At 40.8% G+C, this 127,982-nt stretch overlaps 16 protein-coding genes, 1 long non-coding RNA gene and 2 pseudogenes across 20 annotated transcripts in view; 11 read left to right on the forward strand and 8 right to left on the reverse strand.

Annotated features, from left to right (window-relative positions):
* The window catches only part of CCNB1IP1 (cyclin B1 interacting protein 1), a 6,208-nt gene extending 4,922 nt beyond the window's left edge, over window positions 1–1,286 (forward strand). For all 3 annotated transcript variants that reach the window (XM_042476785.1, XM_042476784.1, XM_042476786.1), the window contains exons 3-4: window positions 1–284; window positions 1,081–1,286. The exon at window positions 1–284 is cut by the window's left edge and continues 50 nt beyond it. In XM_042476785.1, coding sequence (XP_042332719.1) covers window positions 1–284; window positions 1,081–1,286 — 490 coding nt within the window. The remainder of the gene's footprint in view (window positions 285–1,080) is intronic.
* LOC121935356 overlaps window positions 1–3,790 on the reverse strand; it is a 3,810-nt gene extending 20 nt beyond the window's left edge. The window contains exons 1-3 of one of the 2 annotated variants that reach the window (XR_006104787.1): window positions 3,714–3,790; window positions 1,162–1,264; window positions 1–100 (exon numbers count right to left, since the gene is read on the reverse strand). The exon at window positions 1–100 is cut by the window's left edge and continues 20 nt beyond it. This is a non-coding gene — a long non-coding RNA (uncharacterized LOC121935356). Of the gene's footprint in view, window positions 101–1,161; window positions 1,265–1,419; window positions 1,541–3,713 lie in introns of those variants that run through there. The other variant, XR_006104786.1, reaches the window with a different exon arrangement.
* Window positions 3,511–13,607, forward strand: TTC5 (tetratricopeptide repeat domain 5). The gene is made up of 11 exons (XM_042476783.1): window positions 3,511–3,589; window positions 3,848–3,973; window positions 6,588–6,720; window positions 7,437–7,648; window positions 7,926–8,076; window positions 8,167–8,258; window positions 9,488–9,544; window positions 10,126–10,272; window positions 10,372–10,586; window positions 11,474–11,621; window positions 12,704–13,607. The coding sequence occupies exons 2-11, from the start codon at window positions 3,926–3,928 to the stop codon at window positions 12,821–12,823; spliced, it is 1,323 nt and encodes a 440-aa protein (XP_042332717.1). The 5' UTR covers window positions 3,511–3,589; window positions 3,848–3,925; the 3' UTR covers window positions 12,824–13,607.
* A 3,399-nt stretch (window positions 13,608–17,006) lies between these two features.
* On the reverse strand, window positions 17,007–22,538 carry LOC121933821 (olfactory receptor 11G2-like). The gene is made up of 2 exons (XM_042473815.1): window positions 22,518–22,538; window positions 17,007–17,957 (listed from the first exon to the last, which is right to left on the reverse strand). The coding sequence occupies exons 1-2, from the start codon at window positions 22,536–22,538 to the stop codon at window positions 17,007–17,009; spliced, it is 972 nt and encodes a 323-aa protein (XP_042329749.1).
* A 1,867-nt stretch (window positions 22,539–24,405) lies between these two features.
* LOC121933822 (olfactory receptor 11G2-like) lies at window positions 24,406–25,338 on the reverse strand. The gene has a single exon (XM_042473816.1). It carries the CDS (start codon window positions 25,336–25,338, stop codon window positions 24,406–24,408), a length of 933 nt encoding a protein of 310 aa, XP_042329750.1.
* Window positions 25,339–30,844: 5,506 nt separating this feature from the next.
* Window positions 30,845–31,804, reverse strand: LOC121933823 (olfactory receptor 11G2-like). Its single transcript, XM_042473817.1, has one exon. It carries the CDS (start codon window positions 31,802–31,804, stop codon window positions 30,845–30,847), a length of 960 nt encoding a protein of 319 aa, XP_042329751.1.
* A 3,506-nt stretch (window positions 31,805–35,310) lies between these two features.
* LOC121933824 (olfactory receptor 11H6-like) lies at window positions 35,311–36,273 on the reverse strand. Its single transcript, XM_042473818.1, has one exon. It carries the CDS (start codon window positions 36,271–36,273, stop codon window positions 35,311–35,313), a length of 963 nt encoding a protein of 320 aa, XP_042329752.1.
* Window positions 36,274–43,125: 6,852 nt separating this feature from the next.
* Window positions 43,126–44,067, reverse strand: LOC121933826 (olfactory receptor 11H6-like). Its single transcript, XM_042473819.1, has one exon. The coding sequence runs from the start codon at window positions 44,065–44,067 to the stop codon at window positions 43,126–43,128; it is 942 nt and encodes a 313-aa protein (XP_042329753.1).
* A 4,980-nt stretch (window positions 44,068–49,047) lies between these two features.
* LOC121933827 (olfactory receptor 11G2-like) lies at window positions 49,048–50,040 on the reverse strand. Its single transcript, XM_042473820.1, has one exon. The coding sequence runs from the start codon at window positions 50,038–50,040 to the stop codon at window positions 49,048–49,050; it is 993 nt and encodes a 330-aa protein (XP_042329754.1).
* Window positions 50,041–59,143: 9,103 nt separating this feature from the next.
* On the forward strand, window positions 59,144–60,085 carry LOC121935611 (olfactory receptor 11G2-like). Its single transcript, XM_042477321.1, has one exon. The coding sequence runs from the start codon at window positions 59,144–59,146 to the stop codon at window positions 60,083–60,085; it is 942 nt and encodes a 313-aa protein (XP_042333255.1).
* A 5,097-nt stretch (window positions 60,086–65,182) lies between these two features.
* On the forward strand, window positions 65,183–66,142 carry LOC121933828 (olfactory receptor 11H6-like). The gene has a single exon (XM_042473821.1). The coding sequence runs from the start codon at window positions 65,183–65,185 to the stop codon at window positions 66,140–66,142; it is 960 nt and encodes a 319-aa protein (XP_042329755.1).
* A 5,790-nt stretch (window positions 66,143–71,932) lies between these two features.
* On the forward strand, window positions 71,933–72,871 carry LOC121933829 (annotated as a pseudogene).
* A 4,081-nt stretch (window positions 72,872–76,952) lies between these two features.
* LOC121932819 (olfactory receptor 11H6-like) lies at window positions 76,953–77,912 on the forward strand. The gene has a single exon (XM_042471809.1). The coding sequence runs from the start codon at window positions 76,953–76,955 to the stop codon at window positions 77,910–77,912; it is 960 nt and encodes a 319-aa protein (XP_042327743.1).
* A 4,326-nt stretch (window positions 77,913–82,238) lies between these two features.
* On the forward strand, window positions 82,239–83,198 carry LOC121932710 (annotated as a pseudogene).
* A 9,070-nt stretch (window positions 83,199–92,268) lies between these two features.
* Window positions 92,269–93,228, forward strand: LOC121933830 (olfactory receptor 11G2-like). Its single transcript, XM_042473823.1, has one exon. The coding sequence runs from the start codon at window positions 92,269–92,271 to the stop codon at window positions 93,226–93,228; it is 960 nt and encodes a 319-aa protein (XP_042329757.1).
* A 4,966-nt stretch (window positions 93,229–98,194) lies between these two features.
* LOC121933831 (olfactory receptor 11H6-like) lies at window positions 98,195–99,154 on the forward strand. Its single transcript, XM_042473824.1, has one exon. The coding sequence runs from the start codon at window positions 98,195–98,197 to the stop codon at window positions 99,152–99,154; it is 960 nt and encodes a 319-aa protein (XP_042329758.1).
* Window positions 99,155–104,380: 5,226 nt separating this feature from the next.
* LOC121933832 (olfactory receptor 11G2-like) lies at window positions 104,381–105,313 on the forward strand. The gene has a single exon (XM_042473825.1). The coding sequence runs from the start codon at window positions 104,381–104,383 to the stop codon at window positions 105,311–105,313; it is 933 nt and encodes a 310-aa protein (XP_042329759.1).
* Window positions 105,314–110,876: 5,563 nt separating this feature from the next.
* LOC121933833 (olfactory receptor 11H6-like) lies at window positions 110,877–111,824 on the reverse strand. Its single transcript, XM_042473826.1, has one exon. It carries the CDS (start codon window positions 111,822–111,824, stop codon window positions 110,877–110,879), a length of 948 nt encoding a protein of 315 aa, XP_042329760.1.
* Window positions 111,825–122,329: 10,505 nt separating this feature from the next.
* Window positions 122,330–123,316, forward strand: LOC121933834 (olfactory receptor 4Q3-like). Its single transcript, XM_042473827.1, has one exon. It carries the CDS (start codon window positions 122,330–122,332, stop codon window positions 123,314–123,316), a length of 987 nt encoding a protein of 328 aa, XP_042329761.1.
* Window positions 123,317–127,982: the final 4,666 nt, after the last annotated feature.

A 127,982-nucleotide genomic window follows, 5' to 3' on the forward strand; every position in this document is an offset into this window, starting at 1 on the left:
CCACCTGAAACAGATGGAGAAGGTCTATACCCAGCAACTCCAAAGTAAAGATATTGAGCTAACATCCATGAAGAGTGAAGTTTCCTCCTTGAAGAAAGTCCTGGAAGAATACAAAAAGAAGTTCACAGAGCTCTCAGAGAAACTCATGGAGCGCAACCGTCAGTACCAGAAGCTCCAGGGCTTGTATGACAGCCTGCGCCTGCGTAATATTGCTGTAGCCAGCCAAGAGGCCGCCCAAGAACCTCCCATGATGCCTCAGCCTGCTGTCTTTGGTTTCCCTTTGGGTAAACACAATGGTTATTTCCTTTGGTAATTTACACATACAGGTACAGTCAGCCCTCTGTATCCATGGATTGTTTATCCACAGATTCAAGCATACATGGCTTGAAAATATTTAAAAAGAAAATTCCAAAAAGCAAACCTTGATTTTGCCATTTTATACAAGGGACACCATTTTACTACACTGTTGTATACAATGGAACTTTAGCATCCATGGATTTTGGTAGCCATGGATGGTTCTGGAAGTGAACCCCAGAGGATACTGAGGGTCCACTGTATTTTTATTCTGTGGGGCAAATGGCTTCAGGCAGGGGGCAATTTTAAATGAGAAAATAGTGTGGGGAGATTTTAATACTCTTCCCCCCCCCAGCATCACAGGCTCCAACCCGATTCCCCGGTGGCTGTAGGGCAGTTCATTGTCTTAAAATGTGTGATGCTGATCATGAATTTTCAGCAGCAGATTTAGTTACTTAAATATAATTGAATGCTGTGCATTGCCATACTAATCAAGTTAATAATGGGCCCAAACAGACAAGCCAAAATAAAGCTGCTTCGGGTCGCTTTGGAGGTATGCTGTTTAAATGATGCATGAGGCCAGAAGCTGTGCTAAAGTCATGCTCCAGTCCTAAGGACTGGAGCGCAGCTTCTGGCCTCGTAAGATACATGTGTCACTTAAACAGCATACCTCCAAAGTGATCTGAAGCAGCTTTATTTTGGCCAGTCTGTTCAGACCCAAATGTTTCATTTGTAGGAGACTAAGGACCCCTAACTAATAGCACTTTTCTCACTCGCATGTTCCAGGTAATGCAGCCAGGCTCTCTGGGGACACAACGCCCACAGGTATTCATGGCCGGCATGGTGAAGGAGACTTCAATTTCAAACCTTTCTTTGCCTCTTCTCCACCAATGGCAGAGTCTGCAAACAGCTTCTTTTCCTTTGTCTCTCCCGGAAATGATCTGGAACAGCACCCAGGAGGAAACAAGGCCTATAAAATTAAGAGAATGTAAACAATAATTCTGTGAGCTGTCAGTCTTCCTGCTGTGGCCTTCTTGGAATTCCAGCTCCAAGAAGCTTGTCTCCCCCCCCATACATATCCAATGTGTAAACAACAACAACAACAATGTACAAACCAGAACTCACTGATATTCAGCAGATGTTCTCCAACTCTCACAACTTTTCCAGGAAAATCCTGGCCATAGAAACCGCTAACCAAGGATAGCCTGCACTGAAGACTGAGTGTTGTATCAACAATCAATTATTGTCAAAGATTCACCACCTTTGACATGCTTTCATCTCCAGTGTTCTGGTTGTTGCTGGCAATTCCATCCCTCCAAATTATTCAGCTTCTATACTTTACTATACCTTCTAAACTGAAATGTGTTGAAGACTATTGTACCTTCTCATGTTTCCAGATTTGTAAAAGTGTTATTGTTGTAGTGGTACCTTGTTGTAATACTTTCTCTTTGGATAACTGCTTCCAACTACCACATTTATGTTGTATAATATTTCCCCCCTCCAGTTATGCTTATAAACACACTTTTAAAGGGGTTTTTTGGGGGGTGGGGGTGGGAGTAGTTTTTCCTTGTAAATAGAGGTGCTTGCAGAAAAATCCCCCTTATCTGCATGGTGCATTTGTCTTTCATTTAATTTGTGTACTGTTCCAGTGGTTCACACTCCTGTGTTCTAGATGTGTTTTTTGCTAGTGATTAAGTTCTGACATTTTTCCTGTTCTGACCACTTAAAAATACACTATTAATTTCTAATTCTTATTGAGCAGAACTACGAGGAGAATCTGAATCACTTTGTAGGGAAATCTGTATGTACCTACATTGATTTCCATCTGATTTTATACTTACACGTTTAATATTACCTTGATCATGTACTGTATATAAAGGGATGATTAAAACATGTGAAGGGTAACTGGTCTGTATTTATTTATATTTAAATAAATAAATAAATAAATATTTACACCACACCCTTTTTCACAAAGGGCTAAATCCAGCATTGGTTCTCTATAGAATAAGCCCAGTAAAATATATAGCATTTGTTAGTCATAACTAACTTCAGTGCTCCTGCTCTAGATAGCAATAACATAGGCTTTAGCTTAAAGAGCCCAAATAGCTAAATAGAAAAAACATTAAAATAATTTGAAAGAAAACAAAATAATTTAAAAGATGACAGAAATAGAATAAATTACAGACATCCCTCCATATTTGCCGAGGTTAGGGGTGAAGGACCCCTGTGAATGTGGAAAATTATTATTATTATTATTATTATTATTATTATTATTTGTATTCTGGTCTTTCCAAAGAACTAGGACTCAGAGCAGCTTCACAATATTAAAAAAAACAATACAATTAAAACATAGAAACGTAATACATTAAAACAGAATTAAGTTGTTACATTACTAAACAGATTACTTAAAACTGCAAATAAAAAAAAAACCACTGTGAAGTCAAAGGCTTCAATGGCCGGCATCCATAGTTTTTTGTGGGTTTTTTGGGCTCTGTGGCCATGTTCTAGAAGACTTTCTTCCTGACGTTTCGCCAGACATTTATCTGAAGATGCCAGCCACAGATGCTGGTGAAATGTCAGGAATAAACTCTCATAGAACATGACCACAGAGCCTGAAAAACCCACAAAAAACTTAAAAAACCCCCACTATTCTTTTTACCTGAGAAAACATCTCTCTGGGAATCTCCAGGTCCTCCAGTGCAACTCTGTGGACATTACAACACCTGTCAGAATTTGATCACAGAATCATGTTGGAGGACCTACAAATTCCCAGGGAAGTGTTTTCTCTAGGAACATCTAAGTTCTCCAGCACAACACTATGGCCAACTTCTGGCAGAGTTGCACCAGAGAGAACATCTTCATCAAAACCACAAATAATCAAACTCACAAAAGCCAAAGCCACAAGGGCCCAACTGTACAGTAAAACCATTAGCAAAGATCACAGGCTAAGCAAATGTCCAACTAGTGCCTCGAGTGCCTACAGATAATGGCAGGAAGGACAAACTATACAATGACATCCAAATTCCATATACAGCCAGCCCTCCACATTTGTGGCTTTGACTTTTGTGGGTTTGATTATTTGTGGTTTTGTTTCATACATTCCGTCTAGAAATCTCTAGGTCCTTTCCAGCACAATTCTGTCAGAAAATGGCCATAGAGTTGTGCTGGAGAACCTAGAAGTCCCAAAAGAAAACACTTCCCTGGGCATTTGTAGCTCCTCCAGCATGATTTCCTCTGACAGATGTTGAGCACAGAGTTGCACTGGAGCACCTGGGGATTCCCAGAAAGGTGTTAGGTAAAAAGAATAGTGTTTAGTTTTTTAATTTGCGGATTTTCCACATTCAAGGGGGTCCATCACCCTTAACCCCAGCCAATGTGGAGGGACCACTGTATATTAACAAACAAACAAACAAACAAACCCGCCTATTGAAAACCACAGCAACAGTACAGTGTTGCTCTCCAGTTTAACTGGAACCATTTCCTGCAGCACAGTTTCAGAGGAAAAGAAAGAGTTGCATACTGTATATATTTTCCCTTCTTGCTTGCGATGCAGCCTCCAGGCCTCTGGATGTCTCTCTATCTGTCCAGCAAAAGACGAACAGGAAACTAAGGAGGGTCAGCAGCAGCAATCATGGCCGAGGAAGAAGAAGAAAACTCTCAAACTGGACAAGGCTTGCAGGTAGGGAGAGCCAAAGGTGTCTGCAGTTTGCTCTTTGTTGGTTGCTGCCATCAAAGGCGAAAGGACTGCTCCTTGCAAGGCTTTTTTTTTTGTTTTGGTTGCTTTAAGGTTGTGCTGAGTTTTGCAGAGGAGCAACATGAATTGTTTGCTTGCTCCACCGCAGGTGTTTCATTGAACCTTGCAGAAGTAATCCGGTTTGGCACCACTTGGCTCTCAGTGCTGTGGAGTTCTGGGATTTGTACTTTGTTGCAGCACCAATATCTCACAAAACTGCAAATCCCAGAATTTCATAGCATTGAGCCAAGGCAGTTAAAGGGGTGCCAAACTGGATTTTTCCACAGTGCAGAAATACAGGCAAAGGGCCAAAACACACTGCAGAAATAATCCAGTTTGAGACCGCTTTAACTGCCCTGAATCAATGCTAGGGACTTATGAGAACTGTACTTTTGTGAGACATTTAGCCTTCTCTGTTAGCTCTGGTGCCACAACAAACTACAAATCCCAGAATTCCATAGCACTGAGCCAAGGGCAATTAAAAGAGTGTTAAACTGGATTATTTCTGCAGTGTCTTTTGGACCCTGAGTCTCCTTTCCTGGCTAATTTTCTCCTCACACAGCATTTTAAGATCACAATACTTCAGTCAATGCAGGAGGTGGTTTAAAAAGGGGGTCTGGATTGGCAGGAGGCTGCGATCTTTAAAGGAGGCACTCTTTTTTAATTTTAGGGGATTCTTCCCATTCATGTCGGTCCCCAAATTGCTAGTAGGAAATTCAGAGTTGACAGCAGCATCCAGATTCTGTACCTGGTGGTGGATTTTGTGATGTCTAAGCAAATGGTTGAAGTTGGAGCATGTCCAAAGGAGGGAGACTAAAATGGTGAAAGGTCTGGAAACTATGTCTTAGGAAGCTGGGGATGTTTAGCCTGGAGAAGAGAAGGTTAAGAGGTGATATGATAGCCCTGTTTAAATATTTGAAGGGATGTCATATTGAGGAGGGAGCAAGCTTGTTTTCTGCTGCTCCAGAGAACAGGACCCGGAACAATGGATGCAAGCTACAGGAAAAGAGGCTCTGTCTTAACATTAGGAGGAACTTCCTGATAGTAAGAGCTGTTTGACAGTGGAACTCCTTCGGAGGGTGGTTGAGTCTCCTTTGGAGGTTTTTAAACAGAGGCTGGATGGCCATCTCTTGGGCTGCTTTGATTGTGAGTTCATGCATGGCAGAATGGGGTTGGACTGGATGGCTCTTGGAGTCTCCTCGAGCTCTATGATTCTAAGTTCAGACCATTTTAAAAGACATACTTTTAAACCTTTTCAAGGAATCAGTGACTCATGAGTAAGTCTCAATCAGGAGAAACAGAGAACCCCACACACAGGGACATTCTTGTTTGTTTGTTTATTATGACAGCGGGCCCTTGATATCCGCCCCCATGGATACCGAAATCTGTGGATGGCCTAGTAAAATGGTGCGGTGTTGGTGTGTTACTTCAGGTTATTCCCTGAAGCTGAGAGCAAGTGACTTGTTCTAGGTCACCCAGTGGGTTTCATGGCTGAGCAGGGGAATCGAACACAGGTCTCCAGAGTTGTAGTCCAACACCTTAATCACTATGGCACACTGGCCCTCTTATATAAAATAACAAAGTCAGGTTTTTCTTTTTGGAATTCATATATTTTTGGAGTATTTTAAAACTGTGGATAGTTGAATCTGTGGATAAAGAATCCATGGATAAAAAAAGGAGCAGATTAGAAGAAAGAGTCTCGGAAACAATAAGAATTAAACAGAAGGGGAAAGAGTGGGTTTGGTAATCCTGGATCATAAAAACAAGAAGGATACGATGATACTGAAATATATATATTGGTATATAATGCTATAATATAAATGTTTTGATGTAATCATGATATTATACAAATATATTGGTGTATATTGACTGGGGGGGGGGGAGTCTCACCCTGTGCACTTCTTCAGCTGTTGTATACTTATTTTATAAATAATTTTTACAGAGGTTATTATTTTACCTTTTTATTGTTTATGAATGTTTGATGCATAATAAAAATAATGGGGGGAAAAGAATCCATGGATATGAACGGCTGAGTGTACTGAACAAATTTCAGAGCTTGGAAATGAGGGCTAAACCAGTATCTTTTACCTTTTCATCACTGGCTAGCACTGGACTGGAAATGAAGAATACTGAATGGAGATCTGAGTTACTTAGTATGCCCAGGCTTTTTATATACATTTTCTGTGGCATCTGTGAACAGTCACCTTAATGATGGACAAATGATGTGGCTGAAGCTGCATCTGCTCTGCAGAATGAATGGAGTTTGACATCCCTTTAACTGCTGTGGCTCAATGCTATGGAATTCTGGGATTTGTAGTTTTGTGAGATATTTAGCATTCTAGGTCAGTTCCACAACAAACTACAGCTCATAGGATGGAGCCATGACAGTTAAAGCAGTGTCAAAATGCATTAATTCTGCAGCCTGAGTTAAATTATGCTTGCAGTTATGTATTTTTGCCCTCCCCAACTGAAGTGTGTTAAGTTTAATGTTGATATATTACAAGATGCATTTGCTCTGGTCACATGATAACATCCCCTGTTTGAAAAAATGTTTTGATAGGAATTGGTTGACCAGTTGTATCATTTTCGAGACCATTATTTTGAGAGCCACAGCGTAGAGGATGCTGGGAAAAAGCAGCAGGATGTACAAGAGAGGATGGAGAAGACTCTTCAGCAAATGGAAACAATGGAAGGTAATTACTATAAAACCTTTACTGTATTTCCACCTTTCGTGCCATTTGGCACACTCCTCCTCTTAGCTCTCCTGTATCCCTCTTGTACTGTATAAATGGTTCTGTTCTTTACTTGGAACCATTTCCTTATGTAAGAATATAAAAAGAAGATCTTTGATGAGTCAGACCAGAGATTTTGTAATATAATATTAAGTTTTCTATGTGGAAAACCTCCAAGTTGTCCCAAGACCAGTCCAACACTTATTCCTGCCTGAGGTGGATGAACAAATGGTCACACACTCCCATGAAAATGAACAATATTGAAAGCCAGGCAACCTCTTGTGATGGAAGGTTGCCTGGAAAAGCAAATACAGAATGAGAAAATGAGAAACAAACAACTTGCTGTCTGTTTGTGAAATCCAATATTTGCTGCCTTGAGGTGGCTACCTTATCCTGCTTAATAGTAGGATGAGATCTAAGCAGGACATGAAGGTGATACCTCCCTCCTGCTGTTTCTTCCATAGAGTAGCAGAGTAATGACTGAGATTAAGATATCAAGTAGCTGATACCTTATTCAGAGGTATCAAAGAGCCATTGATAGACTTATTCTCCACTGAAACACTTTACTGCAAATTGGAGCAATATCTTATGGATGCTTGGGATCATCTTATCAAGTCAATTTTGAGCACAATTATGGGGTGCAATTCTCTCTTCCTTCTTCTTTCACCTGCTGCTAGGCCTGTCTGAAGGTCGAGCTCACACGCTGATGCTGAAGGGAAAAGCTTTGAATGTGTCTCCAGATTATAACGCCCAAGCTGAAGAGTTGCTTTCCAAGGCTGTCAAATTGGACCCAGAACTGGTGGAAGCCTGGAATCATTTGGGGGAAGTTTATTGGAAAAAGGGTGACATCTCGGCTGCCCATACTTGCTTTTCTGGAGCACTCAGCCATGTAAGTCTCTCCACATGTTCTTTCTTGGACAGATGAGGGATTCTAGTTCATAGAGTTATTTGGAGCTACTGGTTTTCCTGATGCCATTTTGATTAGCAATCAGTAACAAGTAAAAAAAAATTTCAGAAAAGTGTGTGAAGTACTTTGGAGAAATAAGTACTTGGAGTTGCAGTAAGAGAGGATATTAAGTTGTCATTTAATGCAAAGGTCTTGGCCTACTGTGTTCCATTTTCAACCAAGTGTGCTTCTGTCTCTCTCCCCCCTGCCTCTGTTTCAGTGCAAGAACAAGGTCTCTCTGCAGAATCTCTCCATGGTGCTACGGCAGCTGCGCACAAGCTCTGCTGATGAGCATGCACAGAATGTGATGGACAGTGTGCGGCAGGCCAAGCTGGCTGTGCAGATGGACGTGCGTGACGGCCGTTCCTGGTGTGAGTCTAGGGTGTGCTGATGTGGGATGGCAGAGAGCAAAGAAGGGAGCAGTGTTGAGTATTATTATTCTCTTTTATTTTCTTCCACAGATGTTCTGGGCAATGCCTACCTCTCCTTGTTCTTCAATACAGGGCAGAACCCCAAGATCTCCCAGCAGGCGCTGAGTGCCTATGCCCAAGCAGTAGGTGCTGGATGGAACTCTAATGAAGACTATGGCATGGGGTGGCAGGGGTTGAGGATTCTGGTTAAGCTTCTGGAGCGGACTCTAGATTGCAAGAAGCAGAGGCAAAAAAATCTCGCTATGCATAGTAGTTGGATGTAAATGTTGGGGGACCCAGATTCAATTTTTTTTTAGCCACAAAGATGACTAGGATGGCAAGGCATGGAACAGAATTGGTGGGTGACTCCTAAAGGAGCAGAATAGATGAAGTCATTAAATAATAAGAACAGTAGTATTTCCGGCAAGATTAGAAATGTCTGGGCTAGATTCTATAGATTTGCAGTATTTCTTGCAAAATGAGAAATGTCTGAACTGACTACCGTCTTTTTCTTGGGTGTTCTAAGTTTTGCTTAATATTATTGACATAAACTAGTATTTTCCTACACGGAGAGGATTCCTGAAAGTAATTGTCTACCTGTAGGCTGAAGTGGCACATTAGAATTTTATCTTCTAATCTCATTGCACAAGCTCTGCTGACCTAGCTTTAGTTTAAATCATAGCTTGGAAATAGGTGATTCTTGGAGTTCTAGAACAGAAAAAAACAAACTTTTCCAAACTCTGCTCTAAACTGTCTCAATGACTTGTAAGGTTCAGTTGATTGCAGACTTCCCTAATGTAAGTGTCAGAGCAGAGATACATTTATTTCAGCTGTAGTAAACCAGTTGTGTCTGAGGAAGTTCAAAAACAGGGAACTTAGTATTTGATGGACAAAGCAGTTTACACAGCACATGAGATAGGCAGGAAATGATAAGTGTTCTATGGTTAAATCGCACCAAATGATACCTTTTGAGCATATCTCTCAAGCTTGAATCATCTGCCATCCCTTGCTCATTCATTCACAGGAACATCTCCATACTCATGTACACATTCACACATAGATATTCTAACATATGATATGAATGCATCTCCCTTCTGCCTTTTAAAGCAGTTGGGAGTTGGGGACCCTATTGTCCTCATCTGGCCCATGGATGTTGGTTCCTGTACCCTGCTTCAGATTGTGTGTTGCTAGGTAGCCACCTCTTCATAAAATTGCTGTTGAAACCTACCCACCCACTTTGGTTTCAGTAGATTTAAGCTAAAATGAACATGTGCTCTGCCTGCAGAAATGTTTGGGGTCAGGAACAGTGTTTCTTAGAATCTGTTGTATACAAAGGCTAGGCATTCATGCTTTTCTCTTGCTCTTTTTTTAGGAGAAAGTAGACCCCACTGCATGTTGTAATCCTGATCTACACCTGAATCGAGCTACGGTGAGAGCATGATGCTATATAAGATTGGTTCATCGAGAAGAATACCTCAGTGTGTGGTGGAGTTTGAGGGGTGTGCATTTGGATGGGCTACACAGCAAAGCCAATCAGGGAAATCAGTTTCTGTCTCTTCTTTTTCCTCTCACCTTTATTTTTAAGTCATCCATTCCTGCTATTTTCTCCTATTTCCATAGAAGCATATGATTTGCTAGGAAAGCAGATGGACCCCAAGGAAGCTATCCAGAGTAACTAGTTTTAAGAGGAAAGAATCTTATGAACCCCGAGGCCTACATTTTCATGGCATGTGCTAGGTGAGGGGAACAGCAGATACAGTTCCATAATGGCATAGGCAGTAGGAGGTGGTTTGAAGCCAACTCAGATGATATGGCTTGTTCCAATCTTGCCTCCTGACCCCTAAAGAGCTCAAATGCATTAAATGGTTATGTCCTTCTAGCTTTATCCCATTTTCTGCTTTTATCTCCCCCCCCCCTTTTTTTTTTTATAAAATACGACCCTGGTTTCTTTTTTTTTTCCCCTTTTTCCCTTGTTTTTTTTTTTTTTTTTTGCTTTGTTTCTTGAAATAGCTGCATAAGTATGAAGAAAACTACATGGAAGCTCTAGAGGGTTTTTCACGGGCCTCAGCTCTTGATCCTGCTTGGTCGGAACCACGCCAAAGAGAGCAGCAGCTCCTAGATTTCCTAGTCAGGCTAACCAACCTCCTTGAAAACAAGGTATTAAGGTGACAAGATTTAATCCTTTGTTCATCCATGTAAGTCAACATTGCCTCTGTTTCTGTGACTCATTCTGTTCTTTTCTTTTCCCCCTCATAGGGAAAGGTAAAAAGCAAGAAGCTGCAAAGCATGGTAGGAAACTTGCATCCCTCTCAACTGGGCCCTTGTGGTGATGGCCACTACCAAGGTCCCTCTGGTCAGAAGGTGGAACTGGAGCAGCGGCCGCTAAGTGCCTTGCGGCCTGGTGTTAACTCTGGCACTGTTGTGCTAGGGAAGGTGCTGTTCAGCCTGACCACAGAGGAAAAGGTGCCCTTGTGAGTATCCATCCCTCCATCCTTGGAATCGTTCATGTCTGAGAGTGTCCGTCTTTTCCTGCCTGATTAGCTTGGTTAGAACTTACATGCTGCTTTAACTTTGTAGCTTGAAAATAGGTCTCAGTATTTATTAAAGAGCTGTAAATCAGCCCTGTAAATCAAAGTGATATTTTCCCCCATTCCCTTTCCAAAAACACACATGAACTTATGATAACAGGCTGTTTACACTTGAGTCTAGGGACAATTATGCCTCTAAAATGTAGGAGCTATAAAGCTATCACTTAGGCTCTTTGAAGGAACGTATCTTCTTGATATTTTAAGTTATGCAGAAGAGGCACTGTCCCGCTGCCTTTATAGGTATGGTTAGTGGAAACACAGGAGAAGGCCTTCTCTGTGGCTGCTCTCACACTTTGGAACTCCCTCCCTATGGAAATTAGGATGGCTCTTCCTTTGTTGTCCTTGTGACTGCAGGTTAAGACCTTTTTTTTGCAGCACACCTTTGGAAATTGATTTTTAACAAAAAAGGGGCTTTTTATGGTACTGTACTATTGTAATCGTGTTTAAAGAAAGATTGTAAATAGTTTTAAATCTGCTGTTGCTTAATACTGTTTTAAACATAATTCTGTATGTTTTTATAATTATGTGTTTTTATTGTATTTTGTGCCTTTTTTGTAAGTCACCTTGAATTCTAGTTTGGGAGAAAGGTGGGATATAAATAAAGTGATGAATGGATGGATGATGGATCACTTCTTGAACTATATGGGCAGTGTACATTGCCCACCTTCTCACTTATCCATTTATCTGTCCATTTAGTGTCCTTAGTTTTTCTTTCTCAACAATTTTTTTCCCCTCCTTCTCTTGCTTTCCTTCCTTCTGTTCTCTAATAGCACATTTGGTCTCACTGACTCCGTTGATGGCCCTTGTTTTGCTGTTACTGTTTACAATATGGCACAAAGCTGGGGGGTTCTGATTGGAGACTCAGTGGCCATCCCTGAACCTCACCTTCGGCACCATCACATCCAGCATCAAGGAAAGGCAAGTCCTGACCATATCTTCCCATAAGCTCTTCCAAGCTTCCCTGTTTCATGTATCAGATTCTTGTTGTCATCCTATGGAGCAGGGGGCTCTAAGGTTGCAACTAGCAATGTGGAATTGAATATATAAGCATTAGAAATACCGTAGTCTAGTGCACCAATTAAGAACTCAAGGCTTCCTGGCTGTGCCCAGTCTGTCTTGGAAGCTGCCCCCCTGCCCCATTTCTGTACAGTTTTTTTAAGTGCTGTTCAGAGAGAAAATTTCCAAATAGAACTGTAGTTTAGCAGTTACCTTGCAGGTCTTACAAAGATAAGTATTGTCGGCCCTCCATATCTGCAGAGCCTGCATCCACTGATTCAACCATTCACACCTTGAAAATATTTTTTAAAAATTCTAAAAAGCAAGCCATGATTTTGGCATTTTATAAAAGGGATACCATTTTACTATGCCATTATATATAATGGGACTTGAGCATCCATGGATTTTGGGGTCCACTGTGGGTGTGTGTCTTAGAACTAAACCCTAGTGGATGCCCAAAACCCACTGTATATACATCCTGTCTTAATCCTGGCATGAGACCAAGGGAACTTACACAATGATACTTCTAAAGATCTACTGATAAATGGGGGGGGGGGGGGGGAGGGGGGAGATATGATTAAAACAACATTAATTTAAAAACATATAAATAAAAAGGCCTTTACCTGCCAGCTGGAGCAGGGGGTATGGAAGAGAGTTTTTGAGAACTGCTGTTGAAAAAGCCCTCTTGTGTGTCCTTACCAGACATGCCTGTGACAATGGTAGGACTAAGAGAAAACCCTCATCTGAGGCTCTTTTCAAACTTCTTGCTTCATTTGTTAAATATCTCAGGCCTGTTATACTGGGGCGGGAAACATATGTCCCTCTGGATGTTTTGGCCTATCCCTCCAGTCAGCTCCACCCATTATGGCCAATAGAAAGGGAATGTGGAAGTTACAATCAAAAACATCCAGAGGTACAAGGATTTTCGACTTTTTTATTACCCAGTAGTCAGTAGATTTAAGATTTTGACTGAATGCTGTCTCCTTTCCTCCCCTCCTTTTCAGAGTTTCACCTTCTCTGACATCCGGGTGGAAACTCCTTTGTTGCTGGTGGTGAATGGCAAGGTCCAGGGATCCCAGAGCCAGGCTGCTGCCACAGTGGCATACCAGGCACAGAGTGAATGAAGATGGGAAGCAGAAGGCAACGTGGGGACTGCTCCTTCTTTCCAGAGGTGTTTGGCCTTGTGCCTGTCTCTGCTACCTCTCAGAAAATCTAAACATTTAATGGCCAAGGGAAATTGAACCAGGTTTTTTGGGTGTTTTTTTTTTAATAACATCTGAAGGCATTAGGTGATGGAGAAGCAGAGAAGGGATTACAGGAGGTGTACCCCCAGTGAGGCTTATTTGGTTCCATCTCAATTCCACTGCCATAGGAATTGACATGTGCCTTAATCTATTACTATAATAAAATTAGACTCCCTAAATTGGACTGGAAAAACCAGGAGGCTGCCCAGTTAAGTCCGCGTTGCTTCTCTTTTCTCCAATCCCTCTCACTAAGGCAGCTTTATCTTTGTTCTTGGGAAGGATAACCCCTTGGACCATTTTATTTGAACTTAGGCACTCAGTCTCCTTGGCTCTTCTGTTTGTTTGGATTTTGGTGTGTGAGTTTTTTTTTTAAAAAAATCTCATTGAGTTGAATCCAGACTTAGTTATAATTACAGCAATTTCACTGAAGTCAGTACCATATAAGTTAATCATGACTTAAATCCCAGTGATTGCAGTATGCTGTTAGTATGGACTAACTCTGGATCCAATTTGTTGTATTTTATTTTGTGTATATAGGAGATAATAACATCCATATTTATTTGGTAAAATTCTGAGTTTCTGTAATTTTATATATAATTTTTCAGATTTTTGGTCATTTTCCCAGTTAATTTTCCCAGTTAATAAAATGTGTATTGTTTACCAATCAAGTGTGCATTGTTTCTAAATGTGTAGTCCTTATCAATCAGAAGTACCACAAAAAAACCCGTTACAGTGTCCCAACTCAAAGCAGCTGAAAATATATTTTATTTCAGCCTGGTAAAGAGAAGTCTGAGGGTTGTCATGATTACTCTCTTTAAATATCTGAAGGGCTGTCAAAGAGGAACAGGCGGATTTGTTCTCTGCTGCTCAAAGTAGAGGACCAAGTGAAATGATTTTAGGTTACAGGAGGGTTCTGTTGAACATTAAAAGAAACTTCTTGATGGTAAGGGTGGTTTGACAATGGAACCAATTACCTAGAGATGTTGTGTGGTCTTCTCCTCTGGACCTTTTCATAAAGAGGCTTGACAGCTACCTGCTGGGGATGGCTCTAGCTGCAGATCCTGCACTGAGCAGGTTGTTGGACCTGATGGCCTTTGGGGCCTCTCCCAACTCTGTGATTCTATATTTATCCTCATATCGACCTGATCAGGTGGATAAAATGGGCTGAGAGAGAGAGAGAGCTATTTGCCCCAAAGTACCCAGGTGTTGTAACTTCTGCTTAGAGATCCTCCTCTTTATAGTCTTGGGCCCATGGCCAGTTGGTTGCCATAGAACAATGGTAGACTGGCCTGCACACTGGTTTGTTGTGTGCTTTAAAGTCATTTCTGACCTATGGCAAGGTGAAACTATCAGAGGATTTTTTTTGGCAAGGTTTGTTGAGAGGGGGTTTGTATTTATCTTCTGCTGAGGCTGAGAGAGTGTGACTTGCCCATGGCCGTCCATTGGGTTTCCTTGGCCAAGCAGAGATATAAAACCTTGGTCTCCAGAGTCATAGTCTAACACTCAAACTACTACAGTAGCCTAGGTCAAGCAGGCTAGATTCCTGCCACATTACTTTTTTGGTGTTGGTGGGGATTTGGTCTGTTTTATCTAGATGTTTATGGTCCTGGCAAAATATGATCAAGTAATGATTAAAATTCAGATGTTTGCCCACTAATGTGGTCATAAGAAAAATGTTTTAAGATGGCAAAACTAGAAAGATTCTACACTTATGAATGCCAGCTCCTATTTCTTTGAAAGTATATTAGTGCTACCTGATGTGGGAGGCTGGTACATTTTTACCCGAAGGTGCCAAGGACCAGTACCATATTTGTGTCCCTTGGCAACACTTGTTCCTTTCTAGGAACACTTGTTCCTCTCTAGGGACCAGTAACTAACAGATTCTGGACCATCACTGGTCCAGAGACCACCACTTTGCTGAGTCTAACGGAGTCCAACAACGTAAGAAGTATGTGAATATGTTTGTATTGTGTTCCACAAGTGGGATGCTTAAAGCATCTGGACCACTGTCTCAAATACAGAGTTATTTTGATGGTTTTGGCCAACCATGTCATAGAAGACTGATGTATTAAGTACACAGGGTGCTCCAAAATATGTATGAATCTCATATTTTCCAAAGTCGACTATAGAGATTCTTGTGATTTTGCTATAAACTTAATTGTATTGTATATGGCTAACAGAATGGATTGCTTATAAGAGCCTAAACATCCAACCAACATCCTAATGCTACTAATGCTCACTTTTCTTTGTTTCCCCCATCCTATACACTCTGGTGACCCCTAGCGTTTGTTTAAGGTTTTGGTTGTCATTGAACTATCAAGTATTTATACTTTTGAGTTCAAACTTCACTTTTTAATGCATCTGATGAGGATGTGTTGAATTGTGTGCATGATGGTTTAAAAACAAGGGATTAACCTTTTCACTTTGAATCTTTTTCTTCAGGGAAATAATTTACCACTCTCTCCATCTTGCTTGTAACTCTAATCATCTCTTTCCCCACCAGTGCCATACATTAATTGTCTTAATCTATATCTTCCATCAGAACTATATTTGTCTCTGTTTTCTGCAGAATCAAACAGGTGGGTGTAGAGTGTACTGTCATCTCATCTGATGATGCAGATGTAAGAATGAGATAACTTTGTACATGTGAGCCAAATTGAGTCCAACATCTACCTTCTGATGCACAGGTTTTTGCCTACACAGTTTACCAATGCATGAATTGTGCTCTGTGAAGAGTAAAGTAACCTTTCTATGACCTGTTTCAATTTACGATGGTAAAGATTGACTGCTTAATGGCTGAGCTTTGGCACTGTGGGGTGGATCTGCTGCTCCACATGGCTTGTCATCTTAATTGGCTCTCGCAGGAGAGCCCAAGGAGAAAAGTTCAAATGTGGGCACCAGCTAATTGTGTTGGGAGAGATTTTTTTTTTGTGAAGTTGATTTTTTTTCCTTTCTGATCTAACTTTTCTGAAAACTGTGTAACGTGTTTAATGCCATGAATGAAAGGGCCAGCAGAACCTGACCTGAACCCTGAGTATGGAAAAGTCGCTTTGTTGGACTACGAAACCCTCAGTACTTGTGACCAGGCTGGCCAAGGTATTCTGAGTGTTGCAGCCCAAAAAGTAACTTTTCTAAACTGTGTGCCATATTCTGTGTGAAGCATACAAAGGACTCTTAATCACACTTTCCCAGCCACAGAAGTTTCCCCCTAGCAATACAGGAACAAGGAACTAAATTTTCATTTGCATTAGCAGGGTTACATATTTCATACTAAATATAACCTGAGTTACATTTAGTATGAAATTCTTAAATATGAAACTGAGGCCGGTTACACACCGGCACTTGGGACATTCGGAGGACGTCCCATTTTAAAAAAGGGGCGTCTCTTCTAGACGCCCCTGTCCCTAGTACGGACTCTGTCCGTACAATATGGCGCTGGCCCTTCTACATGGCTAGCGCCATATTGACGTATCGGACGCTGAGCGTCCGAACGTCACGCGGCGCCTATGACGTCGCCAATGCGCCAGTGGCGCCTCGCGACGTCATAGAGGCGCTGCAAGAAGGAGCTCCATTTTGGAGCTCCTTTTTTGCTCCGCGCGGGAGGCGCGCGGTGTGGCTGCTGCGGCTCCCGCACGGAGCAGGCGGCGGCGGCGGCAGACCGCCTCAAAGCGGCGGTCTATAACCCGCCCAAGTCACCCCATTTACACCAGACCCAGTTTACACAGTGAGTCCAGGAATGCAACCCTGACGTAAATCAAAACCCATATGTATTTTAACCAGAGCCTGGAAGAATTCAGTGTGGGACTACAGCTCCCAGTATCCCCTAGCCATGGGCCCATGCTGGAGATTTCTGGGAGTTATAGTCCCAGACTAACTTTTCTAACCTATGTTTTGACAATAACGTAAATCATAATTGTGTTATTTTCATTCCTGGGAATATAATATAAATTAATAATATAGTTGGTGGGGAGGAATCCTTTAGTCCGAAGTGATAAGTACTACAGGGAGACAGGCCCTGATTTCCTGGCCAAGGTCCAAACCAACCATCCCCGGATCAGTGCATCTAACGTCCCCCCAATATTGTCCTCTTTAGGGCATCCTTCATCTCCTTGTTCCTCAGACTGTAGATCAGTGGGTTGAGCAAAGGGGTCACAACAGAATAGAAGAGAGTCACCACTTTGTTGCTGCCTCCAGAAGCTTCGGGGACGACATAGGTGACCATGATGGATCCATAAAAAAGGCTCACCACAGCCAGATGGGAGGTGCAGGTAGAAAAGGCCTTCTTCCTCCTTGCAGTGGAAGACAGTTTCATCACTGCCCTCAGGACTGCTGCATAGGATCCCACAATGAAGAGGAATGGGCCAAAGATAGCAATGGAGCTGAGGCTGTAGAAGGCCAGCTCTATGCGATGGGCTGGAGAGCAGGAGGAGGCCAGCAGCGGGCCTGGGTCGCAGATAAAATGGTCGAGGACATTGGAACCACAAAAATGGAGCTGGGAAATCAACACAATGGGGACCAGGAACCACAGGAAACCAGAGACCCAGCAGCAGGCTGCCAGGGTAAAGCAAAACCGTGGTGACATGAGGATTGGGTAACGCAGTGGGTGGGAGATGGCCAAGTAGCGATCCAAGGCCATGGCAGCAAGAAGGAAGCTCTCGGTGGTCCCCATAGAGAAGAAGAAGTAGAACTGGAGGAAGCAGCCCTGGAAGGAGATGACACTCGGCTGTGGGGATGCCAGATCTGACAACATCCGGGGCATGGTGGTGGTTACATAGCAGATCTCCAGCCCAGAGAAGTTGCCCAAGAGGATGTACATGGGGAGGCGGCTGAGGCGAGAGTCCCAAAGGACGGCCGACATGATGCACAGGTTGCCCATCAAGGTGAAGGCATAGCAAGTAGACAGAAGAGAGCAAAGCAACAGATGGAATAGGCGTGAGAGGGATGGGAAGCCCAAGAGGACAAACCCAGTCACCAAGCTGGTTTCGTTTTCCTGGTTGGAATGGAGAAGGTCCCACTATTTTGCAAAATCACAGAGGGAGAAAGGGTCAGACTTTGAAATGGACCAGACTATAGTTTTAGCTTGCCTAGAAGCTTCTGGAGCTTGGAGAAGTTACGGTTTTAATTATTATTCCCAGACTCCTGCAGCCAGTGTAGCAGTGTCAAGGGTGGTAGAGGGTTACGGGCACTGTAATTCAGAAAGCAAACTTTTCCAGACTTTGGAAGTCATGTATTCTTCTGCTTTCTTTCAATTCCAAATATACATACTGTATAAGGAAGCTTTTATTATTGGCTTTGATCCACTACCTTTAATACTTTATGTTTTTTCTGACTGAAGATCAAGCTGCAGAAGGGGTGTCACTTGTCTTATTTTCAAGTGCAAGAACAAGCAGCCACATGATTTTACTTCCTACCTAGGTGATGACAAGGAGCCAGTGTGGTGTAGTGGTTTGAGTGTTGGATTACGACTCTAGAGACCAGGGTTCAAATCCCTGCTAGAAAACCCACTGGTGACCTTGGGCAAGCCACATACTCTCAGCCTTCGGAAGGCAAAGCCCAAAGCCCCCCTGAACAAATCTTGCCAAGAAACCTTCATGATAGGTTTACCTTAGGGTTACCATAAGTCAAAAATGACAATTAAAATTGTAAAAAAAACCAATCTGTTTTGCTTTTGTGCTTAAAACCCCCCACGTATGCCATTTTTTTAGCCCTAAAAAGGCCTCTCAGATGGTTTGTAATAAAATAATTCTGAGAGGATGTAGTATATTAGTGGATACGGGACGGCATAAATATGTATTTTAAAAGCAAGCTGATAGGATAGATGCACTGTATATAAGCAACCAAGTTTGATATGGAAGCTCAAAGAAATAGTGAAAATATTTTAATTTTTAACTTGCTGAAGACATGCAAATTTTTATTGTTAGGTGGATAGATAGGTTAAAAGCCCCCCCCCCCAAGAAACAAAACAGAAGCTAGTTCGTCTGACATGTTTGCTTTAATTTGGAATATCACATCCTGATCTGAGTATGCTTGGAATTGTGTTTTCATCTCTTTCATGTATTTTGGATAGAAGGGAGAATGTCTGAATCAATAGACTTAACACTTTAAGACCTCAACATTTTAAAGGGATGATAGTGTTATGGTCTCAGCTTGGAAGATGATACATAATAACACCATCCATTTAAGAATGTTGACAATAGAGTGTTCTACCACTTTGGAAGCAGGGCATTTTTATTCTGAACATCTGAAGAATGCAGAAGACATGTTTTGTTATTGCATTATAAAGTTCTGTTTATCAACCACTCCTTCCCCTCCATATGTGGGCAGTCACCTCCCCAATGTGTGTTTTCAACATCTTCAGCAAAATTTACATTCTTTGTTTAACACAAGCCTCAAGGGGTTACACTAGGCTCCTTTTATTTCTTTGATTTTCACAACCCAGTACAGATGTTTTAGCCAAGGGCCACCCAGACCTCCGCACCATAATATCCTCCAAGTGTGTTGCAAGATTGGTCATGCTACCAAGAGTTAATTGGAGCTATAGGCCAATACTTCTGAAGGGTATCAGCTTGAGGATGTTTGCGTAAACTGTGGCTACACAAAGACTTGAAACTGGATTTCCACAGTCTCACTTCCAACCGCACTGGTTCTCCCGAGTCTGCTTCTTAAACAGTGAAATGTTGTCCCACATTTAGAAAGATTTTTGGGATTGCTCTACCATAGTTAATCCTAGTGTATTTATTGGCAGATCTTAAATACCCTGAATATACCAGATCCCATCTGATCTTGGAAAGTAAGTAGGATCAGGCTGGTTAGTACTTAGATGTTAGATTGCCAAGGAATACCAGGTGCTGTATGCTGTATTTCAGAGGAAGGTGATGGCAAACCACTTCTGAGTATTCCTTGCCTAAGAAAAGCCTTTGAAATTCATGGGGTCACCATAAGTCAAAGGGCAACTTGACCACACACATGCATGTGCGGATACCCCCATCCACCCCCACACTTATTGACAGCTTCTCCAAAAGGCTCAACGTTCATTTCTTAATTCTTACTACAATTCTATCAGTCTCTCCAGGAAGAGGCACAAGCAGTAAAGCTTGGAAAAGTTACTTTAGGTGGACTAAAACTACCAAAACTGCCTAGGCGACTCGAGGAGTTGTAGTCCTCCAACCACTTCTGGTGTTGTAGTCCAATGAACATAACTTTTTCAAGTGCTGCTAATGTGCCTACAGTTGATAATAGGTTTTTACCTGCAGCATTTGAATGTACTGTGGATATAGGCTGGAACACTGCTGGAGCACTTTTGCTGCTGACACATGCATTCAAGTCAACTCTGATTTATGGAAAGCCTAACACAGGGTTTTCTTGGATGTGTTCAGAGGAGGTTTGCCATTGCCTTCCTCTGAGGCTGAGAGAGTGTGTGCTTTGTCATGTTCACCCAGTGAGTTTCCATGACTGAGCAAGGATTTGAACTCTGGTGTCCCAGAGTCCAACATTCGGATCACTACACAAAATTGGCACAAATGATGGACAAAAGGAAATAGCCATGGGCACTATGGCTGTTTAAGAAGGTAGGCACTGGAGAAATAGTTTGTTTGGAACCAGTACATTATACATGTTTTCCTGCATTGCCACTGGGTAAGTGGAAAAACAACAGCCACCAGCATAGTGCATCAACTGGATTCAAGCCCATTTTGCTTTAGATTTATAAGTGAGACTGAAAAGCAATAATATGCAAAGAAGAGTTTAATAAAATGCCTTACCACTTGTTCGGACACATTCATGGATGACATCTGTCATATTAACTTCTTACATTCCAGTCTAGTGCACAGGGAAATGAGGAAGGGGTGCGTGTGACTTAATTTTCATTGGACTGAATTACAAGCATGTAAAAGTCTATATACTTAAAGCAAGAAAGAAATAATTACGCGTTACTGTTATTCAATATACATTGAGTTTTAAGTAGACATGTTCCAGTAAGGCTTTAGAAACCCACCTTCCTTTTTTCTCCCCTGTCTTCAGCACTATAATAAAGGTGAAAACTTATAGGCATGTAACTATTACTCCTTTATTCATTTATCTTCCAATAATGGGACTCAAGGCAGCCAACAACATATTTTAGAACAGTATAAATTAAAAGCTTTCAAAGTAATTAACAGAAGTATAAATATAAGAGTTATTTAAAAAGAAATATGATTTAATGTTAAACATTAAAAATATTAAAATTCATGAAAAAACTATTTATAAACCTTAAAAGCAGCACTGCAGAGTATTACAACCCCACCCCAGTCAGTCTCTACAAACCTGAAGGCATACAAATGTTTTGAATTGCTGACAGAAAGAAAGCAAAGACAGGGCTATCTTGGCTTCTTTAGGGAAGCAGTTCCAAGGTCTAGGGGCAGCCACCAAGAAGGCCCTCTCTTTTCTTCCCAACAAACAAGTCTGAGAAGGTAGTGGGATAGAGAGAAGTGCCTTTCCAGACTATCTTAGAGCTTTAATGGGAGATACAGTTGTTTAGATAATCTGGACTCCAGCCATGTAGGGCTTTATAGGTCAAAACCAGCACTTTGAATTGTGCCTGGGAACAGACTGGCAGCCAGTGGAGCTGTTGCAACAAGAGAGCTATGTGTTCCCTTTAGCTAGCCCCAGTTAACAATTCGGCTGCGGTTCTTTAGGTCAGCTGAAATTTCTGAGCACTTCTCAAAGACAGTCCCATACAGAGTGCATTCCAGTAATCCAAATGGGATGTAGCATTGTAGCCAGATCTGCCTTCTCCAGGAATTGGTGCAGTTGGCCCACTAGCTTTAATTTGTACAAATACACTCCTGGACACTGCTGAAACATGGGCCTCCCAGCTCAGAGCTGAATCCAAACTGCAAATCTGCATTTTCAGAGGGAGAGTAACCCCACCTAACATGGGCTGAATCCTTGTTCTCAGAACTGTCTTTCTATTTCCATTTGTGACAAAAGGCAAAATAGGATGGATGGAGTGGGGAAAGTGATCTAGTGTAGTGCAGATCAGGGTTGGTTTGAGGATCAGGGCCATTCTGGGAGCTGTTGGCTGTCAGTCTATGGCTAGGTTTCAGGGAAGAAAGAATTAGCCACAGACAATAGCACAAAAGTAGACTGGTCCCTATCACACTGGGGGCGGGGGGTTGCTATCCTTCCACATCACATAGTTTAATACATTAGAGAGACAGAATTGTAGAATGATAGAATCATAGAGTTAGAAGGGGTCCCATAGCCCATCAACCCCTTACTCAATGAAGGAACCTCAACAACAGCACCAGCCTTTCTGAAGATGTCCAAGAGAAGGAGACCCAACCACCTCTCTAGGTAACTGCTCCTATTGCCGAATCATTCTTGGCCATCAATAAGTTCCTTCTAATTTTAAATGAAAATCTACCCTTCTGTAACATTAAACCATTAGACCTGGTGCTACCTTGATTGCCAAGATCTTACAAAAGTTATTTTCTGGAACTACAACCCCCAGAATTGCCCAGACATCATGACCTAGCGAGGGGATATTGGGGTTTGTGGTCCCACAAAATAAAATTGTCCTAAGATCTGGGCTTACCTTAGGAGCATTATCAGGCATCCTAAGTTCCATTCCTGTTCCTAGAAAGGAAAGCGAGGCACACTGATTAGAAGAGGGAAGCCCATAAGAGAGATCCATTTCAATCATTTTGGATGGAGAAAGCAGGGACAAAGCAACAGTACCACAAATCATTGCAAACATACCTGTTTCTTACTTCTCCTCTGCGAGCACAACCACCTCCTACCTTCTGAAGGGCTGCTGGCCAGTGAAAGACTGATATCTTGGTTCCACAGGGTGAAATCCCAGGAGAGCCCTGTCTCCAAAGTGAGATGAAGAATTCAGTCTTGGATTTTAATCATGACTTTTGCTGTGCCTGTACTAAGAGGAGCTGCAGGGTGTGCTAAAGCAGAGACAATATCTGCTAGAGCTTGTTTGGTGGCAGGAGGAATATGTTCTATGACTACAAAGCAGTTAACAAGTCCACCAGTGGATCAGTGAAATGAAACTTCCTCACTATATCATAATACAATAACATCCAAAATCCACAATACAGTGATACTTTTATGGGGACAACAAAATGCACAAAATACATGATGCAAACCCAGGTCTCCAGAGTCATAGGCCAGTGCGCAAGATGCTACGCCACATTGGCTTCTATATCACAATGACACTAAGAATTAAAAAAGAAATCAGAGAGGAGGAAATTTGCCCTTCAAACCATAGGGGCACCTCAGTAAATATGCCCCAGTTTTTTTTAAAAAAAAAACCTTTGGAAGAACTCTAGTGCTGATCCAAGAGTTAGTTACAAACAGCTCCCCAAAAGAATGAATCAGCTTGGAAAACCTGACAAAATCCATGGTCCTATATTGAGAGAACTCACGTTTCTTTAGAGCAGTCTGGAAGGAAGACCCCTGACTTGCAAGTCATTATATTATTTAGTAATATTTTCTAATTTTACTAGAACACTACTTTAAAAGGACATTTCAGCATTTTTACACATTTTTAAAAAATTGTAAGCCATTCTCTTATCAATTTTAAATTTGTATACATTTTTTAAAAAGTTACAGAAATAATAGAAAAGCAATGGACAATGCAATACATATTTCTCAAACATAGTAACAAATATTAACACTGAATTACATTGTACACACAGGAACAAAGTACTTCCAAAACAGCTATTTTTCAAATGTGTAGATAAGCCCTGGCAGAAAGGTTTGTGGTACAACTGTGTTTTATTACACAATTTATTATACAAATGCAAATGCAGTTGACATAAAACTTGTAAACTCTTCTCTGTTCTGAGCTTCTGCATGATTTTTATCTATAATACATATACAGTACGTGATTTATAGTCCCTATTGTCTGTATTGCAAATGCATTTTTAGATTGGTTTGGAATGGGAATTCACCCACACCAGTGTTATAGAGAGAGATATATAGTGTAGTATAGTGGTTTGTGTTGGACTAGGACTCCAAGAGACCAGTGTTTGAATCCCTGATGGGTCATATAGACTCAAAAGATGACTTTAGGTAAGTCACACTCTCTCAGCTTCCAAGGAAGGCAATGGCAAAACTTCAGACAAATCTTGCTAAGAAAACCCCAAAATAGGTTCAACAGGTGTTGCCATAAATTAAGACTGAAATGAAGGCACACCAAACACCCTTATAGCAGCTTGATGCCACTTTAATTGCCATGTCTTAAACCTTCAGAATTCTGGGGGCTGTAGTTTGATGAGGCAGAACTTTAGTGCTATAGTTTATAAGAGCTCCTAAAAATGCTATAGAAGAGTATTCTGTAGGATGGAACCATGACAGTTTAAATGGTCCCTAATGGCTATAACACTGCACTCTTGATACATCCCGGGTGTCTTATACTGGCTTTATCCTTTCTTCCTAGCATCTTAAAATGTTTCCTTTCTTTCTGTTATTCACATCCTTCTTCTTAGCAACCTGCCCAGGGCCTCTTTCACCTGCTCATTCCTTAGACAGTAGATCAGGGGGTTGAGAAAGGGTGTGATGGCCGTATAGAAAACTGTTACTGCTTTAGTGAGATCTGACTGACTTTCTCCCCCTGGAATTAAGTAAACACCAGCTACTGAACCATAGAAGAGTGTCACTACCATAAGATGGAAGGAGACAGTGGAGAAGGCCTTCCTACGATTGCCTTGGCTGGAGGTTTTCATCAGGGTGACAATTACAATAGCATAGGATAATACAACAAAGAAGAAGTTACCTAAAACCACAGAATTCATAGCCATCTGACAGAAAAAGAGGGCATTTCCTAATGGTTGGCAGGCCAGGGACAAAATTGGCCCAGGGTCACACAATAAATGCTCAATGACATTTGAGCCACAGAAGGACAACCTGGAGATCAGAGTCACTGGGATAATGTGCCACAGAAAGCCAAGGATCCAAGAAGCACCCATCAGAGCATAGCAGGAATTGGGGGACATGACTTGTAGGTAACGTAGTGGATGACAGATGGCCAGGTACCGATCCAAAGCCATGATAGAGAGGAAGAAGCATTCTGTGCTTCCAAGGGAGAAGAAGACATAGAACTGAAAGAAGCAGGCATGGAAAGAGATGGTCCCATCAGGTGACGCAAGGTCAAACAGCATCCGAGGCACGGTGGCCGTCACATAGCACATCTCCAGCCAGGAGAAATTGCTTAGCAGGATGTACATGGGAAGCCGGGCCAAACGTGTGTCTAGAAGCACCAGTGTGATAATGATGACATTTTCTGCTATAGTGAGCATGTAGAGAATAGTGAAAAGGCTAAAGAGCAGAAATCGTTTCTGATGTCCACCCCCAAATCCTAGCAAAATGAATTCCTCAACTGTGGTTCTATTGGCCAACTCCATCTGACTTGGGATACAGTTATAATCACTTACCAAAAGCAAACAGCTACTGTCTGGTGTTCTTCTTCAGCTGAAAATCAATACCTAAGCAACCTTGTCATGTGTGTCTTGTAAAAGACTCAGGGAAGCTCTGGCTATGCTTTCCAACATGATGCTAAATCATCTCTTCCTTCCAACCTTTGGTGAAATTACATGGAAGACAGACAGGCAGGAGTAGCATTGTTTTGGTGGGACTTCATGCAGTGCACAGAGGACAGTTTGTGATGAGGACTTTAATTCCAGATGAAGAAAGCAGCTAAGGATCACGTAGGCTTCTTAACACCATTCCATGTTCCTTCTTTTTGTATATTTCCTCATCCTTAATAACTTCATCATGTTCTGCCAACATTTCCTTCAAGGAACCCAAACTTTCTTGAACATCAACTTCCAGGATATGACCAGATGGAGGGCTCCTAAAGTATGACCAATTGAATGGCATTGTGGAGTGATTCCATTTTCCCTTCGTTAATGATGCTTTTCTGGTAATAATAATAATAATAATAATAATAATAATAATAATAATAAGCAGAAACAGTAATAGGTAAGTTTCCAATAGTCTCTCCCCCCCTTTCTTTCTCACTTTCCCCAAAAGCTAGGACACAGGGCAGCTGGGACTCAAGATGGAACTCCAAATGAAAGAGTCTTCAAACTAGTAATTTTGATGCAATCCTTCCATTGTCTATCAACAGCAAGAAAAAAGTAATGGGAGAAAAAGGATGGCTTATGAATGGAGGCTGATGTTGTCTGACTCTCTGCAAAATTACATAAATGAAGCAGGGTGATGGTGTGATAAAAGCCTCCACTAGCAATGCCCAATGTCATCTGGATCACCATTAAAAAGGCATGACTTTGTGAGTAGGAAAAAAGGAAGACCACATTACAGATGGACTAGCTTGATCAAGGAAGCCATGGTCCTGCATCTGTAAGGAACAGAACGAAAAACTGGAAAGCACATAGTCACAGTAGAAGAATGAATGGAGACAATGTCCCATGTACTGTGTGATGGTTCAGTAACATTTTCCAGTAACAATTACTGGAGTTGCACTCTGCACTCTCAATCAAAGTGAACCTTCTAATACTCCTTCCTTGTGACATTCCTTGTAATATTCAGAGGGTCCACTTGGGTTGAAAGTACAAACTGCAACTCCAGAAATTTCTGATGTTAGCCCCTGAAGAAAGCTAACTGGTGACAAGGCCAAAATTTTATTTTAAGAAATAAAAGTTATTGGACCATTACACAGCATGTGAGGCATTCTTTCCTGCATTTGTAAGATCTCAACCAGCTGTTAATAACAGCCTTTTGGAAACCTCTTATTCATAGGGTTGCCAGAAGTTAAATCTGACTTGACAGCACATAACAACAATGACAACAAACTGCTAATTGAAAGTCTTGTCTGCAAGCACCTACCATTCAGATATGTCTTACCTTGCTTGGTAACGATTGCTGTTCTTGCATCACTTTAGGAGGCAAAGTGTTGAGAAAGATCTAGCCAATGGCTCATCACAAAATCTCCATCAGAATAAGTGTTTTGGGGAAATGTTTTTCTCATCTTGTATTGGTGCTCAGATATCACATCAACAGGCTGTGTAAGTTGTAAAGAGAACTACTTCTCCTGTGTGCAGAATGAAGCTAGAGTGCTCTTGTTAAGTCTTTGGTGACCCTTGGGAAAGTGTCCATCAAGAATAATATAATCCACTAAAACAGCAACTCTTTGGAGACATGTTGCCTCCACTCACAAGGGGAAAGATGGGTAACTCACAAGAGTAATGGTTGTTTTCCTGAGTTCTTTGTTTCTAATTTATTTATTTATTTTCTGATATAAAGATTAAAAAGCCATCCTTCCCTGATTTACTTCAAAAACACACATAATCTCTCACTGATATTGGAGGATATTGAACAACATGATTGAACCAATGCTTTGTTTGGACCATCTGTGTATGAATGTATAGTAGGCTCTTGATATCCACTGGGGTTTGGTTCCAGGCCCCACCATGAATACCAGAATCCATAGATGCTCAAGCCTCATTATATACAATAGCATAGTAAAATGGTAAAATGGAGTGGAGTACATAAAATGGCAAAAGCAAGGTTTGTTTTTGGGAATTTATATGTTTTTAAAGCATTTTCAAGCCCTGGATGGTTGAATCCATGGATAAAGAATCTGTGGATATGGAGGGCCAACTGTATATACACACAGACACACCCATAAATATGACATTTAGTGTGTACTAGAAGAAAAATTAGCAAGTGATTTATGAAAGTTGAAGAACTGTGCTATGTAAGTGGCTTAGAGAGGTCCGCCTTAGGAAGAATGAATTTTAGTCCAGTAAGAGAGGAGGGTAACTGGAAAAGAGTTGACAGTGGAGGAATATATTTTGCTGTATTGGCCTAGCAGACATATATTTTCCTTTTTTCAGCTGAATATAGATGCAGTCACATGGAATGTACAGTAATGTAAAGCAAGATAATTGCACCACTCCTGTACAACTTGCATATGTTCCTGGAATGGGAGAAGCCTTATTTCAAGTAACTTTATTCTCCTTACAGCTGAAAAATAAAAATCCATCCAACAGTTTTAATGACAGTTGCGTTCCATGATCACATGCAATCATTCAGTTGCACTTATTATAGAAAGGAACAAATACAAATACTACATACACCAAAGAAATTTAACTAGATATCAGTTGTGGTTCTCAAATAGGTGAGCTTTCCCTATAGTTCCCATACTCTCCAACTGTCCTGATCTGAAAGAGGCAAATTACCAGTAATTCTCTGCTGACCCATTTTTTCTGCTGCTTTTAAAATGTCCTTCTTCCTCCCTCCGCTTTCTACTTTCTCCCTTTGTCCTTATCTTATTTCAGTTGCTATAAGTTGGGTTCAAACTGCAAAAGTAATAGGACTGAAGAGAAGGGAGCAGAAACTTGCAGAAACCTGGCCAGCTGCAGCTCAAATGATCTGCTCTTTTAGGATATAGGGGAAAACTGAGTTTAAGCTGGTTCTCTGCCATGTTAGTCTGTGGCCAAGAATTGGGACCCTGGACAGAGAACCTGAAAACCAAATTAAGAATTAACTCCTGGTTGCTCTGCATAAATCGGAAACAACTTGAAGGCACACAATAACAACAACAGCAATGTTTTGCTTAAATCCAATTTATAGAGTTTTACAGTTAGAACCAGAGAAAATCAATTAAGCAAATGTACTGCAGCTTTCAGCCTTGCCCCTCTCCCCAACATTTTCTCATTAAAAAAAATTGTGTTAGAAGGCAGCTGTGGCACGGAATCCAGTGTACCTTAATGCTGCAAATGCTCTTTATCTGGCTGTTTTCCCAGAGACTAGTTCTATAGATCCTTATTGTTTTCAAAATGCTCGCTTGTTTTTCTGTACCTTTTTGCTGACCAGATGCTGCTTGTATCCATGTTAATTGTCAATCAAACACAGTTTTGCTCATACGAAGCTGATTCCCAGGAGCTCATATTGACCTGAAGTTTTACAACCTTTGTGGTAATCAATAAAAGGGTCCCTTTTGTGAATGACAAGCTTATGTGTGTCTGTGTGTCTTGTGTGTCTCTTGGGAGAGCTCCCTTGACCAACAGTACTCTTTTCTTGAAGGTATTACCTTCTTTGTCTGGTTCAGGGTCCACTCACAATACCATGTTTCAAAGGGGAACCTGGAAGAATTCTGTTGTTCTAGAATTCATGCAGCACTCACGCTTTCCCAGGTGCAGCAATGTATTTATCTTTCCCATGCCCATGACTGATAGCATGTGTATACAGCAGCTAGCCATTATTATTATGGAACGATGATACCAGTGGCTGTAAAGAGATTTGACAGCTGTCTGAATGTCCTGAAAAGATTTGACAGCTGTCCAAAGTTAAAACAGCATTGAACACCAGTCTCTTCTGGCAACTTATCCAAATAATTTTAAATTGTGAATTTAGACGCTGAATTTTAAATGTGAACTGTTTTAAAATATGCATGTCTTATTTATCCTTTGTTCATGTTTTCATTAATTTGTTTTAACTGATGTTGTTAATGGTTGATGTGTTGTTGTTTCCTGCCTCTATCCATTGGGAGAGGCAGGTAAGATATAAATATTATTATATTATACTATACTATACTATACTATATATTTATTATAATATAAATATATTATAAATATATTAGATTTATTGTAGGAACTCCTTTAGAGACAGTAAAGCTGTCTTAGTCAGCTAAGCAGGGATAAAGGGACTGGAAGGAGCATCCAGAAAAACCAGAAAGTCACACATTTTGTTTCTATCCTTTCCAATATTATTTTGGAGATCCATACAATGTTTTGTTCATCCCAGAATATTTTCCGTCAGCTTCGAGTATGATTAGAAACTTTTTATACCAGTTCCCCAGGTTAGTTTATTTTAACTTAAAAATTTCCAACATGAAATAGATCAGTTTAACTGGCCGTTGGTGCTGCTGCTCAGCACTTCCATGCTGATCCAGCACTGCAACAGAATGAGCTGGAAGAATCCTGTGGTGGCAGAACAAACTATCTTTTCCAACTGAAGGAATGGGAATAATTCTGGAACATTTCCCAAAATAAAATAAAAATTAACATCTGCTGGTGATACATCTCTCAGTTCTTTGGACAGTGCGATTCTAATTCTGTCCTGTTATATTAGTTTTGCATATGTGATAAGAATTTTCTGAAGTGAACTTTGAAAAATATGAGCCCTCACCTGAGACATAAAGTAAAACAGTCTGTTACACCACATCAGGACTTGATCTCTCCAGTTCCATCTCATTCTATTGTATTGTGAGGGACAGTTTTTCTCTTATCTAAGGTTGAGCTTCCCGTATCCAAAATGCATGGGATCAGAAGTGTTTTTAGATTTTTTTTTTAATTTGGAATATTTGCATATACTTAATGAGATACCTTGGAGATGGGACCCAAGCCTAAACATGAAATTCATTTCAGTTTCATATATACCTTATATACATAGCCTGAAGGTAATTTCATACATAATATTTTAAAAATAATTTTGTGCACAGATCGAAGTTAATATACACTGAACCATCAGAAAGCAAAGGCATCACCATCTCAGCCACCCATGAGGACAATGAATATTTCAGATTTTGGAATTCTGAACAAGGGATACTCAACCTTTATAACATGGCATAGTGGCTTGAATGTTGTATTATGACTCTGGAGATCAGGATCAAAATCCCACCTCAGCCATGAAACCCGCTGAGTGACCTTGGGCAAGCACATGCTCTCAGCCTCAAGGAAGGCAATGGCAAGCCTCCTCTGAACAAATCTTGCCAAGGAAACTCTGTAATAGGTTTGCCTTAGGTTCGGAAACAATTTGAAGGCACACAACAAAAACAACTAGTAATTAGGCCCAATATTTTTAGAGATTACATTATATTAGTTTTGTATCTCTGATTGGTTGTCTGGGTATTCCATTTTCAGCTTTGGCTTCCTTTTGTCCTTTTTATAGTTTCAGCATTTGGCCCCACCATTTCTCCGTTCTCTTCAGCAACCTGCCCAGGGCCTCTTTCACTTGCTCATTTCTCAGACAGTAGATCAAGGGGTTAAGAAAAGGTGTAATGGCTGTGTAGAAAACTGTTGCTGCCTTTGTGAGGTCTGATTGATTTTCCCCACTAGGAATTAAGTAAACTCCTGCTACAGAGCCATAGAAAATTGTCACAACCACTAGATGGAAAAATACTGTAGAGAAGGCCTTCCTACGATTACCTTGATAAGAGCTTTTTATCAGAGTGAGAATGACAATAGTATAGGACAGCACAACAAAAAAGACATTGGATAAAATCAAAGTGTTCATGAACACCTGATAGACAAAAGGAGCATTTCCTAATGGGGGACAGGCAACAGATAGAAGTGGCCCAGGGTCACACACAAAGTGGTTAAAGATGTTAGGGCCACAGAAGGACAACTTAGAGATCAATAGCACAGGGACGAGGTGCCAGAGAAAGCCAAGGACCCAACAGGAAAAGATGAGGACATAGCAGGAATGTTGGGGCATAATTTGTGGGTAGCGCAGAGGGTGGCAGATAGCCAGGTATCGATCCAAAGCCATGGCTGAAAGGAAGAAGCATTCAGTAGCCCCAAGAGAGAAGAAGATGTAGAACTGAAAGAAGCAAGCCTGGAAGGAGATGATACCATGTGGAGAAGCCAGGTCAAGAAGCATCCGAGGAACAGTGGCAGTCACATAACACATCTCCAGCCAGGAGAAATTGCTCAACAGGATGTACATGGGAAGGTGGGCCAGATGAGCATCTAGTAGCACCAGTGTGATAATGGTAATGTTCTCTGCCAAAGTGAGCATGTAGAGAACAGTAAAAAAAACAAGGAGCAGAAAATATTTCCGTTGTCCACCTCCAAATCCCAGCAAAATGAATTCCTGGACTGTGGTCTCATTGGTCAACTCCATCTAGAATTACATAACAGAATAATGTTACATACCAAAAAACAAGTATGAACTGCCTTTCTGTCTTATAGGTTTCTGAAAAAGGTGGGCAGATATGCTATTTGGGTCCATGATTGATCTTTCTACCTTCTCCAAATTGTGCTTCAGATAATAAATCATTATTCTTCACAATCAATCTGTTCTGCATTAGGGATTCATGAAAAACAGACTAAATTTACTGTCTGAATGTTGCTCCGTGAAAGCCTTTGAAACTTATAGTGAATAAGGTATTCTATCTTGGCAAAATCTGACTCTCTTCCTGCCATTGAAACCTGTAATGGTACCAAGTCAAACAATGACATGTTGTTTCTTTATGTACTTCTGTAGTTAGTTAACACTTTTATTTTCATCGCATCCCTTCTCTACAGGACTCTAGGACTATCCAAACCTTCCATAAAAATACTCTTAAAACACAACTCTAAAACCAGAAGAGACTACAACATATCTTGATATGAGGAACATTTAGCCTTTAAGTTGATAAAGAATTTAAACAATATATTATGGAGAGGAAAAATGTACGGTATAGGTGTGTTTTGGAAGAACCTGGAGTCTATGAGGTCAGAAAGTGGAAGACAGCTGCAGATCCAAGTCAGAAAATCCAAATCCAATTCAGAGGCTATAGATGAGAATAATAATTGTTCACACAGTTTCTTCACTGCAGCCGTGACTTCATAATCATGTCAACATTCCTATGAAATAGCCCCAAACTCTCTTATTGCTCTTTTGCTGAAAGAGAAGCACATCTTCAAATCCAGCTTTCAAAATTTCTCACCCCTGATTCCTTTGACGCAAAGCATCAGTCCATCCACCTAAAGTCAAATCATGAATGCTGGCTTAGGAGCTGGAGAAACATATGCTGTTCCCTGTGTCTCAGTGTGATGCTCAGCACTGGTAGCATTGCTAGGCTATATGGTGGGTTTGGTGGATGAGTGGGGAGAGCAAAGCCTAAAGGCCAGTGTTAAATATTCAGTGGCCCTTGGGGATGGGTCCTTCAGGAACAATCTCATTATCCTCCAGAAGAACCTGTCCTTGGAGAGAATTGGCCTCTGTTTGCTGTAGTGGAACACAGGTAATCAGCAGAGGTAATTGTTGTTTTCATAGAATCATGGAGTTGGAAGAGACCACAAGGGCCATATGGCCCAACCCCCTGCCATACAGGAATACACAAAGCACTCCCAACAGATGGCTATCCAGCCTTTGTTTGAAAACCTCCAAAGATGGAGATTCCATTACTCTCAGAGGCAGCGTGTTCCACTGTTGAACAGCTCTTACGATCAAGACATTCTTCATAATGTTTAGGTGGAATTTCTTTTCGTGTGCCATGGATCCATGTACTAGTCTCTGGAACAACATGAAACAGGCTTGCTCCATCCTCCGTATGACATCCCTTCATATGACATCCCTTTTCTTGAGTTCTGTGTTTGTTAAATTTCTGTGAGCTGAAGCTACATATTGAGATTAACAAAAAATAGCTGGAGAGATCCCTCCCAGTAGTTAACTGGTGAAACACTTCCCAGGCCTTGTCTGCACAAGCCAAATAAATCAGTCTCCCCTGTTCTCTCCACAGGGAGTCCGGAGATACACAGCCCAAAACCCCAGCTGTTGTGTGAACAGACCAGACGACATCCAGCATCTTCAGTCCCGTTTCAAAATTGGGTCTACACTGGTTAGAGGTGCTGGTGGAATGTGTTGGAAATGCCACCCACACCAACTAAAGGGTATTTTGGACATGTTTTTACCCTGTGGGACCCAGGGAGCATCCAAACATAGTGGAAATGCTCTCCACATCTTCAAAACATGTGGGTCGGGACCCCTTTGGCCTTTCACTGGGGTCGCCTAAGACCATCGGAAAACACATATTTGCATGTAGCAATGAAAATAATTGTATGTTTGGGGGTCACCACAACATGAGGAACTGTATTAAAGGGTCACAGCATTAGGAAGATTGAGAACCACTGGTCTAGAGAGACATAAGTTCTAGCTTCTGCCCTATTTGATCAATATTGACCAGTATCACTAGGATGTGAAAGTGGAGCTCAAGCAAGCCTTTCTCCCCAGGATCTGCTACAGCAACTCTTGCTGTGCAATTGACACAGCAAGACAGAGTTTCCCAACTTGGAGAAAGTTTTCATATCCATTGTAAGAGTGAAGCATGAAACATTTGCACTAAATATGCCTTTGCTTTTGGGAATCTAGGTGTGGTGCATGCACGCACATGTGCACATGAACATGTTTGTGCACACATACACACACCGCAAGCAAAAAATAGAGTCCGATTGCTTACAAAAAAACAGACAACATATCCAGTGCTTCTATTTTTTATTAGTCCATGGAGAATGGCAGCTTAGCCTCATATGTTAAAAGGAAATGTGGAGGTTCAGTTAACAACAGTGGCAGAAGACAGTTGGAAGTCTTTTATTGTTTTTATTATTAGTATGTTTATTATGTGCACATTAGTATGTATTTATTAACATTTGTAGGTGTAAATAGTAATTTGAAGTTTGCTTGTTTTTTTCTTGTTGCCTTTTCTGCGTTGATATGTAGCTACCCTTGATTTTAACAATAAAGTTTCAATAAAAAAAAAGAGAATGGCAGAACACCTCAGTTCTAAATGTGTGCATTTATAAAAGTGCAGAAAAAACAGACTTGAAATTACAGAAATTATTTGAAACTGGCCAATACATATCCGTATCCATATCCATATCTATATCCATATCCATACATACATACATGTACAAATGCATAGATACATATATGCATACATACATATTTTGCTGTCACATGACAAGGATATTTGTTTTCTTTTTTATTTAGTGCTTAGTCCCCCTAAGAGGCAGTGTGGCATAGTGGTTTAAGTATCATACTGCAACACTGGGAGATTAGGCTTCGAATCCTTGCTCAGTCATGAAAACTTACTGGGTGGCCTTAGGAAGCAAGTCATGATCTCTGAGCCTCTGAAGAAGGCAATGACAAACTCCTCTGAACAAATTTTGCTGAGAAAAGGTTCATCTTAAGGCTGTCATAAGTCAGAAACAATTAGAATACTCTCACACAACAACAACAACAACAACAGTAAGAGTATCAACAACAATCTCATAAGTTTTCCAGTTCAGCCCAACCCAAGACAACACCATCCCCAAAGTTCAGGTGAGTCCAGTTTCAGAAAGACTACAAAAATAACATGATCCACTAATGGGCTTTTCTGACGCATGCTATTCACCTGAAATGAAACCATGGAAAAGTAGTATTAAGTTCGAGGTGGGGTTCCAGTGGGGTGATTGATCCAAGATGCAAAACCTATTTGACAAGACACCTGGCTCTCCTTGCTCCAAGGCAGAGTCATCTCTCACAGACAACTTGCTCAGAGCCAGTTGGATTTGTCAATGAAGGAAAAGACTTCTTTTCTCCCCCTGGGAATATGCTGAAATTGTTTTATGGGTGTTCCTGATTTTCTCTTTTCTTCCTCCTTTTTACACTGTCACTTTCCTTCTCAGCCACCTTTCCTTTCTTCTCAGCAGCCTCCACAGTGCCTCTTTCACCTGATTGTTCCTCAAACAATAAATCAGGGGGTTGAGAAAAGGTGTGATGGCTGTGTAGAAGACTGTTACTGTTTTACTGACCTGAGAATGACTTCCTCCAACTTGAGCTACGTACATCCCTACCACTGGGCCGTAAAAGAGGATCACAACCAAAAGGTGGAAGGAAATGGTGGAGAAAGCCTTCCCACGACTACCTTTATTAGAGGATTTCATCAGGGTGAAAATGACAACACCATAGGACAGTAAAACAAATAAAAAATTACCCAAGATCACTAGAACATTCATGGAAAACTGCCAAACAAGGGGGATATTATCCAGCGGGGGGCAGGCCAGTGACAGGATGGGACCAGGATCACACACAAAATGGTCAATGATGTTGGGGCCACAGAAGGACAACCTGGAGATCAAAGTCACAGGGACAATGTAACCCAAGAATCCAATGGTCCAAGTTGCGCTTATTAGGGTATAGCAGGTTTCTTTGGACATGATTTTTGGATACTGCAGTGGATGGCAAATAGCCAGATATCGATCCAAGGCCATAGCTGAGAGGAAGAAGCATTCGGTGCAGCCAAGAGAGAAGAAGATATAGAACTGGAAGAAGCAGGCCTGGAAGGAGATGACTCCATGAGGGAATGCCAGGTCATAAAGCATCCGGGGCACAGTGGTGGTTACGTAGCACATCTCCAGCCAGGAGAAGTTGCTCAGGAGGATGTACATGGGGAGCTGGGCCAAGCGGGTGTCTACAAGCACCAGGGTGATAATGGTGATGTTCTCCACCAAAGTCAGCATGTAGAGAACAGAAAAAAAGGTGAGGAGAATGAACCGCTTCTGCTGCTCAACTCCAAATCCCAGCAGAATGAATTCCTGGACTGTGGTCCCATTGGCCAACTCCATCTGCAATTATATAAGCAATTGCACGTTACAATTTACACACCAAGAATAGTGATTGTTTACTTGTCTATTGCATATATTTCTTTTGAGAGGTGGAGGACATGCTTGTATGTCACATTATTCCATGTTTTATGCTAGCTGCAATCTGTAGCAGGAGTGGGCAATATCACAGGATCCAGTAGTTTTTCCTCTCCTTTAGAACTTGGCCAGCTGTACTTTCCAGTTCCCTCACTGAGATGAACAATTGGCTATTAGAGGGCTATTTCATTTCCCAGTAATCTATTTTAGCCTCAAAATAGCCTTTTGGAGCCAGACCTCTGGTTATTTCTTTGTGCTGGGGTCTATTGCTCTTCTGAGGTAGCCCGATAGAGTGGTTTGAGTACTGGACTACGACTCTGAAGAACACAGTTTGAATCCTGTCTTGGCCATGAAAACCCAGTGGGTGACCCTGGGCAAGTCACACTCTCTCAGCCTCAGAGGAAAACTGCTAACACTAATACTAATTGCTGTATTAGACAAATGCATTGTCTAATACACTCATGGAAATAGATACGTAAATAAACAAACAAACAGAGGCAAAAACCAATTAAGATGCTTGAATTTTTGGAGTGTCCTTGTGATTATGGCTATGGCTACAGTCACCAGAAGCAGCATTGTACTGTATATACTCATGTATAAGTCTAGAAATTTAGGTCAAACAATTGACCCAAAAAACTTGAGTCTATTTATCCATGGGTCAATGTAGGTATTGCACTTTAGCTCTCATTTTTTAAAAAGGGAACCATCCCTTGGTGAAAGGAAAGAGTGTAATTTGTTCTGGAAGCACTGCCCTCCCTCTGTTCTCTCATCCATCCAGCCTTTAAAGTGAGCACAAAGTTACGTCTGCTGGAATTTTGTAAGTTCTTTGGCATTGTTTTCCTTTACTTCATCATTTAGATCCTTTGTTACATGTCCCTAAGTTTTACCCTTGACTTATCCAGGGGTCATATCAAAATCCAAAATTTTGACCCCAAAACCTGCCCTCGACTTATACATGAAAGTCAACTTATAGTCGAGCATATACGGCAAAAACAATGTGAGCAAGGAGTAGCAGAGGAAAATCAAGATTTATTTCTGCAGCAGAAATAGGCATGCACTTTGAGAAGGTCCAAAGTGAGACAAGGGTCCAAAACACAGTACAGAAATAATCCAGTTTGAGACTGCTTTAATTGCCCTGGCTCAGTGCTGGGGAATCCTGGGAATTATAGGGCCCGAACAGACAGGCCAAAATAAAGCTGCTTCGGGTCACTTTGGAGGTATGCTGTTTAAATGAAACACACATCTTAAAAAGCCAGAAGCTGCGCCAAAGCTTAGGAATGGAGCATGGCTTTGGTGTGGCTTCTGGCCTCTTAGGACGCATACATCATTTAAACAGCATACCTCCAAAGTGACCCGAAGCAGCTTTATTTTGGCTTGTCTGTTTGGGCCCATAGTTTATTGTGGCACTAGAACTCTCTGTCAGAAAATGCTAAATGTCTCACAAAACAACAATTCTCATAATTCCCTAGCATGGATTCAGGGCAGTTAAAATGTCTCAAACCGGATTATTTCTGCAGTATGTTTTGGAACAAGGAGACATTTTCAGAGCCCACCCAACACACCCTTTACAAGTGTTGTTTTTTTTTTTAAATGTAAGCATTCAGAAGAACATTAACAACCGGTGCAAAGCACATCCTCTCTGACTGTAATCTATTAACATTTCCAAACTGTCCTGCAGATTGCTAAAACTTAATGTTAAATGGTACTACTGGTTTTTATTTTTATTTTAAGGCTCTGTATTGTTTTAATGTATTTTAAGCATTTTTAAAATCTTTTTAAAGTATTTGATATTTGAGCACAGAATTTGTTTTAATTATTCTTGTAATTTAATCCAATTTTAACATATTGTTTTTAAGTATATGGTGTTTTTTAATGTTGTAAGCCACCTTGAGTCCTAGTCTTGGGAGAAGGGCAGGATATCATCATCATCATCATCATCATCATCTGTATGTAGTTTTTAAATTTTTATTGTTTTAATTGCATTTCAGTGTTTTTTTTATTATTTTAATATATAACTGTTTAATTGTATATTTTATACTTTTATTTAACTTCTCCAGTTTTTTTTAACCTGCATTGTTTAAAATGTCATTAGTAACTTTGAGTCCCATTACTGGGGTATAAATGAATACAATAATAATAATAATAATAATGTAAACAAAGATGACTAAATTTTTGGACTCTCATTGTAGTTGTGTCTATGGTGACAGTCATGAGAAACAATGCTTGAAAACATATCACTACACAGCCTACAATCTGCAAGGTCCTAAAATGCTCCCTTTCCATGCTGTAGAGTACTTACTTTGTCAGAGTTGACCAGATATCCTTGGGATTCTTTTCTGGTTCAGCTCCCTCAGAATGCCATCACCATTGCCAGTTTCCCTATATTGGGAGAAAGGCAGGATATAAGAAAATCAAATATTAATATTAATAATTGTCATTTCCAGAAGAGACTATCCATTGGAATGAGCAGTATGGGCATGGTCACTCTTGGAGCAAAGGCTGCATCCGCACAGCAGAAATAATCCAGTTTGACACCACTTTAACTGCCACGGCTCAATGCTATGGAATGTTAGGCAGATGGATAATCGGGAAGGGCTACAGAAGAGTAATGCTGTGTATTCAGTTTGATGCTTCCCTGGCAAAGGAGAAGCTAGAGCCGAAAAAAGGGGGAAAAAAGGAATAAAGTAAAATATATAGCTCCAGCTGTTTCTTAAAGTGATGGGCAATCAGAGAATGCCAAATACCTTAGTGTGAAGCAGATTTAACTTTTAAGTTAATCAAGAGTTTATGTGATAGTTTATGGTAGTGGACTTGGAAATTTCCCACATTGGAAGAGGATTGTTTTTTTTTATTTATTTTAAGTTTTATTAATTAAAAATTAGTACAATAGAACAAATAAAGACAAAAAACAAAACATACATCGCACGAAAACATAAATAACCTACATACCTATGTACCTATGTAGGAAGAGGATTGTTTTTTGAAAGCCCCCAGCCCCAAGTCAGAAAATGGAGGAAAGCATCTCATCCAAGTCTTGGACTTAGGAGTGAGTACAGTTAACATTTGTTTGCTTCTCATGCATCCTTCATCCTACCTTCTCTCTGCAGGCATGATTTGGCAACAGTCCCTCTCTAAGTTCCCTTGAAATAATCACCCTCACCCTCAGAAAGTACCTCCATTCAAATTTGTTTCTCAATAGTACTTACCCCTGTCTCCTTTGACTGATCCTTGGTCCCAGTAGTATGGATGTGTTGATCCGACCATCCGATGCATTCACATCATAAAGGTTGCTTCAGGAATTGTAGGAAAGCACACTGTTTCCATGTCTTACAGTGGTGCTCAGACTTGCCACAGGTTGGCTTTTTCTTGCAGTGGGCAAGGCGGAAAGAAACTACCATGAATGTGGTCCAGAGCATGAAAGCCTTTGAGATGCCTTGGTGGCTCTTAGGAGAGTCTCGCATTACGTATGAGAATAATATCTCTCCAAGGCAGGTATCCTGTTTCTGCTGTGGTGGCACATAAATAATCTGCAGTTGTCACCATGTGCCTTCAAGTCATTTCCATCTTACAATGACCCTAAGGGAACCCTATCACAATGTTTTTTTGGCAAGATTTGTTCAGAGGAGTTTTACTTTTGCCTTCTTCTTTTTTTTATAAATTTTATTAGTCTTAAAAACACATACATACATACATACATTCGTAACATTACATTAACACACTTTATCAATAACAATATGCTGATGTCAATCAAACCTAAAGTACAATGACAACTACTAAAAGAACTACAAAAAAGATAATAATTTCCTGCTATCGCAGTTTAACCTGATTGTCATCTCCTTCTTTAATATCTGTTCTGTCTTTTCAATAATTTTCCCCTGCTCTTAATATTGTGACTCATGGTCAAAGTAACATCAGATAATAATAGCGTGTCTTTATGCTGATCAGGGGTTTTTCTTTTTTTCCTCTATGAGTTTTGCCTAGCGACTGTATAAGTTTTTACTACCTACGAAAAAGAGAGAAAGCAAAACAATAGATTGGTTGTTAAAATAGTACGCCATGTAGCTTTTTCTCTATTTACACCATTCACCGTGCTATCTACATTTGCCTTCTTCTGAGGCTGAGAGAGTATAACTCGCCCAAAGTCACCAAGTGGGTTCCCATGTCTGAACAGAGATGCGATCCCTGGTCTCCAGAGTCATAGTCTAATGCTCAAACCACTACACAGTACTGTCTCTCAATAACTTGCAGAGGTACTGCAATTTACCCATGTTTGTGAAAGAAGGGATACTTTGATAAATACAATTTGTTGAGGAGGTTTTGTGCCAACCGGGGGCCATTTACATGACAAGATTATATCACTCTCATTCCACAGTAGCTGACATGGTTCCAACATACAGAATCCTGGGGTTTGTAGTAAGAGGAGATGCTGGAGCTGTTTGGCTGAGAATTTTAAATGCCCCTTCTGAAACTGCAAATCCCAGGAGTTCATGGGATGGAACCATGGCAGTTAAAGTGGAATAATAACACTATAATGGTGTAGTATGAATGAGCCTGCAAGGAAATGAGAGATGAAGGTTGTATTCACAATACTCTGGCCAGAACGGTTTGGTCAATAAGTATTTATTCCTTTACTGGGAAAAATATACTCCTGGAAAAACCTAAACTTGTGGTTTTACACTTTTTAGGAACATGCCATGTGCCTCTCAGTGCAGGAATGTAGTTGCTGGGTTTGGGTCAAAATGAAGGCATGCCCTCCTGAAATAAGAATTCTGACTTTCTGAATTAAAATGTGCGGCCTTCTAAATTAAAATTAAGTCCCCAAATTTCTAGCATTGTAGTAAGTTAAAACTTCCGTTGAGCCGTTTAAAAAAGAGGCTGCTGTCACATTGCAGAATCAATGTAGTTTGATGCTACGTTAACTGCTGTGGCTCAGTGCTATGGAATCCTTAGCCTTTGCTGTCAGAGAGCTCTGGTGCCACAGCAAACTACATATCCCAGGATTCCATAGGACAGAGCCATGATAGTTAAAGCATCACCCTGCATTCATGCTGCAGTATGGCAGAAGCCAAGATAGAGTCCAGATCTATGATGCTGGGTCTTGAGTCTCCAGGTTTCAGGCTTTGGGCCTACCCTTAGCTCTGGCTTTAGATATGATATTTCAGGACTTGGGATACTTCTGAGCAACAACCATAATCATTGAGACACATACATAAATACACACACCACTGCCTACCAACCACTTTTTTTTCTTCTTCAAAAAAAGAAACAGTTGGCTTTATATCCACTTATTTTTACTCTGTATCATAGAACAGAAAAACAACAACATATTACCGAGTCTGCTGTGTAAAAGAAGACATCAGTTTTGTTTCATGGATTACAGACATGTTTTCCCGGGCAAGAGGCCAAGCCAGAATGGATGCTGAAGAAAACATTAACTATAACTGAGCTCAGTCAAGAAGACCAGTGCTTACTTTAATATAACCAAGTCCTTAATCCTCAAAATAGTGATACATTTATTGGCCAACCAAAATGTACAAAATACATCATGCAAGCTTTCAAAGCTCCATTGGCTTCTTCATCAGGCAAAATATGTTTTTTTTTAATCATACAGGAGAAGAAACATGATGTTGATAGAGCTACAAGCCTACATTTTGTCTCAGATGTTGTTTCTGTTGTAGGACTTTATCACACAACCCCCATTCTCTCCATGATTACATTAATGAAATGAAGTCCATAGATATTAGTTTGGGAGCATTCCCAACCTCACATCCTTTCATTAGCACAACTGGGCTGTTGTTGGCCCCTTGCACTCTCTTCTGCCCTTGTTGTCCTTAACCCTGTTCTACCCAGCATTGTATTTGTGTGTGTATGTGTGTGTGTGTTTAATGCAATTCCAGAGTTGTGCTACTGTGGTTTAACAAAAAAACCCAATATAAAAGAAAGTCAAACAAAAAACCCCTGCCTGTTCTGGAATAGTGAAGAGGAGGAGACACTGACACCATATGAATGCACAATCTCCAAACTGCCAAAGGAGTAACTCATGCAGACTAGTGCTATACCAGTGTAATTGGGACCTTACTGATAGGTTTTTCCATCAATGGCAAGATGTGGGCCTATCATGCTTGGAGGACAAGGCAGCGAGGAGAGGGAAACGACATCGTTCAATAGGTATCGCCAAAGATGCTATTCTAGAGCTTTTATGGTGGTTTGAAAACCACATGTGATAAAGTCCATAGTTCAGTTGTTCTGGAGGGTTCCCAAGGCAGCCAAAGGCCACTTCCCTTCTGAAGACCAGGGAAAAAGAGCAATGCAAGACAGGACATAAAATTTCGACTTCATTAGCAACAGCAAAGTAAAGTCCCCGTCTTGGGAGGAAAGCGGGATAGAAATAAATACAATAAACAAATAAATAAATAAATAAATTTCCCTTCAGATCCAGTTTGTCCCTGTCCTGTGCAAAGCTAACTTTTCCTTTCATAGTGCTTACTTAACTGGCTGCCTCTGTTCAGAGCGCAATCCCCTCATCTGTGGAACAGCAACCTGACAGGCAGCAATCCCCATCACATCTTACGAATTAAATTTGGATAACATTCAACCTGAAATACTTTTGCACAGTCAACAGGCACCTACTCTCATTGTCTAGTTAATGTGCTGTCAGAATGATCAGCCAAGTACGATTTTATGGGGAATGAAATGTCTTTCTTCCCTGTGAATGCATTTGCACATCTTTTATGATACTTTTCTCTCTTTCCCCCTTTTACACTATCACCTTTTTCCTCAGCCATTTCTCCTTTTCCACAGCAATCTCCACACTGCTTTCCTCACTTGATCATTCCTCAAACAATAAATCAGGGGGTTGAGAAAAGGTGTAATGGCTGTATAGAAGGTTGTTACTAATTTAGCGACTTGGGGATTACTTTCTCCATTGGGAGCCACATACATCCCTACCACTGGGCCATAGAAGAGGGTCACGACTACTAGGTGGAAGGAAATGGTGGAAAAAGCCTTCTTACGACTGCCTGGGTTTGATGACTTTGTCAGGGTGAAAATGACAACACCATAGGACAGTAACACAAATACCAAATTTCCTACTATAACTAGAACATTCATGGAAAGCTGCCAAATATAGGTAGCATTATCCAGAGGAGGGCAAGCCAGTGATAGAAGTGGCCCAGGATCACACACAAAATGGTCAATGATGTTGGGTCCACAGAAGTTCAACTTGGAGATCAATGTCACTGGGATCATGCAACCCAGAAAGCCACAGACCCAAGAAACAGTCACCAGGGCATAGCAGGTATTTTTAGACATGATTTGTGGGTAGCGCAGAGGATGGCAGATGGCCAGATACCTATCCAATGCCATTGCGGAGAGGAAGAAGCATTCAGTGTAGCCAAGAGAGAAGAAGATATAGAACTGGAGGAAACAGGCCTGGAAGGAGATGGCCCCAAGAGGGAATGCCAGATCGAAAAGCATCCGGGGCACAGTGGCAGTCACATAGCACACTTCCAGCCAGGAGAAGTTGCTCAGGAGGATGTACATGGGAAGCCGGGCCAAGTGGGTGTCTACAAGCACCAGCATGATGATGGTGATGTTCTCAGCCAGAGCAAGCATGTAGAGAACAGTGAAAAGGAGGAGAAGCAGGTAACGCCTTTGTTGCTCAACTCCAAATCCTAGCAAAATGAATTCCTGGACTGTGGTCCTATTGGCCAACTCCATCTGAAATGACATAATGGAATCATTTTTGTATACCAAGAACAATCAATAGGTGCTTATTGTCTGTAATCATAATTATTTTTTATTATTATTTTCTTTTCTTATATCCCGCTTTTCTCCCAACATAGGAACTCAAGGCAGCAATCTTCTGTTTTCGTTCAGTTCCGAAATATTTGAGGCAATATAGAGACTGGAGGCAATAATCTTTTGTTTACTTCAGTTCTCAAATTTCTAGCGTAGTAGTAAGTAAACACTTCAGTTGAACTATTAAAATATAGAGGCCGCTGCTACATTGCAGAATGAATGCAGTTTGACACTACTTTAACTGTCATCATGGCTCTGTCCTGTGGAATCCTGGGGTTGCTGTTTGTTGTAGCACCAGAGCCCTCTGACAGAGAAAGCTAAATAGCTCATAAAATTAAAAATCCCAGAATTCATAGGATGGAGCTATAGCACTGAAAGCCACATCAAACTGCATTATTTCTGCAGTCTAGATGCAGTCGCAGCAGAGGTATCCAAAGAAAAGGGAGCTGGCACAGTTAACAAAGGGACTGTGAACACGGTAAATACAAGAGTTTTAGTTGTGAAAGATTACTACAGTCTTGCTGTCTTAAATATTACAACATTTGGAAAATGAAAGAAAATTTCATTTGGGGGACAGAATTGTTTTTGGCAGGCAACACTCATTCTCTGCATCCCATAGAAATATCGCATCTCAATCCCTGTCTTAAACTATCTCAGATCTTTCCAGCCAAGACACAACATGATAATCCATATTAGAATCAGATGATTCTAATAGTTAAGATATTTATCAGGATACTGTTGCAATTGTGGGTGAGATCATCTATTGCTGCTTTGTTTGTTATATGACTTCAGGCTGGCTCCAATATTATGTTGGCAAGATTTATTCAAAGGAGGTTCGCCAGTGCCTTCCTCAGGCTGAGAGAGTGTGACTTGCCCAAGGTCACTGAGTAGATAAGCAAGGATTCAAACCCTGGCCACCTCCAGTCCTAAGGTGTATCCAAACTGCAGAAATAAAGTAGTTTGACACCTCTTTAACTACCATGACTCAGTGCTATGGAATCCTAGCATTTGTAGCTTTGTGAAATATTTAGCCTTCCCTGTCAGAGAGCTCTGGTGCCACAACAAACAACAATTTCCAGAATTTCATAGCATGGAGCCATGGAAGTTAAAGTGGTGTCAAACTGCTTTATTTCTGCAATGTGGCAGTGGCCTCATTCAGTGCTCAGATCACTCTACCATGTTGGTTCACGTGTGCATTCATAAACAAAAATGCATATACAATACATCTAACACAAATGTACATGTACAGACAAACACACACACTTACACTCTGAGGGATCAACAAAGTGGCCTGAATTTTTGAACTCTCTTTGGGTTCATAAGGACCATAACGAGGTGTAGCTGCACCTCAACATCTACTATTATATTGTACACTCTGTAAAATCTGAAAATATCCCCTCCTCATGCCACAGAGTACTTACTTCTCAAGTTGTCTGATGAGGTGTAGCTACAAGAAACAAGGCACTGATGCTCTTTGAGGTTTTGCTTCATTCATGCTCCCAAGAACACTGTCACAACTTCTGGTTTCTCTTTGGGCTGCCATGGCCAAAGGTGGCTGTCCATCTCAATGAGTAGCGTGGAACCAGATAATAATAATAACAATAATAATAATAATAATAATAATGATGATGATGATAATAAATTATTTATATCTCTACGAAACGCAATCAGGGTGGCTTACAACATTTCCAAACCATCATTCCCACCCCCCCTTAAAATACAATTAAACAGATTAAAATTAAAACATACTTAAAATTCACAAAAATTCACAACATAATGATAAACAGTGGCTATAATGAGGTAAAAATCTTTGCTTTTAATAAGAGTATCTTGTTTCTTAGTATTTCGATAGATGAATGGGTAACTAGAGGGGCCTATAGAAGGCTACTACTATTTTGTTTTGATTTTCCTGATGTTTCCTTAATAGAGGAAAAAGGAAAAAGGAAAAAAAATCAGAGGGATATATATATATATATATATATATATATATATATATATATCTTTAGCTCTTTCTTGAAATGATAAGCAAACAGAGAGCCTAATATGGGAGACATCCAGCTTTTGAAGTTAGTATAGAATTTACATGATACAGTACTTCTTTGGAGAGGTAATCTGGGATTTTAAACAGAGAAGGTCTAAATTCCCTAAAGGCACCAGATGCTGTCTGATCTTGAAAGCACATAGGGTCAGCCCTGGTTAGGACTTGGATGGGATGTTTGAAAGATCCTGATCTCTATCAGATCAGAAAATGGACAAAAGCAGATGATCCTGTAATAAAGCCTTCAGTTTGTTTCTCCATGCTACTGGTGTCTTTGCTCCCCAAGAAAGATCTCTATTCACTGTGTGCACTCTCTACCACACTGTCTATAACTTAGTCAGGGTTATAGCTGAAAGTTGCTGGCTTTTCATGCTTCTTTTGTCCTGCTTTCTCTGTATGGGTATTCTTTGGTAATGGCCTGCCTATTAAACATCTTTGAAACAGCCCAAATATCTCTCACCCCCCCAAAAGTAACACCCATTCAAGCCCATCTCTCAGTGGTACTCACCTCAGTCTCTTTTGGCTGTGCTTGCATTGAAGTAACATGGATGGGTCTCCTTCCATCAGTTGGGTCCATCCACTTGTGTTCACATCATAGAGGCTGCTTCAGGGATTAGAGGACAGCATGCTGTCCCCCAGATCTTGCAGTGGAGCTCAGTTGTGTTACAGATTTAGTGACAAATGAAGTAAGAAGAAAGACCTGGCATGGACATAGGTCAAAGTCTGAATGCCTCTGATAAGTAGTTCATGGCTCTTGGGAGTGTGTGTCCCTCATTAACCTCCAAAACAACATCTCTCCAGGCACAAGTTGTCTCTGTCTGCTGTGCTAGAGTGCAGATAATTGGCAAAAGTAACTTCAGCTAACCTGTGTTTTCAAATATCTCAAGATGAGGGACATTTAGTTGTTATGTTAATAAAGAATATAACTTGATAAGTTTAAAGTACAGGCTACAAAACCTTTGAGCTGATAAAAAAGTTAAATTGCAGATTGCCAACTGTCTTGACATGAGGGACATTCACTTTTTAGCAGAAATGAATGGGAGGGATTTATGATTTTACACTTGTGAAACTGACTCCGTTGAGAAACAGACTGAATAGTCACTTCCTGATACAGTTTGACACAGATGTAAGAACACACAGACAGATGAAATAATTGTTTATCGTTTTTTATATAAAAATGCATTTTTGTTTGATTATTTTTATTTCATTTTAGGGAACAGCAGAATCACATGACAATCTGCATATAAAAGAAGAGATCTATTTCGTTTTATTGATTATACACATATGTTACTTGTTGAGCAGGTTACTCAAGAGAAAATCGAGGCCAAAACGGAAGCTGAACACAGCAACTATTGTTAAGTTCAGTAAAGAGCAGCAGAATTTACTTATTTGCAGACCTCAGTTTGAGATACATTGTCTGCATGTATGGCTGCAACAGCTGGGTAACAAGGAAGACTCCCCATCACATCCGAAATATTTTCTAATGTGTTATGGTTCTTGAGAGCCTAACGGTTTAAGTGTTGGACAACAGCTCTGGAGATCAGGGTTCAGTTTCCCACTTGGCCATGAAACCCACTGGGTGACCTTGGAAGAGTCACACACTCTCAGCCCCAGAAAACCCTGTAATCAGTTCATCTTAAGGTCACCATAAGTCAGAAATGACTTGAAGCCACACAACAACAGCATTTTGGTCCTCAAATTGAGAGGCAGTCTTCTTCAATCTGGTATAGAGTTACCAACAAATTAAGCTCATACTCTTATTGCCTTCCATTTACTTTTATGTTTTGTGTTTTGGCAGCAGGACTGACCAGCGTGAAATGCTAAGGATGAATACATGTTCTTCCTTCTTTCTCCAGGCAATTTGCTAAGGATTTGTTTGGTCAAATGCATAATTTCCAACTTTCCTGATTTGGCAGGAACAGTCCTGATTAATTCTCTGCTATCAGCTGCTTTTAAAATGCCCCAGGCATGTTACAGACGCACCTAAAGTACGTACCGTGTACGTACTAGGATTGCCTGGGGGCGGCTCTTCCAGATGCCCCCAACCCTAGTACGTACACGGTATGTACAAAATGGCAGCTCCCATTCTAGAGGGGCGCCGCCATTAGGACGTCACAAACGCGCTGCCTCCAAATGGGGCGGCACGGACGTGACGTCCTTGCACCGCGCGAGGGCACCTGGGGCGCTCTTTTTGCGGTGCAGCAAGGAGCTCTGAAACAGAGCTCCTTCTACGATTTGCGTTACTGGCGCAGCCTTTAGACGGCTGTGCCAGCGACGCAAGGCAGAAAAGGGCCGAGCGGCATGAAGCCCCAAGGACACCCCTTTCCAGGCCGCGGGGAAGCAGCCTTTTGCTGCTTCCCTGTGGCCTGGAAAGCAGTGGATCGGGGCCTCAGAGGCTGCCGCTGTGGCAGCTGAGGCCCCGATCCGGCGGGGAAAGGGCCGGATACAGGCCGCACCAAACAGGCGGTCTGTAACGCGCCCCAGTTTCTTTCACCTCTTCCCACCTTCCTCCTTTAACCTCGGTTTTCTTCATATGCCTCAAACTGAGTTCAAAGTGCAAAAGTAGTTTGTGTTCCATTAGTTCAGCAGAGGGAGGGGGAAAGGAAGAAGCAGGATTTCCCCTTCCCTGCAGCGTCAGGCAAAAGCAAGCCGCTACAGGTTCTCCTAGCTTGTCTTTTCTTCCTTATAAATAATGTTTGCCAACTTGTTCACACTCTCATGATGATTGGCCACACATGTTCTGGTGTCCGTCTGTGAAATGCTGGAGTGTATGCAAGTGTAATTTCTTTAGAAAGGAAAAGTGTTCCTCTCCTCCTTTGTGAATATATTGCTTTTATCTTGTTGCATTGGTGAGTTATTTTTCATTTTTTCCCTTTCTTTCCTTCTCCCCTTTGCAAAGCCACCTTTCTTCTAAGCCATATATCTTTTCTCCCCAGAAGCCTGTCCAGGGCCTCCCTCACCTGATCATTCCTCAGACAATAGATCAAGGGATTTAGGAAAGGTGTGATGGTTGTATAGAAGGTCGTTACTATTTTAGCGACATGTGAGTGACCTTCTCCAGAAGGAGTAACATACATCCCTCCCGCTGAACCATAGAAAAGGGTCACAACCACCAAGTGGAAGAAAACGGTGGAGAAGGCCTTCTTACGACTGCCTTGTCTAGAAGATTTCATCAGGGTGAGAATGACAACCCCATAGGAGAGCACAATAAAGATGAAGCTACCTAATATAACCAGGACATTCATAACAAACAGGTAGGCAATGGCAGCATTCCCTCGTGGAGGGCAGGCCAAGTTCAGAAGGGGCTCAAAATCACACACAAAATGATCAATAATGTTGGGGCCACAGAAGGACAACTTGGAGATCAATGTCACTGGACCAATGTATGCTGAGCTGCCAAGGACCCAACAAAGAGCCACTAAACTATAACATGATTTTTGAGACATGATTTGTGGGTAGCGCAGTGGGTGGCAAATAGCCAGGTACCGATCAAAGGCCATAGCTGAGAGGAAGAAGCATTCAGTGCTGCCGAGGGTGAAGAAGACATAGAACTGAAGGAAGCAAGCCTGGAAAGAGATGACTCCATAAGGGAATGCCAGGTCGTAAAGCATTCGGGGCACTGTGGTTGTCACATAGCACATCTCCATCCAGGAGAAGTTGCTCAGGAGGATGTACATGGGGAGCCGGGCCAAGCGGGTGTCTACAAGCACCAGAGTGATAATGGTGATGTTCTCAGCCAAAGTGAGCATGTAGAGGATACTGAAAAAGATGAGGAGCAGGAACCGCTTCTGCTGCTCAACTCCAAATCCCAGCAGAATGAATTCCTTGACTGTGGTCTCATTGGTCAAATCCATCTGGAAGCACATCACAGAATAATAATTGTGCATCTTTAGTACATCTCAGTACTTACATTTTTCTATGCGGAGACAAAAGTTAAGTACAGCAACTGAAGTGTAAGGGAACAGGGCCATAATGTACTTCTGGCTTCCATCTCTGTTTTATTTCTTGTTATTCTTCAGAATCACTGGTGGGAACCCTATTGTATGCCTGATGTATGTATGTATGTATTTATTTTTTGGTTGTCATTGGAGGGAGAAATTCACTACATCTTTCACAACCATCCCCCTAAAATTACCTTTCCTGTTCTGGGCCCTATTCCTCTGAGCTGGAGGAAGATGTCATTGGTATGTAATCCCCTATGAGCACTTATTTGTAGATCAGACAGGGGGTCAACTGAGTTCATCAAGACTTACTCCCATGTAAGTTGGCTATAGGATTGCAGTTGCATTTTTTGATCCTGACTCTTAGTCCTATAAATCAATTAATGTGATTTACATGCCTTCAAATCACAAGTTGTCCTATGGTGACCATATGAATTTCATTGAATGTTCTTAGACAAGGAGTATTCCGAGATGATTCCTTCCTGTGAATATAGTCCTATAGCTTCTGGTATTCCCTGGTATTGTTCTATCCAAGCACTAAAATATTTTGCTCTTTATACAAAGGAATCTTGAAACACCATTGAGACTAATTTAGAGTTAGTTAGTGTTAGTCTTAAAAGTAGTTAGTGTTAGCCTACAAGATCCCTTTGCATACTGATATTCCAGAATAACATAACTATATCTCTGAATTCTTTTGCTCTCTATCTACTTAAATTTACTAAGTGCTTCTTGATCAGTCTTTCAAACTCCTCTTCCTTCTGGAAGCTCGATCTGGTTTCCTTGATCCTCCCCATTAGCTTTTCGTTAAAACTGAGACTTTATGGCAGCCACAGAAACTTTGGACAAGAGTTCATGCATCAAAGGAAATGGACAAGAATCCAGGAAAGCTCCTGCCATAATAAATACTTGTCATGAAGGTGACCCTCTTTGGACATCACATTAACATCACACTGATGGAGCATGAATCTTTGTCATTGTGCTTGTGGGAAGCAGAACACACTGGTCCTCTGCCTGACTGCTTCTCACAATGTCACTGATCAGTTGTTGGGGTTGTTTCTTCATTCTGTCTCATGAATCTATCTCATGATTTTAAAATAAGAGAGAGCACCCTAGAGTGGTTTGAGTATTGGACTAGGAATTCAGGAGGTCAGGGCTTGATTCCCTGCTCAGCCATTGGAATGCACTGAATGACCTTGAGCAAATTACACTCTCTCAGCCTCAGAGGAAGACAATGGAAAACTCCTCTGAATAAATCTTACTAAGAAAACCCTGTGAGAGGAATGTCATAAGTTGACATTGACTTGAAGACACATAGCAATAATTTGTTTGTACTGGTATATTTACAAATTTGCTTTTGCTGGTTAATTTTAATATATTTTTGAGATACTTTGGTCAAAGACCGTAAATAAAATTGATCTTGAATAATTTGTTTTGCATTGCTCCTTTAACAGCAGTTCCAGCCTGGTACTAAGTAGTGCCAGCTACCTGTTGTTGCTACTGAGAACCTGTTCCGTTTTGTGCTGGATGTCTGAGGAACTATCCAGAGTGCTGAAACCTATTCCCTTATTTCCTGCTGTGAGAAGTTGTATCCAGAGCAGCTAGACATGTTTTCATGTGTGTCTTTTGCTTAGTCACAGACAGAGCATTTAGCAGTTGGGTCCAATAATCTATTATTAACATAGGGTAACAGTATGAAACGTAAAAGTAGGCATTTTAATTTTCCGTTTTAGTCTCTGTTTTTTGTCTATTTGCAGAAATCACTTTGTTCCTGATTACTGCTCATATTGCCAAATGCACAAAACCCAATCTCTCCTTGCATATTTTATTTTCCTACTGTACGTTTTATTTCCCATTGCCCCAAATGTGTCTGGTGACATGCTAGAATCATGCCTGCCCCACAACAGGTTCAGCACCACTAAGAGCTCCTTGCAAGTCTTGGTTCATTCAGTTGTTGTTGATATGAGATTGAGATTGGGCTGGTTTAAGGGTCTATATACACTTTTCTTTAGTTGCTTTAATGTTTTTAATATTTTTAACTATTTCATATACAACCGGCCCTTCTTATACACGGATTTTTTATACACGTATTCAAGCATACACGGTTTGAAAATGTTCCAAAAAAGTATAAATTTACCTTGATGTTCCATTTTTTATTAGGGACACCGTTTTGCTATGTCATTATATTTAATGGGACTTGAGCATACACTGATTTTGTTATACACGGGGGATCTTGGAACCAAACCCCAGCGTATAACAAGGATCCACTGTATACTATTTTAAGTGTGTGCCTGTTCACTATTAACAAAGAAATACAATTCATGCTGAATCTACCCAGGCTAAATGATGGGTCTCACTCCCAGTCTTGTTGGAATATACAACGATTCTTGCCTTCTGATGTGAAAACACTTCTTTTTGATGCCTGAGAGCTTTAAGACATTTTTAAAAAACTTCAGTTTTCTCTGCTGTTTTTAGGAAGAACCAGGTTTTTTAAATATGTGGTTTGACCCCCCAAATTGGAATCATGGTGGTGTTTCTAGGCACATATTCACAGATTGGCATGCCACTTCCCCCTACTTTATAGAAGTGAAGGTGGGCAATCAGGAGGGAAAACAAAAGCTACTTGATAAGTGAATATGTAAATATGTGCATGCGTTGTGGGAATAATAATAATAATAATAAGTGCACAACTCTGCAGCTAGTGTGCTTGTGTGACCAGATATAACTTGATCAGTCACCACATGCACAGTAGAAACACCCCCTTGTACCAGTGCATCTATATAGTGGGGGCTTCTGTGGGGCTTTCTAAACTGATTTCAGTTTTGAGTAAAACAGGTGTATTTAGCAGCAAGGTGGCCAAACTGGGGCAGGAATGCTACAGAGTGGAGCTGGGAAACAGCCCTTGTGTAGATACAGCCAAAGTCCATTATGGAAAACTGTATATAGGCACAGGTGAGCATTTCACCTGTGGATTCACCTTTTGATGTGAATTTGCCTGGTTTGCATTTCCCAAACTAATAAACAGATCAGTATTCAGTACCCAATCCACACTTTCCTGGATTTCATCAATTCCAACCCTCCCTCTCATGCTCACAAAAATGCATCTGTGAAGGGAAACTACTCACAGCTTTGCTCATGTGAGAAAAGAAATGTGTACATAGAAAGATGTGCACAAAAATGTGTATAGTTGGGGGTTTTTTTTGGTTGGTTGGTTGATTGGTTGGTTGGATATGTCAGGTTTGTAAAGGAATGGGATGGGATGAATTTGGTGCCAAAAATCTGATGACCTGGTTAAAAATTGTTTTGACAGAATTGGACATCCCTGGCAGTATGACAAGTCCATTGTATAAATGACAGTGGGAGCATCTTTGAAAACATTGGAATTTTTTAGACATGACTGGAAGAAGCTTCTAATCAAAGCTCTGAATAAGCATTAATACTGTTAAAATTAGGGCTGCTGCTGGGAATCATTTCCTTTTTTTCATAATCTCTCCATCTGATTTCCTTCCTTCCTTCCTTCCTTCCTTCCTTCCTTCCTTCCTTCCTTCCGCATATTCTCTCAATCCCTGCCTCTCTCTGTCTCTTTCCTGACCTTGTAGTTATGCATTATTCCCATGATCTTTCACAAAGTCTTTTAAAAACCCAAATCTCTCTTTTCTTGGAAGATATTACACAGTCAAATCCACCTCTCTACAGTTCCCAACCCAGTCTCTTTTGTATTAGTTCCCATTTCTTTTCTTCTTTTTTAAAATAATATTTTTATTGATTATTAACACACAACACAAAACACATGACACCCACTATCAAATATATCCACCCAAACGCATGCAATGCAAATTACATTACATACATTACTTACATTACATTATATCACATACACTACATACATTACTAACGTTACAGAAATAACAGGCACAATTTCAAATTCACACATGCCTAGCTCCACAACCTAAACATTTAACTAAAAGACTTCCCAAGTCTCATGATGGCAAAAACCAAAAACAGTTTCTGTACCTCAGTAGAATTCCAGGTGCTGATCCATCCAGGAGAAGCCATGCCACCATTCCTGTTATATCAGAGTCTGGTGTGAGGCTGATGTGCTGAATGTTCTTGACTTTGGTGAGCAACTGTGCCATTGGTGGTCCATCAGGTGGAACATCAACATCTTCAATGTCGAAATAAGTATTTGGTGGCACTTGGTAATGTGTCCCTTCAGACTGTGATTCATTATCCATGAAAAACTTCATCTCTATGGAGACACGTTGCTTTCCTCTGCCATGATGGAACATAGGCAACTTCAGCTGGTAATAATTGAGAGTTTAAAAATGTAAGAAGGACTGTGCTGGATTAGGGAAGAGACTTGGTCACACAGAGATCTACCAATTGCCCAAAGAAGGCCACAAGCAGGACGGGAGTGCCATAGAATCTTTGTACATTTACTAACAATCAACGGATCAGATATACAGATAAAACAAATCAGATAAAATTAATATCAAATTATGAAAATAAATAATATTAACTGGGAATCAAAATACAAAATTCACTCCTCAAAAATGTAAAGTTATAATTTCAAAAATTAATAATTATAAATACCATTTTGTACCGACAAACCATTGCTGCTGCACAAAAGCTGGCCACTTTAGCTGTTACTGATGGACACCGGTCTGCCAGCAAATGGGATACATAGAACCCATCAGTTCTTCCAGGAAACCGTCTAAGAATTGGATAAACAAAAGTATAACAATAACCATTATAAAAAAGGCAATATAACAATAAGTGCCCTACTGTTTCCATTGTGCCAGCTCTACAGGGGCATACACATCCATCATAAAGGATATTACTGTATCTCCTTTCCATTAAAGCTGAGGGTAAAACATTAAATGTTGCTAGGGTAAATGCTTTTCTATATTTTGGAAGGATTAAAACATTCAAATGGTTAGCAAATAAAAAAAAAAAAGCACGACCACTATCTCTAACATCAAGGAATGCAGTGGCTGCATTTACATGTTGTTGTAACTCATTGTCTATAATACGCTGATGAATTTCCTGTTTTGCTTTCATATGACTCACAGCATCTTTGACTGCTGCCACAAGCAGAATTAATGTAGTTTGGCACCACTTTAACTGTCATGGCCCCATCCTATGGAACCTGGGATTTATAATTTGCTGTGGCACCAGAGCTCTCTGACAGAGAAGTCTCTAAATATTTCACAAACTACCATCACCAGAATTCCATAGCATTGAACTATGGCAGTTAAAGCAGTGTCAAGCTGCATTAATTCTGCAGTGTAGATGCAGCTTTTCATTTGTGCTCCTCATTGACTGGTGTACAAAGCAGAATGTCTCTTATACTCGAGGGAATATTTATCCATCATGATTGGTAGCCATTATAAGCACCATAGAGGCCCAGTGTGGTGTAATGGTTTAAGTGTTGGACTAGGACACTGGGAGACCAGAGTTGCTGCATAGGTACTTTCAGAGACTACATATATCACCAATGACTCAGATAATCTGCTGCATAGATACTTTCAAAGACTAACATATATCTTAATATAAGACACATTCAGCCTTTAGGAACGTAAAGAATTTAAACAATATTTTACAGAGAGGAGGTGTGAATGGGTTGATTTTTGGAAGGACCTGGAGTCTATGAGGTCAGAAAGTGGAAGACAGCTACAGATCCAAGTCAGCAAATCCAAATCCAATATCTAGTTCAGAGGACATAGATGAGAAATGATGCGTCTGGAGACTAGGGTTTGAAACCCAGCTCAGCCATATAAACCCAGTGGGTCACCTTGGGCAAGTCACACTCTCTCAGCCTCAGAGGATGGCATTGGCAACCTCCCTCTGAAGAAACTTGTCAAGAAAACCCAATAACAGATTTGCCTTAGAATCATCATAAGTTGGAAATGACTTGAAGGCATACAACAGCAACGAACAACAACAAATAAGTATCACAGTGCCTGAATATGTCCCCCAGTAAAGTGGTCCAGACTACTAGCCATCACAGTAGATCCTTTCACACTACACAATTATAGTAATATGATCCCACTTTACCTATCATGATGACATCCTGCAGTGTAAGGAGGGTAGACTTGTCCACCTGTGTCTCACTGAACTACAAACCCCAAGATTTCAAGATCTTCATGGCCTGAGCTTGGAAAATTTCATTTTATGAATGACAGCTCTCCAAATTTGAGGAATTGCAATTCAAACAAGTAACTTTTTCCCAAGTTCTAACCTTTAGCAAAAGTCCCCATGGATCATAGAAAACAACTCTTCTCTAGGGTTGCAAGGTCAAGACTATCCCAGGTCCTGCAAATTCAGGACCCAAACCTGAAACCTACAGATGATTCCCTGTGAGCAGGCTCTGATGGTGTAATAATAATAATAATAATAATAATAATAATAATATACATGATAAAATTACATAACATCACATAAATTACACAACATTATGTTACAAGGGGTAGCCTCTGATAATATCATTAAGCATGAGCCATGAAGCATGAACCATATTTGTAGAGTATACCATTCAAATATTTAAAAACCTACCAAATGGATGTAATGTGGAAAATAAAGATACATTCACTTTTCAAGGCAATACACTCACCCTGAGATTCCTCTCTCTTGCCCTGAGAACTGGCAAAATGGGACTTGGCCCTGGCATCTAAGAATCCTATTTTTTTTTACTCTGCTAAGCATTGCATCTTGCTGCCTAGAGAGGCTTTTCTATAGACACATACCTCTGTTTTGTTTTGGGTTTTTGCAGCTACATAGTGTTGTAAACTTGGGGACTAGAGAAGATGACCTCTTGGGTATTTCTGACTCAGTGACCAAAGTTGTGGGGCCAAGAATACATCTCTTCCAACATTTCACAGCAGAAACCTGAGACACATGCAAACAAGCAACATCAGAGCATGGTCAGGATGGCAAAAGTTATTAATGAGGAATAACACATAATCTAGGAGAGGACACAGCAGTTTGCTTTTGCTGAGCCTACTGAGAAGGGCAAAATTGCACCCCCTCAAACTAGTTTGAGTGTAAACTAGTTTTGCCCATTCAACTCAGTTTGCAGCAACTGAAGTATGGTGAAGACAATGAAGGAAACAGAGGAGTGGAGAGAGAAACTGGGACTGCTACCACACTGCATTATTAATGCAGTTTGACACCACTTTAACTGTCTTGGCTCCATTCTGTGGAATTCTGGGATTGGTAGTTTGTTGTGGCACTAGAGTGCTCTGACAGAGAAGGCTAAATATCTCACAAAACCACAAATCCCAGAATTCCATAGCATTGAGCCATGGCAGTTAAAGCGGTGTCAAAGTGCATTAATTTTGCAGTGTAGATGCAACCAGAGACATTTTAAAACGATCTAAAAAGTGGAATGAAAAGGGATGAATTGGGACTCTCCCTATTAAATTGGGTTAAATCGGGCAGTTCTTATATTCATGGACCATATAGGGAAAAAATGGTGATGTTGCTCTGTTACTACCAAAGGTGGAATGCTAGTGGTACTTAACTATCACCCAAACTGCCACATTTTTGCAGTGGTTTGGGTCTTTTGGGCCAATTTTGGGTGATATTTCAGGCTGAATTTTAATTTTTTTCCCTGTAGGATTCATCAGGCTTTTGGGGAGGGGTTTTCTCAGGAGCTCTAGGAACCTCCAAAATTGTGGCTGGGTGATACTTATGAAACCCACAGGCTGAAATGTCTCCATGTGTGGCTTAGTACATAGGAATGTGTGCGTATTTGCCTTCAAGTTGCCTGTTGACTTATGGTAACCTCATGAATTTCATTAGGTATTTTTAGGCAAGGGATTTTCTGAAAATATACCCTATAGTAGCTGGTATTCATTGGCAGTCTCCCATTCAAGCACTAACCAGGGCTGACCCTGCTTAGCTTCCAAGACCAGAGGAATACTGTATACAAATATTTTTAAATTACTAGCTTGTCTGAATCTCTGTGGAGATCTTGTTTGGATGAAAAGAAGAACTACCCTCAATAGGCTGAGTTCTCATGGGACAACCCTTTTGTTGGAGGAAAGCTTTAGGAAGCCATTTAAAACAAAAGACTCCAAGTCAGTTTGAAAACCACAATTGACTTGCCTAAATTCACCTTACAATGCAGGCTCTTCTGTCTCCACTACCAATGTCAACTGTGAGTCTGGTGCATGACAGGAAGAAGAATATATTCACTTCAGATGCTGAAACTTTGCCCTTGGTTATCTGGGGGAGCTTGCAGTGTGACAATGAGGTACAGAAATATTGATTTATTACCATATCAAAAGAAGATGAGGTGGATATCTTAGAGAGAGAGCTTAGGCTTGCTAAAATTCAACCTCTGAAGAACAGCCCTAAATTTTTCTGGTAACTTTCTGCAACCCTGGAAGATGAGAACATTATTACAATAAATACAGATTGTAGTTTACTACTTACTTTATCTACTGATGATAGGTTAAGGCAGAAGGAAAGTTAAGACACACTGAAGTGGTGGTGGGTGGACAGTTTCTACTGGACTTTTTGTGGTTGCTGGTTGATGGGATTTTTGCAAAGAAATCTGGATCTCGAACTGATCTACTCAACTGGTAAGATCTCAGGCAAGTGTGTTTTCTCAATATCACTGGATACAGAATACCATTGCATACCTGTTCTCATTTTTTGTCAATATGAACCATTGCTGCTAAATTTCACACATGTAAAATAGAAAGATTGCTAGTCAAAAGAAATGGATCATTAGAGACTAAAACCAGTTCAGCCTGGGTATGTAATACTTTATTTTGTTTGTTTGTAGAAACTCATCACAAAATGACAGTGGATTCACAGAAGTATCTCCTTCTTCTGCAAATTAACAGAAAACGGTTGTAATAGTAGAAGCAGCTGCATGGTTTCTCTTGGTGGTGTCTTCTATCCTCTCAAGTGATGCTTCCTCCACATTAAGTATCAGATCGGAGATCTCAAATTGCCACTGAACAATTGAGAGTCCAACTTCTTTGCACACTTGTTCTGTGTTCTCCACATGGAGTTGCTGAATGGAACCACAGTGCAGGACTTCATTCTGGTTGGCTTCAGAGTTGGACCGCAAGGGCGCCTTCTTCTTCTTGCCTTGTTCATAGTTGTCTATACCCTCACCTTGGCTGAGAACTTCCTCATCATCATGCTAATAGTTCAAGATGACAGCTTGAGCTGCCTTCCCATGTACATCCTGCTGAGCCACTTCTCCTGGCTGGAGATGTGTTATGTGAGTGCCACTGTTCCACGGATGTTATTTGACTTATCTTTCCCAGGTGGGCTCATCTCCTTCCATGCTTGCTTTCTCCAGTTTTACATCTTCTTTTCCCTCGGCACTACCGAATGTCTTTTTCTCTCTGCCATGGCTCTGGATCGCTATTTGGCCATCTGCTGCCCATTGCGGTACCTTCAAATCATGTCCCGAGATTTCTGCCACACCCTGGTGGTGTTATCTTGGGTTGTTGGCTTCCTATGGTACATTACCCCAGTATTTTTGATCTCCAGGTTGTCCTTCTGTGGTTCCAATATTCTTAATCACTTTCTGTGTGACTCTGGCCAACTCCTAGCCTTGGCCTGCCCTCCACTTGGGTACCTCCCTCTTTTCTGTTATATCGCCACTTCTTCTATGATCCTGGCTACCTGCTTGTTTATTGTGGTCTCCTATGCAGGTGTGGTTTTCACTCTGGTAAAAGCATCGGGTCAAAATACTGGCATCAAAGGCTTTTCTACAGTGTCTTCCCACCTGGCTGTTGTGACAATGTTCTATGGATCTGTGGTTGCTATGTACATAGGAGGACGCAGTGGAGAAAGCCACACTGAGAACACTAAAGTTATAACACTCTTCTATTCTGCCATTGCCCCTCTGCTTAACCCTCTGATCTACTGTCTTAGGAATGATCAGGTGAAAGGAGCCCTGGTCAGGTTTTTGAGAAGGAAGAGAGACATTTAAGAAAATGGAGGAGAGAGGGAGAGTTCTTAATATCAGGAAGAAATGGCATGCTCTTGGGGTCAGCTCTCATTGATTGCTCATGTTACGGTGCCATCTTTAGTAATGCCATATTGTTGCTGCTTTTACTTTTGCTACTGCTGGTACTAATCTTTCTAATAGCAGCTTTCACATCACTGTGTTTGTGAATCCACTCTGGATTTTAGCTCAGCATTAAAGGAGTGACACAAGTCAATGAATTCCATTTACCAAATAGGTTTTAACATCTTGGCTATCTCCTTTAAAGTTTGGGTTAAAATTTGGAGGGGATTCACTAAACTGCTCATATGGAAGCCACCAGATACCTCTGCATTAATTCATTTGTTTGATTCCCCACTCAGCCATAGAAACCCACTGGGTGACCTTGGACGAGTCACACATTCTCAGCCCCAGAAAACCCAGTGATAGATTCACCTTAGGGTCTCCATAAGGTGTAAATGACTTGAAGGCACATAACAAAACCAACACAACAACAAACGAAGTGATTATGAATATGGAACAATTACAGCTAAATAAATCTAGGGAACTGTTTTGTATTCACAGTCATGATTGTGACACTATTGCCTTGATTTTAACTTTCCCCCAACCTGTGACTTGAAGGTACAACAACAACAACAATAAAAACAACCAAGATTCACAGTGAGGCTAATCTTGTAAAAGCTGTAGATGACAACACACACTTCATCAATTTTTATGTGTTCCATGAAAATCTCAAAAACATTACAAATGCAGTTGCACACAGAGGCTAGAATGGGGTTCATAAGATACCTTTTGACTCTGCCTTGTGTATAGATGAAACCATGTTTTATCTGGTATGGTGAGCTATATTTCAGCAGCCCCCCACTGGCTTTGGCCTCCTCCTTACATGGCTCTCAAGAAATTGTACTGACTTTTCCAGAACATCAAATGGGATGCTACCTCAGCCGTGAACTCATAAGAGGCCTAATAAACCTTCTAGTTTTGTTGTCTTCCCCAGTTCACAGGTTGCAACATGTGAATGGCAAAATGTGATCAGATCAGTGATTTCTCTTATTTCATGATATTGTCTCTACATTTTCATCACATTTTAAAAAGTTTTAAAATTGAAGAACTCTGTACAAAGGAACAGAAAGATAAAGAATCAAAAACTGAATACATATGGTAACAAGGTTACAAAAATAATGGTAATGAATATATTCATGAAGTATGAATATAATTAAGGAGTTAAACAGACTCTAAGTTTACTTGACAGAAAGATACAAAAGTAAAGTGATCCTTTTTTGATTAAAAATAGAATTGTACATTTAGGTTTAATGTAAGATTGAACAAGGAGCATCAGAGAGAACAAGGTTTATACAGATGGAAGTCAATATATAAATATTAGGTGTTTTTACAAGGGAAAATTTGTTGTAATATTTATAAGTTTGTGAATGTTTTGTAGGGAAACTGTATTGTTTCGTTTTTATTTAGGTTGTTGTTTGTCTTGCTACGATGTCGGATGTAAGATGTATGAAGTATATTTAGATTTAGTGAATAAAGATATGATTCAAAAAAGTTGAATGTCTGATTCTTTACTGTATTATGATTTTGTATTGCTGTGAGTACTAGCATGTATGCACAGAAGGGTGAGACATACATTCCTGTGTAAAATAAACAAATAAAGACATATACCCAAGTTTAGTAACTTGGAGAAGAGAAAGTTAAGCAGTGACATGATAACCATGTTTAAACATTTGAAAGGATATCATATTGAAAAAGGAGCAAACTTCTTTTCTGCTGCTCCAGAGTGCTTCCTAATGGATATGGAGCAAAGGATTTAAACTACCAGATAGAGATTCCACCTAAACATTAGGAAGCACTTCCCAATGGTAAGAGCTGTTTGACTGTGGGGCACGCTGCCTCAGAAGGTGGTGGGGTCTCCTTCTTTGGAGGTTTTTAAAGAGAGACTGGATGGCCATCTGTTGGGAATGCTTTGACTGTGTATTCCTGCATGGCAGGGAGTTGGACTGAATGGCCCTTGGAGATTCTTCCAACTCTGATTCTAAGTCACCAGTTGAGCCATCCTGAATTACAGAAACCATATACTCATGCTACATGACAAAAGCCATATAAATGCTCTAATGCAGTGATTCCCAAACTTTGCTTCTCCAGGTGTTTTGGACTTCTACTCCCAGAAGCCCCTTCAAAATTTCTTGGGGGAGAGAGGTGATGGTTCTCACCTTTAGCATCACTATGGATTCTTGCTTGATCTTTATTATATTACTTGTGCTGCCAGTAGCAGGAAGAGTGGCTGCCAGCCCTACTCTTAGAAAGAATGAAGCAACCATCTTAGATGGTTGATGATGAGGTGGATGGGTGTCATAAAAAAAGTTGATTATTTAATTTATTATTATTGTATTTTTTTTCTGCCAGGGAAAAGGAGACTAGCCATTGTTATTATGCATCTTGAAGGGGCAAATCATTTTCTCTCCTGTCCCAGGCAGCAATGGGTCCATGGGAAAAACTAAGGCGAGATTGCCGTTTTACAGGGCATTATGGGAAGTGGTGGAATGGCAGCTGCCACAGACATACACAAGCCCACATATATTTACAAAATACGTAGGCTTGCTAGACTGAAAACTAAAGGGGGCTCCTCTCCATTTCATGTCTGATGCAGAAGATGCAGCCAAGTAACCTGCAACAACTGCTGAAATTCCTTCTTTTATGCAATCATTAAAAGTATAGGACCCTGCTCCAGATTTCAGCCTGGCAACCCTAAGGATTTTTCTGTACATTGCTTTAAATGTTTTTATCCGTTGCACATTACCCTCATGGTCTGAGAGGCAATATATAAATGCCAGAAAGAAAGAAAGAAAGAAATCTCCAAATTTAAAAATTCCCAGAGGAGCTTTTTTTCAGAGATATTTTTTATTACCCTCCCCCTCCCAAAAAGCTGAGACATATTGGCATATAGTAGAATCTGCCTCCTAACAGATGATGTTTCAGTGCAAAACGACACTGTTCCCAAGAGTCACAAACCAATGATTCATTTCAGCTGCTTATTAAAAGTACGCTCAAAGTCAGTTTATAGCAGTTGGGCTTTCCTCAGGTTCCTTACAGTCTTCGCTCCGTCAGTCCTGCAGATGAGTACTAGAGAAAAACACAGCGAACAGCATTATTTGGTTTTTCCACATTCTGTCATGGCCCTTCTGCATCTGCTGGATGGAACAACATTTTGACTCCTATTACTGAGGTACAGAAATGGGAATTATTATCAAAGCAAACAAAACTTGGGTGTAGTGGTGGCTTGGATCATGGGGTCATGAATCTACTAAAGGGTATATTATGAACTTTAAAGGAGCTATCCAAGCTGTAGAAAGATGGGTGGGTACAGGGGTCAATTTCTGGGGGAAAAGAACTGGGATAGCATTCAATATTGCAGTTAAGGATATGCTGTATATTCAGTAAGACTATGCAGTCTTATTTTAAAACTAAGTGGGTAGAATTCAGAGACATAACAGTATCAGTCTGGAATATCAGTATGCAAAGGGATCTTGTAGCACCTTTGAGATCGACTGTATGAAAGAATTTGTAGCAAGAGCTTTCATAGGCTTGGGATACTTCCTCTGATGAGTCTGTAAGGAGTTTGCTGTTTCCAGTCCCCTCCTGCTAGAAACAGGGCTCCTGTTGCAAATCCTTGTAGAAGTCTTGCTTGCTGGTAGAAAGGTGTTGGTGGAAAGGTTATCCTCTTTGTACCCCAATTGGAAGCTGAATGGACCTTCTTCACATAGGTCAGATATGGTCACTGGTTCTTAAGGTGGGCTGCGGGATGTCAGATTTGGAGATGTTACTTAGTTATGCAGATTTAAAAAGCCAATGTAGGATATTGGGGTTGGGGCTTTTAAAGGAAAATCTAATTGACCATTGTAAATTTATAGAGTGAAGAGTAGCGGAAGAAAGATGGAGAGTGAATTTGGAAGAGGCAGGAATCATGGGTTGTGTCCATGTTGTTCAGCTACCTTCCTGATTTTCATCTGATTAACTAAAAGGAGATGACCTGCCTCTGCTATCTAAGCAATATTCAAAACATAAAGGTATGGTCAGAAGAGAAAATTAAAGCAACAGCATGGCCATAAGAGGAAAAAAATAATCCAACTTTATATTAGGGAGGATTCTTGTGACTGTTGATAGCATTTTATTAACTATGCTAATCAAGCACAAAAGCATGTCCGTACTCCAAGGTCACATAGTTGGAATCAGCTAAGAGAGTTAATCTGAAAATTACCTACGAATTAGAAGTACACAGTTACATGACAGCCTATAAATGTTACATTTTCATATGCAAACCATTCTGTTAAATTAATTGTGGACTACAGACTTCTCATTTTTAATGTGTATGTGGATAGTAAAAGTTTTATCTTTTTAAAAAATCCTGTATTATGACAACAGCTTCATTAGGTTAACTCATTTTTTTAAAAAGTACAAGCTTTTGATATTAGCAGATATTTCATCAAGGGAGAGATGCTACAAAAAGTATGAGAACAGAAAAATGACCTGAATTGATGCTGAAGTCATGAACTTTGCTTGGTCAGAGTCTTATGAATAAGATTGCATCTACACTGTAGAAAAAAATGAATTTGGACACCAACTTAAGTGCTGTAGCTCCATCCTATGGCAACCTGGGATTTTATCCTATAGAGCTTTACAAGATCTTTAACCTTCTCTACCAAAGAGTGTTGGTGCTTCACAAAACTGCAAATTCCAGGATTCTGGAGGATGGAGCCATGGCAGTTAAAGTGGTGTCAAACTGCATTATTTCCACAGTGTAGAGGCACCCCAAATCTCAGAAAAGGGGTTGCAGCATTTCTTTAGACAATGTATTTCTAGTGTTTCATATAATAATTTAGACTTCATCAGAAAAACAATTATGTCTGCGAAGTAATCATTTCTGAGTAGAAACAGAGTATGGACATAAAGGATGCCCACATGAACTTCTTCAGTATTACATCTGTTCATCCTTTAACAGGAACAGATAGGTACGACATGAAAGATGTTTCACTCCTTTGAATGATATATGATGTTGATTTGGTTCTCTCATTTCAGATGGAGTTGACCAATAGGACCAATGTCCGAGAATTCATTTTGTTGGGATTTGGGGTAGAGCAGCACTATCAATCCCTGCTTCTCGTCTTTTTCACCCTTCTCTATGTCCTCACTTTGATCGAGAACATCACCATTATCACACTGGTGCTCTTAGATGCTAAGTTGTCCCAGCTTCCTATGTACATCCTCCTGAGCAATTTCTCCTGGATGGAGATCTGCTACGTGAGTAGTAGTGTGCCCCGGATGGTCTTTGATCTGGCTTCCTCTAACAAAATTATCTCTTTCCATGAATGTTTCATTCAGTTCTACTTCTTTTTCTCTCTCGGAACGACTGAATTCTACTTCCTTTCAGCCATGGCTTTGGATCGGTACTTGGCCATCTGCTACCCACTCCGCTACCCACAAATCATGTCTTCAACGTCTTGTTATGGCCTGGTGGCTTTTTGTTGGGTCTTTGGATTCCTGGGACACGTTGTTCCACTAACCCTGATCTCCAGGTTGTCCTTCTGTGGACCCAATATCATTGACCATATTTTGTGTGATCCTGGACCACTTCTGTCCTTGGCTTGTCCTCCACTTGGATACGCTCCGCTTAGCAGTCAAATTGCCATGTATGTCCTGTTCTTTGGCAATGTCTCCTTTGTTATGTTGTCATATAGCCTTGTAATTTTCACCCTGATGAAATCTTCCAACCAAGGGAGTCAGAAGAAGGCCTTCTCCACCATATCTATGCACATGTTGGTGGTGACAATTTTCTATGGCTCAGTTGGAGGGGTGTATTTAATTCCTGGTGGAGAAAACCAGTCAGAGGTCACTAAGGTAGGAACTGCCTTCTATGCTGCTGTCACACCTTTTCTCAATCCTCTGATTTACTGTCTGAGGAATGACCAGGTGAAAGAGGCCCTGGGCAGGTTGCTGAGCAGAATGATGGGGCTGGTGTTGAGAAATGCCACAGTTTAAAAATGGTGTACAGGGAAATGGGGAAGAATTAAGGAAAACCAGAAGAAAACACTCATCCGAAGCTATTAGATTTCACACCAGGGAAGGATGAACCATGATGATCAAAATTTAAGCTTAGGAATGGGTAAAGGAGGACTATGATATATTGGATTTGCATAGAAAATGTTGGTGCATTTATTAAATAGATTGTGGTAAAGTATGGTCATCTTTAGTATGTGCAATGAGTTAAAGATCTGTCTGGAAGGGTGAGAGTATGTAATGCTGGGAGCAACTGGTGACTGAATGTAAATGTATCCACACTGCAGAAATAAGACACTACTTTAACAGTCTGACCCTACTTTAAATCCTGTGGAATCCTGGGATTTGTAGTTTGGTGAGCTCTCTGACAGACCATGACAGTTAAAGTGAAGCCAAACTGGTTTATTTCTGCAGTGTGGATGCATCCTCTATTGATTGATTGGTAATTCTATAGCACTATCAGAAATTTCAGTTCTCTCTTTCTGCAGAACACAAGCTGCAAGCCAGTCAAAATGGAGTGATGTTTGACAGATTCTCTCAAAGTACAAATGCATCATAAATTAAATTATTATTATTAACTTTATTTATACTCCTCCCACCAAACAACAACAACAACAACAACAACAAAACCTCTGGTAGTCAAGGTGGTTTACAAGTGAAGACAAATGCAATACACATCAGACATGCAAAATATCAACATGAAAATGGATTCAAACTGTGCCCAGGACTAAAAAACAATTTAAAACACACAACTTAAAATGCAAAAAGGCAGTTAAAAATGGTGCAATTCAGGGGATAGGGACATCACTAAAATGTCATTTCTTCTGGTGCGCTGGATGGCCTTTTCCAGGGAATTTCTTACAAAAATATGTTTTCGATAATCCACAAAACAGTAATACTGTATTTTCTGGCATATAAGACTACTTTTTAACCCAAGAAAATCTTTTCAAAAGTCAGGGGTCGTCTTATACGCCAGGTATCGTCTTATAGGGCAAGTGCTGAAACCTCCAAGCTGGACTGGAGAATCTGCGGTCGCCGCATATGGTGGGGGGAGCTCAAAAATGGCTATGGGGTATGGAAAAAAGAGCCATGTTTGCACTACTGCGCTGATAGTCTTGGAGACAAGGAGGGCTGGGCAGGCAGGGAGAGCTGACCAATCCAAGCAGGCTTTGTATACAGCAGGTTTTCCTGCTAAGTACCTGCATGTCATAAGCATTTGAATTAAAATTACCATATTGAAATCAAATCATATGTTTTGAAAAAATTTATTTGGTGTGCATTGAAAGAGAGGTAGTCTTATACGGCAAGTATATCCCAATCTCTATATTTTAACAGGAAAGGTTGGGGGTCGTCTTATATGCCCAGTCGTCTTATATGTCGGAAAATACGGTACTTTTATTGCACCAACCAAAATGCATATTATACAGGTTGCAAGTTTTGGACACTCACTGGCTTCTTCATCAGGCAAAGAAGGTAAAAATGGTACAGGAGAAATGTGTTAGTCCATGTGGAGCTGAACTAGTAGAGTCTCTATCCCATGTATTGTTTCTTTGCAATTTTGACAAAGGTGAGAGATCAAGATTAATTACAAACATTTTAAGTAAATTCCTTGGAAGACTCTCTGAAAGGTACTTGGCTTATTTATTAGGACATACTAAAAATATAAAACAGAATTGTTGCAAAGTTTCTTTTCTATGCTGCTAAGATTCATAAAATGGAAAATTATGACTCGGATACATATGCAATATTTGGGTTTGTCTCCTTTTAATTGTAAAACTTTTTTTAAAAAAAATATTTTAAACAACTCTTGATATACCCTGGTTTGATTTATATTGGCCTGTTACAGACTGCCAAAATAAAGCTGCTTCGGATCTCTTTGGAGGTATGCTGTTTAAATGATGCATGGGTCCTAAGAATCCGGAAGCTGCACCAAAGCTGCACTCCAGTGCTTAGGAATGGAGTGTGGCTTTGGCACGACCTTCAGACTCTTAGGACCCTTGCATCATTTAAATAGCGTATCTCCAAAGAGACCTGAAGCAGCTTTATTTTGGCAGTCTGTAACAGGCCATTGTTTAGTTTTTTATCATGTTTTGTATGACAAATTACTTGTGTTTTAATGGCTTATGACTGTACAATAAAGATTGAAAATAAATAAATAAATGCAAGCAACAACAAGAACAAAAACAACAAAAACCCAGTACAAAAGCCCAGTTAAGCATGTGCTTAACAATCCTTTCTTTAGAAACTTTCAGTTCTCAAAAGGATGTAGGAATTCAAAAGTCTTTGCATGTCAGAGAGCTCTAGGAAAGGAGTTCCAGAGGTTAGGGGCAACCACTGAGAAGGTCCTCTCCTCTGTTTCCACTAAACATACTTGTGATGGTGGCAGATTTGGAAAAAGAGATCTCTAGGCCTATGCAGGCGGATATTGGGAGATAGTGTCTGTCAGATACCCTGTCCCTAAACTGTATAAGGCGTTATAAGGCTGCATCTGCACTGCAGAAATAATCCAGGTTGACAAAAAGGATGTTGAGAAGCTGCAGCGTGTCCAAAGGAGGGCAATTAAAATGGTGAAGGGTCTGGAAACCATGGAGCCCTATGCGGAATGACTTAGGGAGTTGAGGATGTTTAGTCTGGAGAAGAGAAGGTTAAGAGGTGGTATGATAGCCCTGTTTAAATATCTGAAGGGATGTCATATTGAGGATGGAGCAAGCTTGTTTTCTGCTGCTGCAGAGAACAGGACTGGGAACAATGGATGCAAGTTCCAGGAAAAGAGATTCCACCTCAACATTAGGAGGAACTTCCTGACAATAAGGGCTGTTCAGCAGTGGAACAAACTCCCTCTGAGTGTAATGGAGTCTCCTTCCCCTAGAGGTCTTTAAGCAGAGGCTGGATGGCCATCTGTCAGGTATAGATTGTAAGCCCGAGGGCAGGGAACCGTCTAAATAAAAAGATTGCATGTACAGCGCTGTGTAAATTTACATAGCTTCTTAAATAAAGGTTAATAATAATAATAAGTATGCTTTGACTGAGAGTTCCTGCATGGCAGAATGGGGTTGGACCGGATGGCCCTTGCGGTCTCTTCCAACTCTATGATTCTATGACACCACTTGAACTGCCATGGCTCAATGCTATGGAATTCTGAGGACTATAGTTGTTGTGGCGCCAGAGCTCTCTGAAAGAGAAAGTTAAATTTCTCACAAATCTATAATTCCCAGAATTCCATAGCATTAAGGCACAGCATTTAAAGTGGTATGAAACTCTATTATTTCTGCAGTGCAGATGCAGCCAGTACTTTGAACTGTGCCCAGAACTGGACTGGCATACAGAGGAACTGCTGTAACAGGGAGGTTGTGTGGTCTCTATAATCTCCTCCAGTTAACAACCTGGTTTTGTTCCAGTTGAAGTTTTCAATTGCTCTTCAAAGGCAGCCCCACATAGAGCACATTATAGTAATCTAAACGGGATGTAACAAAAGCATGTGTCATTGTGGCCAGATCAGTGTGTGCACAAGCACTCCTTAAATTAAATGCAATGGTTTATCTAGCTCTTGGAACTTTACTACAATTTGCTAAGATTTTACTTTTTATGTCCAGTTTTTCCATAGTCACTGGGGTTCTGTGCCCTTAACTGCAACAAATGTGGAGGGACGGGTGTAATTAATTGTTTTTAAAAACTTGGAAATTAATAAAATTAACTATCATGAGCATTCAAATTTCTATTTCATTCTTCCATTTGCAATGTTCAACTAAAAGCATTTCAACAAGGCAAATTAAAACATGTGAGTTAAAATCACAAAATAACAGTTTATTTTTTTCGATGGGGGGGGGTGGAATCCTAAAATAATAGCTACCAATAATCCAATTTAAAAAGCACAATAAAATAAAATAAAATAAAATAAAAATTTCAAAAAAAAAATGGCTTGGTTTCTTCTTCCCTCTTCATCCTTCCCTCCTTCTGTGTCATGTCTTTCACATTATGTCCTCAAATCAGAGACTGTTAGGTTCATGACGTGTGTACTATGTTTAGTAAATTTTAGACAATCAGTGTGTGCTAAATTTAGGCAAACAGCATGATGTTAACAAAACAAGGACGACAGAGGTTCTGGTAAAAGGACCAAAGCATCACTAACTCCCTGTCATATTTCAGTGGGCATAGGACATCCATTTGGTTCTTCATAATAAGTAATACTTTCAAGAGGCAATACTCTGGAAAACAGGAGATAAACACTGCAGTGGAGGCACTGAGACATAACAGCAGAATCCGAACTCTCAAGGGGTATTTCTTCAGTGCAAAATGGAATGATTCCAATGAGACACAATCCCAAGGCTGTTTTCCACCACTGATTTAAAACTGCAGTCAGAGGCACTCATTGAGCGGCTGCCTGCAGATCCACATGGTGACTCTTCCCTTCCACAAGACCACAATGTGGGTCCTTTATGCCCTTGGCTCCATCACTCTTGCAAATGAGTGCCAGTACAATGTGCAGAGAGTGGCACCCTTCTCTCCAAATTCTGTCACAGCCCTTTTGGTGAACCTGCTGTTGGATGGAACAACAAAGTCCTATTAAGGTACAGAAATGAGAATTATTATCCAAACAGAAACTTGAATGCTGTGGCAGTGGGTGGTTTCCTTGACAGATGGTGGATCTCTTCCCATGTTTCCTCTGAGCAAACAGAAGCTATCCAAGGTCTTGAACCTGTTCTGCATCTTGGCTTAAGCACCTTGTGTAGTTCCCTTAAAATTCACATTAAAATCTGGAGCAAATTCACTGCTCAAGTAATATCAAATACAAAGAAAGGGATAAGGATTGTTTCTAATTTCCAGGAATAAATAACAAGAGGGCTCCCTTCCTTCCTCCAAAGAAAACTTGATGACCATATTAAATTTTGGAGAAGAAGCAGGGAGGAAAAGATAAGACTGAAGATGAGGAAATGAGTTTTGAAATGCTTCCATATTTCTCACCTACATTTCTAATTTCAGCAGACACACACATGTTTATAAAATTGTTTTAAGCTTATGTGTTAGTTGCACTGAGAGTTTAATGCTTTTTCGATTTTTGCAGTGCATTTTGCTTTAGTGGTTTTGTTTTAAACTAATACTGGAAGCTTCCTTGGGTCCTATCATGGAAGACTATATAAATCTAATTCATAAATGCATAGCAGGCTTTTAGGAACTCTTTCTACCATGTATATCTAATTAGCATCTTCCTTTCTGTAGCTTTTACATTTATTGTTGTTACCTGCCTTGAAGTCATTTCTGACTTACGGACACACACACAAATAAAAAATAAAAGATATTGCACAATAAGGAGAGACCTTTCTAAATTGCATATCTAAAATTTTATAACTTTTTATCATAATTCATAATTCATAGTCCATTCATTTTTACATATTCAAGAACATTATCCCAGCCTCTGATATTTTGTTTGTATTTTGTTTGTTGTTCATAACTTTTAAATAATTAATAATTAAATATACTCTTCAGTATTACTGGTTTTGCACTAATATTCCTGGACATAGCCAGAACTTTATTTCCTGAAAAGGTCTCTTGGAAGTGCATTTTTGGTAATTTAGAATTAATCAGAAAAACTGTTATTTCCATTTAGGAAGAATCACTTATAACTGGAAGAATAGAACAGAAAGAAAGAATGGGCAACTCTACCTTTTTAATGGCCGGATTGCATACCTCTTGTCTTCCAGTGGAAACAGATAGATAGATAAGGTTATGTTCCTTTTGATGGTATATGATAGTGATGAGAACTTACTATTTCAGATGGAGAATAGCACTGGGACCACCTTTCAAGAATTCATTTTGCTTGGATTTGGATTTGATCCCCAGAAGCAGTTCATATTCCTCATCTTTTTTGCCATTCTCTATGTGCTCACTTTGGTGGAAAACATCGCCATTATCATACTGGTACTGATAGATGCTCACTTGTCCCAGCTTCCCATGTACATTCTGCTGAGCAACTTCTCCTGGATGGAGATGTGCTATGTGACAGCAACTGTGCCCCGGATGCTCTTTGACTTGGCTTCTTCTTGTGGCATCATCTCCTTCCAGGCCAGCTCCGTTTCTAATATCTTTTTCTCTCGGCAGCACTGAATTCTTCTTCTTGTCGTCCACCCCATGGCTTGGGATCGGTACCTGGCCATCTGCCACCCACTGCATTATTCCCAAATCATGTCCCCCCAAAGTCCTGCTATCTCCTGGTGGCAATTTGTTGGATCCTTGGCTTTCTGGGTACATCGTTCCAGTGACTGATCCCAAACTGAACTTCTGTGACCCACATCATTGACCATTTTTTGTGTGATCCTGGACCAATTCTGTCTCCTTGGCTTGTCCGCCTCTTGGAAGTTCCTTTTATCTGCCAATAGTAATGCATGCCATATTTTCAGCAATGTCATATTTGTTGTAGTGTCATATGCGTGTTGTAATTTCACCTGTTGAAATCTTCCAACCAGGGGAGCCTTAAAAAGGCCTTCTCCACCATATCTAGCACCTACTAGTGGTGACACTTTTCTATGGCTCTGTCGGAGGGATGTACCTAATTCTGTGGAAAAGCCAGGCAGAGCTCACTAAGGCAATACAGTCTCTACCAGCCATCACTCCCTTTGTCACCCCTTGATCTACTCTCTGAGGAATCAGGTAAAAAGCATTGTGCAGGTTGTTGAGGAGAAATATGAACTGATATTTATGAGAGCCACAGTTTAAAAAGGTAAAGGTACAGTTGGCCTGCCCTTAGGCAGCTTGCCTTCCGCAGCTTTGAGCTTTGTGTGGAGAGCAATCCCTGGCAGGAGTCATGGGGCGTGCATGTGCACCATGAGCATGACTCCATTATTTTCATGGGCTTGAGCATATGCTTCCCCCCCCCATACATGGGGAAGGGAGTCGGAACGGATCCCCCATGTATGGGGAGGGTGGACTGTAATGTGCAAGAATTGTAAAACAAATCAGAGCACTTATTTGATGAATTTAGTTATTTGGTCTTTTGCTTAGTATATCTAAACTGGCTTATGTGACACAGCCTTGATTACATTCTGTTTGGACTACTGTAATCCACTCTCATGGGGCTGCCTTTAGAACTTTAGCGTCCAGAATGCTGCAGCCAGAATGCTAACCAGAATCAGTTATAGGAGCATATAACTCCTTGTTGGAATGCTTCACTGCTACCTATTCTTCTGGCACAATTCAAAATGCTGGTCATGATCTATAAAGCCCTACCTACATGGCTTAGTCCAGATTATTTGAAACTATATCTCCCTTATGAACCTGCTAGAACACTGAGATTTTTGGGGAGGCTTTCTCTCTTGGTCCACCAGCACCCAGGTTCGCTTGGTCAGGACACGAGAAAGCCTTCTTGGTGCTGCTCCCATCTCTGAACTCCCTTCCGCAGGATGCTAGACTGGCTCCCCTCCTGCCTGCCTTTCGACAGCAGGCTAAGTCATTTTTATTTAAGCAAGCATTTAAAACATATGTGTGCCACGGTGGGTTTTTATATTGAGCATGTGTATTTGTCATGCCTTTTAACTTCTGAATATTTAAATGTAATTTTATATTGTTTTTAGATGATTTTAACTTTTTAAATTTTATTTATGTTTAAAAAATCTGTAAGTCACTTGGGTCGCTCCAGGAAAAAAGGCAGCATATAATTGAAATACATAATAAATAAATAAATAATAAATAATAAATAAATAAAAATATAAATAAAATACATATGTTTCTATGAACAGTCAGTTGGATACATTTGAGCTGAGGAATGGATCCGAAAAAGTGTCATGGCACCCCCCCCCCCATTAAATATAGTAAATATAGCCACACATTGCTAAAACATTATTTGGTAGATTTGGGCCTCAGTTAAATAGGTCCCTTGGTGTACTTGCAAAGAAACACATCGGACAGATGCCATTACAGCATATACACACCTCATGCAGAAGGCAACATAGGGAAACTAGGTGGACTATAGCTAAAGTTGCACAATGACCAAAGCGCTATGCACAATGTGCAAGAGCTACGGAAGAAAGGGGCTGTGGCAAAAGACAGGAGAAAAAGCTATGGTAATTGTGGGTGTACAGCAACACTTCTGCCAGTGTATCATGAATGTGCAATTTGCACAATGTCATGCTCCATGCTTTTTTGCTTCCACTTTTGCTTGTGAATTTACCCATTGCACAGTATCAGGTTTTTTTTTGCACTTGTGCACAGCATGTATTCTGCATGTGTATGTTATTTCTCAAATTTCAGGCCGATGTGATTAGACAATTGTTGGCATTCAGTATTGCAGTTGCAATTCATAACCTAGAGTTTTCACATTGGTAACTGCTCCATATCGCAAACACTGGAAATCAGGCCCTGAGGAATGCTTAGGGAGCTGGGAATGTTTAGCCTGGAAAGAAAAGGTTAAGAGGTGACATGGTAGCCACATGTTTTAAATTTTGAACAATGTTAGGAGGTGCATATATGTTTTGCCTGCCATGGGTTTAAGTGCTAATACAGTAATGTCAGATGTGGCTGAGGATAATGTGTGAGGGCATACTGAAGAAATGTGATGGGACAGCAATGGATGCTTACTGTGAGGGATTATCACATTCCTTTGTGCTGAAAAAACAGAGAAAGGAGTTACGCCTGGTGGAAACTACTCAAGATCAATTCCCAGGGAATGGACGAAGAAATAAGGAGAGGGAGAGGTACTGATTTTGCTTTGATTTGTTATGAATGAGAAGTAACTGCCATATTTGAAACTGTGTGTAGTTTAATAAGGCTTTGCTATGCTGGCTGTTTTAGTTCTGACAACAAAGTCTCTGGTATAGATCTTGTGTTACTAAATAAAGATATTCTGAGTTTTACTACTGAAGCCTGGATTCTTGAACTAGGGTTCCCTGGACTTGACAATCTCCTAGGTGCCCAAACATTTCTGGCTGCATTTCAGTCTCCCTATAATCGGAATCCCTACTGATAGTGACTGGACTTTTGATTCCAGATGGAGATGGATAATAGGGGCACCACTGAGGTGTTTGTTTTTGCTGGATTTGGAGTCAAACCAGAGATGCTTGAAAGAGGCAACTCTATAACACTTGAAAGAGACAATACTTTGGGAAACTAGATATGCACTGCAGCTGAGGCAGGAAAGCATAACAGCTGAATCCAGACTCTTAAGGGATACTGCTTCAGAACAAAATAGCATTATTCCAATGAGACATATTCCCAAGGTCAATTTCCACCATGCATGTAAAACTCCAGTCAGAGGTGTGCACTGAGCTGCTGTCTGCAGATCTGTATTGTGACTCTTGCCTTCTGCAAGATCACAATATGGTACCCTATGTCCTTTGCTCCATCAGTCCTGCAAATGAGTGCCAATATAATGTGCAGAGAGTGGCACGCTTCTCTCCAAATTCTGTCACAGCCCTTTTGGTGAACCTTCTGTTGGATGGAACAATGTCTTGAGTCCTGCTAAGGTACAGAAATGGGAATTATTATCAAAACAACAGAAACTTGAATGTTGTGGCAGTGGGTGGTTTCTTTGACAGGTGGTGGATCTCTTCCAGTGTTTCCTCTAAGAAACAATGAGTTATCCAAGGTCCCGAGCTTGTTTGGCAGCTTGATTTAAACACCTTGGGTAGTTCCCTTAAAATTCACACTAAATCTGGAGCAAATTTACCACCCAGATAATATCAAATACAAAGGGAAGGGTGACAACTATTGTTAATTTCCAGGGGTGGTGGGACACAGTTCTCCTCCAAGGAAAGCCTGCTAACCATAATACATTTTGGTGAAGGATCAGTGAAGAAAAGGTGGGCTCTGGAGATGTTTCACAAACACTTTTGAAATGTTTCCATATTTCTCACCTATATTTCTGATTTCATCACAAACACAAATGCAATGTGTGTTTAAAAATGGGCTTAAGTTAATGCTTTAGTTGGACTGATTGTTTAATGGTTTTTCAACTTTTGCACTGCATATCGCTTCAGCTGTTTTGTTTTAAACTTATATTGTAAACTGTTTTGGGGCTATCTTGGGTTAAAGAGGGAAGATAAATCAAATACACACATATATATAAGGGTTGAAGGAGTTCTTTCTACCTTTCATATCCAATTAGCATCTTCTCTTCTGTAACCTCTATATTTGTTATTATGTGCCTTCAAATCATTATTATTATTTATTATTATTATTTCTGACTTATGGAGACTGTAAGGAGAACCTATCACAGGTTTCTCTAGACAAGTTTCTTCAGAGTGGGTTTGCCATTGCTGTCTTCTGAGGATAAGAGAATGTGACTTTCTCAAGGCCAGTCAGTGGGTTTCCATGGCTGAACCCCTGATTCAAACCATGGTCTCCAGAGTCCAGTGCTCAAACCATAACATTGCATTTATGCCCAAGATGACTGCAGAATGTCATGAATTATATTTATGACGTGAGATAAATTTTTAATTACATAATAAGAACAAATGTGCAGAGGTTACAAGGAGCTTTAGTAATAGTAGTAGTAGTAGTGATAACAACAACAACAATAGTGTTATCCTGCCTTTCCCCCCACTTGGGACTCAAAGCAGCTTACAACAGTTAAAACAACACAATTAAAAATTCACAAGATACAAATATTAAAAAGCAATTAAACTATTAATGGGTGACAATCAATGGTAGCAAGGGGTGGGTCGTGGGCAGAAATATCAGTGTGGTTGGGAAGGGCTTTTAATGACTGGCCTGCATAGCCATTGTCTTCCAATGGAAACAGACAGCAGATAAGGCAATGTTCCTGTTGATGGTATGTGATAGTGATGAGAACTTACTATTTCAGATGGAAAATAGTACTGGGACCACCCTTCAAGAATTTGTTTTGCTTGGATTTCAATTTGATCCCCAGAAGCAGTTCATATTCCTCATCTTTTTTGCCATTCTCTATGTGCTCACTTTGGTGGAAAACATCGCCATTATCATACTGGTACTGATAGATGCTCACTTGTCCCAGCTTCCCATGTACATCCTGCTGAGCAACTTCTCCTGGGTGGAGATGTGCTATGTGACAGCAACTGTGCCCCGGATGCTCTATGACTTGGCTTCTTCTTGTGGTGTCATCTCCTTCCAGGTCTGCTTATTCCAGTTCTATATCTTATTTTCTCTTGGCAGCACTGAATTCTTCTTCCTTTCAGCCATGGCTTTGGATCGGTACCTGGCCATCTGCCACCCACTGCATTATTCCCAAATCATGTCTCCAAAGTCCTGCTATCTCCTGGTGGCAATTTGTTGGATCCTTGGCTTTCTGGGGTACATCGTTCCAGTGACTTTGATCTCCAAACTGAACTTCTGTGGACCCAACATCATTGACCATTTTTTGTGTGATCCTGGACCAATTCTGTCCTTGGCTTGTCCTCCTCTTGGAAATGTTCCTTTTATCTGCCAAATAGTAATGCATGCCATATTTTTCAGCAATGTCATATTTGTTGTAGTTTCATATGGCATTGTAATTTTCACTCTGTTGAAATCTTCCAACCAGGGGAGCCTTAAAAAGGCCTTCTCCACCATATCTATGCACCTACTAGTGGTGACACTTTTCTATGGCTCTGTCGGAGGGATGTACCTAATTCCTGGTGGAGAAAGCCAGGCAGAGCTCACTAAGGCAATAACAGTCTTCTACACAGCCATCACTCCCTTTGTCAACCCCTTGATCTACTCTCTGAGGAATGATCAGGTGAAAAAGGCATTGTGCAGGTTGTTGAGGAGAAATATGAGACTGATATTTATGAGAGCCACAGTTTAAAAAGGTACAAGGTACAGTTGGCCTGCCCTATAGGCAGGCTTGCCTTCCGCAGCTTTGAGCTTGTGTGGAGAGCAAGCCCTGGCAGGAGTCATGGGGCGTGCATGTGCACCATGAGCATGCACTCCATTATTTTCAATGGGGCTTGAGCATATGCTTTCCCCCCCCATACATGGGGGAAGGGAGTCCGGAACGGATCCCCCATGTATGGGGAGGGTGGACTGTAATGTGCAAGAATTTGTAAAACAAATCAGAGCACTTAGTTTGATGAAATTTATTTATTTGGTCTTTGCTTAGTATATCTAAACATGGCTATGGTGACACATGCCTTGATTACATTCTGTTTGGACTACTGTAATCCACTCTACATGGGGCTGCCTTTGGAAACTTTAGCGGTCCAGAATGCTGCAGCCAGAATGCTAACCAGAATCAGTTATACGGAGCATATAACTCCCTTGTTGGAATAGCTTCACTGGCTACCTATTCATTTCTGGGCACAATTCAAAATGCTGGTCATGATCTATAAAGCCCTACCTACATGGCTTAGGTCCAGATTATTTGAAGAACTATATCTCCCTGTATGAAGCTGCTAGAACACTGAGATTGTTGGGGGAAGGCTTTCTCTTGGTCCCACCAGCATCCCAGGTTCGCTTGGTCAGGACACGAGAGAAAGCCTTCTTGGTATCTGCTCCCATCCTCTGGAACTCCCTTCCGCAGGATGCTAGACTGGCTCCCTCCCTGCCTGCCTTTCGACAGCAGGCTAAGTCATTTTTATTTAAGCAAGCATTTAAAACATATGTGTGCCACGGTGGTTTTTATATTGAGCATGTGTATTTGTCATGCCTTTTAACTTCTGAATATTTTAAATGTAATTTTATATTGTTTTTAGATGATTTTAACTGTTTTAAATTTTATTGTAATGTTTAAAAAAATCTGTAAGTCACCTTGGGTCTCTCCAGGGAAAAAGGCAGCATATAATTGAAATACATACATAAATAAATAAATAAAATACATATGTTCTATGAGACAGTCAAGTTGGATTACAATTTGAGCTGAGGAATGGATCCGGAAAAAGTGTCATGGCTAACCCCCCCCCCCATTAAATATAGTAAATATAAGCCACACATTGCTAAAACATTATTTGGTAGATTTGGGCCTCAGTTAAATAGGTCCTTGGTGTACTGCAAAGAAACACATGCGGACAGATGCCATTACAGCATGATACACACCTCATGCAGAAAGGCAACATAGGGAAACATAGGTGGACTATAGCTAAAGTTGCACAATGACCAAAGCGCTATGCACAATGTGCAAGGGCTACTGAAGAAAAGGGGCTGTGGCAAAAGACAGGAGAAAAAGCTATGGTAATTGTGGGTGTACAGCAACACTTCTGCCAGTGTATCATGAATGTGCTAATTGCACAATGTCATGCTCCATGCTTTTTTGCTTCCACTTTTGCTTGTTGAATTTACCCATTGCACAGTATCAGGTTTTTTGCACTGTGTGCACAGCATGTATTCTGCATGTGTATGTTATTTCTCAAATTCAGGCCTGAGTGTGATTAGACAATTGTTGGCATTCAGTATTGCAGTTGCAAATTCATAACCTAGAGTTTCACATTGGTAACTGCTCCATATTCGCAAACACTAGAAATCATGCCCTATGAGGAATGGCTTAGGGAGCTGGGAGATGTTTAGCCTGGAGAAGAAAAGGTTAAGAGGTGACATGGTAGCCACATGTTTAAATATTTGAACAATGTTAGGAGGTGCATATGCATTTTGCCTGCCATGGGTTTAAGTGCTAATACAGTAATATCAGATGTGGCTGAGGATAATGTGTGATGGCATACTGAAGAAATGTGATGGGACATGCAATGGGATGCTTACTGTGAGGGATTATCACATTCCTTTGTGCTGAAAAAATAGAGAAAGGAGTTACGCCTGGCTGGAAACTACTCAAGATCAATTCCCAGGGAATGGAGACAGAAGAAATAAGGAGAGGGGAGAGGTATTGATTTGCTTGATTTGTAATGAATGAGAAAGTAACCTGCCAATGATTTGAAACTGTGTGTAGTTTAATAAGGCTTTGCTAATGCTGGCTGTTTAGTTCTGACAACAAAGTCTCTGGTATGGATCTTTGTTACTAAATAAAGATATTCTGAGTTTTACTACTGAAGCCTGGATTTCTGAACTAGGGTGTCCCTGGACTTGACAATCTCCTAGGTGCCCAAAACATTTCTGGCTGCATTTCAGTCTCCCTAATAATCGGTAATCCCTACTGATAGTGACTGGACCTTTTGATTCCAGATGGAGATGGATAATAGGGGCACCACTGAGGTGTTTGTTTTGCTGGGATTTGGAGTCAAACCAGAGATGCTTGAAAGAGGCAACTCTATAACACTTGAAAGAGACAATACTTTGGGAAACTAGATATGCACTGCAGCTGAGGCAGGAAAGCATAACAGCTGAATCCAGACTCTTAAGGGATACTGCTTCAGAACAAAATAGCATTATTCCAATGAGACATATTCCCAAGGTCAATTTCCACCATGCATGTAAAACTCCAGTCAGAGGTGTGCACTGAGCTGCTGTCTGCAGATCTGTATTGTGACTCTTGCCTTCTGCAAGATCACAATATGGTACCCTATGTCCTTTGCTCCATCAGTCCTGCAAATGAGTGCCAATACAATGTGCAGAGAGTGGCACACTTCTCTCCAAATTCTGTCACAGCCCTTTTGGTGAACCTTCTGTTGGATGGAACAATGTCTTGAGTCCTGCTAAGGTACAGAAATGAGAATTATTATCAAAACAACAGAAACTTGAATGTTGTGGTAGTGGGTGGTTTCTTTGACAGGTGGTGGATCTCTTCCAGTGTTTCCTCTAAGAAACAATGAGTTATCCAAGGTGTTGAGCTTGTTTGGCAGCTTGATTTAAACACCTTGGGTAGTTCCCTTAAAATTCACACTAAATCTGGAGCAAATTTACCACCCAGATAATATCAAATACAAAGGGACGGGTGATTGTTAATTTCCAGGGGTGGGGGGGACACAGTTCTCCTCCAAGGAAAGCCTGCTAACCATAATAAATTTTGGTGAAGGATCAGGGAAGAAAAGGTGAGGCTCTGGAGATGTTTCACAAACACTTTTGAAATGTTTCCATGGCCTGTTACAGACTGCCAAAATAAAGCTGCGTCGGGTCTCTTTGGAGGTATGCTATTTAAATGATGCATACATCCTAAGAATCCAGAAGCTGCACCAAAGCTGCACTCCAGTGCTTAGGAATGGAGTGTGGCTTTGGCGCGACCTCCAGACTCTTAGGACCCATGCGTCATTTAAATAGCAAACCTCCAAAGAGACCCGAAGCAGCTTTATTTTGGCAGTCTGTAACAGGCCCATATTTCTCACCTATATTTCTGATTTCATCACAAACACAAATGCAATGTGTGTTTAATGGGCTTAAGTTAATGCTTTAGTTGGACTGATTGTTTAATGGTTTTTCAACTTTTGCACTGCATATCGCTTCAGCTGTTTTGTTTTAAACTTATATTGTAAACTGCTTTGGGGCTATCTTGGGTTAAAGAGGGAAGATAAATCAAATACACACATATATAGAAGGGTTGAAGGAGTTCTTTCTACCTTTCATATCCAATTAGCATCTTCTCTTCTGTAACCTCTATATTTGTTATTGTTATGTGTGTGCCTTCAAATCATTTCCGACTTATGAAGACTGTAAGGAGAACCTATCACAGGTTTCTTTAGGCAAGTTTCTTCAGAGTGGGTTTGCCATTGCTATCTTCTGAGGCTAAGAGAATGTGACTTTCTCAAGGTCAGTCAGTGGGTTTCCATGGCTGAACCCCTGATTCAAACCATGGTCTCCAGAGTCCAGTGCTCAAACCATAACATTGCATTTATGCCCAAGATGACTGCAGAATGTCATGAATTATATTTATGACGTGAGATAAATTCTTAATTACATAATAAGAACAAATGTGCAGAGGTTACAAGTAGCTTTAGTAATAGTATTAGTAGTGATAACAACAACAATAGTGTTATCCTGCCTTTCCCTCCACTTGGGTCTCAAAGCAGCTTACAACAGTTAAAACAACACAATTAAAAATTCACAAGATACAAATATTAAAAAGCAATTAAACTATTAATGGGTGACAATCAATGGTAGCAATGGGTGGGTAGTGGGCAGAAATATCAGTGTGGTTGGGAAGGGCTTTTAATGACTAGCCTGCATAGCCATTATCTTCCAATGGAAACAGACAGCAGATAAGGCAATGTTCCTTTTGATGGTATGTGATAGTGATGAGAACTTACTATTTCAGATGGAGAATAGTACTGGGACCACCCTTCAAGAATTTGTTTTGCTTGGATTTCAATTTGATCCCCAGAAGCAGTTCATATTCCTCATCTTTTTTGCCATTCTCTATGTGCTCACTTTGGTGGAAAACATCACCATTATCATACTGGTACTGATAGATGCTCACTTGTCCCAGCTTCCCATGTACATTCTGCTGAGCAACTTCTCCTAGATGGAGATGTGCTATGTGACAGCAACTGTGCCCCGGATGCTCTATGACTTGGCTTCTTCTTGTGGCATCATCTCCTTCCAGGCCTGCTTATTCCAGTTCTATATCTTATTTTCTCTTGGCAGCACTGAATTCTTCTTCCTTTCAGCCATGGCTTTGGATCGGTACTTGGCCATCTGCCACCCACTGCATTATTCCCAAATCATGTCCCCAAAGTCCTGCTATCTCCTGGTGGCAATTTGTTGGATCCTTGGTTTTTTGGGGTACATCGTTCCAGTGACTTTGATCTCCAAACTGAACTTCTGTGGACCCAACATCATTGACCATTTTTTGTGTGATCCTGGACCAATTCTGTCCTTGGCTTGTCCTCCTCTTGGAAATGTTCCCCTTCTCTGCCAAATAGTCATAAACACTCTGTTTTTAGCCAATGTCATATTTGTTGTAGTTTCATATGGCATTGTAATTTTCACTCTGTTGAAATCATCCAACCAGGGGAGCCTTAAAAAGGCCTTCTCCACCATATCTATGCACCTATTGGTGGTCGCACTTTTCTATGGCTCTGTTGGAGGGATGTACTTAATTCCTGGTGGTAAAACTCAGGCAGAGGTCACTAAGGCAATAACGGTCTTCTACACAGCCATCACTCCCTTTGTCAACCCCTTGATCTACTGTCTGAGGAATGATCAAGTGAAAGAAGCACTGGGCAGGTTGTTGAGGAGAAATATAAGACTGATATTTATGAAAGCCACAGTTTAAAAAGGCACAGAGTAGTGAATTAGAACTAATAAAGCAAATCAAAGCACCTATTTGGATGGAATTTATTTATTTGGTCTTTTATTAGTATGCATGATGGGACCATCAAGTTTGACTATAATCTGAGCTGAGCACTGGATCAGGAAAAAAGCTTAATGGCTAAAGTTCATTTCCCCAATGAGACTCGAAATTCAGCCACATATTACTGAAACATTATTTGGCAGACTTGGCCTCAATTCAATAGGTCCTTGGTGTACGTTAAGAACCACATCTGAACATATAGCACTATGGAGCTCCCATGCAGAATGGCAACATAGGGAAATAGAAGTGAACAACTGCAAGAGTTGTACAATGACTAAAGCGAAATGACTACAGAAGCAATGGGGCAGTTGCACAGACAGAGACATACAGTGGGATGTTTACTGTGAGAGATTGTTGATCACACTACTTTGTGCTCAAAAAGTAGAGAGAAGGGAGTTGCTCTTGGCTGGAGATTACCCAAGGCCAATTGCCTGGGAATGGAGGCAGAAGAAATAATGGGAAGGCATATTATTTTGGTTTTGTAATTAATGAGAAAATAACCTGCCGATGGTTTGAAACTGTATGTGGTTTAATGAGGCTTTGCTGACGCTGGGTGTTTAGTTCTGACAACAAACCTCTCTGCTGTAGATCTTTATTGAATAAACTTTTTAATTTTTTTTTTTACAAATGAAGCCTGGATTTCTCAATGAAGAGAGTTTCTGGATTTGACAAACCCTTAGGTGCCCCAAATTTCCTGGCTGCATATCAGCCTCCCTGGAATACAGGCTTGTTAGCAATTCCAGGTGAGCTGGTACCACACAAAATGACTGTTTATCTTCCTTCCTTGGCCATTCTTTGAACCATCTTCTAACTGCTTAGTCCCATAGGCCCCATTATAACGTTTAAGGAGGTCTCTTCAGTTGTCTTCTGGGATGCAAAGAGAATGATCTCTAAGCTGCATCCCAACTGGCAGCTGAAGAGTCTTCCTTTGCCCAATATGGCTGCTGTCTAGTAAAGTTAGTTTGGGGCTTCAGACCAGGAGATGTTACTTAGGGGCTTGACAGACGGGCAGCTCGTCTTTGCCCTGAGTTGGTGCTGCAGCAGCCACATGCTGCAGCACCGATGCGCTGCCAAAAGAAGCTACCTAGAGCAGTGTGGATGCTGCATGGCGCTTGCATCATCATGGAGGCCCACGTATGGATTGGAGGCTGCCATGATGGCACCGCCGCCATGCGCTAGGGTTTGGGAGCATGCGGTTGCTGTGTGTTCCCTAACCCTAGTTTCAGCTCAGTTATGGCACTTCCCACCCATCTGTACTGGGCCTTAGTTACCCTTATGTAACTAAGTAGGCGATGTGGAATATGGGCCAATATGCCATACATTTTGTCAATTTTATTTGTTCAATGAAATTTTAAAAAATGAAATGTAATAAAAACAATTAGTTGCAAATTCTCAGGTGTTGTTTGGTTATTTATATGCAAAGGCAACTTATGTGCATGTGCATATTTAAGGATGGGCACTTAAGCACATATCAACTGAAACAGACATGTAGCCCCTTCAAAACAACATGAAGTTTAGTGCAATGCTATGGCAAACCCCCCTCTGAACAAATCTTGACAAGAAAACCCTGTGATAGGGTCACCAAAAGTTGGAAACATCTTGAAGGCACACAACAAACACGAGAAATACTTTCACCCTTCCAGTCCAAGAAAATCCACTTTAACATAAGACTAACCTTCAGAAGTTTATCGCACTGCGTTCCTTCCGTGCGTTCTGAGAATGGAACGGAAGGAGCAGGGCCGAGTGCGGAACGAGTGGGGGACGGATTTTACCGCACGCATCCGTCCCTCATTCGTTCCGTCCCCCCTCTCTTCCGTTCTTAATCTGTTCCAGAGGGGGAAATTTTTGAGAACTGTTCTGAACAGTTCTCAAAAAGCGTCCCCTCTGGAACGGAAAGGGCAGGGAAGAGAGGGGGAACGGAACGAGTGAGAGACGGGTGTGTGCGGTAAAATCCGTCCCCCACTCGTTTCCGTTTCCTGTCGGGCCGGGCCGAGAACCCGGTGCGATAAACTTCTCTGTTTAGTGCATTAATTGTACTTAAAGGCTTTGTGATCTATCATCTCTAGCAGTTAATCTATTCATTTCACATTAAATGTGCCACCACCCTAAGGCAGAAAGAGTATTTGAAGACTTTGGGATGGGATGGGGAATGAAAAAAAACCCACCAGACTACCTGAGTAAAAAGCAACTTTGACAAAGAAAATCCCACACTGAAGCCCATTTCTTGTCTTTCCACTCCTGTAGAGCTCAGATACACATCAATCATATCTTCTCTCTGTAAGACCCTGCTCACCCATTTTCTCCCCTCTGATATGACCAGGTAGTGGATGATAGGAAAGCAAATGTAGGAGGGGGATTTCTAGTGGCTAGGTTTCAATAACCAGTAAAACAGATCATCCTCCTCCAAGATCTCCAGAGGTCCCCAGGAGCACCCAGAGGATGCTTGCACCATCCCACCTACACTAGCTATGGTGGCCGTTGATTGGTGATTCTTCTAAAGGGTGCTCAGCAATGGCTCCTCTTCATCTTGGAGAGAAATGACCAGTGGGGTGCCACAGGCTTCTGTTTTGGGCCCAGTGCTATTCAACATTTTTACCAATGACTTGGATGAAGGAATAGAGGGCATGGTTATTAAATTTGCAGATAACACCAAATTAGCTGGAGTTGCTAATACCCCAGAGGAGAGGATCAAAATTAAGACACCTTAATACATTAGAAAGCTGAGCCAAAACTAACAAAATGAATTTCAACAGGGAGAAATGTAAGGTACAGTACTGTACTTAGGCAGAAAAAATGAAATGCAAAGATATATAATGGGGGACACCTGGCTTGACAACAGTACATATGAAAGTGAACCAGGAGTCCTAGTAGACCACAAGTTGAATGTGAGTCATGTGATGTGGCAGATAAAAAGGCCAATGTGATTCTTGCCTGCATCAGTAGAAGTATAGTGTCTAGATAAAGGGAAGTAATAGTGCCACTCTGTTCTGCTTTGTTAAGGTCTCACCTGGAAAACTGGGTCTAGTTCTGGGCACCACAATTCAAAAAAGATGTTGACAAGGTGAAGTGTGTCCAAAGGAAGGTGACCAAAATGGTGAAGGGTCAGGAAACCACTCCTTGTGAGGAGAGACTTAGGAAGCTGGGTATGTTTAGCCTGGAGAAGAGACAGTTAAGAGGTGATATGATAGCCCTGTTTAAGTATTTGAAGGGGTGTCATATTGAGGATGGAGCAAGTTTGTTTTTTGCTGCTCCAGAGAATAGGATCTGGAACAATGGATTCAAACTATACGAAAAGAGATTCCACCTAAATATTAGGAGGAACTTCTTGACAGTAAGAGCTGTTCTACAGTGGAACACTTCCTTCTTTGGAGGTCTTTAAACAGAGACTGGATGGCCATCTGTCAGAGGTGCTTTGACTGAGAACTGGACTGGATGGTCCTTGGGGTCTCTTCCAACTTTCTATGATTCCTCACATGGCTGCTTACACCACCTGCCACCTAACCCTATGGCTGGCTACTACATGTCTGTTCCAATGAGTGGAGTTGGGGAGATAGCCAAGTGAGATTTGTCCATTACTGGCTATGACAGCCATTGACAGATGATCCTCTACATGTGTCTTCCCTCTGCCAGGAGTTTATCAGACGCGAGTTTTCGGCGATTTTTCCTGCCCAAAGAGTCACTTTTGTGCAATCAACATTGCGCAATAAAGCGATAACACGATGTTCTTCCAGACGTCATTCATTTCTATGGGAGCCCGTTGCACAACGCTTCCGTAGTTTTAGCGTCATTCCTCCCCTTTTTGGGCATTATGGGGAAAAAAGGGAAGTCCGGCATTTGTCTCCCGTCATCCTTTCTAATGCATTACAAAATGGTTTGGTGTGGTAGGCAGCAACGCAACGCAACACAAACGTTACTGATAGCAAAGTTCCCATGATGCTGTGCTGCTTTTTCACCCCATTCCCTTCCGGTGGCCTTCCTTTTTCAGGGCAACCCCAGGGGGAGGGGTGCGTGTGTTTTGCCTTGATGTGTGATGGAGGAATACATAGGATGCTATAAATGAAGGGGACCCTAAAGGGTCATCAAGTCTCCTCTTTCTTCTGAAGGAATACATAGGATGCCAGAGAGATGGGAGGGTCCTCAAAGGGTCATCCAGTCCAGCCCCTTCTTCTGTCCTGAAGGAATACATGTGAATAAAAAAACATGTGTGTGTTATCAGCTATTGTGTATACTGTGAATATGCAGAGATATGTTTATTAGTATGTGTCTCTGACATATATGTTTATATATATGAATATCTGTCTTGTCTGCCTGTATTTATAAAGAGGTGTGTGTGTGAATATATATGTGTGTGTGTGTGTGTGTGTGTATGGATGTGTATATGTGTATGTGTATATATATATATATATATATATATATATATATATATATATATGCGTGTTCTATATGTATAGGTATAGGTATATGTATATTTGGGGGGGAAAGGGGGCTGTACCTATAGGTAAATCTAATCTATGCAAGGTACCCCCAAGGGCCATCCACTCCAGCCCCTTCTTCTGCCCTGAAGGAATACATAGGATGCCAGAGAGATGGTAGGAACCTCAAAGGGTCATCCAGTCCAGCCCCTTCTTCTGTCCTGAAGGAATACATGTGAATAAAAAACGTGTGTGTGTTATCAGCTATTGTGTATACTGTGAATATGCAGAGATACGTGCACACACTAGGCGAAAACAGGAAACAGGAAACTGGAAGGGGCTTCTCCCCTCTCCCCCCCCACCCCCGAAAGCACAAAGGTCACAATGCCACCAAAACCTCCAAGGAGCATGCGCAAAGATGTTTTGCAAAATGTTCAAGACCAAAGGAAGGCGCTGGTGTAGAAAACAGTTCCGCTATGCATGGTTTTGCATCATGCAAATCGCAACGATTTTCGCAATCATAACGCTAAAGCCATGTTTCAGGGGAATGACGCAAAAGCAAACAATGTGGTAGAACATCGCGTTATAACTTCATTACACAATGTTCGTTTCACATCCTTAGCGGAACTGAGGGTCCAAAACTTGCGTCTGATAAACTTCCCAGTCTTCCCTTGCCAGTCACTGCATGGCCATGCTTACAGTAGGGGATCAAGGGTCAACTGAGTGAGGCTTGCCCATCAAAGGCTATTGTTGGCCATCAATGGGCAATCCTCCTTGCTTGGCTGCCCCAGCTGTGTCCTGCTGGCCATCATAGTCTTTGGGGAAGTCCAGAAAAAAGGTGAGTGGTTGTAAGGAGCTCTTCTCTTCCCTGCAAGGAAGTGGAAAACTGCACAGTTTTATCAGACATTCCTGCAGCAAGGAAACATTTGTTTGAATTACTCAGTCTTCCCTGTGGGAACAAATAATTTAAACAAGCACATCCATACACCACCCAGATTCCTCAAGGTAGGACCTTGTTTCTGTGCGGAAAGAATGGGCAAGGTGTTTCTCTTTGGAGGAGTCAAAGACGGTTATCACGAGGGGGTAAAAATGTCCCCTGATGTGTTCTAACGAGCACGAGCGCGGGCGCGCACAGAGCGTGATGGGAACCCGATGGGGCCCAGAACGCTAGTTTACCACACGGTGGAACGCCGCCGCTGCCGCCGGGCATTCCCATTGGGTTCCCGATGTGTTCCAGGAGGCGCCATTTCTGGGAACGCTTTTGAACGCTCGTGCTCGTTAGAACACATCCGGGGACGTTTTTGCCCCCTTGCGATAACCTTCAAAGGCAGAAGAGAAGGAAGCTGTCTTTCAGACAAAAGTGTTCAATCTATTTTAGGCAACCAATATTTACACTAACAGTTGCGGCTAACACAAGATAATGACAGCAGCGATGTAAATCATGGTGACCTTAGACACAGGTGCTGAGATAGTGCTGGCAGGGAGGCAAGCATGAGCCAAGCCTGTTGAAAGTTGCTTCTGTTGGAACAACAAAGAAGGGGGTGGCATGGGAAAAAATGGAGAAGCATTAATTGTTTATTAATTATAACAAATAAAATTATGTCCATCTGAAGTTTGAAACTGTGTATAGTTTAATTAGGCATTTTTAACACTCGCTGGTCAGTTCTGATGACGAATGTCACTAGACTGGATCTCTAGCTTCTTAATAAAGATTTTCTGAGTTTTAACTGCTGAAGCCTAGACTTCTAAACTGGGTATCTTGCTGGACTTGATACAAGATGACTGTTCCATCATTCCTAGAGGGCATGTAGGACTTCTTCAGTAGCAATAAAGACATAAATAATACACAGTAAAAAAAATAATATGGGGGTGGGGGTAACATATTTAACTTTATTCTAAGCTGCTTTGAGATTTTTCAGATAAAGGGTGGGATATAAATATTTTAATAAACAATTAAACAAACAAACAACACATGCGTGTGGGATGCCAGAATGATTGATAACAACTTACACTGGGAACTGGACATACAATTTTCAGCACTAGGGTTCTTAAGTGAAGAGACACATGTCACCCATGGGGCATACTGTACTCACTCCTAAGTTGTGGTATTTTTGATTGCTTAAGTCTCCAGGTGAGAGGGAGGTCTTTGTAACTGGCTCCATCCCAACCATCTAAAGCTGTTTTTTTTCAGATCCATTGTAACTGTAAACAACAACAACAACAGCAACAACAACAACAACGGTATGAAGGTTGACACATAGCTGCAGGGGGTGATATGCCCAAATGCAACAATTAATATGCTGAATTTGAAAAATTAGAATGTAAAGGACAATATTTTGCAGAACTGGAATGATCGGCATAAGGTGCAAGTTAGATACCTTGATTTGAAGAAGTGGGATAGGATGACTGTAGTTAAGAAAGGGCAGAGACTTACCAGTCACTGCTTGCAAGTGCCAGCTCAGAGAGTGGGCTGGTTTTGCTTCTCTACCATGCAGTGGAGAGGGGTTGAAGGAGAACCATGGGCAGGAATTCATTTGCTCATCAGAAACAGCAACAACTTCTTCCTCCCTGATCCTGTGCTTCGTAAGGGGTATCCCAAAGGCCTCAAGGGCCATATAATGATTCTCAGTAAGGCAAAGGCCCTTTACAGACCAGTCTGAAAGGCCGGCCTGGAGGCAGAGTCAGGGTGTCGCATCTAGATGACGCACGCCCTGACTCTGCCCCCAGGGTGCCATGACACCGTGCGCCACTCAACATGGCGCAACATCATGGCATGCCTCCAGTGCTGCATTCAGATGATGCAGCACCAAAGGGGCACCATACAGCTATGCCACTGCAGCTATGGTGCCCTTTCGAGGGTGCAAAAAGGAGCTGCTTTTTGTGACTCCTTTTTGCGCCCTTGGAAGGATGGATCAAGGCATGAGAGTGCCACAGCTCTGATCCAGCATGAAAAAGGGGCGTCTGCAGTCCGCCCTTCCAGGGCAGTCTGTAGAGCCCCTAAATCAACAATCTTTAATTTTAATTAGAATCACAGTTGGATTCCGGTCTCTAAACAGAAGCCATCCAACGTAACAGTTGGAAGTAGAAATATGATGCAATTTTGCCATACAGGAGTTGCTATTTTCATTGGAAAATGGTAAAGGTCCTTAGAGATACATTCTTGAGTTAATCACTTCTGATAAGGTTTAAAACTGCAGCTGGATCTCTTCAGAACGACTGAAACTTGGGACTGTGTACATGTGTGCTCTCAGTCACATATATTTTACCCTTGCTTTTAAAAAAAACACATTCTGTTGCTTTTTGTCCTTTGCTGTGTCTGTCCTACAGATGAACACCAACATTGAGCAGAAAGAACTCCAACCTTCCACCTCAAATTCCAACTTAGCATTTTCGACTGAACCTTCTTGTGGATGAAAAACATGTCTTAGGTCCAACATTGTTATCGAAAATGGACCTCAGAGATTAGGAATCAGAATGAATGTCACCTTAAAAACAACGGTATGAAATTTTTTGGGTGCTCCTTCAAAAGAAAAAAATGTGTTTGATTTCTGTAAATTAATAGAATGTGAATGAGGGGAGAAGAAAGAGACAGGAAGTAAGAAGAATGTTCGGAGGGGAGGTGGATGGGTTTATGATGCTCAACTACTAATTTTAATTTGTGCAAGTTACAGCATCTTCCATAGTAACACACTTCATCTTGTACAAAACTTCTCACAGCATTAAGGTGCCATTTAATGTCTTCATTAAGAGAAGATATCAACTTAGGTTGCTTCTTTCTCCACAAATCTGGGCAGAACATAGAAAACTGCAAATTCCAGAATTCCAATGCATTGAGCCATGGCAGTTAAAGCAGTGTCAGATTGCACTATTTCTGCTGTGCAGATCAGACCAAAGACACTATTATCCTACTGTAATTGTGTTTTACTAACTTCATGTGATAAATTTCTATGTCTTATAAAGGAGAAACTGGTCTTTTGGATATTCTGGATTTCACAATATTCAAGAAAGGACTTTCTAAACCAGCAAAGTGTTGAAGATGCAATGCTACTAATGCTTCCTTAATACATATGTTTGGCAGGTTTTCCATAGTAGCTCCATTTTGGGAGGAAGTAATCATATATGTAAATTGGTTTTGGAAAGTTCCTTGATATTCTGGGATGGGCATGGTCTTTTGAACTATTCGCCTGATGGATATTAACAAATGGCCAATAGAAGTGGCTCTTCCACACCCTTTACATTGCTAAATGATTGATACTCTGTTACTGGAAATATAATTTTTCTCCACCTGTGATCCAGTGGATAGAAGATCCACTATAACTTGCAACATTTGAAAGAATGAGGTATAGATAAAATTTACAAATGGACTTCTACCAGCTTTTATAGAAGCTTTTGACTAATCTGGGGTCACACCCCCCCCCACACACGCACACTTCTTTTGTGTTTTCCATTTTCTTCCTTTTGTTATACTGGAACATTATTGTATGTAATTGTGATCCTTTCTGAATGTATTTTCTTTTTAAAAGCATGTACTTCATACTTCCAAGCAGTATCTTACAGTGATGCTTCTTTTGTGATTCCAGATGGACCTTGTCAATGGAACCACAGTTCAGGCATTCATTTTGCTTGGATTTGGAGGTGAACTGCAGAAACGATTCCTGCTGCTCATCTTTTTCACTGCTCTTTATGTCTTCACTGTGGCAGAGAACATCACTGTGATCACTCTGGTGTTCCTTGATGCTCAGTTGCCCCGGCTTCCCATGTACATCCTGCTGAGCAATTTCTCCTGGCTGGAGATATGTTATGTGACCACTACAGTACCCCGGATGCTTCTTGACCTGGCATCCCATCACGGGATCATCTCCTTCCATGCCTGCTTTCTCCAGTTCTACATCTTCTTTTCCCTTGGTGTCACTGAATGCTTTTTCCTCTCAGCAATGGCCTTGGATCGATATTTGGCCATTTGCCAGCCGCTGCGCTACCCGCAAATTATGTCCCAATATTCCTGCTATGTTCTGGTGGCTGCTTGCTGGGTTGTTGGCTTCCTGTGGTACCCTATCCCAGTGGGATTGATCTCCAAGTTGTCATTTTGTGGACCTAATGTGATTGACCATTTTATGTGTGATTTTGGGCCAATCCTGGCCCTTGCGTGCCCTCCACTTGGAATTGTGCCCCTTGTCTGCCAGGTATTCATGAATGCTGTGATGGTGTGCAATGTTCCATTTGTGGTGCTCTCCTATGGGAATATAATTTTCACCCTCATAAAATCTACTAACCAAGGAAGCCGCAAGAAGGCCTTCTCCACTATCTCTTTCCACATAATGGTGGTGACACTTTTCTATGGCAGTGTTGGAGCAATGTATTTGATTCCAGGTGGAGAAAGCCAGTCAGAGGTTACTAAAGCGATTACGGTCTTCTACACTGCCATTACGCCTTCTCTCAATCCTCTGATCTATTGTCTGAGAAATGATCAGGTGAAGGAAGCACTAGAGAGGTTGCTGAAGAGAAAGGAGAGATGGTTTCAGAGAAAAGAGATGATTTAATATAGAATGGAGAGGAAAATAGAACACCCATCCACCTTTGCTTTCTGATGGAGCAGAACACCCATCCATACAATTAAATAAAATATATTACCATTTCTGACCCTTTGAACTAGTAGGATCAGTTTTCCTCTTTATTATTTCAAATTATTGTCTAATCAGGGTGACCAACTTCAGGAAAGAAATCGGTCAAGGAGAAGCACCAGCTGGGTACCACATAGACTTACAAGGCAGCACAACTTCCCCCCAAGAAACAGAACTGGAAATGTGATACACAGGTTGAGTCTCCCTTATCCAAAATGCTTGGGACCAGAAGTGTTTTGGATTTTGGAGCATTCTGGATTTTGTGATATTAGCATATACATAATGAGTAACCTGTATCTTGGAGCTGGGACCCAAGTCTAAACATGAAATTCTTTTATGTTTCATATGCACCTTATAAAGGTAATTGTATATACAATATTTTTAAATAATTTTGTGCCTGAAACAAAGTCTATGCACAATGAACCATCAGAACGCAAAGGTGTCACTATCTCAGCCACCCAAATGGACAATTTTGGATTTTAAAGTATTTCAGATATTGGAATTATGGTTAAGGGAGACTCAAAGTATACATTCAAAATAAAAATGGCATCATTAATGTAACTTGAGAATGGAGCTATGTCATCATAGTTGGATGTGATGATGTCAATCTATCATTTCAACCTGGCAGCTCCCCAACCAAAACATCTCAGAGGACATCAGAGCACTGGAAAATGACATTTGGAGCACTCTTTCAATTGTGAGACACATTGAGGACAGTAATCTGGAGAGATTCTTCCACAACTGCTTGTCTCAAGGCATCCCACGACTGGGGGGAGTGCTGCAGAAGTAATTTCAATAAGGGAAATGAACAAGACAAGATAACATCCAACTATACGGTCAAATCATATGTATTCCCACTCGGACCAGTAAGGATCACTTTCCCCTGAATGTTTTGTATATCATCATAGCTAAGAATCATAGCTAAGAAATACATTGAAAGAATCAATGTTTACCATAGGAACCAAGGAAGGGCATGAGATTTTCCACCTGAGAACCAGAACACAAAGTATGATACAGTTAAAGTTGCATTTTGTTTGGAAAGATTCTCATGATGTAAAATACTAAATTGTAACTGAAATAAAAAGAGCCAGCATGGTGCAGTGGTTTGAGTGTCCGACTATGTCCCTGGAGAATATGTTTTGAATTCCTGATCAACCAGGGAAATTCATTGGATGATCTTGGGTGAGTCACACTCTCTTAGCCTCAGAAAAAGGTAAAAGCAAATCCCCCTGAACAAATCTTGCCCAGGAAACCCCATGATAAGGTTGCTGTAAGTAGGAAACCTGAAATTTTACACATCTGAAAAACAGGCACTGCAGAATTACAAATGTGGTGGTGGTGGGGAGTTATTTCTCTCGTGTTCTTCATGTAGTCTTCCCACTGGGACACCTGGTTGACTACTGTAGAAAAGAACACTGGCCCAGATGTAACACCTTTGTCACACTCAGGGCCTGGTTTAGCATCAAGCAGTTATTTTTTGTTTCTTCTAGGTTTTAGCTCAAACTCTTTCCATTCAGGAAGTCAAGAAACGCAATTATTATTCAGACCTCTAGGATGAAAGAGGCCTGAATAGTAATTGTATTTCTTGACATTTACAATGTACAAAAGATGCAGAAGAGAAAAATGCCACAGGAGAGATATGTTATTTCGGAGTCCCCAACCTGTCTCCAACAAACAGTACTCATTTTTTTCCTTTTCCACAGTTACTTTCAGGGTGCACCAACACATAGGACACCCCCTGTACATGGCTCCCCAAAACAAGGTAGTTTGAATGTGATGCAAGATATTATTCAGCAGGGATTATGTGCATTACAGTAAAGACTCCATAACTGTCTAGGGTGTTGGAGGAATTTTTGGTCTTTTTTTTTTTTTGCCCCAGTCCATAGACTATTTTAGTCCCAGGGTTTTTTAAATAAAGGTGCAACTTTGATACATTTCAGTGGGACATTAGATGGAACTTCTTGATGGTAAGATTGGTTCAGCAATGGAACCAATTGCCAAGAGAGATGGTGAGGTCTCTTTCTATGGATATCTTCACAGAGAACATGGACAGCTACCTGCTGGGGATGCTCTAGATGGAGTTCCTACCTTTTGGGAATGGGGGAGTTTGGAGTCAGTGGTCTATGGGGCCCCATCCAACTCTATGATTCTATGACTCCTGGATCACTTCTTGTTTTAAAAACAGACCTCTCCTAGGCCTAAAATAGCCTAGGGGGCAAACAATTAAGTAAAAATGCCCCACATGCTCCTGGGGGACATTTGGGGGGCATCTTCTACCAAAACAAAACAGCTAAGGAATCCTGGGAATTGTAGTTTATTGTGCCACCACAATAAACTACTCTGACAGCGAAGACTAAATGTCTCACAAAACTACAGTTTCCAGAATTCCCTAGCATTGAGCCCAGGCAGTTGAAGTGGTCTCGGATTGGATCATTTCTGCAGTGTGTTTTGGACCTCATTTTAAAGATGTATACCATTATTTGCTTCTATTCCTCCTCACTCTCTGTCCCTTTCATCATTTGTTGTGCGTTTTAGAGTGTACACCAGCAAGGAAGGATTAAATCTATAGGCACTCTATAAAACAATGGCATAACACTATACTAGCTTTCCTTCATACTTCTCCAGTCCTGTATCATTCATTTTGCTCTTCAGGTTGGGTAATATGGAGGATTCATAAATTAGAAACTATTCACCACAGTAGAAGGAGGGAAGCTATAATATTAGACTCCTGTCTCCCAAGAGGTATTGTTTCAGTGTAAGATGAAATTATTCCAGAGAGATAGATTCCCAAGATTCCCTTCAGTCAGTGATTTAAAAATGTAGCAGAAGAATGAATTAGTAGCATTTGAGCTTGGTCTGGTAGGTCTTTCGGCTATCAAACCCATGATGTGGTTCCTTCTGCCCTTTGCTCCATCAGTCCTGCAGATGAGCACCAGTGCAACACACAAAGGATGGGATCCTTCTCTTCATATTAAATCACAGGGCATCTACTGAATCTTCTGCTGAATGGATCAGTGTTGGATCACAAACTTCTGAGGTATAAAAAGGGAATTAATATCAAAGCAAAAGAATGTTGTGTGGGAAACATAGATCAAGTCTCTTCAAAATGATGCCCTCTCTGTGTTTTGACATTTCCTCACTGACCACTGGCTTTCTGAGCGGCACACATGAAAATTGTAGTCCAAAACATCTGTAGTGTATCAGGCTGTGGAAGCCTGTCATAGAAGGATTGGTTGCAATGGGTGTAAATTTCAGGGAAAACGTGGCTTCAGATTCTTTGGTGATTTTTGGTTTTGTTTTTAAAAAATCATATTTGAAAAATATGGAGCATGGAAGGGGAAATAGAAGATTCCTGAATCCTATGGTTAGTCCCAGTTAGAACAGAACCATTGACTCAGTTGTTGAATGGTGAGTTAACACTTCTATAAATCCCATTGATGTAATGGAGGTACTCTCGTTGGGACTACCAATAGGTTTCAGGGAAAAGACTGCTAAATATGATGGTGAACTTATTCCATGATTCCCAGCTCTACTCCTTGGTTTTAATTTATGACTTTAAAGCAAATGACTTTATTCAGCTGCTACCCATCGTGCAGATCCTTATGAGCTTCCTTCTCTTAATGATTTGCACATACCATTCCATTTGGTCAACAGTGGAAGATCTGTTGGTTATGGGAGGCTTTCCGTTGTCATGGTTAGCACATGTTCTGGTTAAAAAATAGTACCGATGCCACTTAAATAACAGAAGACCCAGGGAGGTGGTATGGTTTGAGTGTTAGACATGGATTCCAGGGGATCAGGGACTGAATCCCAGCTCAGCCAAAGAAACATACTTTGGGCAAATCACACTCACTCAGCCTTACAGGAAAGGAATGGCAAACTCCTTCTGAACAAATCTTGCCAGAAAAAAACCTTTGATAGGTTCACCACAAAGTGAAGTCAACTTGAAGTCACATAACAGAATAACAGGAGGTTTTCTTCCTTGATAGGTAGGTAAGTTTTCTCTCCATTTCTTTTGGATGATGACATTCCTTTTAGCTAGAAGGAAAGGGAAAATGCCTTGGATAGGATCAGACTGTTCCACTTAAATGAAAAATTCCTGTGAATTTGCTACACCTGAAGCACCCTTAGGTTTAGATCCTTCTTTTGGGAGCTAGTTAAAAATTAGCTGCTACACTGTCTTCTTACCGGGGTCTAATTGTTTCTTTTTTACTGGGCTTGTATGTTGTTGTTGTGTGCCTTTGGGTCATTTCTGATTTCTAGTGACCCTAAGGGGAACCTATCACAGAGTTTTCTACTTGTTCGGAGGGAATTTGACCTTGTCTTCTTCTGAGGCTGAGAGAAGATGACTTAGCCAAGGTGACCCAATGGGTCTCCCTGGCCAAACTAGAATTCAAACCCTGATCTCCAGAGGTGTAGTCTAAAGCTCAAATCACTACACCATACTAGTGTATTTTTGTATATTTGTAAGCAGAATAAATGTCAAAACAGACTTTAATTCCTCATGATCTTTTATCAAAAGGCAACAAAATCTTTCAGTGCTGCTCCAGGTCTCTTTTTTTTTCAGGGAAACTGGGAGCATATCATGACATAATTAGATGTAATGTTGGGTATACTCATTGCCAGAAAACATTATTTAACCAAATGGCATATTTCAAAGTGTCATTTGATAGCTTAAAACCCATTTAAATGTTAGAAGACAGCACGTTGCAGCTCAGTCTAGTTGTTGCTTGAAAGTGACTTGTAACTTGTGATGGATTACATTAGTAATTAGTTACTTTTTTGCAGTAATGAATAAAAAGAGGTGTTACTTTTTTGGGCCTTTTTACAACCCACCCTATACTTCCCTATATGTATTTCACAGTGATTCGGTATGTCATTCCAGATGGAGTTGAATAATGCTACTGAAGTTCAGGAATTCATTTTGCTGGGATTTAGAAGTCATCAGCAGAATCGACTCCTGCTCCTTGCCTTTTTCACCACTCTGTACATGCTCACGTTGGTGGAGAACATCACCATTATCACTGTGGTGCTTCTGGATGCTCAGTTGTCCCAGCTTCCCATGTACATCCTACTGAGCAATTTCTCCTGGATGGAGATGTGTTATGTGACCACCACGGTGCCCAGAATGCTCTTTGACATGGCTTACGATAATGGGACCATCTCCTTCCATGCCTGTTTCCTTCAGTTCTACATCTTCTTTTCTCTTGGCAATACTGAATGCTTTTTCCTCTCAGCCATGGCTTTGGACCGATACCTGGCCATCTGCCACCCACTGCAGTACCCACAAATGATGTCCAAAGATACCTGCTATGCCCTGGTGGCTGCTTGTTGGATTGTGAGCTTTGTGTGGTATCCTATCCCAGTGGTTTTGATCTCCAAGTTATCCTTCTGTGGACCTAACATCATTGAACACTTTTTGTGTGATCCTGGTCCAATCCTGGCCTTGGCTTGCCCTCCGTTAGGAAATGTCCCCTTTATCTGCCAGATTTTCATGAATGTGTTGTTTGTATGCAATGTTTTATTTGTTCTGCTATCTTACAGCACTATCATTCAGAGTCTGATTAAAGCTTCCAGCCGAGGCAACTATAGGAAAGCCTTCTCCACTATCTCTTTCCATATAATGGTAGTGATACTTTTCTATGGCTCAGTAGCAGGAATGTACTTAATTCCAGGTGGAGAAAGACAGTCAGAGCTCACTAAAGCAGTGACGCTCTTCTACACTGCCATTACTCCCTTTCTTAATCCTCTGATCTATTGCCTGAGGAATGAGCAGATGAGAGAGGCTCTCAGAAATTTATTCAAGAGAAAGAAGAGATGGTTAATGAGAAAGGTGGTGCTTTAATTTAGCAGATGGAAATAGAGACAAAATACCACTCACACTAGGAAAGCCAGAGAGACAGATCACATATACTCACAACTAGGAGAGCCAGTGTGATGCAGTGGTCTGTGTGTTGGAGTACAACTCTGGGAGCCCAAGCTTCAAATCCTCACTCTACCATGGAACCCAGAAGTGACCCTGGACAAGTCACACTCTCACAGCCTCACAGGAAGTCAGTGGCAAATCCCTGTGAACAAATGAAGAAAACCCCTTGATTTCTTTGCCTTAGAGTTGTCATGACTCAAAAATTACTTGAAGACACACAACAACTACTCAAGAGACAGGATGACAAAATCTAAGCTGAGGAAAAGGATCAAGAAGTTGCTTAATGACTACCTGGAATCTAAATGGAACTATTTGCTGTTGTAAATATTGAAAATTGGTACACAAGCTATGATGCACTTAAAATGCAATAATATTTGCTGTTGTAAATATTGGCCTGAATTCTGTTGGTTAATGATGAGTAGGCAAGTGCCATTGATTGGATGGATCTACTCTATTGATTGAAATAATGAGATCCACTGATTGAATAGATCTACTCCATTGATTGAAAGGAGTCCTTGTGGGAGCGTGGCTAAATGTCTGTACTACGCCACTCATCACAAGTTGCAAGGTTGTGGTTCAGTACCAGCCAAGGTCTCAAGCTCGACTCATCCTTCCATGAGTACCCAGTTATAGGGGGGCAATTAGCTTACACATTGTAAACTGCTCAAGGAGTGCTTAAGTGCACTGATATGGTTACAAATGTTGCTTATTGCTATTGCTATATCTAGATGGGACCAAGATTAGGAATTGGTCCCTTGTTATTAAAGAAATAGATGGATTGTCAAGAGAGTGTTTTTAAATAAAAAAGTAACTTTGGTTGTGTGATTTTTGTGTCTTCCATGAAACAATATGACTAGAACAGAAATGATGTAACTCCCAAGCCATTTGTTTTTATGTGTGTCAACAGTGTGTGTAGTAGGATGAGCACTTACTCCCCTGCCCCTTGTGAGCACACATGTAGCCTTTTTATTTAAACCAGAATGAAAGAAAAGGTTTACAGTCGGCCCCTTCTTATATATGGATTTTTTTACACGAATTCAAGCATCCACGATTTGAAAATGTTCAAAAAAGTATAAATTTCAAATATCAAACCTTGATTTTCCATTTTTATAAGGGGCACCATTTTGCTATGTCCTTATATTTAATGGGATTTGAGCATAGATGGATTTTGTTATCCACGGGGAATCTTGGACCCAACCCCCCAGCGTATACAAGGGTTCACTGTAGATCTATTCTACAGCTTGGCCAGATATCTGAATGTACACTCCTCTGGTGAACAAGATCCAGTATGGTGTATGGTCTGAGTGTTGGACTACGACTCTGGGAGCCACTGTATTTCAGAGAAGGGTTCACTGTATTCAGTTTTCCTTTGCAGGATAAGCCTTACTATAATGTCAGCCTATGTTGCTTGGGTCCAGATTATTTGAAAGACTATGGGGCTGTGTAGACCACCCCTGAAGTGGCGGCCTGCAGCCACCTCTGTCTTTGTCTGGAAAGGGTGCCTTAGCTGTAGTTTTATGAGCTCTAAAATATGGCAACTACTTGAATGAGTAGTGTGGATTGCAGACCTTTCATTTGCAAAAAAAAAAAAAAAAAAAAGCAATGGGGTTAGTACTTGGGATATAAATTGGTGTTAGACTGTTGTTTGTTTCCTCATTAAGTAATGGAGCCCTGGTGGCGCAGTGGTTGAATGCCTGTACTGCAGCCATTCACTCAAAACCACAAGGTTGCGAGTTCAAGACCAGCAAAGGGCCCAAGCTCGACTCAGGCTTGCATCCTTCCGAGGTCGCTAAAATGAGTACCCAGACTGTTGGGGGGCTAATTAGCTTATTGCTGTTCACCGCTATGATCTTTGGAATAGCGGTATATAAATAAAACAAATTATTATTTATATTATTATTATTATATTATTAATAAAAGTGACAGTACCTCCGTAATTATTTTAATTGTGTGAGAGTAACAGTCAAAGCAATTTGGAAGAAGAAGAGAGAAGGAATTTCATTGTAAGAATAAACTTAGGCCATCCTTCCTTGTTAGATACTAGGAATGGAGTTTTATGGCTCACCATCACTACTTTTAAGAAGAATTGGGGAGAAAACCACTGGTGTTTGAAGCCCTTACTCTTAGCAAATTCGCTTGTTTTGTTGGTGGGGGGGGGAACCAAATTGAAATATCTTGCTCTCCACAGAGCCATCAAGACAAATAATAACATTTTCTACTCTCCTTCAGGAATTGAAGAATACAGATATAAATTTACATCACTAATGACAACATTATGTGCAGAAACTACAGAGTTGAATGGAGACACCGTACAATTCTATGCATGACATGGCACTGAAGCCACATCTATTTTGCTTTTCAGGGACAGTCAGCCTTTGGATGAGTCACCATTTCAGACAATAGAAGGTGCAACACAGAGTTAATGAGAAGGCAATACTGTAGCATATTAATTTCTCCAGAGATCTCATTTATTGAAAATGGCATTACTCACGAGAGATACCTCTCATAGTTTCTTTTAGTCAACTGCCCTCAAAACTAATCTGTAGCTGAAGGTCACAACACACACACACACACACACCTACGTATGGAGTGTTGCTTCTATTACAATGTGTGCTCTTTTAAGTCACTTGCTCCATCAGTCTGACAGATGAGTACCCATGTCAGAGGATGGTATTCTCTGATCTGAATTCTGTACAGAACTTACGCTGAGCTTTCTGTGCTTTGGCTCATATGGAAATAAGAATTGTTACTGAGTCAACAGGAAATCCAAGTGGAACTAGGAAGGGAGGGGTGTGAATGGATGCTACCTCCAGGAAAGCATGTAGGGCCCATTCACATTACAAAAAATCGGTTCTGAAACCGATTCAATCACGTGAAGTTCCTACTCACCCGAATCTCACACAAGCGAATCCGGGGCTTGCACACCCGTCCGTGGTAAATGGCCCCTACGGGTCTTTTGAAATCGGCGCAAATACCGTTTCTTTTTAAAAACTCCGTCCTGGGAATGAGAACTTGCTCGATCACGATCGAGGCAAATTGAGGGAGGGATTTATGGTCAGAGGGTGGGCAAAGGGCAAGGCATTTCCTCCCCTCATCGGAGGGGAGGGGGAGGAGAGAAAGAGCCCTGGGCAGAGGGCAAGGAAGGCATTCTTTAGGAGCCTCTTTTCCCTGCATCCCCTGCCCAAAGCCCTCTGTCGCTGGGCACCTTCCTTGCAGAGGAAAAAATCAGGTCATGAACGGATCATGTCAGGCAACCCCCCCCCCTTTTCACAAATTCAAACATTTTTTGAGCGAACATGGCCCTGGTTTATATTCCAGGGCAGATGGAGCCGGCTTGCACTTGGATTCCTTGGATCTCCTTGCTTTCTGCAGAGGGAGAAGCTTACAAATGTTGCAAAACTCAATGTTACATTTTTAACAATTTTTTTGAGCAAATATGCGAATGTTTGTCTTCTTGAGCAGATACAGCAAGGGAAGCAAAGGGAAAGCTAATGTTGCTTTTAAAAGCAAAAAAAAAAAGCTGGCAATCCCATCCTTTGCCTGGGACAGGGGCAGATCTGACCCAAAAGCCCACGGTTTATAAAAAAGAGAGAGAGAGAGAGAGAGAGAGAGGCATCTCTCTCCCTGCTTCAGCCGCTGAAACCCCTGTGCCTGGCTCTTTAAAAAGGGAGGACACTTCCCCTGATGCCCTGCAAACTCACCATGACGATAGCTTGATTGGCAGCGGCCACCTCACCGCTACAGAATGCTTCGATTTCTGTCAAAATGCATTCGATTTCAATTTGTAGTGGCACTTGCTAACGGAGCGATTCAGGGGAGGGGCATCCGGATCATCCCAGTCCCTCCATGTCTTTTAGGCCACTGATGGGGCCGAGTCTCCTTTAGGAAATGCTGTCTGATAACATTTGTGAATGGGGTGTGTGTGGGTAAGAGAAAGAGGCAGAGAAAGAGAAAAAGAAAAAGGTAGCTAGTCACTTTTATGTTTGTGAGGTATGTGTGTGGTTGCACTCTCATTTTAGTCCCAAAGTTAGAGGCACTATTCACAGATCTTCCATCTATTTTGGGGATGAGCTTCAGTACCTTGGATGACTCCTTAATTTCACACTAAATCCAGAGATGACTTACTACCCAAATGACAAAGAGGCACTGCCACCACTGAGAGAAAGTAGTAGTGGATTTTTCCAAGACTCTTGATAGCATACCATTTTGATTTAAACAGAGACTGACATCCTGTTAATGAATGATTCAGTTAAAGGATGCTGCAATTCACAAGCGAGGTGGCATTGTCAACCCTTGCATGGGAATAAAGTTTGTCTCATCTCCTTGAAGTGGATATGAGCCATTTTTCTGCAGGTTCAGCCACTTCCTAATGAATTCTTTTTTAAAAAAAACAAGGGAAAATTAGTATTTTGGAGCCATTCATTCTACACAATTATAGGACTAGATTAATTTTAACTGCCATGTCAAACATCCTATGAAATTCTGAGATTTGCAGTTTAGGGAGGGGCATTTTGAATCTTCAGAGTGCTCTAGCGCCCATCAAACTGCAAACCCAGGATTCCACAGTGCGCCATGACACTTAAAGAGGAATCATAGCACTGCAATTAGGTTATGTGCATTGGCCGCCCAAAAAGTCCAAACAAACCTACTGCATTTGTTGGTTACCTTATTGCCAAAAAGAAGGGTTGTAGCTACTCAGAAAATACACAACACCTCCTGTGGTTGTTTGGGTATTTCAGTATTGTGAAATACTCTTGATTCCTAATCCACGATGATAACCTGGCAATAGAGTATTTTTATGGTATATTCTGCAATGCATTTTAGTCTTAGAAAATACCTCAGATTAAACTACTCAGTGGAATTGTTATTGTCTGCTTGGAAGAGAGCTGAGATGTGATGAGACTCTAAATTATCACAGATCTGAGTAGCATTACTATAAAAGAGTGTAGTATTCTAACAAGCATGTGAAACCTAACAATTAGCTTTTGTTGTATTTAGACGACTCCCAAAATCAGAGGTCTTACACTTTATATTACTTTATATTTATATTAAATCCAGCAATGGATGTAATCTAGTATTTGTTAAATTGTGGATATACAGTATATTCTTTAAATATACATTTTTAATTGTATTGTGTGGTTCCAGATGGAGTCGGCCAATGGGACCGCAGTCAAAGAATTCATTTTGTTGGGATTTGGAGTCGAACAGGAGGCACGGGTCTTTCTTCTAATCTTTTTCACCACTCTCTATGTGCTGACTTTGGTGGAGAACATCACCATTATCACACTGGTGCTTCTTGACACCCACTTAGCTCAGCTTCCCATGTACATATTGCTGAGCAACTTTTCCTGGCTGGAAATGTGCTACACAACTGCCACTGTGCCTCGCATGCTCCTTGACCTGAGTTCCCCTCATGGGGTCATCTCCTTCCAGGCTTGTTTCCTCCAATTCTACATGTTTTTCTCTCTTGGCACTACCGAATGTTTCTTCCTCTCAGCCATGGCTTTAGATCGGTATTTGGCCATCTGCTATCCACTTCTGTATCCAAAAATCATGTCTCCAAATTCCTGCTATGTCCTGGTGGCCAGTTGTTGGGGCCTTGGCTTCTTGTGGTTCATTATCCCTGTACTGTTGATTTCCAAATTGCCCTTCTGTACCTCCAACATCATTGACCATTTTTTGTGTGATCCAGGCCCAATTCTGTCCTTAGCTTGCCCTCCACTAGGCGACATTATTTTTATTTGTGATATATTTATGAATGCTCTTTTCTTCAGCAATGTCTTCTTTGTTGTGTTATCATACAGTGCTGTGATCCTCACCTTTACAAAAGCCTCTTATGAAGGGAGCCGTAAGAAGGCATTCTCCACCATATCTTTCCACCTCCTGGTGGTCACTCTCTTCTATGGCTCAGTGGGAGGGATGTACTTGATTCCGGGGGCTGAAAGTCAGTCGGAGGTCACTAAGGCAGTGACAGTCTTCTACACAGCCATTACACCTTTCCTTAATCCCTTGATCTATTGTCTCAGGAATGAGAAGGTGAAGGAGGCTCTGAAAAGGAGGCTGAGAAGAGGGGAATGAAAACAAAATATATGGTGAGACCATAGGAAAAGCAGGGATGGAGGGGAGGAATAAGAAACCAGACCTGAATAAATTTAGTTGTTGGAATACTGTTGATGACAAGGGTTCGCATAACTTGAAATTATGCTTGCATGTGAACTTCTAACTTTGTTGCACAAAGAGACATTTGGTAATTTCTTGAGCAGCACCTCCTCCACTCCTGTACAAAGCAGCTTTACAATGCCCTCTGACATTTACTGGCTAGGAGAGGATAAGGATTGACTGTTTAGTGGACAGGGATAGCAGGGGGATACCTGGACAGTCTGTCCAGTGGCCAGCTTATTCTTCTGCCAGAGAAAAGAGCAGCTGTTACTTGCCTTTATCTCCACCTTACTCACTGCTGAGAAGCTCTCTTACATGAAAGTAGAAGAGATCTCCCAAAGGATGGATACATAGTGTTACACGTTGGGAACATCTACACTGTATAAATAATGCAGTTTGACACCACTTTAACTGCCAAGCCTCCATCCTGCAAAATCCTGGGATTCGTAGTTCTATGAGGCACCAGCATTCTTTGGCAGAGAGAGCTAAAGATCTTGTAAAACTACAAATCCCAGGATTCCATAGGATAGAGCTACAGCACTTCAAGTGGTATCAGACTGTGATATTTCTACAGTATAAATGCATCTTTTGTGAGGACCATGGCCAACTTATTCAGAACTGGAAAGGAGTAGGTACTTTTCCTAATACTTTTTTTTTCTTTATTTAGCATAAGGTTATTAATATTAGTTTCCTGGGCATTTAAAGTACTTGCAAAAAAAGTTCTTGTTTGTCAAATTCTTGTTTTCTCCTTCTCAATTGTATGCATAACATTACATTTGTGAGCTTCCTCCCCTCACAAACGCACACCTTTGGCAAGTGGTTAGAGACTGAGCATCTCTTCACAGCATTAATGACTTTTTGTGTTTATTCTATTGTTGAAGTGTTTTATTTCTGTACACTGACTTGGAACCCATTCTTGGGGGTAAGGGGTGGCCTATACAAAATTAAAATAAATTCATGAAAATAAAAACCCCAAGCACAACCATCCACTCTCACTCCCTAATACCAAGGGGGGAATTTCAGGGAGAAATCTGTTGATTGGTCAACCACATGGTACTACAAGGCAATTCACCTGTCTGGAAACCTTTGAAAGCTTTACTGCCATGATTGCCTTATTATTATTATACTGGGGCAAAGTCCTGAATATGGCACAAACCACATATAAAATAAAGAAGATTATTTCTTTACATGGCAACGTTGCTTGTGTGATGCTTGCGTCTTCCGTGTAATTTTTTTTTAAAGAAAGTAAAAACTCTTTGTCTTGCATAATTGCATAATTGTGTGTGTTTCTGGGACAGTATGGTAGTTTACTCACTATATTAGTGAACAGTTGGACTATTAGTGAAAGCAACCAGCCTGTCACATAGGAGCAAGGTGATTGAGAAGAAAGTTGCCTTCCAATTCCAGGCAGTCTTGGATGATACAAATTATCTAGACCCATTTCAAACTGGCCTCAGATTTGATTACCTAACTAGATGATCTTCACCTGAACATTGACAGGGAAGTGTGTCCTGCTGGTGCTTTTGGACATTTCAGTGGTGTTCTGTACTATTGATCATGGTATCCTTTTGGAACGCCTGGGGGATTTGAGAGGCACTTTGCTACAGTGGTTCTGGTCCTATCTCTCGGAAAGGTTCCAGATGGTGGTGCTTGGGGATAGCAGCTCCTCAAAATCAGAGCTGTTATATGACATACCACAAGATGCCACCCTATCCCCAATGCCAATCAGTATCTACATGAAATCACTGGGGAGTTTATCACATGGGAGGAACTTCTCTTAATTTCAAATGAAAAGAAAGTGGGGCTAGAACTCATTCACGTGAATTCACTAGTTCAGCGAATTTACATGAATTCGAATTGAGTTTGAACTGACTTCTCATTGCCCGAAAATAGCTTGCCATTGCCTGAAATTGCGTGTGATCATCTCTCACACAATAAAATGAAACCCCATGATTGTGTTCGGACTGACTTTCCATTGCCGGAAATTATGTGTGGTGGTCTATCACGCAATAACGTGAAGCCCCATGATTGTGTTCGGATTGCCATTGGATTATACTTCCAATTTCCCTTGTCTGATAAACTCCTGGGAGAGATCACCCAGAGGCATGGGATGAGGTGCTATCAGTGTGTTGATGATATCCAAATGTTTCTCTATACCTTCAAATGCAGTTTCAGCTAAGTATGTCTTCTCTGAATGAATATGTGGAAAAGGTAATAGGCTGGATGATGAAAAACAAACTGAAGCTGAATCCAGGCAAAACAGAGGTGTTTACTGCCAAAGGTCCTGAGTTTGGAGGTGTGTCAATCAGTCCTGGATGGGCTTACACTCCCCCTGAAAGGCTGTGTTCACAGCCTGAGGGTGCTTCTAGATCCATTACTCCAAATGATAATTCAGATAGACGTGATGACCAGGAGTGCTTACTATCAGCTTTTGCTGTTACACTCTATGTAGAGTTGGGGGACTTAAAGATGCATGCACTGGTAACCTTAAGGCTGGACTTTTGTAATGCACTATATATTGGGCTACCTCTGTACCAATTTTGGATGTTTCAGTTAATTCAAACATGGCAGCCAGATTGATTACTGGGACATCTAGGAGTGAGCATATTATACCAATGTTATAATCACTCTACTGGCTGCCAATTAGTTTCTGGGCAAGATACCAACTATTGGTTATTATCTTTAAAGCCCCATATGGTTTGAGTCCAGGTTATGGGATCACTTTCTCCTGTAAAATTTTCCCATACACTCAGGTTCTCTCAGGAACATTTACTACAGTCAGTCAGGACTAGTCTGACAACTGTCACCCAGAGGACTTTTTCTCCCAAACTTTTCACCCCCAAATTGTGGAATGACCTGTCAGCAGAAATTCGCCAGCTGGATATGCTGTCTGAATTTTATAAAGCATTAAAGACTAATCTCTTCCATCAGGCTTATCCAGATGACTTGATCCATAGTGAGAGGTGGGTAAGAAATGAAAATTCACCAGAATCCTATAGGATGATGCTAAGGCTTTACTGAATTGCAAAGAAGTGTAACAGGATATCAGCAAGAGTGACCAACAGCATTAGTGACTGATGTGCATTGGGATCAATGCTATGCACACAAGGACTGATACACATTATCCCATTGTGCATTGGTCCTGTTATGCATCATATGTTATGCACTTTACTGGCTCTGCTATGTAGTAACATAACAGCAGCTCTCTACTGGATAGTGATGTCACGCAACTGCACAATTCTGATTCCTGCAGATGTAAGTCCACTTATGAATATGTAAGTCTCCAATAGAATTCTAGCCATCATCATCACCATCATCATCTGCAAATAACAAATCTGTAGCAAGAATACTCAAGAGTACACAATGCAAAATCATATATGCATATATCACTGTGTGAATCCACCTGGTATCAGTACATATTGCAACCTTTCAGGGTGTAGCTTCTTCCTCAGTCTTACCTCCTTGTTTTCTTCTGAATGTTGAAAATTACACTTGCCCCAAAATAGAACAATAGTGACCACACAGCCAGTGACATCACTAGGAGGGTGTGGAGCCTGTGGCCTGCACCAGGTGACACTCAAGAAGAGGGGTGATACCTGGTCAGACCCTCCTCCCAGTCTGGTGTGAAAAGGGGAGAGCGCACCCCTCCTGGCTTTGCCATGGCAGCAACATCCTCCTCAGGAGGAGGCTTCTGTAGTCTTGTCAAAGGATGGACAAGGCTGAGCTCACCCAACCTAGCTCCCAACCTCAGGAGGAGATCTCCACCACTGAGGTGAAAGAGAAGGTTGAGTGCACCTGGCCTGGTTTCATCATGGCAGTGATGGCCTCCTCACAAAGAGGCTGCTGATGCCATGACAAAGAAGGCCGAATGCACCCAGCTTGGTTTTGTCACAGTGGTGACAGTCTCCCCAGGAGGAGGAGAAAGGCCACACCCCTTTGGTCACCCTTTCCCAGCAGCCCTCCTTGCATCGGGTGACACCAGGGATGGGGAGGGCACTGCATATAGCCAAGCCTAGCAAATGCCTTGTACACCAGCCAGTTTAGAATCACAAATGAGGCTATTACTATCTGCCAAAGTTCAATATATATCACAGGGATGGAAAGAATATTTTAAAAAATATTGGGATGACAGATGAAAAATGGGTTCCCAGAAATTTGGGAAACTCTCCTGAGGAAAAAATTGGAGACATTAAAAAAATATCCTGCAGATTGGGACTTACTTGCCATGGAAACACATGTAAAATTTTAATGCAGAAAAGAACATTTTCAGTGCAAAAAATAACATTTCTCTGCAGAAAATGCTGTTTTCTGAAAAAACTTTTTTCTGTGCAAAACGTGCAAAAATTTTAAAGGCAAGTAAAGACCCTTTTTTAAAAACAGTAATTGAAAACTATGCTATTTTCATGAACTTTCCCACAGTTAGAAAAATGTTTACATTTTTCATTCACACCTGTAAGAATGGAAATTACAAAGTTCTGCATCCCTCAATGTAAATGCATTGATTGCGGTATTTGTGAAAATGTATTCTAAAAAACTCTGTAACTCAGAACGGAAAATGCAAAACACAGAGCCAGCTGCAGGAAGGTGCAGGCAGAATGAAGATGTTCCTTCAGCTTTTAGAAGCCATGGGTTCTTCGTGAAGTGATAATGGGAATGTAGGAGTAGGGTTAAATAATAAGGACAGTGTTGAGGGATTGGCTTCCCTCTGACCACCTTAAAAACCCCACCTTTTCACTGAAAACTATGGTAACCAAATAAGATTTTTTTGCAGCTGAACTAAAACAACAACATGTCGTAAACTTTAAAATCCCATTTAGAGGAGTCTTCTGCCACCAAGCAGCAGACTCCCAAAGGCAGAGTTCATGATTTCATTTCTAGTCACCCAAAACAGTGATGCTGTCAGAAATTCTCCAGAAGACAAAAGTCCAAAATGAGGAGATGCAATCTTCTAGGTTCCTGAGTGTGTCTACTCTAGAGTAGACAATCCTGTGTCCATTAATGTAGAAGACAGTGACAACTCTTGTCTGCTGAAATAGTGAAACAGAAGGAAGCCCAGTCTATCACATCCGTCAACAGTCCATCTGATCCTGCACAGTGGGAGCTCAACTTGGTCTTCTCTTTGGCTCTGCTTGAAACCTCCTGATATTTTGCTCCCTGTGTGACTGCCCACCCTGCCCACACCTAAGGCCTCCTCCAGATGTGCCTTGATAAAAATGAAGTACTGTACATCTTGCTGTTTTCTAATAATCAGATTTGGTGGTGGCAACAACAAAAAGATGTACCAGAAAATAAACAAGGCCAAGGAGTGCATCATTTAGATCTCTAAAAGTAAATGGCAATGGTCCATACACAAACATTCCTTCATTCCTCCTGTATTATGATTTTGTCTGATTCCAAATAAATTGATCTCATATCTTCAACTGGATGTTTTCGGTTGGCTTAAGTTTTTCTCTCTCTCTCTCTCTCTGCCCCCTTTGTCTTTTCATACATGATTTTTGTTAACATCAGTCCCACCCTTCAGTAACCTACCCAGGGCCTCTTTCACCTGGTCATTCCTCAGACAGTAAATCAGGGGGTTGAGGAAGGGTGTAATGGATGTATAGAAGAATGTTATTGCCTTAGTGATCTCCGATGGGCTTTCTGCACCAGAAAGTAAGTACATCCCTCCAATTGAACCATAGAAAGGTGTTACCACCAACAAGTGCATAGATATGGTGGAGAAGGCCTTCTTACGATTCCCTTGGTTAGACGATTTCATCAGGGTAAAAATGATAGTGCCATAGGATAGCACAGCAAAGAAGACATTGCTTATAAACAGAGTGCTTATGATAATTTGGAAGACAAGGGGAGCATATCCAAGTGGAGGACAAGCCAAGGACAGAAGTGGTCCAGGATCACACAAAAAATGGTTAATGAGGTTGGGTCCACAGAATGATAATCTGGAAATCAATATCACTGGGAGAATGTATGCTAGGAAGCCAAGGATCCAACAAGCAGCCACCAGGACATAGCAGGAACTGAGGCACATGATTTGTGGGTAATGCAATGGGTGGCAGATGGCCAGGTATCGATCCAAAGCCATGGCTGAGAGGAAGAAGAATTCAGTGGTGCCAAGAGAGAAAGCAATGTAGAACTGAAGAAAACAAGCATGGAAAGAGATGGTCCCATGAGAGGAAGCCAGGTCTAACAGCATCCGGAGCATAACGGAAGTCACATAGCACATCTCCATCCAGGAGAAGTTGCTCAGAAGGATGTACATGGGAAGCTGGGACAAGTGAGCATCGAGCAGTACCAGTATGATGATGGTGATGTTCTCCAGCAAAGTGAGCATGTAGAGAATGGCAAAAAAGATGAGAAGCAAGAATCTCTTCTGCTGCTCGCCTCTAAATCCCAGCAAAATGAATTCCTGAACTGTGGTCTCATTAGCCATCACTGCCTGGAATCATAAGACCTAATTACTATCACATTCCATAAATAGTTAAAAAGGATGCAATGTAACATAACCCAAAGAAAGAGGACAACTAGGGCTGCATCTGTACTGCAGAAATAATCCAGTTTGACACCACATGGCTCAAGGCTATAGAATCCTAGCATTTGTAGTTTGTTGTGGCATCGGACATCTGTGTGAGAGAAGGCTAAATGTTTTACAAAACTACAATTCCCAGAATTCCATAGCATTCAGCCATGGAAGTTAAAGTGGTATCAAACTGGATTAGTTCTGCCATGTGGATGCAACCTGATGAGCCAGGCCATTTCAGGACTATGGTGGACTATTCTTTCCCTCTGTTCTTTCCTGATAAATATTCTGATTATGAGTGATTTTTCCACAGAGGAACAAAATATTTTTATGATGAAGTCTAAATTATTTAAAATACACTTTTAATAGAGCTTTTGTGATAATAAAATTCTGGATATTCCCCTGAACCATATGGCATGCAACTCTATTTAATGTTGATTTTTTTTAAAAGGAAAAGCTAACTGATTTAATAGTTTATACTAATTTTGCATTTGCATTCCTTTTGAAATCCTATTATAAAGATTACATAAAGTTTGCTTTATGTAAATTTTTAGGAAATGTTTGTTATTTCGGAAAAAACCCTTACTGCTTGATAACATTATGTGGACTAACCATTGCTATGCTTTATATCAACAGTATTCAGGCATCTAGTGGCAATATTTAATCAATTTGAAATGATTTGATTTTGAAATAATAATGGCAGCAATATTTAATATTAGCCTCAAACAAGAACATAATTCTATTGGCAACTGTCACACTCACACAAAAGAGAGAAAGAATAAGATAAAGCCCAGAATGTTTGGTTTTCTGAACAGTAAGAACATGCCATGATTAAATTAATGTGTGACTAATTTTGTATAACAACAAATATGCTGTTGCTTCATACAATCTGGAATTATTCTGGCCAGTTTATGTTTGATGCCTCCCTTTCCATACACTCTGCTAACATTTTTAAATTAAAGAAAGCATTAATAAAAATGTGTCACATTTTAGTTGATTTTCTTGCTTGCAATATGGATTGTGATATTAGATGTCGGTGTTTCCATTGCATCCCTTTCTATTTTGCCTCCAGAAGTATCACAATCCTTATCTTCATTTCCCCCAAAAGTGCAAACTTTTCACTTTTTAAAATCTATAGCCCAATAGTGCTATAAACTGGAATGGCGGCATCTGGGATACACATCTTTGATTATTTTGCCTTCATATGCAAGGATGAATGCTTCCTATAGTACTTACCTGCAGTATTTTCCCTTTATTCAAATGTCCTGAATTTGTGAAAGAATTACTTTGTGGTGAACTACCTGTATTCCCCCACCCCCCAGCCCACAAAATAAACTGGATTGAAAACAGGTTTCATGTGCAGAAAGCACCTTTTCCCTCTTAGAAAACATTGTTCCATTCTCAGAGAATACATGTTTTTGTGCACCCCTTGTCCATTTCTCCATAGAAGAAATACAATTTTTCCTTGACGAAACATTATTTTTCTCCCTTGGAAACTGACAATAGTTGTTACCCATCTCATTATGTATTCTGCTCAAGTTTCTTTTGCTTTTATATTAACTCCCATTTCCATACCTTACTAAGAGTCCAGATGTTGCTCCATCCAGCAGAAGGTTCTCCAGAAGAGCTATGATGGAATTTGTAGGGAAGGATACTGTTCTCTGAACATTGTATTGGCATACATCTGTGGAAATGATGGTGATGAGAGATGATATTGTGGGCTTGTTGGCAACAAGGGTAAGCGTGTGTCTTATGCAAACAGGCACCGGGGCAATGACAGGGTTATCAAGTCTATCCTTCAAACCATGACTTTTCTGTTCACTCACTGCTACCTAGGTCAAACAAGACTACATATGGCTAATCTGAACTTGCAGCAGGAAAAACCCATACCTCTCACTGGAAGCCAAGATGACTAAATTGAGGCTGTCACACTTTGGCCACATAGTGGGAAGGCATGACTCAAAGTCATTAGAAAAGACAATAATGCTGGAGAAGGAAGTAGAAAGAGAGGAAGACCACATGCCAGATGGATAGATTCAGTCAGGGAGTCATGGGCCTGATGCTACAGAAACTGAGCAGAGCAGTGGAGGACAAAGAGCCTTGGAGACATCTCATTCACAGCGTCACCATGAATCAAGATCGAATTAGAGGCAGGTAACAACAACAACAACAACAACAACAACAGCTCTGGACTGTTTTCTGGACCTCTTCAAAACCATGCTGGACAGCTGTCTGTTGGATTAAATGTTCTATCACATTGAGTGAGGAGCTGTACTTGATGACTTATGGGCCCCTTACAACTCTATGATTCTAGTAAATTGCTGAGAATCAAGAATAAAATTTCATCTACTAAACCAAAACAGTAGTGAGGGATCAAGATTGGATCTAATACATAGCGATATTTGAATAAGTGAACTCAAGGGAAAATTTATTTGCAGAGGTGAAGAAACAAATGATAGCTTTTTACACAATAAACTTTTGGAGAATTGTATTCGGAAGGAAGGAAGGAAGGAAGGAAGGAAGGAAGGAAGGAAGGAAGGAAGGAAGCTAACTCTCTAGATATACATACCATGACAGATGCAAGATGTTTAGATTACAGGAATCAGACTATGTAAAAAGAAATTCATACACGAGGCCAAGGCTTCCATTAGATAGCACATGTATTTTCCAGGTTCTGAAGCATGCTATCCAACAAAACATGGACAACATGTTGCAAATAACTTATTCAGAGGTTTAAGGCTTAGATATCTTTAGTAAAAGTTATCTGTGCAGCTTCTCACCATGCTGCTAATGGCCAAAACTGGGTTCACATTGGAACCTAAGAGATGACCTAGAGAACCAACTCTAGCAAAATTAGCTACTTGAATTGGTAATAAAGTGGTAATAAAGGCAGACCATGCTACCCAACCCATTGAAAGCAAGCTTAAATTCACAAAAGCAGACTTTCTTTACAATGTGTAGAGCCTGACCAGAGGCCAAATAGTTCTTCTGACTTCGACGAGTATAATAAACCTTGGGAACGTGTCTCATTGGAATAGCTTCATTGTGAGCTGAGGCAGCATCCTTTGGGAGACAGGATTCTATTGTTAGGTATCCCTTCCTCCATTGTGGTCCATGGCTTCTGTTTTTCAATGCTTGGTTTCTTCAAGGTGTAATTCACAGTGCTGAACAAAATGGACACCTGGGACTGGAGAGACTTGTGGGAGAGATAGTTTTAGTGTTGTTGCTGGTGCTTCTATTGCTGATGTTGCTGCTGTGATTACTTTGTCAATAACAAAATTACTTTTCACGAGAGCAGTTGGTAGCAATTGTTTGTTGCTTTTAAGTTTTTATAAGCTTCATAGATTTCATTCTGTTACTTTAATGTAACTCAATAATATTGAATTCTTGAATGCCTTTTTCCAAAAAAAGGTGTGTTTAATTGCAGTTGTTCCAAAAATGTTCACTTGATAATTATTATCACATTCCCCCAAATTTCTAACATTGCACAGACACTGAAAAATGTTCTCACTTAAAACTCTTATTATATGCTTTGTGTTCGCATTACCTCGGTAACTTTTATCACATGTCCTCTGTTATCACCATGACTGGGTTAATGAAAGGAAGTGCGAAATACCATTTGGGAAGCAAATGTATGCATTTGTTTAAATGCAGCTCTGGAGTTATGCTAATGAGGTTTAACGAAACAAAGAAAGAAAACAAAAAACGTAGGAACAAACCAGCCATTGTGGAACAGCGAAGGTGAGAAGGACAGGAGAGAGAAGGAGATGCTGACACTACATGATGGCATAAACCCGGAACTGCCACAGGAATAATTTACTGCAACTGAGGACTAGCTCAACACTAGAGCAATTGGGAGCTTATTGATGGTTTTCCATCAATGGCAAGGTGTGGGCTAGCCATGCTGGGAGGATAAGGTAGCAATGAGAGGGAGACAGCACGGTACGATAAGTGTCAGCAAAGATGCTATTGTCAAATTTTTATGGCGATTTAAAAGCCATGTGCGATCAAGTCCTTTGCCTGCCATTTTCTTTAGAAAACCTATTGAAATGATTGCATTATTCACGATAAGACATAAAAATAGAAGATTTGTTTCAACACCTAGTATGAACATACAAGTGGAAATCCAAATTTCTCTCAAATATTACATTTTGTAAAATATAATAATAATAATCAATACATAATCAATATTGGTTAATAGTTGGGAGGCACCAAGCAATACTAGGTGCTGTAGACAATATTCAGAGGGAGGCAATGGCAAATCATCTCTGAGTATTCCTTGCTCCCCCCCCCCCCCAAATTCAGGTAACTTGAAGGCACATACTTTACTAACTATTCTACATTTGCTTTTGAAATTTGACACATATAATAGATTCATATTAAAGCAATAAAATTAAGTATTACTGTACTTTCAGATGAGGTCATTGATGTTTGTTATTAAATGGCACTGTTGATCTTTGATGACTCTTTGGGTCATAAGACTTTGGAGGAAATAAAATTTTGTTAAATACCTAAGAGTTCTTTTCGTAAGCAACTGTCTCTAACCAGATTCCTAGGTAGTTACCATGGGGTCTACACTGGTATTTTGTTACAGTTGAAGGTACAGGCCAGAGTAGATAGGCTTGCCATATCCCGCCTGGGGGTGGGACTTTCCCGGTTTGGGGCGGGTCCGCACAGTCCCGCCCCGGTTTGGTACCACCCCCTGGATTCCCCCCCCCAGTGAGGCCCTGGAGGCGGCTCCGCAATCGCAGAGTCCTCCAAGGCTTCGCTGGGGCTTGGGAGACGCTGTCTCCCAGGCCCCAGGGAGGCCCTGGAAGCGGCTCTGCGATCGCGGAGTCCTCCAAGGCCTCGCTGGGGCTTGGGAGACGCTGTCTCCCAGGCCCCAGGGAGGCCTTGGACAAAGTTTTAAAATGTAGGACCTTTTTTTTTAATTTCCTGGCCAGGAAATTTAAAAAAGGTCCTACATTTTAAAACTTTGTCCTACATTTTTCCCGGTTTGGAGGTCCTCGGGGATGGCAACCCTAAGAGTAGATAAACAATTAGGACTATCAGTGTAGGAAAAGCAGGTACTAGGCTTCCTTACAAGTTGGTAGTAGAGCTACAGCAGGGTTGGGCAGGAGGCAAACTAGGGGCTACTGATAGATATCTAGGTGATTCACAATAGATCCCCAAAGGCTTCTCGCTTCTATAATATTATAGCAATAGCATTTCAAGTGTAGGGGGTAAAGTTGGAAAAGCTAAAGCGCAGAATGAAGTCAGGCTTGTTATAGAGGTTAAGAACAATAAAAAAGGCTTTTTTGGATATGTCCGCAGCAAAAGGAAGAAGAAGGAGATGGTAGGTCTTCAAACAGAGGCTGGATGACCATCTGTCAGGGATGCTTTGATTGTGATTTCCTGCATGGCAGGGGGTTGGACTGGATGGTCCTTGTGGTCTCTTCCAGCTCTACTATTCTATGATTCTATGGAGAAGATGGCAAAATGCTAACAGGGGACAGAGAAAAGGCAGAATTACTCAACACCTTCTTTGCCTCAGTCTTCTCAGAGAACACTGAGAACACTGAATAAGCAATTTCAGCACAGAATAAGTAAATAGTACAGGAATACCTTGTTAATCTAAATGAATTTAAGTCTCCAGGACCAGATGAACTACACCCAAGGGTACTAAAAGAACTGGCTAATGTAATATCGGAGCCATTGGCAATCATATTTGAAAACTCCTGGAAAACAGGAGAAATCCCAGGAGACTGGAGGAGGGCAAACGTTGTCCCTATCTTCAAAAAGGGGAAGAAAGAGGATCCCAACAATTATCGTCCAGTTAGTCTGACATCGATACCAGGAAAGATTCTAGAGCAGATCATTAAAAAGAGAGTCTGTGAACATCTAGAAGGCAATTCCATAATCACAAAAAGTCAACACGGGTTTCAGAGAAAGAAGTCATGCCAGACAAATCTAATCTCTTTCTTTGATAAAATTACTAGCTTGGTAGATGAAGGGAATGCTGTGAATATCGTATATCTTGATTTCAGTAAGGCCTTTGACAAAGTTTCCCATGACATTCTTGCAAACAAGCTCGTAAAATGTGGACTAGACAAGGTAACTGTTACATGGATTTGTAACTGCTTGACCGGCTGAACGCAAAGAGTGCTCAACAATGGCTCCTTTTCATCCTGGAGAGAAGTGACCAGTGGGGTCCCACAGGGCTCTGTCCTGGGCCCAGTGCTATTCAACATCTTTATTAATGACTTGGAGGACAAAATTGGGGGCATACTTATCACATTTGCAGATGACACCAAATTAGGAGGAGTAGCTGATACTCCAGAGGACAGGATCAACATTCAAAATGACCTAGAAAGCTGGGCCAAAGCTAACAAAATGAAATTCAACATGGAGAAATGTAAGGTTCTGCAATTAGGGTGGAAAAATAAAATGCACAGATATAGGATGGGGGAGACCTGGCTGAACGAAATTTATATGTATGAAAGGGATCTAGGAGTCCAAGTAGACCACAAGTTGAACATGAGTCAACAGTGTGATGCGGCAGCTAACAAGGCCAATGTGATTTTAGGCTACATCAATAGAAGTATAGTGTCTAGATCAAGAGAATAGTGCCACTATATTCTGCTCTGGTCAGGCCCCACCTGGAATACTGTGTTCAGTTCTGGGCACCACAATTCAAAAAGGACATTGAGAAACTGGAGCATGTCCAAAGGAGAGCGACTAAAATGGTGAAGGGTCTGGAAACCATGTCCTATGAGGAACGACTCAGGGAGCTGGGGATGTTTAGCCTGGAGAAAAGAAGGTTAAGGGGTGATATGATAGCCATGTTTAAATATTTGAAGGGATGCCATATTGAGGCGGGAGCAAGCTTGTTTTCTGCTGCTGCAGAGAACAGGACACAGAACAATGGATGCAAGCTGCAGAAAAAGATATTCCACCTCAACATTAGGAGGAACTTCCTGACAGTAAGGGCTATTCGACAGTGGAACACACTCCTTCCTTGGAGATTTTGGTGGAGTCTCCTTCCTTGGAGGTCTTTAAGCAGAGGCTGGATGGCCATCTGTCGGGGATGCTTTGTTTGAGATTTCCTGCATGGCAGAATGAGGTTGGACTGGATGGCCTTTGCGGTCCCTTCCAACTCTACGATTCTATGATTCTTTGAAAAAGAAAAATTGTCATATCTGTCCTCAGGCTAATTACTTATTTCTTACTGTCACTGTTTCTCACCTGTAGTATTAATGGTCTTCTTTTGGCCAGGTCTTTCTGCAACTTTGTTGATCAATTTTCTTGCTTTATATTAGAATTTCTGATCTAGGGTATAGTTTGGGAGTGTGGAGTGCTTGCTGCTCGTTCTTGGTATACAGCAGATGATTTAGTTTGGTGTATGGTTTTGAGAGAACCAGTGTGGGGTAGTGGTTTGAACATTGGGCTATGATTCTGGAGTCTATTATTGTGACTGCAAGTAGAACAGCATTGGTGTGGATATGTAGTCTTGCTGTAGTGGCAATCCTATCATGTAGCATGGCTGGATCTTGACCATTTACCTACATTTTCCAAGTTGTGAACTAGACAAAAGGGATTTCATTGTTCTGGCTCCTGATACTATCACTATAACCCAGCATTTATTTACTCTTGCAGAAAGCATCTGATTGGAGACATGGGATTTGCCTCTGTGACTCCTTTTCCTCAAAGAAGTAATCATAGGCCACTGAAATATTCCAGATGTGGGTTTGTCTCACTATTGGGAGAAAGCGCAAGAGACAGTCCCTTACCAAAGAAACTGCTGGATATATGGTACATATTGAGTATCTCACTCCTCTGAAGAATAGCCTACGCTCCAGGTAGTGGAGGTGATCCTTTATAAATGGGTCAACAAATAACCAGTTATGAGTACTTAATTCCCTTTCACCCAGCTACAAATAAGATATATTGCTGTAGTAACTAATGAGGGATAGCATAGCACCATTACTTTTTGTTCAATTTTAATTTTTAAAGCTACTTTTAGATACCTATTTCTGTTACTGGTTCCAGTTAGAATACTTGTATTCTGTTGATTGTGGAAGGAAAAACAACCATTTGGTTCAGTTATTCTAATGCGAGTTGGGATTTGTGCTTGGGTTTATGGATTTGTTATGCAACATGTTTGATCTCTTTTCTTTCTCTTTGCATGAAAAAATATATATATGGGGGTTGCAGCTGATACAGAACGTTTTTCTGAGTAGTTTGTTTTGTGCTGATTCTCCCTTAACCTTTTGTATTCATACTCTGAGTAATGTGATCCAATTTGCCCTTGTGAATATGAAGTTGTAACAGAAGATTCCTAAAAAGGAGAGGTTTTGTGTTGCTGTTGAGATCATCAATGTTATTGTCTCAACAAACTGGCATGGTTCTGGCATACAGTTGTGCCATTCTCTTATTAACTCTTTGAATTTTTTTATACTCTGCTATGCATATGAATATATATATTAATGTTTTTGGGATACTTAGATATATTTTGTTCCACAGGATGATGGCTGTAATATTTAGAATTTTTTTCTTTCTTTCTGGTGAAAAGTAAGCAAATATAATAGTTCTATTACTTTTGAGAAAAGAGAAGGCTTATTGTAAAAACTGCAACTGTTATGGTAACTAAGGCTGCATCTAGAGAATCAATGCAATTTGACACAGCCTTAACTTCTGTAGTTGATGTTGTGAGATATTTAGTCTTCTCTGTCATAGAGTTCTGGTGCCACAACAAACTACAAATCCGAGGTTTCTATAGGAGGGAGCCATGGCAGTTAAAGCAGTGTCAAACTGCATTAATTCTGCAGTGTGTCATCAGCTTTAGACTATATTGACACCCATACAGTTATAGCCATTTGATGTGACTTTTGCTACCCCAACACCATCCCATGTAATTATGGGATTTGTAATTGTGTGATGGACTTAGAATCCTTGGCTAGAGAGCTCTAGGACTGCAATGCAGGGGAATAGACCCCCCAGCAGAGAATTTAAAACTTCCACCAAATTGGAAACTCCAGGATTCTGTAGGGTAGGGTAGGACTGTAACACTTAACATAGTACCACACTGTTATAATTCTTTAGTGTATTAATTCTTGGAGGAAGAGTTGTGGGCTGTGTTTACAAATATGATCTCAGTTTTGTGATGTATGTCTCTCTGCCCGCCCAATTGTTTTTAATTTTAACCTAATGCTGTATAGCATTTTATTGTTTTTAAACTTTGATTGTTTAATTGTAGTTTTAATATTGGGGAGGTGGTTGGGAAGAGATCAATTAGTATTTTATTGTATTTCTAATGCATTGTAACCTGCCTGGATTCCTAGTGATTGGGCAGGCTGTAAATAAATTATTATATTCTTATTATATTCTTATTATTTGCTTTTCAGAAGTATTTGCCTGAGCTCTATAAATGGCTATAGGATGAAGTATCTTAGTCAAATCTGTCAAGCCACTCCTTTTGATCTTAAGCACAAACAGTTAGGTCATGACTGCTAATCATAGATAATGTTGTGCTTTTACTTAGCTTTCCCTAAATAGCAGCTCTGAAGCATTCTAACTGTAATGGACTGCAACTCCCATCATCCCTAGGCAGTATGGCAAATGGTAGTGCTATTAATATATGAGGGAAATTGTAGTCCAGAATATCTGCATCAGCATGGGTAAAACTAAATTACCTGTTAGAAAACTCTCCATATACTATATACCTTTGCTTTGGCCTGTTACAGACTGCCAAAATAAAGCTGCTTCAGGTCTCTTTGGAAGTATGCTATTTAAATGATGCATGGGTCCTAAGAGTCCGGAGGTCGTGCCAAAGCCAGACTCCATACCTAAGCACCAGAGTGCAGCTTTTGGTGCAGCTTCCGGATTCTTAGGATACATGCATCATTTAAATAGCATACCTTCAAAGAGACCCGAAGAAGCTTTATTTTGGCAGTCTGTAACAGGCCTCTGTCTACTTAAAACAAACTGGAAACCCATGGTAGTAATAACTGAGAAAATGCCTATAAATGTTTTGTTAAACAAATTGCTCTTGGACTGAGTCTGGATAAATCAAGGAAGTTTTGTCTGTTTGCCCCTTCGTCCCAAACCTATGAAACATTTGGGAAGACATGTCTTTAAAAATAAGCATTTGCTTTATGAATGATTAACAGATTCACTAACAGATTCACATAGTAAAATATCATCCATGAACTAACCCATTTATTATTATCAGGTTTTGGCAATCTACAATGCAGTGAGTATGTTGGCTTCTGCTCCAATAATGTAGACAAATGCATTGCAATAACATTGGTTTAATATTGTCTCTTTTTACACTGTGTGATAATACTCTCAGGATCTGGGGTTATTTTTTATTCATCCTTAAACACCCCAATGATTGGTTGTGTCACTGGATTAGACTACGCCAAAGTGACTTAACCTTAATGCCTCACTGTTTTTCCTCTCAAGGTTCAGTCATCTTCATGAATGCCTCTGGTGTCACAGAATTTACCTTCCTGGGTCTTCCCCATTCCCGTCCCATCCAGCTCCTTCTTTTCGTCCTGGTCTCAGCCTGCTATGTTGCAATCCTACTAAGCAATCTTCTCATTGTGATGACAGTGTGTGTCGATTCTCGGCTCCTCCAGTCCCCCATCTACTTCTTCCTGGCCAACTTATCCATCATTGATACTGCCTTGGGTTCTGTGGCTATCCCCAAGATGGCAGCAGACCTGATAAGCTGTGGTAGGACCATCCCCTTTGCAGGATGCATGACTCAACTCTTCTTCCTTCACTTCTTGGGAGGTTCGGAGATGTTCCTCCTCACACTCATGGCTTATGATCGCTATGTGGCCATCTGCCACCCGCTTACATACACTACCACAATGAACCGTCTGCGTTGTGTCAAGCTCCTTACCTCCTGCTGGGTAGGAGGCCTGGTCCACTCAGCCACTCAAACAATCCTGATCGTCCGGCTTCCATTTTGTGGGCCGAATGAGTTGGACAATTTCTTCTGTGATGTGCAACAGGTGATCAAACTGGCTTGTGCAGATACCTATGTCACTGAGATACTCATGGTGGCCAACAGTGGACTGCTCTCCCTTGTCTGCTTCATCATTTTGTTGGTTTCCTATGGTGTCATCCTGGCCACCCTAAAAGGACACTTCAAGGAGGGTGGAAGAAAAGCTCTGTCCACTTGTAGCTCTCATTTGACCGTGGTCTGCTTCATTTTTGTGCCCTGCCTCTTTGTTTACCTTGTACCTTTCTCCAGCTCCAGTGTGGACAAAATGGCTTCCACGTTCTACACAGTAGTCACTCCTGCCCTCAATCCCATTGTATATGCCTTGAGGAATCAGGAAATGAAAGAGGCTATGGGGCGATTAAAGAATAAATGCTTTTTCTCATGTTCTAGTGTGAAGGGAGAAAAAGCATGACAATCTCTTTCTTTGAATCCCACATCTATCAATAATTTCTCTCAGGTTTCTTTCACACTACACAACTATAGCACTTTAATACCACTTTAACTGCCTTGGGTCCATCCTATGGAATCCTGGGATATGTAGTTTCATGAGGTATTCAGAATTCTCTGCATAGTACTCTAATGCTTCATCAAACTACATCTATGGTCTATGAATGTAATAAAGTTGAACTGAACTGATGGTAGGGAAGATTACAGATGTTTGGCTCCTAGTGACTGAAAGTGATAGAGCAGACCACGATCAGATTTTAATTCACTACAATTATTCAATTCATTTTTTAAAAATGCCCCCAGAGTGAACACCTTGCATTTCTCCTAATGTGTATGTCACAGTTCAGCTTTCTAGGTTTCATGGATGTAGAGCTATAGTGGAAACACAGGCACATACATGCACACACTCTCTGACACCAAGGACAGACAATAGGATATTTATTTGGGCCTCATTCTCCTTTGCATGATCCTGCAAACAGGAGATGATGATGATCTGTGCCATTTTATATAATTTCCTTTATGCAGCCATGAGTACAGAGCGAAGGAAGAATCACAATGTATACTGAACAATTTCTATGAACAACTGAAAAAGATAAGTGTGGATGCACACTGTCCAGTTTCTTCCAAGCACCAGTTTTCCAGTTCAAGGGGCAATCTTTAACTGACTGGTTCAATAAGCATTGTGTTACCTATATGTGAACGGCATCTAAACCTCTAATTACTTCCTTGAGGTATTTGTAGCCCTCCAGGTGTTAATGGAAGGTATTCCCGGAAACTCCAACCAATGTAGCCAATGGTGAATAATGCTGGGAAATGGCATTTGACAGCATCTGGAAAGCCACTTAATTCTCATCCCTTTTATATTTAGAACTTTAGAAAGTAACAAGTAAAATGGGAGTAACAGAGTTGTGTTTTGTTGGTTGATGTTGTTGTCTCAGTTTATGTCTTTGGTTTATGTTTTTCATGCGTAAACTCAATAAAAAGTATGGTGGGGGGGGAGAGAACTTTAGAAAGTAACAAATGGAAAAAAGAGAAATGACATCTAACTATGAATCCTAGTGAAAACACCTTGACAAATCTAGCAAGCATACTAAATTAGAGAAACCAGTAGGATTTTCATGCTAACCCTGTGCAGGTTGAAAGGGATTCATAGCAGGAGGTTTAGGCATTTCAGTGAATGCTAAGGCATCTCGAGAGTAGAAGATGTCATCAGTACCAAAACCCAACTTGTATTGCCAGATATAAACTTTGCTCTTGGGGGGAGCTGTGAAGGTGATTTTGTCTGTAATTTCAACAGCTTCACTCCACATTTCCTTTGTCGTGTCAATTTTCATCCCACCAAATTCAACACTAAGAGAAAATTGATTCTTCACAAGTGTTTGTAACAGGTCACCAGTCTCAGTTTTAATGTCAAGAGCTACCTGCCACTTACGTTCTGTGCTCTTTGTCTTCTCCTTCATATATCCAATCTTTCTAGTAACTGAATATTCCTTACTAATACCTGTTTTGAGATCATTAATGATGGTTGAGACAAGATTCCAGACACCAAATGTTGGACCATAATTAATAGACATGCCTCCCGGGAGAAAGTTGACCACATCAGCATGGAAGGAAAATGTGTGAGGTTCAGAGTTCTTATCAACTTATCATGTGGTTTCACATAGTAAGCAAAGCCCTCTGTCCCCCAGTAATAGAGACCCCCCTTGAGGCCTTCAGGAATATTATAGGTAAGGCCATCTATATCTTGGTTCATGTTGGTAACCCGTCGGAAAACTCCTCTCTTCTTGAATATAATGTAGAAGTAACGCCCTGATGAGAAGTAATGGTCTCCATTTTGGCAGTTGGGGTGCAGCTTGTACGTTACAGCCCCTGAGTCTGTGTTGAGGTTGGATACACGCCGATAAGAGTTTCCCTTGATGATGTAAAAGAGGTCATCCTGATGGGCCAGATAATGGTCTCCTCCACGGACAGAATTGTGCAGACTATATATCTTCAGATCACTGCCTTGATAGAAATCAGTGGAACTCATGTAGCAGCCTAGGTCTGAGCGGATAATGTAGTAATATGTGCCTACACCACAAAAATCAACCCCTTTAGTTTGGCTCTTGGGAACGATTCCATGTTTACCTTTGAATACAAGAAGAAAAGAACAATTGTTGATCATGGCTGGCATCCATAGTTTTTTCTGGGTTTTTTGGGTTGTGTGGCCATGTTCTAGAAGAGTTTATTCCTGACATTTTGTCAGCATCTGTGGCTGGCATCTTCAGAGAATGAAGTGCCTCACATTGCCCAGTCCTTATTCAATAATGGCTGGAACTGGAATAAGAGTGATATGTATAGAGTGAAGGCCTTTTCCTTCTCTATTGACCTTGTCATCTGTATGTGGCTGTAATATGGTGTCACACATAGAATCTGAGATGTGGATGTAGGAAACCAAGGCTGAAATGCATTGTGGTCTCTTTAAAGTAGTCAGCCCTGCATGGCTTCCAGAAGTTCCCAGAATAGTCCTGCTAATATGGCCTCAAATTATGCTGTCTGCTGGCCTGGGAGTTGTAGTCCAAAAAATAAACTGTTCAAAGGTCTGGTTTGTGTGAAGATAAAGGACTGCACTTACCTGATGTATTCCCTCCTCTGTTGAAGGTATAGGAGCACCATATCTAAAACCCTAAGTGTCCTCCTGCTTTTTAGAGAAATGTCAAGTCATTGACACAGAGCCTGCAACTTAGAAGCATAGGACACTGGAGTTGGAAGGGATCACAAAGGCCACCTAGTCCAAACCCCTATCATACAGGAACACACAACTAAAACACCCCCAACAAGCTCTGTTTAAAGACTATCTGCCAAGGCAATCCATGCTGCTCTGAAAAAGCTCTTACAATAAAGAAGTCCCTAATGTTTAGATGGAATCTCTTTTCTTGTGATTTAAGGCCATTATCTGAGCTAATATCAATTGCATTTATGCCAGTCCAGTTAATTATGAAATTTGCTGTAAAACTGCACAAGTCTACTTTGAGTTATTTTTTTAAAATGCAGAAGGATAGTTGCTTTTCTTGGCTTTGCTTGAATTTCTGGCACAGGAGGGCATCACCTAGACCATAGGTTTATTAGGCACTCATGCTCTCCCCAAGGATATGCATCTTTTGTGGCAGAAGAATGTGGTTTATTAACAGTATTTCCCAACATTTCCTCACTTTGTTAGGGACCTGAACATTCCATGAAACAGTGTTACAAAAGTAAAAAAAAACATCAGCATCAATTAATATTAAATATATGTACTAAATAGTCAGTATAAATTAAATACAGATTTTATACCAGTGTAGATTCTAAAAGGCACTCTTCGTTTATACTTATAAAAAACAACCCTGGAGCTAAAATCAAAGTTCCAACTTAACCATAACCAGGAAACTCCAGGAAGGAATTTAGAAACACCGTTAAGAAAAACGGATTTATTTCATCAGGAGCTGAAAGTTTCTCCTCTGTACTCTACATTGCACAAACAGGACAGTTTCTATGTAAAGGGATAAATGGACACAAGCCTGATGTTAGAAATGGAAGGACTTTCAAACCAGCGGCAGAATGTTTTTAATCTTTTTGGATATATAATCAGTGACCTTTGAAAAGCAGTTCTGGAACAAACAAAATTTCTGCAAGTGTCATTTTTTGGGGAAATAATGTTCTCCCATTTCTTCCCAGGGAAAACAACAACAACAACCCAGAAAGTTTTGAGAAACAAATAAAATTTAAAAACCCTCCCAATTTTGTCACTCTTTACAGATTGTAAATCTTTGGAAATATAAAACATGTTATGTATAACCGGACATAATATTATCATATTTGGTATTTCAAAGTATACTTTATTCAGAAAATAATTACAAAATCTATTTACTTTTTCAAAAATGTTATTATATATATATATATATATATATATATATATATATGGAGCTACATGGTCTTGAACTGTAGGAAACCTCCTTGGTTTTGCCAGTTTTTTGAGAATCAAGTGAAAAACATCAACCAGTAAGAGCAGAAGAAGCCATCAACACTAGGAAAACAAATAGAAATATTGTGTTTCTCCTGTCCTTTATAGTGTCAAGCAGACATAAATTACACATTATTATAAAAAGAAACGAGAAAATGAAAATCAGTCTTATGAATTACAGTGACCTGATACTGTACACCAACATGTCTTAGGCTAACTGATATTGAAGAACTGGGTATATATGTGTGTGTCTGTGTATTTTAATGTGCCAGGGATATTGTACCCATTAGTATAGTTGCTTCTTTTCTGAAAACTTGGCACATGCTGACAGCCAATGGCTCACATACCCGCATTGATCTATGGACCATTACTGTGAATCACATTACTGCACATAGTCTTACTCACGTTTTCCTACTACACAGTTTTAAAAGAAACAACGTAGGAGGAATAAATGTCATTCAGCATTGTAAAAGAAAATATTTAATACTTCATTTTTAAAAAATTTGGGGGGAAAAAGAGACTTCAGAAAAACCTAAAAGAAAACCATCACGTGAGTTTCCTTCCTGTCCTGATTTTCTCTGTCTCTCAGGCTTTCACATCTCTTCACAAAGCAGACATGCCAGTGAGTGATGCTATATTTGCGTAAATTCAA

Source organism: Sceloporus undulatus, chromosome 6, assembly GCF_019175285.1.
Source record: "Sceloporus undulatus isolate JIND9_A2432 ecotype Alabama chromosome 6, SceUnd_v1.1, whole genome shotgun sequence".
NCBI lineage: Eukaryota > Metazoa > Chordata > Lepidosauria > Squamata > Phrynosomatidae > Sceloporus > Sceloporus undulatus.

Coding starts and splice junctions, on each gene's coding strand:
- TTC5 (XM_042476783.1), top strand. CDS start 3,926: ATGGCCGAGGAAGAAGAAGAAAACTCTCAAACTGGACAAGGCTTGCAG. Junction 3,974..6,587: donor AAACTGGACAAGGCTTGCAG/GTAGGGAGAGCC, acceptor ATGTTTTGATAG/GAATTGGTTGACCAGTTGTA. Junction 11,622..12,703: donor ACATCCAGCATCAAGGAAAG/GCAAGTCCTGAC, acceptor CCTCCTTTTCAG/AGTTTCACCTTCTCTGACAT.
- LOC121933821 (XM_042473815.1), bottom strand. CDS start 22,538: ATGCCTGATAATGCTCCTAAG. Junction 17,958..22,517: donor TGCCTGATAATGCTCCTAAG/GTAAGCCCAGAT, acceptor TTTGCAAAATAG/TGGGACCTTCTCCATTCCAA.
- LOC121933822 (XM_042473816.1), bottom strand. CDS start 25,338: ATGGAGTTGGCCAATAGAACCACAGTTGAGGAATTCATTTTGCTAGGA.
- LOC121933823 (XM_042473817.1), bottom strand. CDS start 31,804: ATGGAGTTGACCAATGAGACCACAGTCCAGGAATTCATTTTGCTGGGA.
- LOC121933824 (XM_042473818.1), bottom strand. CDS start 36,273: ATGGAGTTGGCCAATGGGACCACAGTCCAGGAATTCATTCTGCTGGGA.
- LOC121933826 (XM_042473819.1), bottom strand. CDS start 44,067: ATGGAGTTGGCCAATAGGACCACAGTCCAGGAATTCATTTTGCTAGGA.
- LOC121933827 (XM_042473820.1), bottom strand. CDS start 50,040: ATGGATTTGACCAATGAGACCACAGTCAAGGAATTCATTCTGCTGGGA.
- LOC121935611 (XM_042477321.1), top strand. CDS start 59,144: ATGGAGTTGCTGAATGGAACCACAGTGCAGGACTTCATTCTGGTTGGC.
- LOC121933828 (XM_042473821.1), top strand. CDS start 65,183: ATGGAGTTGACCAATAGGACCAATGTCCGAGAATTCATTTTGTTGGGA.
- LOC121932819 (XM_042471809.1), top strand. CDS start 76,953: ATGGAAAATAGTACTGGGACCACCCTTCAAGAATTTGTTTTGCTTGGA.
- LOC121933830 (XM_042473823.1), top strand. CDS start 92,269: ATGGACCTTGTCAATGGAACCACAGTTCAGGCATTCATTTTGCTTGGA.
- LOC121933831 (XM_042473824.1), top strand. CDS start 98,195: ATGGAGTTGAATAATGCTACTGAAGTTCAGGAATTCATTTTGCTGGGA.
- LOC121933832 (XM_042473825.1), top strand. CDS start 104,381: ATGGAGTCGGCCAATGGGACCGCAGTCAAAGAATTCATTTTGTTGGGA.
- LOC121933833 (XM_042473826.1), bottom strand. CDS start 111,824: ATGGCTAATGAGACCACAGTTCAGGAATTCATTTTGCTGGGATTTAGA.
- LOC121933834 (XM_042473827.1), top strand. CDS start 122,330: ATGCCTCACTGTTTTTCCTCTCAAGGTTCAGTCATCTTCATGAATGCC.